Here is a 144,179-nt window from a genome sequence, read left to right as displayed (position 1 = left end):
ATATGCCAACTTTCAACAGAGAGTGATTTCTTAAAGTCAAGCCATAAACCCTAAAACTGGGATTTCATGGCGACACTATAATTTGTAATACTTCTGCAGTTTTCAATTATTCAGACGCACATGGCCCAACAAATTGAATAATGAATGGAGTAATGAATTGAACCCTGACAAGATGATAACAGAAAATATTATGAGTAGTCAATACACAGTGGAAACAACTTACAGAAAGATCCCTCAAAGAAAGTGCTTGTTTGAAGGACATATTTTCCCTTGAAATCCAAAAGACTTGCAGGAAAATGTGTGCAGGAATTGCCATTAACAAATAACCACTGAAAGAATAAACCTGCAGAGCTGTAGTATATTTCTAGTGACCGAACTGTGAATCACAATCATAAATAGACCAGTTATATTTTCTGTGGATGTAGGTTATGCATTTCATTATTGCTTTTTTTTTCCTCCCTCTAATGCCACAGAGAGAGAAAAAGAATGGCCATATAAATTCTTAAACACTTTAGCTGCAGGCTTAGCCTTGGAGGTGTGATGATATTCCACAGATGCTAAAGCACACAGGTCTTAACAGCATTTAATACATTTGCATCTACATTGCAAGCCAGAAACATAAATAATAAAAATGATAAATATACTGTGCAGAAATGGTGAAGGTAATGCACGTTTGTATCTCCCAGCTAGTATTTAAAGGAGAAGTGCAGGCAGCCAGCAAATGCCACGTTAAAAAAAAAAAAAAAATAAAATACACAGCTCTTAAAAAAATAAAATAAAATAAAATCAACACAACAAAAAAAACCTAACCAAAAACCAGATTCAAACAAAGCAATATTCTGCATTAGCAAAGAGATAGGGAGCTTATCCCACATAGTGAAATTTTATGAGATATTGACAGTTTAAAATGAAGGCAAACAACACTGCCTTCCAAAACCTGCCCCCAAACTTCATGCCAAAAATCAAAATAAGCCTTTTATGGAAGACTGGAAAATACCAGGCTAACTATAAGAGAAAAAATACTGACTCCATTTAGAGCAGGTTAGCAAGGCCAGTTATTTGTGGCATGTTTTGCTTGAATCCATGCTTGGTCATCAGTGCTGGACCAACACTTTTCCTGGGTTCACCCCAAAGGCCCAAATAGCTGTAAACAGTGTAAAGGTGAAAATAAACTTAACAGCTCCAGACCCTTTGTGACTGTACTTGTGTACTACCTAAGTTGATTCAGCAAAGAAAACTAGAAAGTTTCAGAACCCTCTGGGCTTAGTTGATTTGGAAAAAAAAAAAAAAAAAAAAAAAAAAAAAAGGAAATTCAGAAGCCTGGATGTTTTATATTAAATACTCAAATATTATAGTGGGGAAAGAAGTGTCCTTATTTCTGTCAAGCAGTGAAAGTGCCTATTTCCAGCATTCTGAAGAAAAACCCTGTAACCCAGGAACCAGTAGCCAGGTGGCAGAGCCCACCTTCCAGTAACACCTCCAGGTGCTCTGTTCCTATATGGCAACCTCTAATGCGCAATGAGAGTTCATCAAAAATCTGCATCAGCTGGGAAAAACAGATCTAGGTCTCAATCTCCAGCATGGACAGAGCTCTCACCACATGCAGTTGCCAGCTCACAGCCCTTCGAGAAGCTCCCATGTCCTCACATTTGTATGAATTCATCCTGGACCACCTCAGCAGTGGGATATGGCTGGGTTACAGTGTTCACTCTGTCCAAACCACACATGCAAACCCCTCCCTGCTTACTGACTTAAAAAGAGGAGTTAGTTAGCTCTCAGCACATAAAAGATCCTGTTCTTAGGTCATGGAGAAATTCAGATCTCTGCTGTAATACTGTAAATCCATTAACTATATGGGTGGAAGAAATAAGCACACACACAAATATGTAAACTGTGTGTATATGATTTTTTCTTTATTGTTTTCCTCTCATAATAGAGGGAAAATCAGTTATATCTGAAAGTTTGGACTAGTGCTTTGCATTTCCCACTGAAAAGGCAAGCCTGTCTTAAGAATGAATAGGCTTTGACAATGAGATGTGACAAAATCACTGTAATTACATTTTAAAAATCACTTACATTTTTATTTCAGTGTTTTCAGCACCCTGCTGATACTAAGTGACCTCCAATCAAATTATAAACATAAATTGCACCCTTTGCCTTTCCATTCTTCAAAATTTGTTTTAACAGGTCTGCCACTGTTCTTTTTCCATGAGCATTTTTTTTTTTCAAGTATTTAACTCATCAGCTGTGGCAGCTTGCATTGCTTATCAAATCTAATATCCCATTATTGAAATCATTATCTAGCCATAAAAACATATTGATTTGTGTTTACTGTTAATATTTTAGACCTTAAAGCACATTTTCCTCACCAGAAGCATGATTTAGTGGTCAATTCTGTCATCCTTGCTCATCCTGAGCTGCTGCAATGAAGCCAATGGAATGGCAAGACTTAGTGTAGCACAGGGGTATGATTCTTAACCAAAGACAGAAACTTTTTAAGAACTTTATTTGAATTATTGCTGTCATTCTTAAGCTCAACTGCTACTGAAGGCAGTGGGAGCTTCTCCAGACAAAGCCTAGTAACTAGTTTTATACAGGCTCAAATTGTGCTCATCTTCTTTCATTTCCCTTCCTCACAAAGCAGCTGTGAACTGGAAAGACATCAGATTACTTGAAAAGGATATGGGAAAGCTCTTTGCAAAAATTCTGACCTGGAAATAGTCTGTCTCAATTGAGAATGAGCCTCCTGAACAGATATTCAGCTGTTCTCAAAGGGATGCTTCAGTAAAGAGATCTAAATTTTAGCCGGGTACCACCAGTATCATTTTGGTTTGGTGGAGCCCTGCCCCCACAAGGTGGGGACTTTAAGGAAAGATTTAAAGTCAGGGATGTAACATTTGGAAAATGTCAGCCAGATACTAACAGAGAAAAATCACCTAAAATATGTATTTCTGAAGAAATTGCACTGCTAGTACTTCTTTACAGTGGCATTTTCTCCAGCTGGGATCTGTAATATTCTTTAGAATCTTTGGGGTTTTTTAATAGATTTCTTTCCTCCCATAGAAAAAAGCACCGCTGTATCTCCATTATTGGTTTGTACTCCTCACCCTTTCTCTGGTGCCTTTAAGAAATTGATTTCCTTCAATGGAAATTAATTGGACAGTGATGGAAAAAACATCAGTCCTATGTAGAGGGTGAAGAGCCCCAGGCAAGACTCTTGTCTTTATTTACTCTGAGACACTGGAGTACGTCCCCTACAGAGACAGGCTGAGAAAGTTGGGGGTGTTCAGCCTGGAGAAGAGAAGGTTGTGTGGAAACCTCGTAGCAGCCTTGCAGTATCTGAAGAGGCTACAGGGAAGCTGGAGAGGGACTCTTCAACTATAGAGATAGGACAAGAGAGAATGGCTTCAAACAGAGGTAGGAAACTTAGCTTAGATATACAGAAGAAATTCTTTACTGTGAATGCAATGAAAATTGGAACAAGTTGCCCAGGGATGTTGTGGATGCCCCATTCCTGGAAGTGTTCAAGACCAGGCTGGATGGAGCTCAAGCAACCTGGTCTAGTGGAAGGTGTCTGGGCCCATGGCAACAGGCTTGGAACTAGATGTTGTTTAAGGTCCATCCCAGCCCAGACCATTCTATGATTCTATCTGTAAAGTCTGTGGTGTCTAGGCTTCCTTTCTAACCCAAACAAACAGTTTGGGTTAGAAATGACTCAAAATTTTCATATAAAGGTAATTTGTTTCTATGCCTTAGCTCACACATTAGCAGTAATATGAAAGGCACTAAAATAAGGGTAATATTTAAATTCTGTTAAGATTAGTGCTCCAATAGTCCACAAAAATTCTGGGTTCTCCAGACAAAAAACATCTTATAATTGTAAAATTGCTATTTTATTATAATTCCAGTGCAATAAATCTGTACAAAAAAATCTTCATCACAAAACCTCAGCTCCTCTTAGGCCTAGCACAACTCACTGCTGGACACACATCCTGGAGCAATATCAGAGTGGTTCAGTGGTTCTCACCTCCCTACACACCAAAGAGAAACATTTATGCTAGTAGCTTATGCAGATGCTAATATATGGATTACCAGCATAAATCTACTGCTCAGTATGGAAAAAAACCTCTAATTCACCTACCAGGTTTCTAAAAGCTGAAAACTGAAAGTATTCCTGATACTGCCACCCTATCCACCAACTCTGACTTCTCCAAGACCTAAAACATTAGATGAGCCCAACAAATCAGACAGGGGCAGCACTGCTACCAAATCCTAGCTATGTGAATTTCATGTTTCCCACTTAAAAGCATTGCCTGAGTGCCTAATCCAGCTAGTTTAGACATACATTCCATCTCTCTTCTCAGTTGGCCCCAGGATGTTGCACCATGGAGCTGGGCATGGTTGTGCTGACACAACAAATTACCTCCTTTTCTTTTTTGATGGAGAAGTGCTGCGAAGCATGTAGGTATCATCATGAAATGAAAAGACTTGTTAAAATCAGATGTTATTTAGCACTTCTTTCAATATGTTGACTTTTAAATTTCTGTGAGGAGAGGCAACAACAGCTGTGCTGATAAAGGAGGGGTTTGCCGCAAGTACTGGATGGATACGTGATGGATACGTGTCCTTGCTCAGAGCCAAACAGCGAGGCAACACCAGCGGTGACTCCAGAGATGTGCAGGGGGACTCTAAGGAGCTCACTTTCTTTGATTGAGCTCTCCCTTGCTTTGATCACTGTTTAATCATCCCTATTAGCTATTTTTCTTTTACTTCAAAAGCTCCTGAAGATAGTCCAAAGGGTGTAGGTCATGCTGTTATTCACTGAACACATACACATTGATACTTGCAAAACAAATGGAAACACGGGTTACAATTTGACATGAGGTAAAGATTCACTCTTTCTTCTGTAGATCCACTCTCAACCCAAGTATGTTCCTTATCCTATGCCTCTCTCTTCCAAGAGTCATCTACACTTACTATGAATGACAGTTCCTGTAGTCTTCAAAACAACAGTGATTATGTGGCAAGCCAAATTCACTTATGCAAAAATACTAGGATTTTGGGGGCTGTTTTGGTTTGGTTTTGGTTTTGGGGGATAGATACAAAAAGACACTTTTTGTAAATAGTAAAAGTGTCACTTTTTGTAAATACTAGAAGTTTCTCTAATTAGATTTGTTTTAGCTGCCTGCAGATTGTTTTTTAGCTGCCATTATCTTCCCAATGGTGAGAAGATATACCACTGACCCAAAAGCAGTCTACTCCCCTGGAAGTTCCCTAAACTTCACTCAAGCTTAAATGTCAAATAAACCTGGTACTGGTATTTTGCACAGTTATTACTATCATCACCCTCTAACAACCGGATATATGTAGTTTGTCATAAATTTTAAACATTTCTGTAGGAACTTCTGCTTTATATTATTGGCACATCGCTAGTAAAACTTGTTACTTACACGGTAGAATTAAAAAATGAAAACTCCAGAAACAAAAAGGCAAGCATTATTTAAATTATTATTTATAATAATTTAAAAATTGTTATAAATATTGTGTTAATGCATTTCTAATTGTTAAAGAAAAACTAAATTCTAAACCATGTTTTATTAAACCATAGCTTCTACGATATCTTCTTTTCCATAAGATAGTCTCATGTTTCATTTTACTAACTCTGAAAACACTGCTGGAGTTAACTAATAAAATAGGAAGCAGTTTGGGTTTTTAAAATCATGCTTCACAGTTAAATTTACTAATCCAGTTGTAACTGCCTCACTTCAAAGCCTAATATGTAAAGCATTTCTATCTCACATGCTAAGAAAGACCAGGTTGAAGATCACTTTTGACTTACAGTCAAACTTGATCTACTAAATACACAGCTTCACTCACTGACAGCCTGGTTTGGAACAGATTTCTTTATTTTTGGAAATCTAGTGTCACTCAAAAAATACTTTAAACGTATGTACATACCAAGTCAAATATGTATATACAGTCCTGCTGAACTCAGTGGGATTTAAGGTATTTAAACCACTGCACCTATGGAGCATTTTGCTGGATAGAGCTGTACAACAATATCAACATCTGGATTAAAGAATAAGCATCCATAAAATTCATATCTAAAGCAAAATTTTAGCATAGTTCTAGCTGCTTTAAGCACTTAGATAATGTTATGGACAATCACTTATATACATACTTGGACAATCATGTATGGGGAATACCTGGCAATTAGGAGTAAATGTGGTTGGAATCTACCTGACTGGGAGGGGGACATGGAAATCTGATGGAAAACAAACAATGTTAGTTTAGGAGACAGGGATCAAAAGGAAATGTGAGTGCCTCCAGCTTCACTGAACACCACGTGCAGAATCTGAACACCATCTGCAGAATCCTCTTCTCTCTCTGCAATCAGACTGTCAAGACAAGGAAAACATCCTCAATGAAGTCTTAAAGTCACTCTCCTGGAGCTGAAAGCTCTGTTTGTGGCAGAGCAAGTATTTTGCCCTTTGCTCTCCACCTGTCATTTCACACACCTGTGCCCATCAAGGCCTTCTCTTGTCATGGAGACAAAGCCCAGAGCTGAAGGACTCCAATTTGAAGAGAGAAGACTACCATGATTTCTGTGGGACTGTGTTCTGAACACTTAACAGCCTCCCTTGCTGCTTTCCAGGAGATCAGGCTTCAGGAGAAGTCAACACAACACATACAAGCGTTTGCACATCTGAGAGGTATTTTTTAAATAGTAAAATAAACAAGGAAGTTGGGGGAAAGCAGAGGAAAAGCCTCCTCTCTGATCATTAGTGTAAACCTACTTCTTGGCACACTATGGGAAATTAGTACCGTTTAAGAAAGGGCTTTTAATTGCTTAATCTAAGTAATGTGGACAATGGCATACGTGTTTTATTTTAGGGTCTATCTAGCCCACTCAGAAAATGTAATGGACCTAATTTTCATTTAGTATAGATCTGTGCAGTTCCTAAAACATCTAAATGGCTATTAATTTAATCAGGTAATTTAACTATAGCTCTAGAAAAGGCCACCAGCTAGTTGTCATGCAGTGATTATGAGGATGACATTTCTATCCCATGATGCCAGAGGCAGACTTTGATACATCATTTTCTTTTTGAAGGTTAAACTCAGATAACCTGCCTTTGGCATTTAATTAGCTACATATTAAACACTCTTTTAATAATAAAATGATTAAAAATTTTATTGCTTCTCAAATGAGGCCCTTTTAGATAGATTTAATGACTTGGTTAGAGCACTGTAGTTTGTGAACCAAACCTTAGTTAGACCAGTATATAGTATAATGATATGCTTTACAGCTTGCAAAATCTGTATTTTATTCAAATGACTGCCATAATCATTTTGGGTAAAACTTATAATGCATTCTTCTGTATTTTTAAGTCTAACTGTTAAATGTCATTGAAAAGTAACTGAGAACCAACCGATTTCAGGATTTAAAGAAATTATCAAATTCAGGTAGTTACATTAAGCTGCAGAAGGATTAATGTACTTATTTTATATATAAATTGTTTGTCCTTTTAAAAATCATTTTTTCACAGTTCAGTATCTGTAAAAAAAACCCTCATGTTCACCTAGCAATGATAAAAAAGCGTGAAGTGGCTGACAGTCTCCACTCTTTATTTGGTATAAAAATGTAAGCAATTTAATGAAAATTGACACCAAAAAAACATAATATTTTTCCATTCCTGCATGGTAATAACTGTGTCATGATTGCAAAATAGCTGAAAAGATAGTAATCCCATGTGCTGTGCCCACAGAGCAAATAGCACTATAAGGCAAAGCAAGTACATGACATTTAAGAGTATATATATATATATATATGTTTTATGTCTGTGTGCATATAGATTTCTCTCTATACTTAAACCAAAAAATCACCTCATCTAAAGATTAAGGTAATTATTAAAGCTCAAATTTTTGTGGCCAGAAGTTCGGCCTGCCAAAATCTCATCACCTTCACAGCCAGAACTAGGTCATCTCCTCACAGGCAGTTAGTTACTGGCAGAGACGCATAATGTAGGAGTCAGCCTACCATCCAGTCCCCTTAAAAGTGGTCCCTCAGGGAAGAAGTACATTGTCAAGACAGCTGGATAAAGAGGGAAGTTCATCTCTAAGTCTGTCAACCTAGCACTTTTCATGGGCATAAAAATGAAGGAGAAAAATACGAGCAAACTAAATGAAGAACTGAAAAGTGATATCTTTTAAGCTGTACTGCCTTGTTTTCAAGTCTTTGAAAGATTTCTCTGCTGGAAAAAACAGTCTGTCCTCAACCTCTACTCAACCCACTTGTGACAAAGCTGGAGTCTTTTTAAACCTGCCCTTTAGAAGCAGATTATTTCCTTCGCCAAGATCTATTTGAAAAAAGAAAAGTGGGAGGTCATCAGGATTGTGGTTATGCCCTTTTAATTTTCAAATGCCTTCATCCCTATCCAGATGTAAATTAGGACATTATACAAGTTACTCTGCTTACAGACTCAGCTGAGATGCCACTGGGAGAAGAAATCTACTTCTCCCTGCTCTTCCCATGTTTCCTGTGTCTGAGCAGGCATGCACCAGTGTCCTTCTCACCACTGACATCCACACAGTTTAACACCTCAGTTTGACAGAAGACACCACAAACCTATAGATCAGGGCAGTTGTTTGTGCCAGGGCTACGAGCACATCACCTGCGCCCTGAGCAGCCTCTCAGGCAGTGGGTATCTGCCTTCTGCCTCGGTGGTACATCAACCTGATGTGTCCCTGGAATTTGTAATCACCAGCCTACCTGGGCTGTTGGCTGACCCTGGTTGTTGCTGTTGGACTCGGTCTGCTCCTCTTGCTCAGATTCTGTGGGGCTGAGAAGTTTCTGCCTAAGATTTTCTCCCTCTGTTACTATTGCCTCTGGTGTCATCAGCCCTTGGGAAGCAGCCTGCTCCTGCTGCTTCTGGGCAGGTTGCTGTTCAACAAAATGTTGACCTTTGGTTTTGTGGCATTTTGGGATTTTTTGGTAGGTTTTGGTGGTGGGTTTTGTTTGGGTTTGTTTTCTTTACACCTGGCCAGTCTGACTTCTAGTAACTGTCAAGAATTCCAGGTTTCATGCTGATGTATGGACATGCATAGCGCGCACCCTTAGAGCTTTTGTAGGCCAGACCTCATTTCAGTGTTTAAGATGCCTGTGTGCCTAAGAATATGAAATCTGTAAAAGTGTAAGAGGTACTCTGCACCTCACTTGGTGCTTGCAGCACCTAACCCGTGAGATGAGATAAAACTTTATAAGTATTGTCCTGATAACCCAAAAGCAGTTCCATTTAGTGCATTTACATTTTATAAGCTAGACAAAAGAGTTGCCTCAGAGGACCAGCACAGAAATGTTTCTAGGAGAAATTGTAGTAGATCAAAGAAAAAAGACCAGATTATCTGCTCTTGGGCATCCTTACAAAGGCAAATGGAGAACACCTAAAATACCACCATTTCACTTCACCCACACGTTAGTAAAATGCTGTTAAGCCACTAGGAAGCAGAGCCATGTACCAAGAAGCAAAGGTTTTGGAAGCTATTTCTTCTCATACGTAGCAGACTTTTTGCTTTAAGAGACAGTTTATCACTGTGATGACACTCCCAATGTTGCCAATGTTGCCAGTGTTGCCTTTGCACCACTCTTTTGTGAGGGTGGGAGAAAAAATCACTCAGTTTGTCTTCAAGCAGATACAGATTCCCTCTCCAGAAGAATGATGGTGGAGAAGAAGACAAGGCCAAGGATTTTCTGAAGTATTAGATCTACAAGCATGTCACGACAAAAGAAATAAAGTAGTCTTTTTTGTAATGTTTTTCAGTATAATCCATTTTAAGCATGTCTTCCAACACTGCTGTTCTTTTGAAGATGACTTTAGTTTTCTTGGGTTTTTGTTGTGGAAGTTGAACCTTCCTTTTCAAACTGCCTAACTCTGCAAACTATTGTTACTTGAGAGCAGAGCAATAAAACAAGCAGCAAATCTGTCCTAAAATACAAATTCCCTCTTCCAGTCACACACGTGCCTGCTCTGGGATCATGCCCACTTTCTGCAAAAATTCCTAGGCATATCAGCTTCCATATTCTCATTTTCCTTTTTGAATAATGCCTATCCCTTTTCTTATGTTACACTTCTGTGCCAAGCTATTCAGGTTTTTTTTTTTTTTTCCACTGGGGAAAATTATATGATCTTAACATCTTGGGATGATACTCTAGCGTATTATTTTGCTACGCATCTATGTGGCAGGTGAACTAGTGAGTGAAGAAGGTTCAGGCAACACTCTCTCTTTTTACTCCTGTTTTGAAACTATGCAGAATTTTCACTCTCTGAGTTCTGCAAAAGGACTTTTTAATGTAGTGGATTACACGGCCAAGGACAAAATCTATGCTGAAATACAAATTTTTAGCCTTTCTGTGCCTCTTGCAATGCCCATCAGGATTAGACAACGTGAAAACAGGTCAGAAGGTGTCTTCCAGCAATGCCACCAAGCAGGTACTTGGGTAAAAGCCTGAGTGCAGGAAACTTCCTCCCTGCAGTGATGGTCATGTTTCACTCTATTTAAATACATCAGTTATAGCTAAGCCAAAGGATTGTAGTAAGGGTGCCATATTAATCATTAAGCCAAGGTAGCCACTTGTTGCAATGAAATAAAACTTTTTGCTTTCTCCTGGCCATGTGATCCTACTCTCCCCTCTGTGGGAGGGGAGTTATGGTGACTCTGTCAATAACACCAAAAAACATCTAACTTGGCAAGGAGGAAGTTTTCTGATTGCACAATCAGCAGAGCTGGCTCACTCAGGGATCTGACAAACTCCAGAGCTGGCCTAAGGAACAAATACAGTAATTTTTTGACTGGGACCAGGATGGTCTCCTTTAATAACAGTGAGCCTTTTGCTGTCATCAAATTATGTCCTAAATAGGAAATGAAACATAAAAACATCTCTCCAGCATCCTTCAATAGAAAGATAAAACACAGATGTAATTTGTTGAGAAAAGACAGTGATCCAACTTTGAAAAACCATAGGGTATTCACCTAACAAGACTGCAAGCATTCCACCATCATCACATGATAGTTGATGACACAAAGAGGTTTGGACCTGCACCTTATACTTTAACTCCAAGCTACCTGCAAAGTAGTAGCAAATACAAAGCTAATCTGAAAACAAAGTACACTGCACTCAGAAACTGCAAGAATTCCAAATATTCAAAACCACATTTCTAACTATTATTTAAAACCGAAAGCTCTGCCTGTGAAGTTATAAGCTCATTCCATAATTAAGAACTGGAAAACTAACTAATTGTAAGAGAAAGGACACTTATAGCACTGTGCCAGCAATGATCAGAAGTACAACATTTAAAAAAATGATGATGAGATGCTTCCATACAAAAGCTTGATGCAAAATATCATGGGATGAATGAACCTTTCCTTTGACTTCAATGGACTTTTTGTGAGGAGTGAAGTGTCTGCATTTAAGAGGTAGTTGTTTTGCTAAGATAATTAGATACAGAAAATAAAGCTATTAGGATTCCAAGTTTGTCTCCAAAAACCATATGAATTTGGAAAAAAAAGTAATCTTTGAAATCCCAGGATTGGTACCCCATCATTTGCAGAAGAGTATCTGGTTTCCTATCTCATTTTCTATGGATAGAACTATCCCCTTCCTACTCTTACAACACTTATCAGATTAATATTTGCTTACGTTTTTTCTTTAGGAAGTAGAAGGTGGTGAAAACCACAATGAACTTGATATATTTACTTACGAATGAGAAGCTCAGTGAAACTATAGAGTTTTACTCTTCATTTGGAACCTAAATAAATAGAAAACACACAACTATAAAGAAAATTAGACAATTAAGAAGACTTTTATATTCAGAAAGATACATGGTTCGACCAATAAAATTTTGACATAATTCTTTTAAAAATATTTACTGTTTAAAAAGTTAAAGTCACACTGTTAATTTAGCATCACTTTCTGTGATTTGAAATACCAGAAGTCAAAAAAAGATAGTACAAATACATTTTTACATTTCAATATTCTTTGGCTCTGAAACTAACAGTGAATTTTAGTGGTTTTCAGTCTCTGGGCTTTTTTAGGTACATTTTGGCAAGCTGTTATGCAATTTGTATTGCTTTTCTTTTAGAGAATGGTTTTGTGGTCAGAGCTAGAAAGCTGCTGACTGATAGTTCTGAGCTAAGAAGACAAATACTGGTTTGGAGTTCCACATATTTATAGGATGTAATGCTTCTGGCAGAATGAAAACAAACCCAAGAAAGCATAAGGTTGCTAAGTTTTTGTCATGTTTTAACCCTAGCCAGCACTCAAGTCCCACACAGCTGCTTGCTTACTCTCCCACCAGTGGGATCAGGGAAAAAATTAGAAGCGTAAAAGCTGGAAAATCCACGGGTTGAGATAAAGACAGTTTAAGAGGGAAAGCACACAATCAAAGAAAAAGCAAGGAATGAATTCACTGCTTCCCATGGGCAGGCAGGTGTTCAGCCATGTCCAGAAAAGCAGGGCACACACAATCATACTCCAAAGTCACCTGAAAAACAGAGCATTCCTTTTATATGAAGTTCTGGTTCAGCCCCTGTTGGCCATAAGAGAGTCTATGAGTTAAAGGATCACCATGAAAATAGGAATCAGGATGTACTTTCTTGGCATGACTCTATTTAACCCCAAAATTACTTTTTCTCTTCAAACTGTGTTGATAGATTCTACTGAATAGTCCTTTATGTCCAAATGAAAACTAGTTTATCCACAAGGATTCATATTTAAATTCGTATTACTTTTCTATTTTGTGTATGAGCTCAGAATTATGTGTACAGTTTGTTCCTGAACCTAAAGCCTCATGACCAGAGACAATGGAGCAATATACTCTTCCACCATATGCTTTGGCCTGTGCCAGAAAACACCTGATCCTTTTGTTTTATTCCTGTCTTAGTGTTCAAAATAGTAAAGAAGTGATCACTTGTGTTTTAAATTATTAGGCATATTTTGATTAGACATTGTTTCATACAGAGTGATGAAAGACCAAAGTTTACTGCTTTTGTGGCAATAACGACTCAGGAGTATCAATGAAGTGATTCACTTTCTGTTGATAACCCCATTGATCAGTCTTAATATCTCTTTACCTCCAATAATAACTGCAAAGAGGAAAGCTTTCCATACAGGTTACACATTCTCAGTAGGAGTCGACAGAGCTCAGCTGCTATGCTCAGCCACACATACAAGAGGTTACACTGCACTTTCTTTACTAAAAATTCTTTGCCTGTAGGAGTCCCTGTTGCAGAAGAAAAGTACAATGTGCCCAGTGGAAGGGACCATTTGCTCCACTGAGGAATAAATTAGTGGTGCAGAAGGCCAAAACAGAAATTGCTGCATATATATATATATATACATACATACATATATATGTATATAGAGATTCCCACAGACACATACAGCTCTTCCTGTGTAGAGTAACATCAAGGATTCCTGCTTTTACAAAACCAAGTAAAATCCAGCTCTGCCTGAAAACTCTACCTGCAAAGCACAGGAGCTTTCCTTTCCTTATGTGAAGTACATGAAACGCTACTCCCTGCCCACACAACCCCAAAACCCAAAGCTGTTGTTGCTCTGCACACTTGCTGCTTTGCTGTCTCCCCTCAAGGGCAGAATCTTAGGGGTTTCATGTAATTTGTATGAAAATATAATGCTTTCCAGCTCTTTCATTTATGTTATGCAAAGTCAGGATTCTCCTCTCCAGAATTTAAAGCATACCCAGTGAAACTTGACAGGTAAGGGAGGGTAGGTGGAGGAAGGTCTTAGAGATCTGAGAAAGTGAATATAATTTACAATGCCTAAACCCATAAAACCTCATTAAATATGTAGAGGCAGCATACCTAGCAGGAGAGGAAACTGGGTAGGGCTGGCCCCAAGCACAGAGGATGTGCTCCACAGAGACTCCCCGGTGACCTTCAGTGGGGAGAGGACTGTGTCAGGGAGCTTTCCTGCACACTCTCCTGCTCAGTGGGATGCTCTCCAGCAAGGCAAGTTTCTGGGAAACCTCTCCATTCAACCTTCCCCTGCATCAGCAGTGGATGAAGTATGAAGTCTGTGTGTATATTTGTCCATTGTGCCACTCCTTTGCTGGCAGGGATTGCTGAGGTGAATGAGAAATCATCACCCTGTGATGATTAAAAACCATTTCTGTGACGTGCCCATGATTTTTTTTTTGCAGTTTCTGCTATAGATCTGATTATCTAGTGTTTTGAGCATATAGGTAGGCTGTAGGAAATGTAGCTGTCCTGTGAACTGTGATCCACCACAGCCCAGGAAAGCCCATCACTGGGCAGAACTTAACCTTTGTCTCTTGTTAAATTCTTCACCAAGTCCTCCCAATTATAAGAAGACCATTATTAAAATACTAAGTCTAGGAAATATTCAATATTAACAAATTTTTCAGACAAATGCTGGTTTGAGACTTTCCCAAGCATGTCACACTCAGTCTGCAGATGTGGCCCATTTCCATGGTCTCAGTAGGAACAAAGGGTTTTTAAAGACCCCACAAAGACAGGTACAGAGCCAGATCCTATACTTCGTGTGCCCATTGGTCGAAAAACAAGAACCATTTCCAAAGATTTTTAAAAGCCTAGTGTTCTCTAAAAGGAGGGCTCAACACATATGATTTACCATGACACCAACTGAAATCCATCCTTCTCCTTCTAGTTCCTTACCTTCTTTTTTTCCCCTCTCTCTCCTTTCTGTTTCAGTGAAAAAAAGAAATATTCCATCTTAAGCATGGCACTCAGCCTCTCAGCTTTACTATGAATATAAAAAACAAATGCTGAAAAGAAATGTACCTGGCTCTATGCAGGTTTCTAAAACACAAGATGCAGGGAAAGAGCTGTCACAAATCTTACGGCAAGTATAAAAAAATTCTGGGGTTTTTCCTTTGCATGCTTCACATCTAATCAATTTACAGCCTGACAGTATTCCTAGAAAACCTTCTTTCTCACTGTATGAAGGCCTGGTATTCAAGCATTTTTGAGTGATAATTCAATAGGATTAAATTACACTCATGTGACAGCTCAACCTCACTAATGAGGTACATTTCAGTAAACTGTTGACAGAACTGTCTGGAAGGCTTCTTTAATTTACCAACATGTAACAACATGGGAAAAGCATTAGTCAACTAGATGAAGATGAATAAGCACTGGGGTCTGGGGGCATTTTGCATTAACACATGACAACCTAAAAGTGTTTTCGTCATTTGCTCTTTTCAGCCCAAGGCAGTCACTGAATAACTGGTACCTGTTAGTGTGATTGACTTACCAAAGCAAAAGAAGGGATTATTTTTACAAATGTCTGTATGGAAAACAAGCCAGAGAAATGTCTTTCTTTTTTCTTAAAAGATAACAGTTGTTCTGTGGGAAGATATCTTACAGCTACAGTCAGGCTGAAAGAACATTTAAATCTCTTCAGCCTGCCAGCATGCTACATCCATTATTTCATTTCAGAGGTTCTTTTAGAATTTTTTTAAGCTTGTTTAAAATACATCATTCCATAGAGCTATTGACTACAATAGTGTATACAACTTCTACTAAGCAGAAAATGTAAAAGGAAGAGTAAAGGATGCAGAGACAAACTCTGTGGCTTCAAGTAACACGAAACTCTTCATGTGCACCAGTTTCTGCACATACACTGCTATTAGCAGGCTTAAATAGAAACTGGGGGGTAGTTAATGAACTGATGACATCATTAAACTAAGGAGACTTAGGGAGACTAAAATGAAAATGAAAGTGAAGACAAAACAATGCCAGTAATTTTAAATGTGCAGCTTCCTGTAGGTGTAATCAGTGCAGGCGATTTTAAAGATGTGATGAAAAGTCTCTTGCCCAATGCACTCAACTAATGTATCTGCTGCATTTTTAAAACTAGGAAGGTTAAATTCTTGTAAATAGCATAAGATTTGGGCAAAACAGGTTGCACCATGAGTGATGGGAAGTAGTCCACGGTAAGAAAAGTCTGCCTTTCCATTTATTCAGGTTGCATATTCAGAGTGTGTGTGTGTGTGTGTATGTGTATTTTATTCTGCTCTTCCTTGGTATCACCTGGTGCAATGCTCACAGTTCTGTGAGTTTGCATCCTCAACAGGGACTTTCTGCTTCAGAAGAATTAAAACTTTTCTTGATGGAGGGGGGAAAAAAGACAACTGAACCAGAATACAAGTTTTCCAGTGTAGTGGAGACAAGCTAAGCAACCTAAAATAAGACTGTGGTAGAGGATAGAGGGGCAGCAGGAGATCTTGTAGGCTTACCAAAAGAGAAAAATTCAAAGGCTGAATTCACTTGAACAGGAAGCAGACCCCAAAACCACATAGCTGTCTGATTATATTGAATTTGAACAATATGAAAAGAAGATAAACAAAAGAGGCATAAATGAATCTTGCCATGAGTAAAGTTGATGAGGTTAAATGATAGATAACCATTGAGCCTTTAAAAAGATTCATCTTTTCCCATTTGGATTTGTGCAAGTCTGCAGCTAAGGGCTACAATAGCCTTAACTTTTTCCATCTGTACTGGCTCTACTACCTGAAGTCACCACTTCTTTCATCTGTTTCTTATTAAAACCAGACTTTATCTCACCAAGTTAACCCTATTGTCTGTGACCACAAAATGAAAAATCACAATTTTTAACACCGGTGAACAGCCCTCCCCAGTCTCTTCAGCATTTCAGACTGGTAAATATGACTGATCAGAACAAAAGGGGCTATGTGGGTAACATCTGGGGAGTGGCATAACTGCTGTGGTCTCACACTGAGTGTCCCCGCCACCTTCCTGTCACTGACACACTGACACCCCTGGCTCCATACAGGAGCAGATACACAGAACAACTCAGGCACAATATTAAGGACAACCTGAAAAGTGTAGAGTAACCTACATTTTGATCCCTTCACACAAGTTACTTCCTACAAGAATAAAAATGCTGAAGGTCTGGGGCTGGCAGATGCCTCTGTCCTCCTCTGCAGGCAATCCCCTGTACTCCTTCCCCTGTGACCACCTCTCTTTCCGGTTGTGTTGCTGGTGTTTTGTATGGGCTGTGCTCGCCTCTACAGCAAATAGTGGGGAGCCAAAAACTTTTGACTGCATTTTCAAAACTGTTTTGAAAACTGTTTTGAAAATGTATGGAGAAATGTCTCAAATGACAAATATCCAGAAGAAGGAAGAGGAGAGGGGAAAAGCGATTCTCATATATAAAAGAACTCACTTAAAATTGTTTTTGAAGAGCCTTGCACCTTGCAATCCCAGTGATGGCTGATTGAAAGCACTGATGCCACAAAAGTAGAGTAGAAAAATAGATGTGTGCTGTGCCGATAATGTATCTTTTTTAACAGTCTGAGTCTCTGGAGCTAAAAAGGGCTGGTGCATGACTTTGTCTCTTCCTTTTTCTCCTCAACTCAGATGCAAGTGTATTTATTATTCAGCAAGCTGAACCCTTTTTGTCACAAAAAGTTAACTCTTCCCTTGAGTTTTACTATTTATTGGAAAGGGGAAATACCCTGTTTTCATGACTGCAGCGCCAGAGTAGCTCACAGTCCTGGTGCATTCATCATCACAGAATTACTTGAAGGACACTGTTACTTGCTCTTTGTGTATGGCAGAATTTGAGCTCAGAAGCTCGTGCATTGAAACTCAGTGACTTACCCAACATTACATAAACTTTTCTGCCAGAATGAGGACCTGAACTTGGGCCACCTGAGTTTGTCTAGATGGAAAAATCAGCAATTTATAGAGTTTTCTTTTCAGACAAACCAGCTTCTGAAAACACCTAATTCCCTTCTTAATTGCTTCTTAGGTCTACCAAATGTCTACAGCTACCACACAACACCTTGAATAAACCTCAGGATGATATCATTAGGCGTATTAATAAGTCTATTGATGGCTTTAAGTGTTTTTCCTGTTCTGCTATTTTATTATTAATAGTTTTTAACTATGGCATAATCAGTGAGTGAGACTGAAAAGGCTGGTGTGTATTGGTGAACCAGGGAAAGGCTGAGAGCCCTAGCTCCAAAATACCAAGAGAAGTAATTGTCTAGGTTGTTGAAAACACAGGGATTCTTTTTTTTTTTTTTTTTTTTAAAGCACAAAACCTTCCTAGCTAGTCACCAGAATCCTTAGGAATAATTTCAACTGGTTTCCAGGGGAAACAGGTAGGAATCTTGTAAGTTCATTCCTGCCCATGAATACCTGACCCCTTACAGAAACAGAACTACAAGTGTAAGGAGAGGTTCTCTTTCAGAGACTAGAGGTCATAGGTTTCCTCCCTTTTCCCTTCTAGCAAAAAAACTTGGAATTAGTAGGATTTAAAAAACTAGTCTGATCCTCTGTAACGAAAGCAGCTTTTTCCAAGTTCATCTCATGCATTGCCAAAAATACATAAAAAGAAGGGAAAGTTAAAACACTCACTGCACTCTCATTTACTTTTGGATGACAGAAGGCAGCTTCGGAGCATACATGAATCTAAACCACTTCTCTTCCTTGATGAGGCAGTATTTAGGGACATCCATAGGTTATGAACTATGTTGTGTTTTCTCTCACACCCCATGACTTCCTCAGGTACAACAGAGAAGCTTCTAGGGAAGTAAGAGTAGCTGAATGAGCACAAAGATCTAAATCCATGTAGGATTTAGGACTTACACTCTGTAAGTACAGAGAACCACAGAATATTCTGAGCTGGAAGGGATCCACAGGAATTATCAAGTCTAACTCTTAAGTGAATGGCCCATACTAGGACCAAACCTACAACCTTAGCATTATTAGCTCTAAGCAGCCACATGACAGACATCCAGCAGAGCATTCACCACTGGGTCAAATTGACACTCCTCTGGCACGTGAACAGAATGACTAAGTTTGTACTCAATACAGGGGAAAAAACTGGTCAGTCTAAAACTTGAAATAGGACACTGGGGTGCCAGAAAATCTGTTTTTGAGTGCTTCTTCCCTGACAGCACCATCAAGCACACAGCCTGAGCTTGCTGGTACTGCTCAGCCTCTCCAGCACCCTCAGCAAATTCCACAGGGCACATAGAGCAGAGCTTGGCAGCCTCCCTTGATCCATCCTAGAAGAGAAGGACAGCAAGGCATCTTCCTGACAGTTTTATTGTGCAGTTGCAGAGCTGGATCTTGGGGTTATTTTCTCTCTGTGTTGAAACATGCATGGAATATTAATTTACTATATGCCCATCACTGTCTTGATTCTTTTGTTCAGTTAAGAGTGCCACAAGTCAGTGTCCTTTTTTCAGGACTGTAACACAAGCACTTTACAGGTGGCAATGCCTTCAGGCAGCAATATCTGCAAATCCTGCACTTTCCAGCCCACAGGTAGTGCAGGCAACTGTCAGAAATGGCAGTCAGCTCCATCCTGTCCTCCTTGGCTCCAGTTCCTGAAACACAAGTTCCATTCCTATCTCTACTGACCAAAGATAACAACCTCTGTGGCAAAGGTGATGGGCTGGGCTGGAGATGCAGCACCTGCACGTGAGTCCAGGTCCTGGGTGGCTCCTGCCTGCACGTGTGGGCCTGAACAGCAGTGGAGCAATGACCACAGATAACACCCATCTGGAGGCATCTCACAGACAACAAACAACTGAGCAAATAGCTCAGGTCCCACCTTGTCCTTCAAAACATTTCTTTATTCATGTTTGTGCAGCACCACCTAACACAAGACAGAGAAGAGGCACCACCCCAAAAAAATTGTAACTCTTCTAACAAGTACAGCACCTGTCCCAAAAAAAATCCACATTGCTTGTTTGCCATCCATGGCCTTGACTTGCCCCAAGAGAATAGCTAGGTGGACAGAGCGTGGATATCCTGCTCCATCCTTCAGCTCAGGGAGAAAAGCACACCCTGAGGTGTTACTGCTGCTATCACTCTGGTCCTGCAGCTCAGAACACTGACAATTCCAGGTCTGCTGACGTTATCTACTACAAGATCTGCTAGCCAAAAGATGACACACACGTCTTGTTATGACAAATTGCTTAATTACAAGTTTGGCAATATGTAATACTTTGTATTTGCAGCTATCATTAAAGCTGAAGAAAATGAAAAAAACATCCATTACCCTGAGAAAAAAGTCTACTCTTACCATAAATTTCTGATAAAGAAATTAAGTAGGTTCAAGTTTAATCACACCAGCAGTAAATCAAATATCAAATTTAAAACAACGAATTACAAAGAGCCTCCTCACAGTCACTTAGCATTGATAAATTAGTAATGTAATATTAAATTATTCATATCTTTTTTTTTTCCTTAGGACTATAATGATATACTGTACACAGCACTGATAATTTACTTAGGCTGAGTCCATTCATTTAATTATGCTGCTAAACTTGGTAGGCCAATTGGTCATCACGAGAGTTTCCAGGCAAGCTAATCACAAATATATAGAACATGTCCCTTATTGTCCCCAGCGGCTAAGTGCTAAAATGCTATTTAGTGCTCAGAAGGTTAATGTCCTGCTTATGTAAATTGTCCAATTTAACATTCAGCAGCAGTATCATAAATTCTGGCTCCAGGATTTCATTAAACGTATGTTCAAACTAGTTGACCTTAAAGGTTAACAAGCACAAGTTAAACAGGACAATTATTTAACTCGCTTCTTATCAAGAGACTGAAGCGCTCTAGCCATTTAATAGTTATTCATACTTCACAATTAGAATTCTTAAAAGGTCTCTGATAAAGCGGCAGGTCATGAATTTTCATAAGGATGTCAGATAATAACTATTTATCTGCACTTGTTTTTCTTTCTTATAAACTTAAACTTTGATCTTAACATTCAATTAGAAATTATTCCACAGAGAAAGACTAGGTGACTCAAGGAGCTTGTCTTCACATTAATTTGAATCTAAATTAAGCTTTAAAAACATTGCATCCATATTGTCTCCTACAGAAATTAATTCAGAAGTTAGCGACCTATTCTTCATGCAAAAACCACTTCAGCCTTTCAGCGTTAGGCGATCGAAAACCACTGAAAGCCAAATTATTACATCAGGTTAACAACTGCATTTTAATGCAAATCATAGGAAGAAAGCCTCCCTATACATCATGAAATAATTTGTATCATACACAACTTGCCTCGTACTATGTTAACCAAGGATGAAGACAGATTAGCCGAGATCATTCCTTTTTTACGCTGCCCTATTTCTCACACAGCCTCTTTTCTGGAGGCTTTGGTGAAATATGAACAGCAGCAGTTCCTGGAAGTGGGTGCCACAGCCACTGCTACCTATGGCAGTGGTGATGCATTGAGAGCAGCTCCTCTGCTGACATTTCAAATCCCAAACACAACTTCTAAATGCAACAGGATCAAGTCATAGCTTCAGGGATACACTGAAACAGTAAAAATATATGAGAAATCTCTGGAGCTGACAGTAACTATATTCCAAGGAAGTCATAAGAAGCCTTTTTTATTTTTTTCCAATCTCAAAGGTACAAGGTGATTTCACTTTCAGATAAAATAGAAACTACAGTTTTATATTTATAAATCATGCAATTGCCACAGTATTTTAGAGAGAAAGGAAATGCAAGAGAAATTTAATGGTTATTTAAGAGAGAAAAAGTATTTTCCTTTTTCAATATGATTGTGCTTTCACCTAGGTCATGAGGATCTTTTGAGAACAAAATTTTGCTCCTGAGGGTGGCTGCTGAAAATAGGGTCACAGGACATTTTTGAGCTAGGGCCTAATTTTTTTCAGTAACACATATAAAAAAATGCAGGTCAGTGGGAGTAAGTCCATAAAGATGGCAAGTTGGCTGCCCATTTTCCAGTATTCAATTTTAAAAGTTTTCTATCCTAAAAGAGATTAGAAAGCTACACACTTTGGCAGTTAGGACAAATAGTCAAGAATAAAGTTACATCATATAAGCCTTGAGGGGAAGAGACTAAGACTCTCAGAGAGCTGCTAGCTGCTACCTGCAGTACATTTAAACAGACCAAGGAAGTGTGATATATTCTAATTTTGTGAAATTAGCAGATTACTTTGCTTGCTTTGCCAGAGTTTTGTTTCCTAAAAGCACTGTAATTTAATGATGGCAAAGCAGTAAATGATGAATACTCATTTGTCTTTGTAAAGGTTATTGAAAACTTTACAGAAAAAAAAGAATTTTCTAGCATCTTGAAAGTGACAGCTTTTTATGACCTCATGTGTGGCTCCTTTTCCAAACTTCATCTTTTGCATTCTGGCTTCAAATTCTTCTTGAAAGAGGACATAAATAAAAATGAATGGCTAATGGACTAAAAACACTTATGATCAGGTTTTCATAACGAACATTATTAATGGCTTCCTTTGCACATGCACTGACATATAGTGCAATACTCATTTCTAAAGTAAGATTTAGAGCCCTATTTGCAATAAAAAGCTAACAGATGCAAATAAAAAATGAGAGATTCCATTACATAGCTACACACAATGGATTTCTATTAAAGATAAACAGAAACATTTTCTTCGAAAGGCAGAAAGAGCTTCATTAGAAATTCACACATGTATGTAGGATTCACACTTGTCTTCTCAGACATGGGTATGCTTCTTTTATTGCTATCAACAGTAGCAAAACCTTGGGTCTGGTTTTGAGTAGCAATGGACACACACATCCTATTTTGGCTCTTCCTAGAATTGTGAATCTTCACACCTGAAAAATCAGGTTGACAGAATCCAGATCATCTCCAAATGATGCAAAAAAAACCCCCACCAAACCCACCAAAAAAACCCCAAACCAACACCCCCCAAAAACCACAAAATCAGCTCCAAACAAGTGTATATCCTTCTGCCAGATTTCTAGTCTTCCTCCCACATCACACCACCATCACCATCACCTATTTCTTTTTAAAGGGCAATAATGAGACTGAAATTAAATCCAGAAAAGAAGACGGGCAACTTGAAGAGTTACTATTATATAAAACTCATCAGTCTGTCCAACTATTGGTTAAGAGCACCACAAATCCTCTGCTCTGGCTCTTCAAAAATCCAAGATTTAAGTAAATATCTTTGTCCCTGTTTAGAAAGGCAAATAGTTTTTCCTGATGCCACCATGGGACTCCAGGCAGCCCCGTTCCTGCAGATCCTGCCAGCATGGGGAGGTTCACTCAGGCAAGGAGGATGAAAAGCCCCATGAGCCTGATTTACTCCACTGGACTTAATCTCACAACAAACCCAAGAACATTTACAGAACTCACTACTTTTCAATTTAAAAGTGAAGCTTATACCTCTGACTCCAAGTTCTTTCAATAATTTCCATAGATCCACACCAAACATCGAAACTCATTGCATCAAAAGAAATTCAGGGATTTCACTTGCAATAATTATTTCTGTTGGGGCTGCAGTAAAAAAAAAAAAAAAAAAAAAGCTATTTTAGTTAATGTCAGCATTCAGATGAAAGCTGAAAGAGTACTCCCATAACAGGTTTTGTCCTGTTATTAGCAATTAGCAATTCCATCATTAAGGTACATCACTAGAAGTGTATAGGCAAGAAAATGAACTTAACAAATAATGACTAGTAATTATGGTTTTGCACAAGCAACAAAAAAACTGTATGCAATTCTATTTTGCCCAAACACAGTGAAAGATCTGCTACTGGATTTGGGGGAATTTATTCACTTGTCTTTGACTAAAGAAGAAAGACTCCTAAAACACTTTGAAAAAGAATCTCAATGTCAATTGGCAGGGTGCCTGTTGATAGAACACAGGAAAACTTGATGAAGATAGATTGGATGATGAATCTCTCCAGCAAGTTTCTTAACAGAATGGGTTTCTGGCTTGATAGAGCCACCTCTTCCTTTAATTCCACGTCTAAATACTCATTCACTGAAGAGTTTAGGTCCCTCTAAATATGCCCCAGGCCTGGTAAGACTCTTGACAGATCTCACCTCATTTAAATGAGTCTTAACTCATAACTATCGTTTTCCAAGTTCTCATTCAGCTGAAGGAGTATTAACTGAATTCCCTGATTTGTAGATGATTTTCACTGTGAGGGCAAGGGAGTGGAGAAGGGGAAGGAATTGATTTTTAAGAATAACTTACTTTGCAGAAATACATCTGAATGCAAAGTTTAGTTTCATACATTAAAAGTGTTCTTGTGACCTTACTTCTAGGAAGGTTCAGGTTCCTAAAAGCATACTATTACTCGAAAATCTGAGATTATGATAGGAGACCAATTGTAAACCAATTCCCATTGTGTTTCAGTTGTCAGAAGGAAAAAAAAAAAAAAAAGGAAACTTAATCATTGTACAGAATATTTACTGACATGAGAATTATGGCTTTTCATCAGCAATTGGGTGTAAGTAGGGTACCCCAGTAACAGTTCTTGTGCCTGCAAGAACTTGCGTATTCAGGCTTCATCAAGGTAATTACACATCAGCTTAGTAAGCATATTTTAAGAACTCATGGAAAGATTTTCTATGCTGAAAGGTCACAGGTATAGAAGTCTTGCTGAAGATGGGCTCAGAAGCTTTTTGAAGCTGGATTTTATTTGGTTGGTTGGGCTTTTTTTTTACTGATTGGTGTAGGATAACTTATGTGTCAGGTGGTATTGAAGGGAGATATATCAAAATCTGATATTAAATGAAGTGCAAGAATTCATGCACTTGCTGAGCTTGTGCAAACAAGTTTGAAGTAAAGGTCAAGCCCAGATAAAACCCAGAATTTCACTGTCTTAGGGTTTAAAACAGTATATCATGAAAATTTTAAGCTAGTTTAACAGGATTTTAATTTGGCTCTTACACCATTATACAAGGTATTATCTCATCCTCCTCAATTATCCCAGTACAGATTTTGCTTTGTAGTTACAATACTGTTTTTTGGCTAAAACTTCTGCATCTCTATTTTATAATGACTTTTATGGCCAAAGTGAAATCAGTGCAGTGAGGCTTCAAGTGGTTTTGTGAAGACTGTTATAATAATGAACAAAGTAGGTTTGGAAAATTTTAATATTTGAGGAATAATTAAGAATAATTTACAAATATTTAGGTGACAAAATAAACCTTTTAACTAAGAATATATATAAACTTCCATGAGATTATTCTGTAGTAGAAAATGACTCATAATTAGTCACCTCACAGAATTATCTTTCTCTGCATTTTGTTGCTTTATTACTTGTGTCCCTGCACAACCCTCAGTGCGTAAAAGCTAAGTCACTTTTCTGGCACCCTTGTCCCATTTGGAGCTTTAATTACAACTTGGGCGTTAGACGTTTAGATTTTCTTCTTCTACAACAGGCTCAAGCTACAACCTCTTCTGTGATTCCCAGGGAGCAGGAGATAACTTTCTGACCTTACCTAAGCTTTTCTGATTTTTCATACATGCAAGCTTGTTCTTCTCTCTGATTACTGAGAAATCTTAAAAATTATCAGCCATGATGAACATAGCTGAAAATAATTTAAATGTCAAAAAACCCATCCCTAAAGTGTTAAAGATTTGGATACAATATTCATTGACCATCTCATTCTCCCATCTGTCCTCCTCGACAAGTCCTTAAACATTAAAAATGTACGCAGGACACATTTTTGGGGACAAGCTCTTTTTCTCAGTTGCTCATTGCAGCTCCAGTCAACTCCTGTGATGCAGGTATTTATAAAATGGAAAAAATCTGACATGAATTCCTAAAATTACAGTCAGTTTGTGTTTTGAACTTGATTATTTCAGGTAATACATCACTACCATAATTCATTCCTGTTAAATACAGGAACAAGAATGATTATTCAGGGTGAATAAATGAATGAATGGAGTTAGGGAAGAAGAAACACAGAAAAAATTAAGATTTAGGTACATATTAGGTAAATTAAGTCCTTTTATCTCTTTTTCATTTTCTTATATTGATGAGGGAGGAAATAATAATTGCTCCTCAACATGACACATAAACTTACATATCTCTCAAACCAGGAAGCTGTTTTTCAAATGGCACTGCAGTATTGGTTGAAAGTTGATATAATAATAATCAACAATCACACACAGAATAAATTGTGGCAAATAATAGGGATAGTTTCAAATTCAAGCACTTGTTCGGAAAACAGAGATTTAAGATTATCCAGCATTAGTTCATGCATACACAGGTGCAAACCTACTGCATTCAGTGGGCAAGACTTCACAATTTCTTTTTAGAATAATTTCTCAGTCCATGATTCTCAGCTTGGGGTTTTTTAATGTACACAAGAGGTGTTGTCTTTTCTGTTTTTCATTGCTGAGGTAGCCAACAGTTGCACAAGCACTCAGCTAATCCATGAACATGTTTATGTTTAAAACTACAGGCATAAAGGTTTGCAAAAGTTGTATTTACCACTCTGTGTCTCCCTCCTAAAAACATAAAGATTTACTGCACTGGTGCTTGTGAGGCTCAGGGAACAAATGAATTCATATGGAAAGAAACAGAAAGTTTCCACCTGACCTTGCTGGGAGCAGGACTAGAACTTTCAAGAGGTAAAACATTTGCAGAGGACCAGGTAGTACTTTATTATGATTTATTAAATGTCAGTTTATATGAATTTTATTGAATATCAGATTAGAGCAGTAGTTATTATATGACAGCACAGTGTTCTGTGATTTACTCATGAACTTCTCTTTTTTTCTTCATCTGCAAATACCCTGCAGAGCTGAGAGGAAAACATGGCATCAGCTAAACCAAAGAAATGGAAATGAGAATAAACATGTTTAAATCTTGAGGCACTGGAGAGTTTTATCATGCTCATCTCCATCTGGTGTTATTGATCTCTCTTAGTGCAGGAATCAGCCTATGAATATGACCTACAAATGTGGCAAAGATTTTAAACTTTATTATACTGGCTTGGAATTCAGTCTTCATTGGAACAGAAAAGGGCAATTTTTCAGGGGATGTGTGTGAGTCAAGGCAATTTGTTCAGAAAGGGAAGAGGAAGAGAGCAGCAGCAGCCATAGGAGAAAGCTGGAAAAGAAAAAACAGCTGGAAAGATCTGAAACACTTAGTGTTCAGCTGGGATAATACGCGCTCAGATCTTGGGAAGCTGAGGATAATGGCACATGAACACGTGAGAGTTGCTACAATTCTCCATTTTCACGGATGCCAGTAAGAATTTCTAGCACAGAACAAGGGGCTACATTTGTAATTATCACATTATTTTTTAAATTTCTATTCCATTGAAATTTAAGCATGAAGAACTCAATCCAAAGACTGGAGGCAACAGGTATCTACATTTACTTCCAGACCCATTTAAATAAGCCAGAACTGGAGCCCTATCTTAAAGACTTTTTTTGGCCTGCACCCAGGGTATCGAGAGGCTCCACTCTGGGATGAAGACTACAGCTGAGAACTACAGCCTGACTGAACTTTTTTAGGAAGGGTAATCAATCCTGTCTGTCTAGGCAAGAGTTCCTTTGCACAGAACGAGACAAGTCTGTGGAGACTTTCCCACAAAAACTAAGGGTAGCACAAAACTTTTACTGCCTTGCTTAAGCACAAAGTATGTTACTCTGTCCTTGCTCTCCTTTATACAAATGCACTGCACATTTCCTTGTGAGTCTGTGCCTTTGTGTTGAAGAACATCAGGCAGACTTCTTTCCTAGAGACAAACTGACAACATACTTAGGCAGATGTTGGTCACTTTGTTGCTGAGATCCACAAATTCATTGTAACTCTAGAACATACCAGAACACAGGAATTGTATAACCACAAAGAGAAACCAAAGGGAAGTTTTGTTTTTATTTGTTCTCTGTTAAAAAGGCAGACCAAAAAAGCTGGCATTATTCATCCTGGAAAAGAGAAGGCTCTGGGGAGACCTCTCAGTACCTAAAATGGCTTAGAAGAAAGCTGGAGAGGGACTTTTCTTAAGGGTGTGTGGTGATAGGACAAGGGAGAGTGGCTTCAAACTGACACAGGGCAGGTTTAGATGGCATATTAGGAAGACATTCTCTACTGTGAGGATAGTGAGGCACTAGCACAAGTTACCCAGAGAAGTTGTGGATGCCCCATCCCTGGAAGTATTCAAGGTCAGGTTGGATGGAGCTCTCAGCAACCTGGTCTAGTAGGTATCCCTGCCCATGGCAGGGATCTGGAACTGGATGACCCTTAAGGTCCCTTCTGAACCAAACCATTCTATGATTCTATGAATTTGCTGCTGCTATTTCTGTAATGAAGAATACACAGTAACTTCTTCAACTGAGCTTTATTCCAGCATTGTTGATATGTAAAATTTCAGCCAAAAAAAAAAAAAATTAACATATTTAAAATATTAGGGAGAAAACAGTTAGGATTGCACCATCCTTTTTAAACTTTTGGGTTGGATTTTGTCCTGATGTTGGCTGTGGTGCACACATAAATAAAAGTTTTGCTCACTGTTTCATTAGCCAAGGCTTAACTACAGATCCATACACACAGAATGCCAGCTTGTGCCTCTGCTGCTCTTCAGCCACAGTTCCTAATGATAAACTGGGATGTAAATGCTGCTTTGTCTGGTTTGGAAAGACTCTGTAGTCTGGTTACATCTCCAGCATTCCTCAGACCACAATTTCAACACAGAAAACATTCAGACCAGAGTGATGCAAGACAATGACAGTCATTTGAAATGAAGTTTGGCAACAGATTTTCTGACAAATGCTCTGGGATAATGCTTGCAGAGAGAATTGTGCTCCCAGAGATGTGACTTGTTAATTCAGTCTGAGAGAGGAAGATTCAGAGCTGTCATTTATTGGAACCTATTACAGGACTTAATCTGAAGATTTTGACATACTTCCAAGACAAATAGGCTACCACGAGCGAGACATGTTCAATAAGGTGTGTACTGTAGGAAATGAGGGCTGTAATTGCCATGCTGAGAGAGCTTGTTGTCTATGCAGTTTAATGACCTTCCCCTTGCAGTGTCCCTTCCGACACAATGTGATTCAGAGATGAATCGTGGAAAGGGTCTTTATCATCACACAGCAGACTTGACTGGGTGGTTACTGCTTATTACTGGTGGGCACCGTAGGATTTGAGCCCCACAGAGTAAAACACTAGGAATTACATCTCCTGTAATGCTTGGGCCTCTTCATTAAACACCATAGGGGTGTTTGTAGTTTCCTTGTTACTCTACACATCACAGCAATGGCCCAAGATTTTCAGCACAAGTTTTCTCTTTGCTTCTAACAGTGGGTTATACGGAAATTTGTACCAGATAGCTCCACTCAGCAGCAGAGATTATGACAAGAAACAAGAAGTCCAGTCCTGTTCGTCCTTCACACTAAACCAAGACATACTTAGTCTTTTTAATCTTTCCTTGTGAAACAGTTTCCCCAGTCATGTCAGAATATCTGACACCATTTTCTGACCCCTCTCCAACTTCTAATTTTTCCACCTGATACTGAGGCAGGAAAAAAAAAAATATGCTATCTTGGCTGTAATCCACATCATTGAGGAAAAAAGGTGGAATGACAGACATGCAAAGACATAGGTCACTCATTGTGCAGGGCTGCAACAACAAAATACTTACAAAAATATAGGGTGCAGAAATTAAACAACATTTTTAAAACCTCAAAAACACTGAAGACTACACTACATGTAACAATTTCCCCCTGTACTACCTATATTCATATATGTACTTGTGGTTATTTCTACTGCGCAGCTTTGGGGCTCCAAGGAATCCTGGAGCTTCTGTCCCCCAGCACATTTTATTGCTACAAGAACAGCAGGTCTTGATAACTAAATTTCATTTCTTTAGGGTGCTTTTATGTAAGAAGTTGCCTAAGATTTGCTTCTTTTACAGTTCTGGCATTCTAGGTGGTGCTGTTTTCAGGATGTACTTCTTAACAGATGCACCAAATTGAGTGATTGGATGGCTGGCACTGTTACAATCTGGCCTTAAAATCTGAGTGCCTGGTTTGTGGTTGTGAAGTGACAGAAAATTAGGGTTACTAAGACTTCTCTCACCTTACATAGAAGAAATTTTGTTTTCGTACATATGGGGATAGTCTGCTCTTCCGACCAGCCAGTGCTAAAATACCACCACTAAGAGAAAGCAATTTCAGTACATCAACCAGAGCTTACAAGCACCTCCAGTCCCTCCTTTTGGGCCTTAAAGCAATGTTTGAAAGCGTGACTAAGTTTTTCTGGGTACACCAGCGCTGTGGTGGAGCCTTCAAATTCCTCTTTGCACCAGGACTCCTAGATATATATATATAGATAGACAGATAGATAGACAGATAGACAGATAGATAGATAGATAGATACACACACACATATGTACAGCATTAATTTATTTTTATCGTTGCCATGTCCATCCACAGTGGTCCCCCAGGGTGGAAGCGAACAATCAGCCCGAGCTTTGCCGTGCTGGAGCGGTTCCCAGGGTACTTTCCATGCTCCAGGTGAGCGCAGCTCGCGGCACAGGGAGCCCCGGGAGGCCCCGATCGGGCCCTGCCCGGGGCTGACCCCACGACGGCGCCTGTAAAGGCTGGAGCAGCCGGAGGCTCCGCGCAGGGTTGGGCAGAGCAGCAGGCGGGGCCTGGGGGGCAGGAGGGCGCGACCAGCCCTGTTTGCTCTACCCACGGGCCCATTTCTGCCCGCCCGGAGCCCTGACCCCACTCGCCCCCGGCCCCGCCCCGGAAGCGCCTCTCGCTTGCCCGGAACCCCGGGAGCTGGAACGCCGCTTGGCGGCGTGGGGGTCGGGTCGGAGCGCTGCACTGGGCGGACCGTGGAGAAGATGGCGGCGGCCGTGGCGGGCCCACGTGGGCAGGGAGACACGGACACGGACAGCGGTAACGGCAGCGGGAACGGGGTTGGGGCCCTCTCTTCTTCTGAAGCAACGCCGGCCGCCGCTGTGGGCTGTCTCTGACCTTGGAGACCTTTCTTCTCTGCCCCGTCCGAGCCCGCCGGTGGGTCCGTGGCCCTTCATCCCCCCCGCTACGGACCGTAGGCCGAGGCCGGCGCCGGTCGGCATGGGGCACGGGAACGCAGGCTCCGGCCCGGCCAGGCCACCTACTAAGGCCGCTTCCTGGCGGCGTGTCCCGTGGCTGCTATTGCCGCGGTGCCTGGTGGCTGCTCCTGCCCGCTGACCCTTGGGCTTTTCCCACCCAGCCCGGGGAGTGCCGCCAGCAGCTCCTTAATCCCCTAGGCCCACCAAAACAGCTTTCATTGTCCTCTTTCTTGGGAGAGAGGGGAACGACTGTGCAGAGCTGCACGAGTTTCGTGTCTGTGCGAGCTGGGATCTGCTCCTCCTCGAAGGAAAGCCCTGGGACGCTCTCGTTCCAGTGATTAACCCTTAACGCACGGTTCTGCACTCGTTCTCGCCTCCTTGCGCGTTGTGAGAGTGTACCTAACCAGTTGTGATCACTTCTTCATTCTGTCCTGTGACTGTATTTCTTTTTTGCTTTGTTCTGGGAGGAGTCAGGGTTGTGGCCGTTTGGAGCTGTGGCTCCAGCATTGGTTCTGTTTGGTTTGAGCGTCAAAATTGAACCCAAAGGGAAGCGTTGTGTGGGAGCTCCTTTCAGAGCTCATTGCTGAATGTTCGCTGTGTTTTAAGTGTGTCTACACCTTCATCACTGAGCGAGTCTGAAAGAGTGAGAGAGAAATGTGTATGTGTATTTCACAACAACACACAGAAACAATTAAAACTTTTTATATTAAATTTATGCTAGATATCAGTCTTTTCTATCAGAACAGGGTCCCAGGTCCTACTTCTGATTGAATTAATCTGGTTTAAATTATTTTGAAATGCCTCTTTTTTATCTCATGCTGCTGACTCTGATGTATTAAAGAATAAATTATGGCTACTAGTGGAAACCTTGTTAATTTTTCTGTAATTGTTGAAAGCAAAATGTTGGTATTATTCTCCTATTTTATTGGCAGAAGATGTTATGTAAAGGAAATGATACGTGTTTTTGCAAATTTCCTTTTTATGAGTCTGATCTGTTTTTTATGGCTAACTGCAAAAGTTTGGCCTAAGCAGTGTGGGGGATTCAGGTTTGGTCTTTTGGTCGTTTTTTGCTTTTGTGTGTATAAAAAAAGTCACAAACAGGGGCTGATTAAAAGCTAAATAGCAATATGATAGCATGGACAAGGCCCAGGGTGAAAACTTGACCTTGTTTTACGTGTAGGAACCAGGATGTGGTTCCCACATGTATAATGAATGTCATGTGGTGCTGCAGTTACTTCTTTGCAGGCAATGGTTTGAATTTATTTTTTATTGGAAACAAAGAATATGGATACAGATATCTAGAAGGATATTAAAGGATAAAAAGGATGCCTTTAAGTAGTTACTGATTGTGTTGAGAAAATTTGCTACTTCTAAATTTCCAGTTTATAGTAAGGACTGTTGGAAAACACTCCTATAATTTCATTTTAAGTGGAGCATGACATATCACTTGGTGGTAGTAAAAGTAATACTGATAGAGATAATGACCAAGTATTCAGTCATTATTTCTCTTCCACATTTGTTTTGTAACCACAGACTCTCACTTCCTTCCATCAGGATAACTAAATGCTCCCCAAGCCTCTAAACACGCCTGGGCAGTAAAGGTTTTGTTTTAAATTGGTCAGTGACACTGTTTTCCTGCTATGTTGTTTGTTAGGTTTTTTCTGGTTTAAACAGGCTCATGAAGAAGGCAGAATAATGAATTAGTGTGGCAGCAGAGTGTATGTTTATGGTTGCTTAGTCATTAAATAGACAGTTGATTAATGGGGAATATCATTAATAGCTGCCTGCATGGTTTTATGGAGACCAGATCTTGTGAAGCACTCCTGGCTTCATTCTCTTAATGGTTTGGTTGATAAAGGTACTTCATGGGATATAGGAGTGCTTATGAAGTAAAGCACTTGGCTCAGCAGTGCTGTGGTTTAAAATTTAAATTTTCTTTTTTTTAAGGAGTTTGAGAGTGGTAGATGGATGAAAGTGAGTCACGTGAGGAATCTGGGACTGGGTGAGATCAGAAACCAGCTTCCTTCTGTTCAGCATTTGATTTTGCAGTCTTGAAAGTTGTATGTAAGATAATTAATTAATGTGGCACAAATATTACTGGAATGGTAGTTAATGGTGGCACGACCTCGAATATGCTCTGCTCTTGATTACGTGGTGAAGTGAAATAACCCAGCATATTTTAGCACACCCTAAACCTGCAGCCCATTTCATTCTAGTTAATCACCTGCACTGTTAAAGATTTCAATTTTTGCAGTTTGACCCACTGAACAGAGTAATGAGGACTAACTCTTCATGTATTTCTTGTCCTATCAATTTGGCTATTTTCAGCTGTCTTAATTCCAAACTTTGGTATTGTAGCTTTGTTTCCTTCTTTTATTTTGAAGGGCTCATGGGGGTAAGGAAGTTTGACTTTGGGGGTGTTTTATTTGTGTGACTTGATCAGTTACTTACCCAGAAAAGCTCAGTGCCTCTGGTTTCTTTTGACCTGCCTGTCTTGATGCTGTATTCCACAAAGCAGTCTCCCCTGGGTTGTTATGCTTAGGTAATTGTATTTTTGCTGGCAGTGTTGTCTCTGAGCAGGTTTTGCTGTCACATAAGAAATGCCCCCCCAGCTTCAGTTTAATTCCTGTGGCTGTTTGCAGTCAAACACCAGATGTCACTGTTGCAGTTTCACTCTGTGTGTGTACATACATATGCACACATATTTGTGTGGATAGGCATTTATAAGTAACACTTTTTAAACTGGATAATAGACAGGTTTTCCCCCCACAATTACCAAAATAAAAATTTTCAATAATCTAATAATAAATGTCCAAGACTGCCTTTTCCCTTTTGCCCAGCCTCTTTTAATCACTTTAAATCCTCACTGAGGTGAGCAAGCACTTGCACTACATAGTTTCTAATAAATTCAGTATAATGGTGTGTGCCTGCTTGAGGAATTAATTCTAACAGCACATTTACAGTAATACCTTGCTCTGAACTTGGATAACAGTTACATGGCACTAGTGAAGGATTCTTACTAGAAACAGTTCCTGATACTTTTCTTTGCTTATGTTCTTTTTTTTTTTTTAATCCCTAGGTTCTGAGTTAAGCTCAGAACTTCCAGAAGACAGCTACTCTTCAGGAGGTGAAGCCCTGGATGGTGATGATGAAGATGAAGCAGCAGTCCCTGGCAGTGTGGCTGAAGAGGCAACAAGCTGCAAAGATGGCCCAAGTTCAGGATGGGCAGATGCCATGGCAAAAGTGCTCAACAAAAAGATTCCACAGAATAAATCCACCATCTTGGCCAAGAATAAAAGCCTAGAGAAGGAAAGAGAGAAAAAAAACCAAGAGAGGCAAGAAAAGAAGATGAGGGTGAGAAAAAGATGCAGTATTCCATGTGCAGTGACTGTCAGATGGGCTACATGCAATATAGTCTCAGAGCACTGTCCCAGATCACTGCTGAGGCTGTCTCAGTTTTGGAGTCTCTACTTCACAGTGATCTTGAGTAGCTTAATTTTTTTTTTTTTTTTTTTTTTTTTTTTTTTTTTTTTTTTTTTTTTTTTTTTTTTTTCCTTTTTTTTTTGTAAGGTTTTTTTTTTTTTCCAGTTTTTTTGTTATTTTTTTTTTTTTTTTTTTTTTTTTTTTTTTTTTTTTTTTTTTTTTTTTCTTTTTTTTCACTTTCCAGTCATGCTGTGTAAGGTTTTTTCTCTTACTGCTTCTGGGTCATCAGGCAGGCTGAACATTGGCAGCAGGAGTGTTCCAGTCTGTCAGCTTAAGGTGTTTTCTTTTTTGAGGGGGTGAAAGCAGCTACTTCAAGCTTGATTTTTTTAATTGGTGTTGTTAATTTGGCGCAAAATTCACTTTGTTGGCATTACAAATTGAAATAGTTGTCTACCATAGAAAGTGAGAGGGAGAAATAGAAGAAAACTGATTCCATTTAAATTGTGCCGTGACTTCCAAAATCAAGGCCTCTAGGCTGAGACTGCAGTAATCATTGATGTGGTTGTGCATTGTTGTTTGCTCCCCTCAGTCATTTTCCTGTTTGGAGTTTTCTATTACCATGTCTGTGCCATATATTGCTTCTGGTTCTGAAACTGGTATGAAGAAACCAAACCATGTTGGCAAGTAAGTAATTTGTTTGTGCCTTCAGTGGAACTTTTAATTCCAGCCTCTGATTGATTTACCTTCAGGCTAGAAATACATTAGTAGTTCTAATGTCTCATCCTACCAGTTCTGTTTCTGTGGAATAACCAGGTTATTCACCTGACAGTTTGGGACATGCTGCAGTTGGGCCATGGCTTGCCTTTTAAGTTCAGAGAGCTTCAGTACAGCATCTGCACAGTTATGGTTGTCCTAAATACCTGCTCTCATCCTGTAAATACGTGAGAATACTGCAAAATAGAGATGGGCCTGAGGTCCCCAAAGTGACTTGTTTGCTTTAGAAAAACTTGAAAGCAATTTGCCTTTCACTGATTTCTTGCTGGTGAAAGGTAGAATAGGGCAGTTCTTTTGATCAAAGGCCAAAACACGGTCATAAACTCAGAAGTTCATAGTAGTCTGCCTGTAATTATAAAGATAAGGACTCTCAAATTCCATTAGAGACTTCTTGCATAAAACAGCTTTAATGGAACATCACCAGGCCTAGAACACTGTTAAATTGTTCAGAGGGGAAGAAAAACTTACTCCTAAAGCAGAGGTCATGAAATACAGTGGTCTCCTATTGCAGCAGGAACAAAGCTGATGGTTTTGTGTCTGCTGGTAGGAAAAGGGGATCAATTTGGTTTAGAATTGGAGAACCTCCAAAAAAATAGACAAAAACCAGTACTGTAGACATGACTTGTTGTCTGGTGGACACTTGGTGCTCTTCCTGTGTTAGAGTTCTGCCTGTTGCCCTCTTTGCTGAGTGTCGCTTTGGTCACAAAGCCATGGGACCAGTTCTGTTGGGGGAAGTCAAATTCTCAAGGCTCAAAATGTGACATGCCAGTCTTGATGGACCCAGGATTTTACTGTGTATAAATTTCTCTGTGATCAGCTTGTGAAATCTGGGATTTGAAGGCTGTCTTTGAATAATTTCCTTGCTTAAGGCAGTCGGTGTAAAAGCATCTTTTTCCTAGGCTTTTGTTACTGGAAGCAGATGACTCTCTGGGAGAATCACACTCTCAGTGTGGCCCCTGTTGTATCAATGTGAGACACTTGTCTAGCCCTATATTGGAGCTCCTTTTACTTTCAACCAAACTGGACTTTGCAGATAGTTTTTCCTCCTGCTGCATACTCTGTCAGGTCATTCTGCATTCTCAAATGTCCATGTTGTTTCACATAACAATATTTATAATGCAGCTCGATAAAAAGCGGGAATGGGAAATGATGTGCCGAGTGAAGCCAGATGTTGTCAAAGACCGAGAGAAGGAAAGAAATCTTCAGAGAATTGCCACAAGGTAAAAGTTTTTCTGAATGTTTTCCTTAAATATATGTATATCAGAAAGAGGAGGAAAAGGCCTGTGCAGGTAATCTGTTTCCAATCAGACTGAACTCTTAAGAAGTGACTAGCAGGAGCCGAGAGATTTATAGACAGGTCTGCATTCTACAGTATCAAGTTCAACGAAAGATTTCAGAAGCTTTATGAAAGAGTAAAAATTTAGATGGGAATCTAATGTTTGCTTAGCAGAAGTGCTTTGTTGGATCCCCTCATTTTGTTAATTTAATGCCTTAAAAATGCAGAACAGTTGTTTCTACTGTTCTGGTTTTTTGCTTCTCCACAGAGGATTCACCAGATCCATGGCTGTGAAGTTCAGCTGCCTGTTCACATTGTGGTAGTTTGGTGTCACAGAACTAGTTGAACATTTTGATGTGCTGCCTGTATGTCCTATTTCCCAGCTTCAGCTGCCTTTAAGAGACTTGCCTGAGTAATTTAATAACTGATTTTAGGACAAATAACATACTCCCAAGGATGAAACTGATCTTGGTGCCGTGTTACCAGGCTTACTTCAGAGTCTGAATAGTAGATTTGTTTGTTACTGGTTCCTAGCAATAAGTATGAAGGAAGAGTAAAAATTGAAAGTCTTTTGTGTTGTAGTAAATGTTACTCCTTGACCAAATCGAGGTTCCAGGTAACCATTTTGGGGAGTTAGAAGCCATCCAGCATCTGCACTGACTAGCTTTAGTAGGGGGTTTATTTCTGTGAAAGGAACTTGAGTTAAAAGATTTGCTTTGTTGTCTTTTTCCCTGTCCCAGAGGTGTTGTACAATTATTCAACGCTGTCAGGACGCACCAGAAGAGAATGGAAGAGGAGGTGAAGAAAGCAGGGAGCTCTGAGAGGAAGCGTGCTAAACTGATGTCTTCTGTTTCAAAGAGAGATTTCATCGATGTTCTAAGAAATATGGAGGGGGCTAAAGGAACCAGGAATTCTGCTGGAATGGCCACTAAAAGTAAACAGGTAGGCTTCATCTGTGAGAAAAAAAAATGCTTACAAGGTACCTTCTCAATATAATGACTTGCTGTTGATGTGCTTGGTTTTCATAAACCTCTGACCCAAATGGCTGGGATGTTTTGAGACTTGTAGAAGGGAACAAGTAGCTTTTAGCCTATTTTCCCTGTTTTTTGACTATCAAAGTACAAAACAGTGGAAGCTCTTCTGATAAGACATGGAGTCTATTATGCAAATAACTTTGTTTAGCTGTGTTTAAAAAAGGATTATGAAACACTAGATTTTATCTTGGATTTTACACCAGTTATGGAACAAGCTGCTATATTATGGTGGGTTGTGACATTTGGAATTTGGCCAATAATAGTTAGCTCCTTGAAATTGTTAAAGACCTGGAGGCTGTTCATCTTACATGGTGTACTAGACTGTACTACTTGTGTGTCCCCACAGTTTGGTCATGTCAAACTCACTTCCTTTGGGTGATTATGGTGTCTGAAACTGAAGGATTTGCTATACAAAATGAGTACCATAATAGAAAGCAACACAGATGTATTAAACCTTGTATGTAGGATTTCTTTCCCTGATTCTCTGTGTGCGTTGTGCTGGTGTGGCTTCCTTGCTCTTGTGATGTTTTGGAAAGAAATACATTCCACTTTTTCCAAATGTGTTTGAGACACAGTGTAGTTGGACTCATCCAACTCTTCACCAGTTCTTTCAGCTCACCAAGTAGCTCAGGGTTGAAAACAAGTTGCTCGGACAACCCTTTCTCGTATTTCAGAAGCTGCATGTTTTTGAAGCATATTTGTGTCCAGGTTTGAACTCTGTGCTTGGTGGTGGGTGGAATACTGCAGTTGGCACAGACACACCGCAGTTAACTAAGTGCTTTTCCATGCCAGGAAGAAATACTTTAATCAGTCGGGAGACAACATTTTGTCATATGTTTTTTGTTTGTGTGCACTTGGGGAACATGCTGAAACACTGCCTGGCATGGTGTGCTCATACAATTTTCATGCAAGTGTAATATTAAAGTATTTTTTAAGTTCTTTGGATAATGAGAACAATTTAGCTTGGTGCTGACACTTTATTTCTCCTTAAATAATTCCAGCTTGCTTGTTTGGGGCGGGGTGGGGGGGCATGTGTATGTGTGTGGTTCTCTTTTTTTTGGTTCATTTGTTTGTTTCTCCTCCCTTGGAATAGCAAAATATTGGAAGAATGGCAGTGCCAACTAATATTGTAGTCAGCATTAAATCAATATCTGAGCAAGAACTAGGACCTTTGTTTTGTGTCACATTGTAGCAGGGCAATTTTTTAATTACTAGGTCAGAAAAGACAGATTGCAAATGATTCAATGCTAAAAAAAAAGTTTTATTTTGGCAGCATCAGTAATAGCATATTTCCATTCAAGACCGCTGGAGATGCTTTAGATGCTGGCTGGTTAGTCTTGGGTTTGAGTATTAATGTAGATGCTGCTTTCACATTGCTTGTGCACAAAAGCTGGGGTGTGGATTGGGATTTTTGGTTGGGTTTTTTAATTGCATGTCTGCCTAGACAGAGCACCCCCCTTCCTCTCTCCCTTGTTTCAGTGACTCTTCAGCCTTTGCTTCAGCGACTCTCCATTCGATTTAATACTGAACCAAACTCTTCAATAACTCCTTTTCAAGCTGTTCCTAATCTGCCTTATTTTCTCTTGAGAACATATCTTACTCATTTAGCAAGCTCCCCTCCTGGTAGTTGTTGAGGCTTGAGGCTGAGGCCAAAATCTGCTCTTCTTTCTCAGAATTACACAAATATTTAGCCACTGAACAGTTCAGCTGGCCTCCACTGTTCTCTGCTTCTTGGTCTTTGAGAGTGTTTCAGAGGGTAGGAAGCCTGGATTAGGCTTTTCGGTAGTAAATTCCTTGCAGCAGGGTTTCAGCAGATTGTTTGTGCCATCTGAAAGCTTTTGTTTATTTGTTTTGTGGGTTTGTTTTTAGCAGTCGAGAGTATAGAGTGTACTAATTTTTAAAAAATGGGGGGGGGGGGGGATACATTTATTTATCTCAGCAAAAACAATGGAAGAGATGCCAATCCCAAAATCCAGGCACTCTGCCATCAATTAAAGGGCAGTCCAGAACAATAAAAACATTACCCCACCCATATAAAACAAGCAGTCAGCAGGAAAAATAGCAGAAAAAAAGTTTTACTAGTGAAAGCAAACCTCTTTTGACTCAAGCCTTCTGCTGTGACATGAGACTTGACTGTATTTTTTGAGTGGGTGAAAGCATTTTCTTGCTCTGCAGGAGTTTTTGAATGCAAAATTTGCTTTGTATTTTAAAAGTTTGGCAATTTCTTTCAAGTGTCAGGGGTTGTTGAAGAAATCCCTTATAAAGCTCTGTTGATTGACTATTTAGGCAAGTATATTTATGTGTGAAAAAAAAAATTAAATGTTCTGTAAAGGCCCATCTGCAGCAGTATAATTTCAAACTAGCATGACCACTTTTTAAATTTTGTTCTCTACTTCCATCAGCTTTATGCGTGCCTGGGAAGGGCAGGTAACCTGTGCCCCACTAGAACATTGTTCATAGTCTTGTTTACTTTTAGCCATTGGCCTAAATGTTACTTGGCATATACCTACCAACATAACTATGAAAGAAAGACTGTAAGGCTGTGTAGGTTTTCCTGTGCCCTTCTTGTGAAATTGTAGCCCTTCTTGGAGTTCTCTGTGCCCAGCTGGGAGTAATTATTTTTCTGAGCTGGAGCCAAAAGCTTTGCCTTTCATATCATTTGCTGTTTATCAAAGTATTTCTTAATCCTTGCTGAGCCAGCTGACTTGTGTAATATTTTTTCCTGTTTTTTTTCCAAGTTACTGTGCATGGTGCTTGCCTCTGGGTAAGATCATCTAATTTCTCTCCCCTCACCACCTTGTCTGATGCCTTGCAATGTGGGAGAAAAATGTAGTCATTAAAAAAAAAAAAAAAAATTAAAATCCCACTTGTTTGTGTTCGGATGGGGCTTTTTTTTTAAAGTTTTGGGGTGGGTTTTTCTATGAATCTTTTATTGGCAGATATGAGAGTTTTCAATTTGTTTAACACAATCCTTACACACCAGCTTTTCATTTCAGAATGTGTTGGTCATGTCTTCCTGTAAGACACTACAAGAAACTTTATTAAAGTATAGGTTTAGAAAGGGTATGTATGAGAACGCTGTTTTTTCAGGCTTGGAGACTGAAGTTATTTTTATGTCTATAGAATGAATACAGAAGTAGGTAGTGGCAGTAAAGGATTCCTTGTAGAAACCTTTTTGTTTTCTTTAGGTCCTTAATACAGGGTGCTCTTAGGAAGTACCCTTGCTTCTAGGGTCGAGTGAAGTTTCTGTTCTCCTGGAGTTGCACAGATATGTTGGCTTATGTAGTGAACTACACAGAGTCTTGAAATCTTAATTGTAAGAAAATAAGGAAATTGAGAGGAAATGCAGAGTTATTCTCCTTGCTTGCTGTGTGTCAGTGACAATTTCATATTGACTTCTCATTTGTGCTGGTCCCTGTCAAGCATTTTACTGTGTGGTAAAACATTTTGTTAGTGATACATAAACAACTGGCATGAAAGTTACAGATGCTCTTTATGACAAGCATAACCTGCACTCATTGACCTTTCATTTTTTCATTAGGACTTTGTAGCATTTTGCTTCAGCTTGTAAGCTTTCTTAGATCTGTTGCAGAGCATTTCAGTGGTGAAAGTAAGAGCAGGATTTCCTGGTCCACTTCAGTAACCATGATCCAAACTCTGCAATGTAATCTTTCTGTAAGCTAGGCTGACTGCATGACCCATAGGCACAATTTGCTTCCTGTGTTGGGATGGCATCTGGAAATAATTGGTGTGTTGGTGTCAAAATAGTGCCTATTCTAAAATAAATTATTGATGGGAAGGAAGATGAGTGAAGAAGAATACAAGTGCTATTTCATAGCAGCTATTGCTCAGATGGGACTTAAAGTGCTTTTCCAGAAAAGTTACTTCTACCTCAAGTGTATTTTATAAATGCTCCAAGTATCTGGTAAGTAATTTGTAAGGACAGTGATTAGAGTCAGACTTAGAATAGATTTTTCTTCTATTCATGAGTCTATTTTAAGCTGTAGTTTGAAGATTGTTCAAGTGGAGGAGGAATACTCTGCTTTCGACTTTGACCACTGTTCTTGCTGGGATACAAGGAGTGGCATAGGGGCTTTCATTTTTTAAGCTGAATGGGGGTATAAATTGTGCTTTCCAGCTTAAAAGTCACATCAGTTTAAAATCTGAGAGTGACTACCTTCTTTTCCTTGCGGCTTCTTGAGTATTGGCTGTTAGCTTGGTCCGTTTCTTTCCACTGCTTTCACAGTGTAGAAATGGGGAGGGTGAAAAAAAACCAACTGTTTTCATTCATATACCTCTTTGGAGTGACAGTAGTCTGAACAGTTGCTTCAACCTGCGCTACTAAATTGTTTCTGAAGTGTGGATGAAGGCAGAGATGACTTCTGGAAATTTGGTAAGGTGTATCAACATCTCTTTTAATCTTATCAAGAAACATCCTTAGGTGATAATGGCATTGCAGAGTAGCAGTTTATTACTACAGCTGTTGTGTATTGGTTTTACAGACCTAGTTGAAGGAGTAACCAAGCATGCATGTATTCCAGCAGATTTGAGGGGGCAGCCAAGTATTAATTTAGTTCAGCTGTAGCCAGAGTAGATGTATTCTCCCAGTTTTAATAAATGTCTTCCCATCACATGCACAAAAACTTTTAATTTGGATTCCTTTGGATCCTGCATTTTTATCTGTTTTTCTGACTGTGTGTACACTCTCTTGAAGGTCACCCCATATGTGTTTGGAGCTGATGCTTTTAATGAAGTTTTTTGGTTTCGTACCAGAAAGTTGCTGACAACTAATTGTATGCTGTATTCTTAGGAATATCCTTAGGGATAAATGCAGTGCAGCCTGCCATCAGTTTGCCATATCCTATATTCCTTATAGGATAAGGAACATAACTTATAAGTTCTTTAACATAAAGGCATGTTGTGCAGTACTAGAGGGTGTTTAATTATGACATTTTAAATTTGTTTAGAAGTTGTATTAACTTACAGAGTTTGGGTCATCAAGAGGATTGGGTTTTTAAGATTGTTGTCATAGCAATGCACATCTGTGTTAACATGGGAATGTAGGACTTTTTTCAATATTTAAATGTCAGTTTAAATTTGTCAATGTTTCAATATTTAAATTTGATTGATTCGATGTCAAGAAATTGACACTGTAAATTCAACTCCACATAAGACAATTAAGGGTCATGTGAAGTATTTTACTAGGTTTACCTTTTTTCCTGTGGTATTATACGCAGATACCCCTTTCTGTCCTCTCTATCGGATATTTGATCAGAAGTCAGGAAGGGAAGTGATTTTGCACTTTGTTCCCATCTACCTCTTTTTTTATCCTCTTCCTGCTCTGTGTTCCTGACAGGTTCTTTCCCCCTGCACCTGAGGGCCAAGCAAGTATCCTGTGCCTAATGCAGGAGCAGCCCTGACAGCTGTTCCCACAGAAAGGCCAGTTCCCTGTGTGTCATCATGAGTCACTCTCAGTTCAGCTGAATGCTGCCTGCTAAGATGCAGATAGTGTGTGATCAGTGAGGACAGATATCTTAAGAGAATTTGGATGCTAAATGCTTATTGCATCTACTGAGGTGATGACCTGAGGTTTGGGGAGGGCCATCTTCCAGATGTTTATAACTTGTCCAGATCCAGGCAAATGTTCGTGGAGATAGCAAAAGCTATGTTGCCAGCTCCAAAACACAACTGATTTTTAAGTTTAAAAAGAATGAATGATACAAGGTTTTAATGGGTTCCTGTAGAAAATGTCTCTTTCTTCCTTAGAGCTGAAGACAGAATATTTTAAGTTTGTCTTTCTGTGAAAACGAATAAAGTGGTTGTATTTGAAACATTGCAAAATTCTTAAGCATGAAGCAGTTGAAGTTTGGCAAATTTTGAAGTGAATGTAAACAGGGACTTGTGATTGAAATGTCAGGCAATGCTGAGACAGCTCCATCTGTCATATTTGAGAGTAATTTGCCTTGCTATTTGTTTATTAGTGCACAGTATACTATGAAGTGTTTTCAGACGTTGCAAGGCTTTTTTTTTTCAGTAAAATTATGTCTAAAACAACCACATTTGAAAAACTTGTGGCATACATCTTCCTTTGATCTTCCTGTGAGTATACAAAGCACAAAGAGTCAAATACTATTGGGCTTTTATCTGGTAAATCAAGTTGGAAGCCTTATAAAAGCAGCTCTTCACTCTTGGCTTTGTTCATAACTTATAGGCAGGGCAGTGTGCTTAGAGAAAAATACATCTAAACATTTCATTAAGTTTTATAGAAAAATATTCTCTGGAAGTAAGAAGGTTTGGGTGGAGCTTATCTATCTGAATAAGTTTGTTTCCCCCATCTGAGCATTTGCTATTGGAAATTATCATGGAAAGTGATTCCTTTACTTTGAAGTTTTATTAAGGTACAAAATGTTGTGATTTCCAGCGTGTGTGTGTTATAAATGACTTCTGTGGGTACCTACTCATCTGTTTATCTTGGTCAATAGACTTCAGGAGTGGTGGATCAAACTGCTTCCAGCCTGCAATGGTTAGAGGGTTGCTGAGTTCAGTAAATTTTTTTCAGTACTGTGGGAAGTCCCAGCCAATTTTTAATGAATGTTTCTGAAATTTACTGAAAGATTAGAAAATACACTTTTAAAAACCTGGTTAGTATTACAAATTATATTAAAACTGCCTCTTGGAAAGGTCTGACCTCTTTTTGGTTTGCTGCTGAACTTTGGACAGTGGTCTGCAGGTGGTCTGTATCATTTCTTCCACCTGCAGCTGTTGGGAAAGCCCATACAGAAACATAGACAGAGATGCAAAGGTCAGAAATGCAGAGAAAGGGTAGCCAGATGTTTAAGATAAGGGATTGGTATTGTGGGCAGTTTACATCTTCCTTAATTAGGTTTAAACTACTTTTAGAAAGCAGCTTGGGAGTATTGAGGGGTATGGTCTGTTCCTTAATGAGCTTGCCACTCATACATGATAATGTGAGGGGAAATTATAGGAATATAAAATCAGAGAAATTTGGATTTAGAGACCTCCAGGATATGTCACAAAAACCATTGAAGTAAAAAGCAAGGGCAATGACTGTAAGGAGGTGAAATCAGACAAGCTTAGCAGATAAAAATTGCATAGAGCTTAGTTCCTTGTAGACTCTTTTTGGCATTTTTTTATTCCTCATCCTCCTACCTCAAAGTTTTTTGGATTCTTACACTCCTTGTGGGACTCAAAAGTGGAAATCCTGAGTCAGGGAGAGGCTTTTTACTTGCCCCACTTCCTTCTGATCAGCTGTTCTGTGAGGTGATTTCTTAAGTGCTGGAAGGGACAGGCATGGTCATTACTGTAGCCTTTATTGTTTGAGACAACCTTTTGGGACTCACTCCATTATGCCTCTTGCTAAATCATAATGAAAAACAGTGGATTATTTTAGCATCTTTTGTTGGAAATCACTTGAGTGCTATTCATATAATTTAAAAATTTGCAAGTTACTAATTTATTGTGTAAAAAAAAAAATCAGAAATACTCCAAACAGCTGCAGGTCTGCATGTTTCCTTACTGGGCCAGCAGGCAAGCTTTTATAACAACTTGCAGAAAATTTTCGGTACCCAGTTGAGATAGTGCAAAAGTGTCTTTCATAAATAGGTGACATCTGAGAAAAATCTGTTGTGACTGGAAAATGTTTGTCTAAAGTAAACTGTTGAAAGACATGAGGATGTGACTTCTGAGAGACAGCACAGTGGAGGCCTTAATCTTGACTGCATACTTTTTTACTGGGCACTCTTGCTATATATGTGTATTTTCCAGGTACAGCTTGGTGGTTCAGGAACTGTGCAACTTGCTCCTGGTGTAGGGTGCCCTTGCTATACATCATGCTCATTAAAACATGGGAAGGGAGTCTTGATGCCAGTATGGCCAAACAGGTCATGCAGCAACATGTGGTGGAATTCCTGGTGCAGCACAGGGGTTTCTGAGATGGCTGCTGTCAATGGCTGGAGTACAGCACAGGCTGAGGAGTTCCAGAGCGTCCTGTGTGCAGAATGGCCCTGTGTTAAGCTTGAATTCTTAAAATATTTTTGCTTTTCCTGACAGAAGTAATAATTTCTGAGGTTTCTGGTGAACCAAGCCTGAGGAAGTCTGTTCTCTCATCAGCTTTTTCTAAGATTCTTCTTTGAAACTGAGCATCTAGTAACAACGCTTCTGAATTTTCTTCTTTGCTTAGGCCCAGGTTTATGCTTGTTTTTAGAAATTCTGTAATTGAGTTCTGAGCCCTCCAAAGCTGGGCCATGTTAAGCCTCTGTGTGCCAACCCAAAGCATTCCTTCTCATTCACACATCCCCAGCTGTAGTAAACCCTAGAGGAGGATGTGAGGATGAGGAGATTCCTTGTGCAGGTCGTTACGCTCTGGGTGGTCTTCTGTCTGTGCTCAAAAGGAAAATCACTATTTGTTGCGCTTGTAGTAATATTTCCAGTGTGCTACTTTCAGAGAAGTTTGAACAGGAACAGCAGATCTCAAAACATGCTGTAAAAAAATTTCATTCTTAGATTTATTTACTAGAATTGCCAGAGCAGATCCTGATGTATATGAGAAAGTTGTGATCTGAGTATGCTGAGATCCTTGTCCCACTGTTGATACCCACAGTGTAGTGTCACTTCAAGTAAACCAGGGCAGTTTAGTTCAGTTGCTTTAATTTCTCATTCAGAGAGAGAATGCAGATAGGTATTGAATAACTCTCACCCTAAGGAATAAATGATTGTGCAGAATTATACTGCAGCAGAATAAATTTCTGTTGTGCAGCTCACATGTTCTGCAAGCTGAAAATGCTTCTCAGAGTGAGCTGCTGTGAGAATTCAGCTCAGAAATTCAAGGTAATAGTGGTGTAGGTTGTAGTCTCAGTTGCAGATTTGTGGGGTTTTGGCTGTTTGGGATCAGGCTTACATAGAAACCTTTCTTAGAGTCAAGGTCTTGCTGCGTTTCAAATCAGATTAAGTTGCCGGCAGCACTAATGATCAAACCCCAAGTATAATTTTCCTGTTAAAAATCATTACATTTTGTTTTCTGCTTTAGGTACTTTGGCTGCAGTTTTTTTCATTTCTTCTCAGCCTGAAGGAAATTTATTTTCTTACCTGTGAGCTCGCATATTGCTGAAAATTAACTTAGGAGAAATGATTATGCTGGTGTTCTTTGCTTTTCATTCCCTCCCCCTCTTCTGCCAAGTGAGGGGTTTATTATTATTATTGTTACTTTAAATTGAGATTAATTAGATTTTTAAAATTTTATTTTAAATTGAGATTTAACACAGCTCAGTGTATGCCTGTGCTGCCTGATAGGGGTTTTTTGAGCTCAGTTTACATGGACTTGCTTGGAGATGAGAACCAGAATAGAAGCAGTCATTCAGAGCAAGATGCAGGCTGACAGGGAAGGTAATTGTCAGATGTTTGTGAGAATGTGTTCTGGCAGTTACGCTTTTTAACTTCTTCATCATGACAAAAGCTTCACTATGTCTCAAGGTCTTAAGTGTTTGTATTGAGCAAAACAGAGGAACCTGGGGAGGCAGTTCAGATTAATTAGACACGTTAGAATTTTTTTCTCAGTGCTTAAAGTTGTTGCTTGAGAGATATTTATGTTAGAAATTCCTTCCCTGACAGGTACAAATAAACATTTATTGTAGGTGATGGTAAAGAGAGATGCCCCTGCAAGCTCTGGCATTTTACCTTATACACAAAGCAAAAGCATAGGGGTCCAGTGTGCTGATTGTAATCCTTAGGTCTGAAAAATGTTCCTTTTCTAAAACCCTGGAATTCCTGTCTTCTTCTGGACACTGCTCTCAGGGAATCTCCATGGTGCTGTAGGTGTGTTTGTTGCTTTGCAGATGCAGAAGCTGGAGTTGCTCAAGTGACCCAAGCTGGTGGACAGTGGAGTGAAATGTTGTCTTTTGTCTGATTTCAAGGCATATCTTTTAATGCCATTACTTACCAGTAAGACTATGGACTCGGTCTGCTTGAGTGTAAGGTTCGGAAAAGCTCAGGCAGGTATCATCCTGCTTCAGACAGGGCAGAGAGGATTGATCCCACACCTTGGTGTCAGTGCTGTCTGCCACAGCTCCAGTGTTGAGTTTGGCAGGTCTCATATACTGTTTTGTCATTTACCAAGAGCAAATTTTGTAGCTCCAGTTTTTTGTGGTGGTAAAGAAACGAACAAAAACATGGAGATTTCTAACTTGATCTTATAGCTGCTGCTGCTACCACAAGGCTTTCATAGACCAATTCCTTTTAAAGCATCCAGGAGGCAGTTCCAGGCTGGATCCTGCAAGGGTCAGCTGCTTGTTCTGAGTGACAGAACTAAGCTTACTTGGAGCCTAGTTTGGACCTCTGTTTTATTAGGACTTGACTAAGAATTTCAGTTTGTCTTGTCCTGGTGCAGATTTGAGGGAGTGTGTCTTCAAAGCAGAATTAGTTCAGGAAGTATGTCCCCACTATGGAGCCCTACTTGTAAGAGGCTTTTAGCTAATGCTGTGATAGCCTAGCAAGTAGGCAAGGTTTTTTAAAATTTATATGAACTCTTCAACTGGACTATGAGTTCATCAGAGCAAGTATCAGCACTAGAGTAACCACAGTGCATGCTTTGGTCTGCCTTATTTCAGCTCATGATAAGAAGTTCATCACCAGCAATTAGTAAAACGACAGTGATTCTAGAGGTATTTTACTAATTGCTGCCTCTCAGACCTTTTGAAATAGGTTGCCAGACCCTTCTGGCAAAGAAAACCCATTTCCAGTGTATAAAAGAGGAGAGGGAAAAAAAGCAACATGAGAATTCTTCACTCCTTGCCTTACTGAAGAATTCAGATTCTGCTTTGTTTTCATTTGGGGATGTTCAAAGGGGACTTCAGTGTGGTAGTGAGATGTGCATGAACAGCTGACTGGGAGTTCAAAAGCATTTGTGTAGATTGAAAGTTAGTTTATTTTCCACGTGCCAAGAATCAGTTTTGTTTTATTTAGATGATACTAGATTATGACATTGAAAACCCAACTGTATTAACATTCTTACATAAAGCAAGTTGGGAAGTGATGTTACAGTTCAACTAATTGTCAATTATACAAATATTCTCACTGCATATTTTCTTAAGACTTTGAGAATGTTTTGTGATGCAGTAGATTTGTAGAATTTTTATTCTGAGGGGAAAATAAGTAGTAAATGAGTTAGGAATGAAGATACTAAATAAGGCATTTTCTTCACTTGGAGGCATGCTTAAAATTGATTAAATATTTGCTTTCAAGCATTTAATCTTCGAGGCATGAACATGCTATCTCTGTCCTCCTTTGGGCTTGTTGTAAAACTCTATTCAGGCCTTTGTGGTGCTTTACAGAATGGGTGATGCTATGGAAGATCACCATCCCTCTTTTGTTAAAGTTCTGCTTTTGTGCTGTTGTTCACTTGACATAGCCAGAAAGAAGGGCTAATGGTTGCTGAATAGTAGCTTGTGATGAATTTGAGGATTGAGCTTTCCAAACCCTGAGCCTACAACTGTCATTGCTGATAATAATCTACTCCTTCTGTGCTGTTTAAAAACCAAAACAAAATAAGAAAAAAAATCCCTGTTCTGCACATCTGGAAAAAGAAAAAAAAAGGCAATTCTGTTGGGTTTATTATTGAAAACCAAAAATGTAGATTGTTTTGTAGGAAATATGGGATGTTTCCTTTTAAGTATTTCAGATTCAGCTCTTAAATTTCACTGTTCAAATACTGATTTATCAAAGATCTGGGATCAAAAAAGAAAGGACTTGGTGATTTTTGTAATTTTTTTTAAAACTGTTCTCTACTCTGCAAAGGCAAACATATACAATTGCAATACAGTTAAACAGGAGGAAAACAAAAGTTACCCTCTCCTTGCATCCCAGAACAGACTACCTGTGTTTGCACTATCATAACAATACAGATGAATCTCATGTGAAAATTTTAAGGTCTGGCTAGGGACCTACCTTATCTGTAGCTCTTTAATTCCAGGTAATTGATTGCCCCTTCTGAGATGATTTTAGGCTTACTGGGTGTAGCATTTGAAGTAAATTTCTGCAAGAGTGATGAGTGCTTAGGAGGCACTACCCTTTGAAAAAGGGGAATTGTTGGATGGGAGTAGCCATTAATGAGAGAGCATCTGTGAAGGCACAAAAGCAAACCCTAAACCCAAACCCAGTGCAAACATCTTGAGGAACAGCTGTAGAGTTTCTCTTTATTTGAGCTGGGCCCTGGGAAATTCCTTTTGGGAAGAAAAGTGTTAAGACTTGTTATCCTATTTTTGTGAGGGCAGCGTTTGATAAAGAACTGCAGAAGTCACATGTAGCATTTCTGCTTTGATTACCTATTAAAAACACATACCTTGTTTGGCAGACGTTTTGCACTCAGATAACTTCTGATAGTGTGATAGGACATGTTTTATTTACAGTAATGGACTCTCATTCTTCATTTCTCTTTTCTCCTGAAATCAAATTCTGTATGCTGCTCTATTCCAAATCTTGATTCCCACAGGCTTCAGCTTAAATATGCAGTGGTATCACATACCTAGATGCATGGCAGAGAAGAGGCATGGACAGATATCTACAGTGATCATACATTTACTGCAGATTTTGCATCCAGTAGGCAGATCTTGTCTGCAGAGGATGCTGAGGTCCCTTCTTTGGAGCATGGGAGTGGGGAAAGCCTCCCTGGGGTGCCAGTGTTAAATTTATTTTCAGACCTTGCAGAACCAAATTAGTGTTTTCAGTGCCCCTAATTCCACTTTGGTAGGACAATTTTTTGCTTGCCTGCTGGACACTGATCCATGTTGTTTGTCAAAAATGTTTTGCTGCTAAGGCATTAACACTGAAATAAATCGTTCCTCAGTACATCGAGCAGCTTTCGGTATTTTCCTCCGGAAAGGATGCAAGCATAGCTTCCAGCTGTTGTTTGAAAGTGTTGCCACAGGATGGGGCTGTTGCACTGCCCAAATGTGATCTGTCACCTCCGGGAGCCGCGACCAAGCGCTGTTTCCCGCACTAACCTGAAACTCCACTCCCGGCCCTTCTCTTTATTATTCACCAGTCCATGCAGTGGGCCTCGACTTTATCCACTTCCAAGGCGTAGGAAATTTGGAGTAAGGTGTTGTGTGCTTGCTAAGAGTAGATCAGCTTTGTTTCTTTTAGAGGCAGCTTTGTACCATATGACAAGCCCAGGTAGTGAGGTAATAATTCACATAAAGGGGATTTGGTTCATGTATCACTGAATATGTTAAATATTAAATTTGGGGGGGTTAAGCCTTTATTAAATCCATATTTGTGTTTTAGAAATGTGCCAAGAAGTGTTCTAATGAAGCAGCACCTGGGGGGTTAATAAATTATATCATGAGTCCATTCTGATTGCCAAGAAAGATTTTAATAAAGGAAGCCATACCTAGGGTGACTGTTTCATCCATGAGGAATAATTGTTTTGTTTCCATATTTCTTTTATTGGTTTGTTTAAAACAAGTTGGCATCTTAGCATCAAGTCATTTTTGGTTGTTCTGCATGTTTCTGTACCATTTGCACAAAGACCTGGCCCTCCGTCTGCTGATTGTAGGAGGTGTTATTTTGATTGCATGGAGACCTTGCATCTTTTACTGTCTTTACATTTATATCATTCCTCTGTTCTTTCTTCTCTTCCCCTCAAACATTCAGGGTGAAGTGAAGTCTGAAGAGGGACCAGAATGGAATATACTGCGTGATGACTTCATGATGGGAGCATCTATGAAGGACTGGGACAAGGAAAGTGATGGAGAGGGCAACAGTCAAGAAGGAGGTGGTCTGAAACAAGAAGATGACAGTGACTGAAAGAAACTGAAAACCATTCAAGATAATGTTTTATCTTCTTAAGTTTGTTTGGATAAAAAGTCAGCATTCTATGAATGTACAACACTTGGAGGATACCTCTTTTAAAAGAAAAAAAAATAAGACTTACACAGCCTTGGAGTGTTTTCTCCTCCATGTCAAACTTTTATTTAATATAGCTCCATTTGCTATACTGAAATCCTGAAATATTTTCCAAAACAAGTATAATTTTCAACATATTTCCAAAACATTTTTGTACAGTCAAAATAGTGGCACTTGCCCAATGAAAGACAGATTTTGCCAAGGTCATTAAAAGTTTACACATTAGTCATGGCAATTGATGTATTAGTGTGCCTGCATTTCCAAATCACTGCTGCACTTTGAAAAGTTGTTGCAATTTGCAATAGAAATGGCTTACAATAAACACAGAAATGCCGTCACCTTGTAAAGTTTTCGGACTCCTATAGAGTCTTTACTGCTTTGGCCAGAAAGGGTTCTGTAGATAATAAAGGAAAGTAACTATTAATGTGATAGCTCTGGTCTTGGAGCATTAGTTTGATTGGAGACAACTCTGGAAACAGAATTGTAAAGACAGAGACTTGACCCCACTGATAGGTTTTAGTATTTATGTATGTGTATATATATATGGTTTTTCCATTGTGAGTCAGAGATTTCTGGTAGGAAAGGACAGTCATTGCTATTGGTTTCATTGAGGAGGGAGACCTTTTCTAACAATACCACAGAAAATGTTGCTTCATTTGCAGTTGTGGTGTTCTGGCCTTTTTCAGTGAGGAGCCAGAGCTTTGAGATTGATCCTGTGGGTTTAGTCAGCTCTAATGCTAATTCCTCAGGTGTGCAAAGGGTCAAATCAAAGCCCTTCCTCTTAGTGTGGGCTATAACAGTAACAAATTTGCAAGTCATCTGCCTGGATAACACAATTGCCTTTCTTTAAGCTGCTGCAATTTCTCCTCAGTAGTTGTTGGTTGCAGAGGTGCAGAAGCTAACACACATAATAAGAATATATTTTATGTAAGCATATGCAGAAGGAATTGTGTGGTGATAAGGGTGTTCTAAATGAGAGTCTGGGGTTGAATTCTGCTTCCTTTGCTGTTCCAGACTGACTGTCTGATGCTGCGTCATTTGTTTAACTATGCTATCACATTTGCTACATGAAGAAAAAGCCTTGGGGCCCATTAATTGATAGTTAAAATACATGGTACTGTTCTGTCCATTTCTACAGATGTGTTACAGACATCTGCCTTTCTTTGTACCTACTTATAGGCAAGATATGATTAGGAGCAACTTCGAAATTTTCAGTCTTCAACATGGAAATGTGCAGTAGGATTTAGATTTTCATAACAAAGGCATTGTTTGAACTTTGTGTGTACTGCAGGATAAAAACTATGGGTAGAAAATGGCAAAGAAACCCATACCAACAACTGGCAATCATTGTCTTATCGCTAGCCTATTCATCTGGTACATATTGTAGATTAATCCTTCCAGGAGAACTCCAAGCTAACAGCAGAAATGTTTAGATTTTCAAGCTGTTTTGAGTGTTAAACATATCAGATATCTGAGGAGACATTTGTTTGTGGCCTGATATTTATTATCACAAATGAAGGCATACACCCAAAATACCAAGTGGCAAAACCACAGAAGTTTGACATATGGTTATCCCAGCTTCTGAAGGCTTGACATTTGTACAGCTGTGCAGTGAGTGCCATCTCATTAGTGCAGTGCAGAAATGTACTGCATTGGGGCTTGAGTCCATGAAGCAGCATAACATTCTAACCTGATACTACTCTCTCTCAGCAGAGTTCAGCTGCTTTCTGTGGAAAAATTACATCAGCACCCTTAAATCTACAGTTGTTCTCTAGTTTCATGTCAGCAGTTTCTTTCCATAATCAAACTTCTGGAAAATAATCTTTAAGTTTTCCTTAGGAACTGTGACATCCTGAGGTGATTACTAAAAATTTCAGAATGCTTTCCAAGTACTTTTAGAATACTTGGGTGTTTGTGTGTTTTTGGAGTAATGTTTTGATTAAAGGACTGAAGTTAATCTTGTGTGTTTAAGAAAAATGTGGAATCTATCAATATTGCTAAAGGTATTTTGAGCTTCCATTTCATTTAGAGTGCATAGCCGATATGGGCAGAGCATTTCTTACCTTTTAAGAAGCTTAGTACTTACATTTTTCTGTATATTGAGTAGCTATTTAAATTTTATACTGTACCTTGTCTTCGCCTTGTCCTTTTTTTTTGTGCCATATGCCGAGAAGCTCCAAGAGTTGCAAAAATTGCTAACTACATATTTTGATTTTAGACTGCTTTATTTCACAAGTTCTGTTTTTGTTGACTAGAAGTTCAAAAGATCTTCTTTGGCCCAGGCACCTTCCAGTCTCTTCTCTAGGCTGCCCTACCCCCATGAAGAGAAAGTAATGTTCTTTCTCTTCAACAGCTACCAAGAACAACCTTCAGCAGCTTTTCCCAGCAGTCAGAGTGCTCACTCTGTTTTTCCCGCTCCCATGAATATCTCTGCTCAAGCAGAGCTGTGCTGCTGCCCTTCATTCCAGAGAGCATGAATCATCTCAACTTTGTATGTTTCTGTACCTATCTATATAAAGCAAATAAGGATGGGGTGGTTCCAGTTTTGTTAGGCTTCAAGCCAACTCCAGAGTATGTAAAGTTTAATATTCTATGGATTGCACGCAAAGCAGGAGTTTTCTTTAATAAGAGAAGGCACAGGGTCAGCTCTTCCCCATGTCTCTTGTCCCTTGGTCTAATTTCTCTTCACATTAATTGTGCTTTTTTTTAGCAAGGAAAGCATGAGCTGGCCTATGGAAAAAAAATAACTGTCTTGTCTCTGCTTTTCTTCAGGCTCCTGGTAGGGAAACACTTTGGAAGTGGTGATGGAATATCCTTGTTGTGCCTGATGCCACTGTACCATAGCATCTCTGCTGAAACCTGGAGGGTAGAGCTCCCACTTCTGTACCTGTGAGGCAGGTTCTCCTGGGTTCACAAGCTGAGCAGGACAAAAGAGCTGGAAGCTGCTTCCTAGTGAAGATAGGGCTTTTTTGTCTGATTTGATTTAAAGAGAAAAATTAATTGTGTGGAGGCCATAAAAGTTTTTTGACTATCTGATGCTTCCAGAAGAAGGTGGTCTGTAGAGCTGCATCTGTTCAGAGCTGGCTCAGTAGCTGTCTCCAGGGAGGAAGGCAGAAGTCATCTGGCACAAAACACTGCACAACTGAAAATGACAAGCTTCTCATTCTTATGAAATGAGTCCTGGCACAGTTAATATACACACAGAGCAGTCATCAGTGTTGTTCTCTTCCAATCCCTGCAAATTGCTCAATGATTTCTTCAAGACTTGCTGAGGTAAGGAGTGAGAGGGCCAGGAGGAGGCTTGAGGTAGTGGAGGCTCAGGATCATATTACACAGATCGGGTCCTTGTGCTAAATAAGATGTTAAGCTTGAGAGTCAAAGACCTCAGACACTGGAGACTGAAGAAGTATCTTGATTAACAGATGGTGGAAGACTGTACATTTCATTTACTGCCGTTCTAAAGCAGTGGCTTCTAACCTCTTGCAGCACGCAAACCTCCAATGTTTCACCTCTTTAAGTGATCTAGCAGATAAGGGCTTTTTCTTAACCATTCTTCAGATTTTTAGCAATGGCTGATCATTTTTAGACAAAGCATTGTTTTCAAATGCATCTTTTGAATTGCTTTTCTGTCTTAAGGGACATGTTAAAAATAAAACTCCAGTCAAAATGCATACCTTCAACATGAAAGATCCTTGTGTTTGTATAATGCTCTATCCCCTGAAATTACTTACTTTTGATTAAATCCATGTGTTTACCCTGTTGGATACAAAATAGTTAAATTAATTAGGGTACTTTCATCAAGCTTTGGGATGAGCACAAGCAGTTTCCAAGAGGCACTTTGGAAGGTTATTTTAGGAATACTCGTGAAAAGCATTATTTCTTCACAATGCCACAGTTGGTTCAATAGCCCATTCTCTCATGACAGTGCATGAACTTTTGGAGCATCATTTTACAACATTTTCTTAGTGTTTCTTCACTCTGTTTTCAGTAAATGTGGTGGTGTTAATTGTGAACTGCTAACCAGGATCAGACTTGCATTAACGTTTTCATACCACTAGGATTTCTTACATACATAGTGTTCTCAGAAGCAGCTGAAAAAATGAATAGAAACAGTTCACCTACAAGATGAGCTGATTACATTTCTTATCAGAAACTTCATGCCATAATTAAGAAGTGGTTAAATATAAAACCTGCTGATGTTGTTAATAGTTCTTCAAGTCATGTGTTGTAGGCATGTATGATCATAAGTAGAAGGTAACAGTGGATTGTTGGCCATAATTTTAAAATCTGAAGTACTTAAAGATTCAACTAGCCACTTATGAGCCCATTATAAAGTGTATTATGAGTATCATTGTGGAGATTGTGACTTAAGGCCCATGGCTATTCACTCTTGCTTTGAACTTTGCTTTTCTATCCTGATAAAGGAGGACATTCTCATCTTGTTCAGAACAGAAAAGCTTGAAGGTGTTGTTTGATTCAAGCAACAAGATAGTGACAAACTTTCCTGATTATGTGGATTTTGCATTGACTTTCACGTTGAGTACAGTTTTTCTCAAGAGGATTTTCTTTGGTTTTTAAGTGATCCATAAATTGCAAGTTTTGTGGGCAGTGAAGCAGCCTTTAACTTAGGTTACCCTATGTCCAGGGACAAGAGCTGGCCTGTGTCCATTTCAGAAAGGGTGCTTGAGGTAAGGCGGCTGAATGCCTCCACTGGAGAGCTGAGCCCCTGAGCTGTTGGTAATTGAGCCTTTGACATACCTGTCCATAGCACCTTCTCAGTCACACCTCACAGGGCTTGGAGGAGAAGGGCAATCAAACACACACTGTCAGTCTGCATCACGGGCTACTCTGCATCCTCTCTTATAACCCCAATGAGTTTCAAAAGAGGTTCACATTGCACAGTAGTGCAATATTGCTGCAATGGTGTAGTTTTCTACAAAAGGTAACAACAGTGTGGTTTTGTATATGGTGGATCTTTTAGAGGAGTGAAGTATTTGACAGTACCTGCTGAAATTTGGTATATCCTTATGATTATCCTTAATTGAGAAAAGACTTCATAAAATTCTGAAGTGTCTCTTCATGATTAATAGAAAAAGATTGGAGATTTTTCAGAACTTCAGACAGGATCCTCAATTTAAGGATGCATTACTCAGCCAAAACAATGTATTAGATCCAAGTATAAATATACTTCCAGTGTGAACATTGATCAAATTTGGAGTATGATATATTGATACTCTTTCTTGTGGATTGTGTTAGAAAGGGACTGGTCAGGCCTTGCAAAATGCTGAACATTTTTCTGATGTTGTAGCACTGCAACCAGCAGGTCAGACCACGATTGCCAGTGCCACTGCTGTTCTCTCCATCTATGTTTTGCCTTTTTTTTTTTTTTTTTTTTTAACTGCTGGACTGTTAATTTAAATTTTTGTGTCATTTCCTAGAATTAAAGAAGTGGAACACATGTGAAGAAGATAGACACACATTTCCCTTCTTACTTGAACTTTCTATGTCAATATTGTGCCTCCCAGACACAGGCTGCTGTCTTCAATTCTCATTCACTTCATTTGCTGCTGAAGCACATTGCTGGACTATCTGTCTCATGGTGAATTAATTGCTTTTAATTTCACAGGACTGCAGGGATGAACTTGTGGACTCAGGTCCTTTATGTGAGACACTACTGGGTCTGATGCACATTTGCAGCCAGTTTGTAGGCATTTTTACATGCTGACTTAATTGTTGATAAGGTGGGTGTTCAAATGACACTGGAATTTGTGAGAGGAGGCATTTCCGCTGAGAGTCAATATCCATGATGGGGAAGCTTAGGGTCTGGTCCTTAGAGCTCAGCTAAAACCAGGGGAGTAACCTACTTTAATTGCATTCCCATCTAAAATATCACTGATTCAGAAGAAAATATTGAACATCTTTGCCACTCCACAGAGGTGGCCTGTTCAAGATCCAGCTCTAAAATAATCTGAATATGGATCAAAAGTACTAATACAGAAATAGATCTTTCTGTTCTAATTCTAGATGGAGTCACCAAGCTCAAACAATCTGTCTGGTAGGATGAATCAGCCATTCAGGAATACTGCATTCATTGATTTCAGTAGCCAGGCATAGAAAATGGGTTTAAAAGTGTAAGGCTGAGAGGCAAAGACCTCTGCACTGATCTGATGAGTGCAGCACAAAAGCTTGGTACTGCATGAGGTCTGGTTTGGTTGTGGGTTTGGTTTTGTTTCATGAGGTAATAAGAAACAAGGCATTGCTTTCTGTAAGCTTTCTGTGATGTTCTTGAACACGTATTGCTTAAAAACCATTAGGAAAAAAAACATTTCTGAAGCTGTGTTAGCTTATTAGAGCTTTTCATCTGTGCAGACTGCATAGGCAGCTTGTGAAGAAGTCAGGATGCCAGACCCAGAGCTATTTGATTTTGTAGCTGCAGAATATGATTTAAATATGGCATTACTACTGGCTGGCCCATTATTAAAGTTGCTGCCAATTAATCTTGCTATACACGTAACAACAGTGCAGTCTGGGTACACATTCTGACTTGAGTTACATGGTTTTAATTTGTTGAATAAACTCCAGTGGATGCTCTGTTAGGAATCCAATATTTACAGGTATTATTTGTGTGTTACTTAATGAGGTATAACCCAAATCATCACCATGCAGTTCAGAAATAGAAGGCAACAGCTGTAATTCTGAGAAGGAGATTCAGGTCACGAGTTCAAACCTTGAGATTAAAGGGATGACTTTTACCCTACTGTCTTTACTTTGTCATGCTTGCTATAAGTAGATGTCAAGGCCCTCTGGTTTATGAACCACTGAGCTTACATTTCACTGTCTTATTTTAATTATTTTTATTTTTAGTTAGTGAATCTGATCATTTGCCTCTGCTGATATTTAAGTCTTACTGACTTAAGTGGAAACAGGATTTCCTGTGGTGATTAAAACCACAGGTGCTAGGATTAAGGAAGGCCTTTTCTTCAGTGGCATATAGACTAAAACTGGAATGATACATAGAAGATTAGTGTGGCATCCTCAAGGCTGGCAAGCAGTTTTAGGAAAGCACGTGAGGGGATCAAACTCTGGGAGGTGTAACCATGGGGAAATTTTCTCTGGCAAAGTTTTTATGAAGACTTGAATCTGAACTTATTCAAAGCTGGAAATTGGCTGTTGGAAACAGAAACCTCTTTGGATGTAGCAGTGATGTATGCAGCCTTTATGGGAAATGTGTATGCTTTTAGGATATGGAGTTTAGGCTATTGATGCTTCCCTAGACCCCTAATGACTGGCTGTACTCTGTGGAGACAGGGTGCAACTTTACTGGAGAGTAGCTATTTTAGGAGTTGTAAAATGTGAAGAATAGCATAGCACTGAAATACAGACTAATGGTGATGTTCCTTTCTGTTCCCTTTTCTTCTTTTCCATAAGAATTTTTTCCCCTTTCCTTCAGATTTTAGTCATTCTGGCTTGAGCTCCTGTCTAAAGTTCCGGTGTTGTTGTTTTGGGATTTTTTTTGTGGTCTTTGGTAACAGTTTTTTTGAGGTTACTTGCATTCTAGATGTCTTTTATTAAGCTGCAGTTTTAAACACAGACTATACACTGCTGTGTGGACATTACAGCTTTTTGTGTTCTTACTTGATGGTGGAAGATGATGCCATTCCGTAAGTTTTCAGAGATGACACCTGAATGGCTTTCTGGATCAGATCCAGTTGACTACTCGTGACTGTTTCACTGAAATTATGAAATCTATTTGTAGAAACTTCTTTTATGTATATAGATATTTATGTATTAATACATAAATACACAAAATATTTATAAATGCACAAAAACCTATGTGTGTCTATAAATAAATATTAAAAGTTCTTATTAGTTTTTTATATTTGTTCTCTATATATTTAAAATAAGTTCTGACTCACACAAATAAATTATCTCTTTATATATATATCAGAAGCATATCTTTGATTTGCAAGTTGACAAGTAGTTATGTATGTATATATGGGTAGCAGTCTTGCATGTCAAACAGCATGTTCTATAAAATAGCCTTTATCTTCTGGAACATAAGTGCTGCAGGAATGGGCTGTGATTGTGTGAAATGCAATCCTGGGCCAGTGGGGCTGCTTGTGTTAGTAAGGTCAGCAGGCTTTGCTCTCAAATTCATCCAGGCGTTACAGCGCACACTAATGAAATGTGCAGCACAGAGGTATAGACTTCACTAAGGATAATAAACAGTAAAATAAAAGGTTTTATTATAGTATATATTACAATTTTCCATTATTTGTCGTCTCCTCTTTGCCTCACCTTTATTAGGTGCCACCTTGGCTCTCCAAGTTGAACCTTTATACATGTATTTTTATAAAAAGGAGAATTCAAAAGTTTTTTTTCTCTAGCACCCTGCATCAGAATGACTGAGATTCTACACAGCCACAGTTACGGCTGCAGATTTCTGTGTGTGCCACAAAGAATTAATTGTGCAATCATCCTACACTCGTCATCAGTGTGAGAATTTACAAAAGTCACCTCTTAACTTTTAAAAGTTATTCCTCTTCCAACAATGTTCCTTAGTTTATGAAATGTGACCAGCCCCCTTAATGGCCTGGTCGTCAGCAGTTTTAGAAAGATTATTGCTTTTGTATTTTGCACAGCGCATTTGCGTATAACCAAAACAATCTAAAAAGAAACCACAAATTGTAAAATCCTGACCAAGTAATTTTTAACTTAATAGGAAACATGAAACCTTTACATTTAGTGAAGTAACTTTCCAGGTGTCCCTGTTTTTCTAATAAACAGTCAGTGTTTATTAAAAAAAAAAAAAAAGAATATGTAAAAAAGACAGTATTGTATTGAATTAAAAGCACCAAAACAGATAAGTTCTGTTCTGTTCTTTCCCCATATGCGCACTAAGGTTCCATTCCCTTTTTGACTTACGAAGCTTTCACTGACAGTAGCCCCATAGGACAAGGCTATTTCATAGAAGCACAGGGAAGAGATAAATGTAAGCTGAGTTAACCTTCAGTGTTTGATAATCCCAGCAACTTTTGAAACTAACAGGCAGTCATCAGTAAAAGCTGTTGTGGAATTAATAAAAACTAAAAAGCTTTGCAAGATAAAATACAAAGCTATACTTGGGATAATAGTTATTAAAATTAACAGTAGAATGTAGAAGCAGAATTACCTCTGTAAAAGGTCATGTTATAGTTGAATTCTGTGACATAAGACTTTATCCAGCTTTGTTGAGTGCCTGCAGTTTGGTTCTGCCATTTCTGACAATTTTTTATTGCCCCTTCTGTGTGTTCCTCACTTTAGCAAGGTAAAAAATGACACCTGTTTGAGTTTAGTTTGCAGGATTCTGTGGCAAAAAAAAGGGCCTCCTTAAATGTGCAAGGGGGAGATTTTAGAACTAAGACCAGATCTATCATGATGTATATGTTCCAGGTATTTTCCATTTAGATTACATAATGGAAAGTCAATGTTTATGCATGTGGATGTGTATTTGAATGATTTGGCCAGCAGGTAGGTGTCCCTTCTTGGAGCAAACTGGAGCAGCTCAGGCATGTGTGGTGGGCTTCTGCAGCTTCTTGGGATTTAGCCCAAGTGGCCAGGGCTTTTGGAATGGAATATGCATGCCCAGGAAGTTGTGCATGGCAAAAACATCACCATGGTGATGTTGGGAAGTTTTAGGGAATCCAGCTTTGCTGCAGTCATAAGGCAAAATGGAAACATGTACCTGGGTAAGCCTGACACCCTATGTCACACTAAAAGCGTCAAAAGAGAAGCAAAGGGTTTTTCTCAGATGAGAACAAACCCAAGATTTATCTTAATTATTTTCTTTTCCTTTTTCCCTTTTTTTTGGTCTAAAAGACACAAAGGAATCATTGCCAAATCAGAAGGAATCTCAGCAACTTTTAAAATCTAGTTGGACTGGTTTGCTGTCAGCCTGGCTGGATTACTGACAGGATTTCTGACAGTTTACAAGGAGCGCTTCTCTGGAGCTTGGACCCTCTGCAGCTCCATGGGCAGTGTGGTCAGCTGGGCACTGAAGACATGGGGGTGGATGGCCTCCAGCAGGGCATCCCTAAGGCTTCAGGTTTTTTGAAAGACACTGGAAAGTTTGGGTTGGTTGGGTTTTTGGTTTTTTTCCCCCACCAATAATAAACTTTCAAGGATCAAAGCACTTTGTAATCTGGCAAGTTTTGTCTGCAGAGGGATCCTGAGAGATGGGGGTGAGTTCCCTGCCTGAGGAGGGTGTCCAGCACTGTCCCAATCACTGCTTTGAAGACCTTGAGGTGAGTGGCACGCAGAGCCATGTGTTACAGGGCTGCAGTTGCTGTATGAAGGAATTCCTTCATGGTTTCAGCTATAGCTTTTGGAAGAAATAATTTAATAACCCTTTTCTTTAGAAGTATTTGCAGTTGAGGTACCTCGTGTAACAGAGCTGATTCCTCAGCTGTCTAGCAGTGGAGCTGTGAGATGTAACAGCTCGAGGAACTGTCCCCTTGGTTTTGTACAGGTGTGCTGCAGAAGTAAAACCAGCTGAGTCTACATGTTGAGCTTGCTTGTTTATTTGAGTAATTTTGGAAACATTGCCATTCCTGACACTGCAGCTGTGTTTTTGAGGTCAGTAGGAGCAGGACATGGACATGTACAGCAGTAAAAGAGTGATGTTGTGGCAGAGAGGTTTAATCTGGCCTTGCAGGAATTCATGGATTTAAGTGGAAAGTACTATTAACTCTTGCATCATGAGGATGCAATCTTGGTTGCGCGTAGGGCTGTACATACCCACATGCTGGTAAAGAATGAAGTTTACTTTTAGTGTCTCTGTGTGTACACATACCTGTCAAAAATATATTTTCGTAGCTCCTCTATCTCTCAGAGAATGTCATCGTCGCTGGTACCCACAGCAGTCCGAGGTTAGCTGGCTGTGTTGGCACAGGATTCCCCTGCAGCAGAGCACTGCCAAGGCAAACAGCGTGTAGCAGCTCTATGCTGCTGGGTGCCTCCATCACCCCAGCACGCAGCCACAGCTGCACACAGGAAGCACTTTTCCTCACTGGGAAGGAAAAACTTGCATTTAATTTGGGGACTGGCATTCTCCAGCTTTGGAAAACATTTCAAAATTTTGCAGAAAGAAGATTGTTCCTGAGATGTGGTAAGCTGGAGGAAGTCTTAGGTGGTGTTTGGCTGGTTTGTGTCTTATGTGATTCTCAGTGTGCTTCCAGGTTCCAGTCATGCTACCTCCTTTCTCCTGTGTGTGTTTACCCGTAATACCACTGGCAATGGCTGAGCTGTTCTTGGGAACACCTATGGCCCTTTGAGTACCTTTTGTACACCTTTCTTCATTTCTGAAAATGGAGGTTCTTCAAAAACAGCCTTGCACCACTTAGGGTGACGTTATTGGAAAGTTCTGGCAAGTAAAACCTGTGATAACTTAATTCAGAAGGGAATGTAAAGGTAAAATGGGTGAGAGTAAAGAAAAAGGCTACTTGATCACTTTTTAAAGTTAATGTACAATGGTGATAAATGAACTGTAAAGGAAAAGCTTTATGGCATTAAGTTGAGGGATGCCTAGTAGACTGTGGAGTGATTTCCCTGGGGCAGAGTAGGGTATGGATGGAGGCTGTGATGTTTTTTGGCCAAAAGAGGCAGCAGAAAAACTGAATTACAGGCATAGCCAGAGCATTTGGGGCTTGAGAGTTTCTGTCAAGTACAGATGAGGATGTATTTGCACACTTCTGACAGGAGAGGAGACCTCAGCGAAGGAGCAAATCCTCCTCATCTGTTGTCTCCCCCTCCTTGGCCGGTAGTACCGATTACCAAGGTATCCGGGGAACAACGAGAATTGCCCAAAATACACTTGGAAGTGAAAGTGAGGGTTTTCTGTGACGGGAGCGGGCAGAGCTGCCCCAAAACCTTGAACAGGAACGCGTCTGAGCGGTGTCCAAAAGGCGTGTTATTCTTCCTCTAACGCCAGAGTGCTATTTGGCCCAATTACTTTAATAATAGGTGCAAGAAGCACTAAAGCCTTTATTTAAAAGAGAAGTAAAATAAAAGCCTGGCAGGACTTGCTTTTTCTTCACGGCTCCCGGCTGCCTCGCCTCTTCTTGCCCCAGGCTGAGGCACCTCGGCAGCGGCCGGGCTGCGGCGAGTCCCTCGCGGGTGGCGCGGAGGGGAATAAATAGCCGGGCGGCGGCGCGGAGCCCTCCGCTCCCGCAGCCCCTCCACGTCACTTCGCAGCGAGCCGAGCACGTGGGGCGGGGAGATCGTATAAATCTCCCTCTCCCTGCGCGGCCGTGATGTTATCTGCTGGCACTCGTCCCTTCCGCGCAGGGAGAGCCGAGCGGCCGGGGGCAGCAGGCGGGGGGCGCCGGGCGGAGCGCTACAGCCGCTGGGGACGGGGCCAGCCCCAGCCCCGCGGGGGAGGCGGGCGGGGAGAGAGGCGCTGCGCTGCGGCCAGCCCCGGGCGGCCGGCTCCGCGCCTGAGACCCGCGGGAGGCTGCCGGGGCGCGGCGGTGCTGCCTCGCTGACTGCGGCGCGGGGTTGGCGTTTCGGAAGGAGGAGGAAGAGGAGGGAGCTGGGAAGAGCTGTGCGGCGCGTAGCGGCCCGGGCGGGGTTGGGTCGGTGCATGCGGCGCGGGACGCACGCAGCAGCCTGCGGGACGCGGCCGGACGAGAGATCGCCGCTCGCCGCGGGCGCCGGGCGCTGCCGCGGGGTGTTTTACAGCGTGCTGAGAGCAGCCTCTCTGCCATTTACTTGATTTGCAGGTTTGTTGTATCTATTTTTCCTCCTCCTTTTTTTCTGTCTGGCTCCCTCCGCTCCCGAATTTTTATCTAATTGTAGCAATTTCCTTTTTCTTTTTCTTCTTTTTTTAATTATTATTATTGCTGTTTTTTTTTTCACTAGCGCCTCCCGTGCGTTGTCCGATTGCGAGCCGCCCTCGCAGCCAGGTTTTTAAGAGCATTTTGTGTGCAGATCCCCCCTTTGTTTGCACAGATCCCCTTTTTAATTTTTTAAATTTTTTTTCTTGTTGTCTTTCGTTGTTAAAGTCACTTTTTTGGGTTTTTTTTTTTTTTTTTTTTTTGTTGTTGCGGGGGGGGCGCTGTATTTAAACGCTTAAAATGCACTGCTATCTCCTGAGCGTGCTCCTCACCGTGGATCTGGCCACCGTGGCTCTCAGCCTGTCTACCTGCAGCACCCTCGACATGGATCAGTTTATGCGCAAGAGGATCGAGGCAATCCGAGGGCAGATCTTGAGCAAACTGAAGCTCACCAGCCCCCCGGATGAGTACCCCGAGCCCGAGGAGGTGCCCCCGGAGGTCATCTCCATCTACAACAGCACCAGGGACCTGCTGCAGGAAAAAGCCAACCACAGAGCCGCCACTTGTGAGAGGGAGAGGAGCGACGAGGAGTATTATGCCAAAGAAGTTTACAAAATAGACATGCAGCCTTTTTACCCCGAAAGTAAGTCCTCTGTGTTTGTGCATGTGTGCGTAGTTTCGCCCCCGAGGATTAGCGGTGCTCAGCACCTTTAAATAGCACCCCCGAGCATCGTACTCTGCCTTCTTTGCTCAGCTTGCTTGTCATCCTTACGTGGAGGCTTCTAAGGTTTAATTTAGGTGACGGGGTATACATGACTGGGTGGGTATGTTGTGGGGGATCACCTGTTGACCCAGACTCGCGAGGTTTCCAGACCCCTCTGAAGTCACTCAGGGATTCCTCAGGGTGCCTCTGCTGCCACCACCACGTACCTGAGCAGAGCTCCCCCTTCCCGGGATCCCACTCCCTCCCCAGCACCGAGTGTAGCTCCCCGGCAGCCCCGTATACAGTCTCCAGAAAGAGCCAACATCTTTCCATTGCTCTTGTTTCCCTTGGAGTGTCTGGAACGGGCAGGTTTCCATCTCTCCATAACTGAAAAGAAAAGGAGGTCTTTAAAAAAAAAAAAAAAAAAATTGCCAGCTCGTCTTGTCTGTGTCCGTTTAGAAGAACATTGTCCCTCAGACTGCTGTTCGCATAGGTGCTCAGAGAGGACAGAGACGTCCTCCCTCCTCTTCCCACTTAACTAGCCGCCCCTTTCGGTTCGTGGGCACTTTTCATTTCAGGTACAGAAAAACTTTTCCCTTTTGGGTAGCCTCGGTTCTTGGAACCTGCCTCAGCCCATCTACTTTTTGCTGTTTTTAACAACCTTCTGGTGATCCATGCCACGTTTTGCACAAAAAGAAAAAAAAAAGGCAAAAAGGTACAAATGCTCTGTGCTGACCAAATCCACTTAGAGTGATTGATAATCATAATGACGTGCCTTTTTATTTTCGTAGTGAAGCTTAAGTGCATAGAAAAAAAAAAAGAAAGAAAAAGCGCCGCACTGCCTTAAAAGAATGTAGATCATCATCATACCAAAGAAAGTGAAATACCAGAAGCAGAAAATAACTTCACTGTTCACATAACCAAACCCTAGTCCCTAGTCATTTCATTTAGCTTGCTTCCCTCCCACACTACTTGATGCCCTATATACTTGCTGTCTGTTTCTCAAAAGCACATAGCTCTTGCTTAAATAGATAATTCAGCCATCTCGGTAACTTTATCCTAGAGTTTCTAGTTGCATTTTCCCCTTATTTATTTTTAGTTTAGCAAGTTGTAGCTTTGGGGCTTGCTCTGTCTTGCATGGGATAGTCCTAGGATGCCAGCCAAGGTATTTGAGCCCCACGCTCCGTGCAGCTGCCTCCCTTTCTTCCTTTAGTCTTAAATGACAACATCAGGTACAGGACATCCTGGCAGTCAGAGCCATTTTATTATTGTAATTATGGCACCATCCTTAATAGCCATGATAAATACACTCCACCCTCGTTACCCTTGGGGAAGAAATACTTTATTTAAAAAAAAAAACACTGCATATTTGGAGCCAAGTGGGTATGAGCAAAGCAGTTCAGTATAATTCATAGCCATAGCAAGAACACAGAAGTTGTGCTTGGTTTCCATGTTCATGTACTGTATTATTTTGCTAGTGGTTTTGGTAGAAGTCAGCACTTCCTTTTGAGACTTATTAGATCTTACCAGAGCAGAGGAGCAACTGTGGGCAAAGGTTGGGAAGACCTATAGCAGTGCCTTGGCTTGGGGAGTTGGCCCTATAGCAGAGAGTCTTTGAGAATTGTAAAGTGCATCCGTCCTGAGCACATCTGGCCTCTCGCCTTGCTTCAACAGACTGCAGAGAACCAATGGTCCAAAATGCAGCTACATACTTCCCAAAAAATTAAAATACCTGTGGTGTGTGACTTGGATGGTACTGACAAAAGAGGATCTATTTTTAAAACGTTGTCAGGGGCCAGATTTGGTCTGAAGTATTGATAGAGGCTTTGGAAGAGGGGAGGAGATTGCAGGTATCTACCAACAGAGTGCATCAGATGTTTGGGATCCGAGGGCCAGCTTGCAGCACATCCAGCACTACTGTGCGAGGGTTGTCACTAACATCAGAGTAAGTAGGTTAACTGTTTTTCCACTGCTCTCTAGTTATTCTGGATAGAGCGAACCTTTCCAAAAAAGACAGTAAGGAAGAAATCACTCCACCATATTTTAAAGGAAGAAGTTGAAAGTGCAGCTCTGGCAGCCACAGGCACTTTCTCCTAGGCATTTCAGAGTGGATTTTTTTAACTCTACGGTGTCTGCTGTGTTGGAGAGAGGTATGAGGGAGAAGAAGATCAATGTGAATGCACTGGAGGTCAAAAGCTGCTGTAAGGCAGACATGGGAAAGATCAGTGGTTCAGTTTTTACCACAAGTTAACATTCAGAAACTGACTACAACCCAAGTATTACAAATATGCTCTAATTATACTCATAGTCAGCAATATATCACTACAGATCGCTGATAGATCTTCGTGGGGCATTTTGTAAAGTTCATACTAAATATTTTTAGCAATGAGGAGATTTAAAAGGAAAACTATAAGAGATACTGTATATACCCTAAGGCATATTTTGTCTTAAATATTATCCTTGGCCAACTGTACTGTATAAATACAGTAAATATGAATAGAACTGGCAAGATGCCAATCTCCTGGGATGAATTTTAGTCAAGAAGGTATTTATGGGATATAAATAATACTGTGTCAACATTTAAAGAAGGGATCTGATTAGTTTTGAAATTATTCATATTAATCTTTTCACATGCTGTTAATTTAAGGCTCAAACTAAAGTTGTGCTAAGGTTTACTGATCGTTTGCACTGAGGAATTAAGGGGGCATCTGGCTTAAGAGTCCACTTGAGGTTAAGGACACATCGAGATATAGGTGGAAATTCTGTGAGTCAGGGACTGCGTGACCCAAAAGCAACAGATGCAAAAGAGGCATCAGAAAAAAATACTACAAAGACATTTGGAAAAAAAAGAAAGATTTTGTCTGCCAGGCATGCCTTGTGCTCAGGACATGCTCATGCATCTGTGTGAGTCTGAATCTCTCCTAAGTGCGGTGGAAGGCAGATTTTGAGGTTTTTCATAGGAGTTTAAAGAAGAAGGTTGGATATGGTGTTCTCTGAGCACAACATCAGAGAGTTCTTGGGAATTTTGTGCCTAGGCAAAGATACCTGAGTAAATGTTTAAAACTGGTTACTGTGAATGCTGGATCACATTAGAAGCTTATTACTTACCAGTTGTTCATTGAATATCTAGGGCCTGATACTTAAGTTAGGTGATGATTGCCATTGCACTGAGAGTAAACAGAAATTAAATGCCAGCATAATTAAGGAGTGTGAATTGTAATGCACAATTACAATAATGAACAACAGGCATACTTGAGAAAAACAGGCAACACTCCTGTTTGGAGGCAAAGGCCATTCTATCATCTTCATTCAAAGCAACTTTTACTACAGTCAGTGAACTGCTTTGCAGCGATAGCTTAAGGTCAATGTAAGTAAATTTTTAAGTTTTCTGCATTCTTGAAGATAGGTTTATAAGTACTCATTAGCCTAAGAAAACACAGTTCTTCTGTGTTTGGGCCTGGTTTTTCATGCGTTTTAAGCTACCTTAGTGTGAAGGAGCCTCCATGGGTTCCATCCTGCGCTGGTGGTTAGGATTAGTCTTCTCAGGAGCTCTGTCCCATGAATATTACTTTACATAGGTCATCCTTCTGCCGAATATTTGCCTCATAAAAGACATTATAAGCTGTCAGGGCACAGCGACATGCTTCTACTTTATCAACAAGGATTCAATTTACCAGCAATTACACATATGTGGGTTTCTTGTCTTCAGGTACCAGAACTGCTCCTGCAGATGGTTCCCAGCACGGACTGCATCATTACCACAATGTTAACAGCTCACCTGTGTTTGCATTTAGCACAACACAAGAGTCTAACCTGACAGGCTTTCCTGTGTTATTAATTATATAGAAATAGACTCAGAAGGAACAACTTACTTTAAAATTTTCTAGCTATGCTGGACCTGTAGTTGTGGTCTGGAGCACCTCTTGGAGGAGGAGGTGTTTGCCATGCATACTCTCTGCATTACAGACAGCGCCTGAAGCAATGTGAAGGCTTTCCCAAGGAGGGACGTGGTGGGGGGAACAGTTCCTTATTCCTTAAGGAATGGCACTTAATGCAGTCTTCGTAGGTGGAAAACCGCAGTGAATTGCAAATGGCTTTAGAAAGGCACAGGGTAATTTTCTAGACAGTAGTCCTCTACATTCTGAGAGGGATAATAAAATAACATGCTCTGGTGGACTAATGAAGGGCAGCACCACATGTGCTTCCTGCCTGGCTTCTGAATCATCAGCCACTTTTACTGTAAGCAGGGTGCCAAGCTGGGAAGCAGGGGGCAAGGTCCAGGAGGCAGTGTGGAATGATACATGCTCCTTGAGTTACTTCCAGAAGATGAAGCCTATAGAAAAGCTAAATAACCATGACCCCCTCTTTAATACTGCATGGTCAGATGAGCTACAAGACAGGGCTGTATTCCCAAGTCCTTTCCATAACCCTCCTGGAATTTCTCTCTAGTGTCTGTTTGAAAGAGGCACTTTTCACTGTAGTTTGGTGAGTGAGAAGATTTGACAGAATTGTGGAATCATTTAGTTTATAAAAGAGTTTTCATGACGTCTGAGTACAAGTGTTAACCTGTCACTGTGAAGTTCACCACTAAGCCTTGTCCCTATGTGCCACAGCTATTCTTTTAAATACCTCCAGGGATGGTGACTCAACCACTTCCTGGGCAGCCTCTTCCCATGCTTAAAAGCCCTTTTGGTGAATATGCAGCAGTGCCCCTGCTGCTCCCCACTCTCCAGCCACTGATGGTGTAAATCTTTTATAGTCCCAGAGACCTTTCTGGAAATGTGCCCTTGTCTTCTCGTGGCTGGAGATGTGCAGGGAGTGCTCAGAACTTGTACTGCTCTTGCTGGCTCTGCCTGCAGGACTAGCGTGAGTAGGTGATCGAGTGAGGAAAGCAGAGCATCATCTTCATTAGATACTGGTTTTAGCCTTGCTCCTCTTTAGTGCTCTGCATGAGAACTGTAGTGGCCATCAGGATGGCTGTGCTACTTTGAAGCTACTACTTCCAGCATTTTGCTGCCAGCTTGGGATTCCTGTCTGGACCATAGCTGAGGAAAAGGATGAATGAGACAACTGGCTGTCATTCTCAGTGAGCTTCTTCAGCACAGTCCTGAAGCACGGAGCTTCACACACATGAACAGGCTCATTAGCATTAAGGCTCTGTGTATGCCTAATTAACTTCCTGAGTTGGTGCCCAATTTATGGTGCATTTGCAGAGATGAACAAAGCCAGACAGTTCAAATCCTTCTCACTGTGTTGAAATCTGCCATTGGGGCATGGAAGCCCTGTGAGAAGGAAATGCTTTACAGCATGTTTTAGAGGGGAAAGAAGAAACTCTTCAGTGATCCTGAAGAAGGCTGACCCTGTTCGGCAGCTGCTTCCTTTGCCTTTGCACTGATGTGCTAGACTGCACAGATAAAGACGGATAAAGAGAGGAACCCCAGGGTATAGTGACAAAACGAGTCATGAGTGAAGACACGCAAACATTTTCGTTCCTGTTGTGAAACCGCATGCAGCAGGTTTTCAAGCAGGCAGTTTTTAGCTTGAGGATGATGAGCTCCACAGGTATTATTTAATGTAATAATGTGTTACGGATGTTTCTGCTGGTTTGTTTAGATTAAAAGGATTGGCTTGGTCATTTGTTTAGGGAAAGCTTGCACCCTGCCTTCCACCACAGGCTGTTGCTTGCTTCCCCTTCAGTGTGTGCTGTGGATAGTCAGTACCTAGCTCCAGCATCCCTCGCAGTTGGCTTCCTGTAGTAGTCAATCTGAAGAAGCAATGTTTCTTCTTAAAACATCTCCCCCGTGCTTGTCCTTGCTGTCTGTGCCGTGTTAAGTGATTGCAGCTGGGCACCCAACTGTAAAAAACATACAGCTGCAAGGTATAGAGGAGAAACTGAAAGATTGTCTGTACCAAGACAATAAAATGTTGGGGAAAAAAACCCTTAGTGTCAAGAGTTGTGTTTTATCTCCTTCCAGTGTGACCAGTGGTGTTTGGATTTATGAATTACTCACGAACCTGTTCACTGCTGTGGTTCTCTTAGCTCAAATGGCGCAGGATATGATTTACAGAAGTGAAGTACTAGACCTGGCTTTGTTAGACCTCTCTGGTCTTTATAGTTTTTTACATGTTTTTGGTGCTATGCAAGTTGGTCCACAGTAGAGAAGTTGCTTCTTTGGATAAAAGAGCATTCTTTAAAACAACCAAGTTTTCCAAAGGGAACATGGCAGTTCATGCCACTGGGAAAGCTTCTGGCTCCTTGTTTTGGAGGCTTTGTTGGATGGGTTATGGCAGCTGTATGGAGAGACTGCTTGCTCACTGTGAACAGACAGGCTTGCTGAAATACATCTTGTGTTATTTGGGCTCTCTGGCATCTGTGCGTCGTTTCCAGGAGATGCTGGACCTCACAGGCACCCCTGCAGCCAATTTGTGGTAGAGAGTGTGGAGAGGATCTTCAGAACATCTCTCTCTTGTTCAGGTTTTAATTTGGACAGTGACTGAGGAGTGCTTCTCATTTCAGGTGTGATGCTCATTGACGTATTCAGGCTCTTCACTGTAGAGCTGAACTTTTCCCCTCTGAATCCTCCTTAGGAAGGGAGCCTCTTTTTGTTGTTATATAGTGCTTAGTACAGTGTGGTGCTGACTTCAGGTTATTAAAAATAACTGTATAAATTATAAAACATAAGTTGACCTCATAGCTGACCCTGCTTTGAGCTGAGGTTGGACTTCCAACATGAATTAACCTGTAATCCTTGTAATACTACATTTTAATACTAGGAAAACAATGTATTGTATTTCAGCTTCCACAGGGTGGTCTTGATTCAAGTGTCACCACATTTCTAAAGATACGCTGTTTTCTGCCAGTCTTGGATTTGTCCTTGTGTTGTAGCTTTCTTGCATCAAAATGTTCCTGTTCTTCTCTCCCTCTGCACACAGTTCTATTTTGCTTTTCTTGCTTGAATGTTGCTTTTCAAATAAGCATGGTAAGTTGCATAAAAATAGACTACTGTATTGGACTTCAGCAAAAGCTGTGGCATAGTTTTAGGCAAACTGAGAAGGGGTGGGGAAGGAAAATGTTGTGATACTGACCTTTCACTTTGCTTGTTTGGCTCCTTCCCATCCTATCTAACCCACACTGCACTGACAAATACCGCATCTGTCTTGACAGGCAAGTTCACAAATAACCATTCATTCATAACTTGGAGCTGCTGTAAGACTCCTTATGGATTGCTTAATCTGACAGTTGTGCATTTGAGCAGAGACTTTGAAGCAGAGACTTTGCAGAATGACCATGAGTTCAGTCTGACTTTGTGAAAGCTAAGAGGGAGGTCTCGTGTGAAAGAGGATACTGTACTCGAGGGTGCGTTGCGTGTGTGCATGCATGCACACACGCGCGTGCATACATTTTAAAGTATTAAAACATCTGTTGTTGCCAAAGCTCAAATTGGAATGTTCTGGGAAAGATAATTTAATTTTTAGCTTCTGGATTCATTTCAGTGATGGTAATTTCAACACTTCCCGGGGAGAGTCTATCGGTGGTTATGTGCATCAAATGCAGCAGTAAATCTGTCATTCTTTCCATTTCAGTTTTTCAGGCTTACAACTTCGTTATTTTTCCCTGTTTGGCTGCTGTTAGTATCCAATGTTTTCCCTGGCTTCATCTCTTTTAAACCTCTGCTTTGAATTTTAAAAGGCAAGCTAAGCCTGTTGAAGTTCCTTCTCTTACTTGTTTTTGTTTACTTACAGCATTTGCAATTCAACAGCTAGTTCAGCTGAAATAGTGATGGTAATATATCTTTACCATAGTGATGATTAAAAGATAGGAATCAGAACATGTTGGGTTTCATTTCTTGGTGTGGAAAAAAAAAGCCGGTCCACAAAATCCCCCAACCCTGTGGGTGAACTTTGTAATCACAAGGCTGAAAAAACTTTTAGGTGTAAGCAGCACTGACTCTTTTAAAGTGGCCAGAGAGCACTCGCAATCACTTATTTGATGAAGACTTCTGTTAGATAATACTTACTAATCCTGAGCCTGCAGTTGTGTTTACAGCTGATCTCCAGTACCCCAAATTGAGAGAGCAGTCCTTGCTTATTTGAGTGGGCATTGTCCAGTATGTATAAAATTACTTTTTTTGGGCTTTTGGCAAACAGTCATAAAGATCTCTTGGACTGCCAAGATGTACACTGGGAAGAACACCTGCAAAACTTTACATCTCCCAAACTGCACGTAAAAACAATGCTGCAAATTCGGTCTCTTCTGATGCAGCAGTGGGTTGAAACAATGGCACAAGTGGCGATCAGAGCCTGGTGTTCACCAGAGCCTGGGGCAGGCTGCTGCTCCTTGTCCCATCTCTACTTGGTCTCATGGGTGGCCCAGACTAGCAAAACTGGGAGACATCTCTGCCTTCCCTGACTATGGAGGGCCAGCTGTGCCCTTTGCATCACAGTTCCTGGCCTTTGTGCTTTGAGGCTTTGGTGCAGGAATTGATCCAGCTGACTGGAGAATAATTAAGCAGAGCACTTAATGAATGCCTAATAAGCAAGATTTATGGATGCCGAGGTTCAGGTCCACTGGCAGTTCATTTCTGCCTTCAAATGCCTGCAGGGGATATAAGGGATATTTGCCTTCAGGGAAGGATAAATTATATATTGTATTCTCCAACATGATAGGACATTGTAAGCAGTCTGGAGATGTGTTGGATCTATGCAGATCATTAATGTTCTCATTCTCGCTGAATCTCCAAGAGATCCAACCCAGTTTTCTTGGCAGTTGCAGTTGGCTCTGGGCCTCACTTGCAGAGCAAGGGCTTGTATGTCTTGTGCCAGTCACTGCTTTATGCTCATATTTTTCTTGATGCACGCTTTGGAAGTGAAGTAGCCACATTTCAACACTGAGGTTTGCTGAAAGATATCTGTAGGTTTCACTTGTCATGCTCATTGTGTGTTTATCCAGCCCATGATGGCAGGCTATTGCAGCAGGCACACATCTCTAGGCCTGTGAGGGGGGAACAAGTTCCAGCTTTCTTCAAAACCAATCTGCTGTTCTGATCTGGTGGTGTGATAGGAACTGAGAGGATCCCTGCCAGGATATACAGTGTGCAAAGCAAGGAAGCTAAGTGAGCAGCTTTGGCCCAGTTTGGAGGGACTCAGAACAGATTGTTGGGGGCCTGACCTTTCTCTCCCTCTTTGAATCTGGATTCCCCTGTTCCAGCTTGCATTTCTCCCTGATGCTAGGAGCCATGTATTTGGAAGTTTCACATTCCCCTTTCTAATCAGGGAAGAAAAGAGCCCCAAAAGAATCTAGAAAAAGAGATATTTATGAACGTGGCCATAGTCTGAGTTACAGCAATATAATGTGCCTGAAGGAACTTGCCTCCTTCCAAGCAGCAGTCCCATTATTTACCACACTGTGTTGGGAAACCTGATTTTCTCTCGCTGGAAATGTATTTGTTGAGGTGGAGTCTGGAAAGGAATCTGCCTCATGCACACTTGCCACCACTGGGCCAGCTATACATGTGATACAGTCAAACCTTTCCATTTCTCTGCCTTTTGAGAGTATGTTCCCCAGATTAATGGCCCTGGTCCAAAGCCTGCTGGAAGTCTTTCTACTGGCTGCAGAAGTCATTGGTCAGGTATTAAGTGTGATTCGTTTGTTTCAGGGAGTGGCCACATCTCCCGTATATATTGGGGTGTATTACTGTAATATGGTGCTTTCACCTTTATCGAGCTTCCACTGGAGACATTCTTCTGCATAAGGCCCTGAAAAACAAAGACCACATCTGAAAATAAACACCTTAGTTAGCCTTATTGATGGACTACATTTGTTGGCATATGTCATCTGGGATCAGCATATGGTGGCAATATGGCAAGAACTGCAGAATGTAGGGAAGGAGGAATGAGTTGAAGTCCTGTACTTCTTAGGTATTCCACATTTTCCCCAGTCTAAAATAAATGACCATCTGACTGCAAAGGTCTTGGCAAATAAACATGCCGTAATATATCTTTATCATCCTCCCTACAGCGAGTTTTTGTCCAGAAGTTCATCACATCCAGAGGCTTTTTAGAAACATGTGCAAAATCAGACCTCAGTGCCTGAAGCAGGGAAGAATCTAAAGCTTTGACTAAGAATGTGGCAAATCTCTGTGCAGTGGACTGTAAAGAAAGGTCAGGGCTAAGCAAGATGTTTTAATGTTATCATTTAAATCTTAGAAGTCAGTTCTGCATAGAGCAGGAGCCAGGAAGACCATTTCTGAAAGTTGGTTTGCTACATGATATATTCTGAGTTTACAAACTGGAAAGCCAAGAAGTTTGGGAGCAGGAGCTGTGCTTATAGCATGAAGGTGAATGTGGTTTTACATAAAGTCTCTCTGACTTCATGTGTCTCTACGTTCACAAAATAACAAGTTAACTTCTGAGATACATTTTATTTTCATGGCTGAAGAGCTGGAGCAATTCAATTTGAGTCAGTAAAGTCGCTCCAGATTTTTTCCTGTGATGTTGAAACTGGATTCTGTGCAGCGATTGTTTAGGCAAGAACAGTCATTGAGGCCAGGGCTTTAACCAGCACCTAAAGGAGTTTTTTCTTTTTAGCCTTTGAGAATACCAGCCTTTTGTTCAGATGAACACTGAGGTGGTTAAATCTGCTTTGCTGATAAGAAATGTCCTGAATGCTGTTTTGTGTCATATTTGTATTACTACAGTACACTTCTCAAAGCCTGAAAGGACTTAACATACAGCACAGGTTGTTGGGGTTTTGTGCGTTTCCTTTATTGCAAAAAAAGCAAAGCAAAAAGCTAGGTTTGTATTCTATCTATGTGGTACTTCCTGTGTCCTGGTGGGTTGAGATTTCATTTGATTCAGGATATGAAACCAAATGTTTTGGATCTTGTTTAATATAAGGCAATATTTTAATGTATTTTATTTTAGTGCCTTGTTTAAATTAAGGCACTTTAAGGATATAAGGTGCCTTAATTTAAGTACCGCCAGAACTGCAGGCAGCTTTCTAATTGAGCCTGTATGTTGCCTGGCAACTGAAGGAGGTGCTCATCTCAGCAAGGATGAGATGTTCTTCTCAGGGTGTATTGTTTTCAGGTCTGTTCACATTCATTGCTCACCAACAGTTGCTCAGTAGTTGCTCACACACATTGCTCAACTCACCAGTTGTTATCATACTTTGGAAAGGATGAGACTGATATTGCTCGAGGAAGTTTTGAGTTATGATAGAATGGACAGGTTAAAAAAGCTGGAGGCCCTCATTATGGTCTTCTGATCTCTCTACCTGCATATTCCAGGCCATTGAGTTTTGAATTAATTCATTTCTGAAAGGGAGTTCACAGCACACTTGGTAAATTATTCCATTGATTAAGTACAGGGACTGAAAATGGGTGTCTTTGTGGTTTAAGTTGTTTAGCTTCAAGTTCTAGCATGTGAATCTGCTTTAAACCTTCACTTGCTATTTTGAAGACCCATTTTGAAGATTGGTGGGCTTTCTGTAGCTATCCACAGGAAAAAGAAGTTTTGGAGAGGGGAACAGATCTGGCTAAGAGTAAGCAGGCGTGGCTGCTGGAAGACCCTGCAATAAGCAGCCAGGAGCTTGGCACGGGCTACTTTATCCAATTTCAGGTGTCTTTCAGATCTGTAGACTGTGAGCAAGCCACATCTCTTTAAAATTAAGTGTGCTGTATGTAATCCATGAGATACTTCCTAGCCTTTTCAGTTATTCTCATGGCTCCCCTCTAAAACTCCTCTGCTTTGTTCATGTTCTACTGAGACTGTGGACAGCAGTATTGGACACACTATTTCAGGAGTGGCTGTGCCATTATCAAGTTACATGCATGTTGCAAACCCCTTTAATTCAATACTACACAATTCATGCAGCTAACTTTGGCAGTAACTTTGCCAGGAGCTCTATAAGTTCTGTAAGTTAAAATTCATGCTTGGGTAATTATCCACTAGGGTCTCACCCAAGATCTTTTCAGAGGTGCTGACTATCAGATGGAGTCTCCTACTTTGTAAGTATGGTCCGGTTTCTCTGTCCTACAGCTGTATTCCCATACTGAAAAACATGGACATCTTGATAATTCAGGATTCAAGTCACTCTGTTTTTAGTGCATCTTCTTCATTATTTTACACATCCATATCATTGTTGAAGCTGCAGTTTATTAGTAATGGTTTGGTTTCCTTACAGATGATGGATAAAAATATTAGATAGTAGAGTACAGTAAAATGGGACCTTGGTAGATGCTTTCCTCTCAGTAATGGTTGAATACCATTGTATTCAAAGTCTCATAAAAACACAAGGATTTGATTCATTTACTGCCTGGCCCTGTTTGTCTCCTGTTGTTCATGTTTCCTAATGAAGCCATTATGTAGCACCAGCTTAAATGTCTTGCAGCTACCCAAGTACATTATATCAAAACAGTTTTCTTACCTACCCATGTCACTCACTAAGGTACAGACCAGTAGCATCTCTTTTCCTGAGCTGCTGTAGATTATTCTTCTGTGGATTATATATAAGTATATATACTTAGTTCCTCTGAGCTCATTCTCATTCCCACACTTCACATATTTTTTCTGGGATCAGTATAAGGCTGGCTGTGTAAGTGCAATATCATGGATTGCCTGTTGAGGATTGTGTATGAACAATTATGTTCCGCCTCAAATCTTTAAGGTAGTTTTCGGTGTTTAGGATTTATTGAAAGCTAGTTTTAATAATTTCCATTCTTCCCTGGACAGCTCTTCAAAAATTCCTTGTGCAAGTTACCCAGTCTTACTTGTTTTACAGTGTTGTTTTAAGACCTTCTAAGTTGGTGCTGCAATTAAAAAAAAAATCTGTTAATCTTATACTTGCCTAGCTTTTGTATCTACAGAAGTTTATTTCATATTTCTGTACTACTACTTGAACAGTTTTTATGTAGTGGAGGAATATGACTGTTAAGCTTCCTTAGTACTAAAGTAAATTTCATGTCTAAGTTTCTTGGCCATGGAGCTGGTCTTCTCGTTTGTTTTTTTCGTGTCTGTTATCTGCAGTTCTTGTTTTCTGATGTTATAGTAGTTCTCAGCAGCTATTAGTTTTAGTTTTAGGGTTTTTTTTGTTAATATATGGTTGCATTTTTAAATTTTATCTTAGTCTGGCATTCTTAAGGTTTCATTATGGTTCACAGACAGTTTTCTAGCCTGAGTGGTCTTTGTTGATTGTGTATCATTTCTGCTTGTCCAGCAAGCTGTCAGTCCATAATCCTGTCCTGCTTTCTCTGTAAACACTTCTGTCCAGTTGATTCAGTTCATCATTGTATCACCTTTGTATGACTGTCTCCTTCGTAGTACTAAACCCATATGTTCAGTTCTTTGGGACTTCCTGATTTTGTGCAGAACACGAGGTAATATCTTCTACCTGAGCTTTGAGTCTTGGCTGTCAAGCACCTCACTTCCATCTTAAAAATAAGTCAGTACTTTTATGTCTGTCTCTTTGAAGTTGCTTAGTTGTTGAAGCACCAGCAACCTAAAATCCGTGTTCTGTAGAAACCAGCTTATCAGAAAGTCACCATATTTCCTCAGGAACCAGGTGTAAAGACGTAGCCTGGCAGAGTTCGGTGGCCCTCATGCTGGCAAAAGCATTAGGAGTGGTGCCACCCACCACTCCAAACTTCAGAGGGGTGGTGGTGGGTTATCTGGGGCTCATACTATTGTCAGCTCTTCCCTCTGAGAAGCAAGTAGCCAGACACTCCAGCTGTGAGGTTAGTTCTCTTGCCAGAAACCATAGTTTTGGAAGGCAAATAATATTTTTAGGTTTCTTTTCCGTGTTCAATAGCACAATAGTCTCAATGGGAGACCTCCAAGTCACTGACTCAGTTGGTGACTCCATGTGCAATGTAGTTAGTGGATGTGTTCTTCCTTACCCCACCCAGAGGTCTGAGCCCTTAACCTATAAAGAAATTTCACTTGTACTAAAAATAGTGTAGAGGGCATAATGGATCATAAGTCATCCTAGTAATTGCTACTTAGTAAAAGGACCTTGGCATTTGAGTTATCTGTACTTTAATAGGAGTTGGTATGCTTATTAGCACTAAATTGGAGCTAACTCTAGCAAGTATCTTCACGAAGCAATCTGTGTTGTTAATTATTTTTCCAAGTTACTGTGTCAAAGAGAGTGACCAGTTACTCTGCATTAATCCTCTCTGAGTTAGCCATGATTCCATCGTAGTAGGATTTGTGGCTAGCTGAACATGAAGCTCTGCAGATGAGTTTCTCCAGGTTTTGTTGTACTGTTCTGTCCTGTCTGTGCTGCAGCTTCAAATCCTTACATGTCCATCTCTATTGCTGTTTCTGGGCTCGGTGAGCAGACACATTTCCCATGGAGTAAATGACGCATTTTAGCGATCTTCAGAAGTGGCCTGGGAGCTTCCTGGGCCAGCTACAGTGAAGAAGCAGAAGGAGTTGAAAGCTGAGCACCTTTGTATGGGCAGACAGGTGTGTGTTCCCTGCTTGCAGGCAGCCAGTGGCACTTACAGTAGCGGCAGAGATTTCCTGAGAGAGGCTTAAAATCTTCGTGCTTTTCTGTTACTGATTTGCACTGCAGCAGGGTGTAAATTGTTTTAATTGTAATTACTGTTACAAAGCAGGAAAGATTGAACAATTTTAATGTGGTTTAAAACTTTCACTTCCCTCTGTCTCTAGCATTCATCTGTTGTCTGCTGTCTTTATCTTAATCATTTAAAGATGTGTTGCTTGTGCTTTGAGTCTGTGAATCTTGACTTCTCTACAATGAAAAAAAAAAAAAACCCAACGTAGTTTTCTTTTGCTTTTCCTTCTTCATGATACTTTTACTTCTTGTAAGTAAAACTAGTTCTTTTTTTCTTTTTTTTTTCTTCTCCGCAGAGTAAAAGGGTTGGACAATCCAATCTGCTTTTTTTGAAAATAACTTGCTTTCATTTCCTCCTGCAGCCAGGGAATAGTTTGGAAAGGCTGTTCTCTGGACCCTTGGCTGAGCAGGAGAAGGCAGCCAGCTGTGCTGCTTGCCAGGGGAACAGGGAGCTTCCTGGCAGAGGTGGGGCAAGAGGAATGGAGCCTGTGTCTTGGGACTTGCTTTCGTCTCTTCCACTCTCTGCAAGGCGGTCATGAAATTTCCTGACTGCTGTTAGATATTCCAGTTAGAACAGCTAACTTTTGAGGCCCACTTGTATAGAAAAAAAGTTATAAAGGGAGAAAATGCAGCTTGCTCTTATAAACAGCAATAGATTAAAAATACTAATAAGGGAAGATGGGTGCTCCCATGTGTCTGGTCACCATCACTGTTCACCTGGTGTGAGTGTCTTTTTTGTATAATCATCCACATATATTTCTTTTGTTAAAAATATATCTATGTTTTATCCTATTCCATTTTATTTAGCATAGTTAGATTTGGATGTGCTGGAATGTTCTGATTCCTTTTTTTTCTCCCTTTTCCAAATTTTTTGGTATGTTTGGATTTGTGGGTTTGCTTTTGGGGGCCCTGAGTGTTGCAGATTACCACAGCCCTGTTGCCGAGGTGAAGTCTTGGGCAGGAGGAGTGCATTTCTTTCTGGCTTTGGACTCCTGCAGACAAGTTGCTGTCAGCAACACTGCAAAATGCTTTACTTCTTGGAGTGTTCTCTGAAGTGAAATGTTGCAGGTTTCCTGGTAAAATCTAATTAAACTTAATTCCTTGGTCTTCATTGCTGGGGCCTTTATCAGAAATATACAAGCAGGGAGGCTTCTCTTTTAAGCCTCTGGGAAAAAGTTTGGAAGTATATATCCCCTTTTATGGTTTCATCACAGACATGTTTCAGAAGAGGTCCCAGTGTGAAAATGACTCCCATGGAGAAGCCTTTCTTTTATTTGCCTCCAAGTCTGACTTGCCTAAATCTGTAACTGTTTGATTGCCTTCTTCCTAAGGCACTTCAGTGATACCTGGAGATGCCATGGATTCTCATGCCACCTTTTTAAGTGATACATTCCTCTATATCTGTACTTGTTCAGCTTCTACCATGAACTTTAAGTGAAGTCAGCAAACAGTGAGAGGTTCTTGGCTTGGCTTGAAGTCACAACTGACCTACCAGTGGTGACAAAGCTCCTCACCTGAGGAGCTGATTCCTGCCGTTGCACCAAAAGTGATGCAAAATCTTTAAGCTGTACAAAACCTCAGTATCACAGGGAAGCTTTGCTCATGCTCCCATGTGTTTTCAAAGGTGGAAGAAACAATTTGTTTGAGGCTTTGTTTTACCTGCTTTTGTGAAAGTCTCGTTATGGTTAGGTGAGCTTCACAGACTTCTAGTTTGGATTGTTGCAATTCATGATCCTGCAGCTGGATGCAGAAACTGCTGATGGCTGACTTCACAAAAAGCAGCCAGTGCCACCAAGAGCAAATACATCTCGTGTGCTGTGTAAATGGTGTTGCTCCGCCAAAATCTTTCTGTTAAAAATTTGTGTCCCTGCCTGGAATTTGGAAACCCCATGGGAGCTTGGGATCCTTCTGTCTTAGGGATCTTGTTACAAATAGAAAAATACCCATCTTACTTTTAGCAGTGAAATGGTACGAGCCCCTTTTATTCTGTAGCAGTGGTTGTGGTTTTGGGTATTGACAGCTAAGCAGGTGGGCATGAGCACTTTTAGTTCAGAGACATTGGCAGATACTCTATGTTTTTTGTAACCTTTTCATTAGTTTTGACAAGGAGCTTTAAACTTTTATTGATGCCACCAAAGGGAAAAAAAATCTACCTGAAAGCAGTCTTGTTCTTCTATGCCAGAAAAAGTGAAAAATAGAGAAAGAAGTTCACTATGGATGTTACTTTTTTTTTCCCTTTGGTGTTATTGAGAGGTGCTAAGTAAAACATCTATGGGTAGGAGCGTTGCAGCTGGGGAGGCTGTAACTGCCCATGTTTAGTGAGTCAGGGCTCTCCACAGCTCCTGTAACAGAGATCCTTTTCTTTGCTCCCATTCTGGTCCTTCTGGTGCATCAGCCAACTTTCACCCAATATTGCAGCTGCTGACAGAGAGGTTTTCTGATGTGTGGAGCCATGGGCCAACCACAATTTGTCCATGTATTTACAGGGATCATTTCACTCCTCTAGAAGCTCAGCCAAGTATTTCTTGATAGAAACATGCTGCATCCATCTAACAACACTATCCAATTGAGGCAAAGTGGAGAATGCTGTAATACTTGTATTACAGTAGTTCCTGAAGTCCCAGTGAGAAATCAGGGCCCTGGTGTGTGAGGCACCGTTGATCTCGCACTACTTTTCCCAGCCCTACAGACTTTCTCATTTAAGCTGACAAGTCAGATAATGATCCTCTGTGGTATTATCAGTTACACTGCAAAAGGCACGCGTACTTGAAACCAGAGATTTTCATGTGATCTTAAATATTTTTTCATGTAAGAGTGTTCATCATCTCATCCAGATTGCTTATCTAGGAAGTGATTGCACATGAGAAATGGAAAAACTTCATGTGTTCATTCACTGCTACTGGTCATTTTTTTGTTTTGGTTTGAAGTTGTTTTTTTTTTTTTTCAGAACCAGACATTAATCTTGGCCTTACAGCGCCAATAGCTATTATTTCTCATCAGCAGCATGGTGAGTCTGAAAAGAGAAATTAGAGTTAAGAGGATATTTTCCCAGAAGATTACAGGTCAAACTTTAGGTTTCATCTATTGGACTGTTTCACGTTAAACTTGAAATGCACATCAATGAAAGGAGCAAGTTCAAAGTTTAGCATGAAATAATGCCAAAGACTAAGGAGAAAAAAAAAGCATATCATAGTAATTTTACAAAAATTCTCCATCACTCTTCGCACTGAATATAACTTTTCAAGCAATATAACAAGGAATTGCAAGATAATGAAGCACCAGTGGAGGAAAGTGTTATACAGCATAGCGTTCTCGTTTGGAATTCACAATCAGGGAATAAAGTATCAGTTATAATTATTTACTGTGTTGTTTTAAGCACAAACTTGTTTTTAATACCAGAGAGAATTTACTCCTTATATTTGCATTATTATACATGTCAAGTATCCTGGTATAAATTCCTCTAACACAAGGCTTATCTCTTTAACTTAAGGAGCTGTTATGATTTATTAGTTCCAGGACAGTTGCAGCAGGCTTCCAAGTGCATTACCCAGGAAACAGAATGCTTCGAAGAAACATTGTTAAATTTTTAAGTTAGCTGGTCTCTATATGTATAATTGGTATCCTGTAAAAATCATTCCCATGGGAAAGGTTTTAGAAGCCTGCCACTCACTCTGGATGCAGTGGGAGCTTTCTGTGCATGGCCTTTGTTGTCTAAAGGTTTTCATGATGCCTAGAGCTAACCTTCCGTGCTGCAGCTCACACCTACTCAGGATTTGTCCCTCATGAACATGGAAGATGGATCATCCCCTGCTTTCTGTGGCAGCTGTTTAGGTAGCTGGGGGGCTGTTTTTATGTAACACCCTCAGTAATCTCTTTTTGGCTGAGCAGCCCAACTCATTAGCCCATGTTTGATAGCTCAGTAGTAATCTCATTCCTCTGCAGCACCCAGGTGGGTAGAGCTTCTGTTTTAACTGGAACCTCTGGTAACTTCTGGCTCAGGGCAGTTTCCCAGTCCTGCAGCCTACCTTTGTGTCTAGACCCCATTTCCCTCATTTGCTAACAGGCTTGTCAGTGTCCAGACTTACTGAAGTCAAGATAAATGTCATCTGTGGTTTCTCCTCTAGTTGTAAAGTTTGTTATCCAGTCCTGAAGGCACTTCAGGTTGTTTGGACACTAATTGCTTCTGACAAGGCCACGTGAGCAGTTATTCAACTCCTTGTTTTCTTCCAGGTGCTAACAAATTGTTTGTTTGAATATTTTTCCATTCTCATTCTGTCTTTAATTTCTCACTACCCCTTATTTCCCTCATCTCTGATTTTATTTTATTTTATTTTATTTTATTTTATTTTATTTTATTTTATTTTATTTTATTTATTTTATTTTATTTTTTAGATAGCATAGATTGCTCCATTCCAATCTTCTGGTGCTTGACACTGTATTTAAAATTATCTTTTCCTAATTGTAAGAGTAGTGTGGCAGGTATTTTCAGAAGGTTAGGTAACTGTAGTAAAATGTGCAGATGTCCGTAGTCCCTTGCACACAAGGCTATGCACTAGACCTGCATTGCTTGTATAAGAAAGGTAGAAAAAAGAGGGATTGAATGTGTGTATCAGAGAGACTGTGCATGGATCTCTGCCTCTGATCATTGTCTGTGTCTGGGGTTTTTTACGCTGTGCTGTAACCCTGGTTCATCAGCTGGTCTTTTAGTTGGTTTGTTGTCTGCTATGTACTTGGAGAAACAAAACGAAGTTTGGGAATCCTGTTGAAATATATTGTAAACAGCCAGCTGAGTTGCTGGTTGTATGTTAAAGTCACTTGTCAAATTTGAGCAGTGTCATGATCATACCTATTTTTGTTTTCCAAACCAACCTGATGAGTAATATCTGTAGTACGTACAGTAGTATTCTGTAGTATCTTTTACTCAAGTGCTTTCAGGAGGCTATCAGCTGAGAAGAATAGAGCTCAGCTGTGACTCTCCCCATCTCATTATTATTATTATTGTTATTTTGTTTTCTTTTTTCAGATGGAGTTAGGATTTGATGTCCTTTCAAAAAAATGGAAGCTATGAAAATAATGGAGAAAACAACTTCTAACCATTTTCTCTCAGGCCTCTCTTTTGAAATAACTGAGTGAATTAAGAAGTAACTTTTTCATACTCTTTTCAAGAAATCAAAATAAGGCTGTATTGTCTTTCTGACTCAGTGTGCAATGTTGGCTAGGTTTGCTATCCCAGACATAGAATTGATATTTACGAGAAAAATAATTTTCTGCATTCTTTGGGTTTTTGTTCTTTGGGTAGGGACGACTCAAGTTTCATGCTAGCACAGTACTCTGCCTTGGTGTCCAGGACAGTGGTATATCATCTCTTCTGATTAACAGAGATTTTCAAGCATTATTTTTTTTCCAGTGGCCTGTATTTGATGGCATGGATTATGTTACTTTGCACATGAGTTTATTCTTTTTCACATTTCCTCTCTCCTTTTTTGCTTCAAGTCTCAGTGGCTCCCTTGCTGTATCCAGGTGCCCTTCCCTCGTTGGGGTAGCTGGCAAGGAAGAAGGAGGCATTATGTATTTGCAGTGCTTTAGGCAAGTCCTGCCACAGATTAACTGGAGATGTGGTTTATCATACATAGGTGCAATTCGCCTAATCCTTAGATTAGCGCTTTCATAACTTATTTGCAAAATGAACTATTCAGTCTTTGCTTCATTTCATTACACCCTGGAGCCATTGGATCTCCTTGCTTAGCTCTGACTTCTCTTCATTTTGACTCTATCCTATTGGAAAGAGATGTGCGGCGCTGAAAGGAAATATTTTGTATATGTGTGTGATCCCAGTTAATTTATGTAGTAAAAGACTTCACTTTTCCTTGCAGTCTGAGAGCACATTACTTTTGCTGCAGTGATGCACTGAGAGCTTGTTTATCTGCAGTACACTATCAATCCTTGTCTTGCCATGTCCTTTCAGTTGAATAATTTTTTAAATTTTTTTGGCAGTGATTTTAATATTTATTATTATTTTGTGCATTCTATTAATACTTTTGTTTATGTAAAATAACCTATTGTTGTGTAAATTTGAAAATGGCAAAAAAATTGTTCTATGTTGCTTGACATGACTGTCGGGTGGTTAGCCTGTGTCCCGTACTTCTCATTTGTATCTGTGATCCTCAGGTGCTGGTAGTACCTGTGTACCAAGAGGACAGAGCCAGGACAAAGAAGTCACCTCATTTTTGATGTAATTCATGTGCATTTTGAAGACAAATTCCTTCTGAAGTTTCACCTCTGAAATGTGGAGCTTTTCCTTTTGATGAATGGTCAGCCTTGCATTGAGGAGAGCTAGAATAGTCCTGAAGCATTCTATGTTTTGTATAGATAGGTGTGATATTTCACTGTCACCTATTCTTTTGTATCAGTGTTGAGGACAACTCTGCCTCCAGAGTATGCAACCAGTACTTCAACAAAACACCCAACTCAACCACAAACTCTTCCAACAGTTCCCTATTTCACAGCCATTTTCAAGTGCTTTTTCCCTCTGAATATGATCCTTAAACTTACCTCTGAATATGATCCTTAAAGTTAAGTATCAAGTGTAATTTCTGTCAGTGTCATATGTCTGGAGCAGTAAAGACTTATTTCTGGAGCCCTGCTTCTTTAGGCCCAGGTCAGCTGAATACCTGCAGAGTCTCACCAGTAGGAACTATGACTAATAATGCATGTAGAGCAGAAAATTTAAAACTTGCATGGTTTTCATGCTCCTTTGAACTAAAGTGTTTTCAAATCATTCTTTAGCTTATTCCAAGAAGCTGCTGAGGCATTCCTAGTCTGTTTTGATCCTTAAGAAATGCAGACGCTGACCCTGTAGTTGTTATCCATATTCATTATCGCAGTCTTGGTGTTGTATGATGCAATTTGTGGAACTCTTTCACTGAATGTGATCTCTGTCTGGAGTCTGCGTTAGTTTTGGATTCTTCTGAATCATAAATGGTCAGAACATCTTTTTCTAATATTTAGTTGGATGTCATTTTGTTAGTCTGAAACATATTCTTTTATATTTTTTGTTTCTTTGTGTGCGTAAAAGTGTGTCTGTTAGTATGCACGCCTTTTTCACTAGAGAGTTTTGCCTCAAACATTTATGCGCACCCAAAAAAGCAGAAACTAAAGTTGCTTGCCAATGTAAAGCAAATTTTGGGGGGTATTACTTGTAACAGTTTAAAAGAAAATAGGTGAAACTTCTGGTGGAGGGAGAGTTGAAATTAATTTAGCAAAACCTGTCATTAAAATAGGAGGCAATAAGCAATCTGTTGTTGAGCTGGAGTGTAATTCCATTGTCTTGGTGGTACCACACACCTGCCAGAGGTGTGTGCCCCAGCCTCTCTCACTCTGGTACCTCTGGTGCCCAGCTGTCCTGCACCACAGTTCTGTTACCATGGTGTCTCCTCCAGGGTGTGAGAAAGCTCACCAAGGATAAAGGAATCAGAAGCTCCTTTGTGTTGTTATCTGTCCAAAAGCCAGTTCTCTGCAGATGGATCTCAGGCAGGTGGCGGCACTGGGAGTGATTGATATTTGTTGTATTTCAGGGAAAGACCTTTATGTTGCCCTTTGGAAAATCCAACTGGATCAGTCTGGCTGTTTTATTTGGACATGGGAAAGCCAGTCTAGCCTTGTAAACCTGAACATTCAGCTATGAATGGCACAGACCTAAGAGCTGAGTGCCCACTATGATACAAACTTCTGCCATTTCCTTGCATGTTAATCTGTCACAAGGAGGAGCCACACTATAAAATGACATTTTCTTGTCTGTAATCCCTGTGTTACCTTGTGCAATGCAAAAAGAGAGTCCATACCTGCAGCAGCCGTTGCAGCGAGCCATACCCCTGCCCATTCTCCTTAGTCCAGACTCTCCCAATTCTCTTGCATCTCAGACACTAGAAGGTTAAAATATAAAACCTGCATATATTGTAACAAAAAAACTTTAATCCTTTTTCAATCTGTATGTGATTTTACTCCAGACAAGGCAACTTTCCAGATTTACATAAAATAACATTTGAAATGGGATGGTTTTAAGACTCAGAGAACTATCTAGGACATCTTACTATGTTAACTTGAAATTATTCAGAAGAAAAAATCGCTTTTTTTAATCTCTTTTTTTTTCCTTCTTTTTTGTTTCCTTTTTTCCCCTGCTTTTCTGGTAATCCATTTTTCAAATTTTTTAGATTTTTTAAATTGTATTGCTGTTTAGGAGTGATATGGGGTGCTCTCACATGCTCAGAAAGGCCATTGTTTGCTCACTCTTCCTATGCTTGGACCAGTAGAGACTGAAGGCCATAGTTTATATCAGACTGGAAAGAGGTGGGTTTGCTTAAAAAGTAGACTATTGGAATAAAACATTTTTAGTCATAAGTATCTAGAACATTTCCAGCATTGGATTAAAAAAAAGATCAAGTTGGAACAAGAGGATCTGAGAAGCTATGGTCTTCCCTTGTATACCTTGCAACTAGTCAGAAGTTCTTGCATAAACATCTTTGATGAATATTGATGTCATTTCAGTTTCAGCGGCATTTTGTTTCTGCTTCAGATTTTGAGAGGCATTTTGGTCCAAGGCTTCTGAGGATTAGGTTAGCAAGGCATAACTTTCTCCCTCAAGGTCAAGCAGACCTGTAGCTCATATGTAAATTAGTCGAGTTATACCGTTCAGAGCTTGTACCTGTTGGGTTGGCCAGCCATTGCATTCCCATGGGAGAGAAGCTGGAAATGCTGTCTCTTTCTAACTTGTGCTGACACAAAGCATCTAATCCATACAGTTAATTAGTAGATGCAAATGTTAAATTCAGAAGAGCTCTTCCAGTCTTAGGGGGTCTAGCAGTTCTGAACAGAGCACTTGGAAGTTAGCATTAGTGAAGACTGAGCCTGTATGGACACAGCCCTAGGTTAGAAGGTGAGAAATGCTCGAGAGTTTATCCTTGCCAACCTATGCTACATGGTGCCAATCAGTAAGGCTTGATTATAAAGAGGATTGTGACTTAGTTCTTGCTTTGTGACTGTTCTTGTTCTTAAGTATCAGCTGGCTTTCAGTGCTATTCTGAAAACTCAGTTATGGAATGACAGAAGTTTGCCTATGTTGGTCCTTGCTGTTGTAGAGTTCATAATGTGACAGGCAAGGATCCTGTAGGACAAAGCATGAGAGCCCAGCCGTTATCTTCTTTCTCTTGTCTTTAGTTTGTGAAGGATGATAACAAAAATGTAAGTGTATATCCCAGAGGGAAAGGTCTATTTGAGACACTGCTCTTTTCAGGGACTCCAAAAAGGCATGTAGCACTCTTTATCTTCTCTTAGTGGCACTTCTTAGAGGGTATTTCTCTTAACTTGGTTTTGGCTTTTAATAGATTTTTACGGTCTTGGGATTCAGTATCTTTATTTGAATTGAATAATTCAAATAAAGCCAGTCAAATACTGTTTGGCACTCGGCAGCGAGGTATGTATGAGACGCCAAGAAGAGACTCTGCTGAGCTCTAGATGCTTCACATTCCAGACCTGTTACCTTGCAAGTATAATATTTACTGAATTTCATTTCAGATGAAGAGCAACAAGCCTGTGAAGGAGAAGGGCATTAGGGGGACTTCAGGCTTGCAGAAGAAAAGCTTGACTCAACTGGTACAGCATGCTAAATTGTCCCTGGGTAATTGGCTTACATGAAGACATGTAAAGAGCAGTCACTCATGGGCAGTTTGTTCATGCTAAAATCAACATGCACTGCAGTAAAAGGAAAAGAAGAAAAAGAAGGAAGGAAAAAAGAAATGCTTACTCTAGCTGTGAATGAAAAACACCAAGCTTCTGTGTTTGCAAATATGGATTCTTGAAAGGGGACAAGAGTGGTTCCAACACTTCTGCTCCTCTGCACGTTTTGATTGATTCCCAGATGGCTTTATCAACTCAGAGGACCTCTGTAGAGGGGGTCATGGTCCATGGTTCAATTGGTGCTTGCAGTCTTGTTTAGAACCAGAGTTAGTAAATGAGCAAAGCTGAAAAACTGGAAGTCATAGGCATTTTTAATGGGTGCAAATCATAAAATCCAAAGCCTGAGTATAAGTGAGGAAGCTCTGCAAAATCACCCTGATATTGCATGTTTCAGTCCTACAGGAGTGCTGGAGAATTATTTCAGACTTTTGTCTACCAAGTGTCAAGGAGAAATTGGATCTAGTTCAGTTGGACTTTATTGGATTATGCCTTCATGGTGAAGGCTGAAAAAAAAAGGCTGTGATTCCAAATATGATGTGTAACAATTGTGCAAATTCCTTAATCCTGTTTTCCATTCATTTATGAAGTAATTAAAACCATAAACCTGGAAACTATTTTCATAGGCAACTTTCATTTGCAGAGACCTATTTAATTTCCTATGGTTTATGGCTGTATATTCAATTTTACTCTCCTTCTCTTCCAGAAGAGAGTGAAATGTGATGGTGTTACCTTCATTATCAGTCTGTGCCTTGGCTTTGTTTCTTACAAGTTGTTCAGAACATGGCAGTGTAATTCTGGGGGGATAGAGGTTTATTTTGTTTTGTTCTCCTTAGAGAGCACCACAAAATGCATTAATGAAAGAATAATCATAAGCTTAAAGAGGAAGGAAAGTTTTAAGGGACTAATTGAAGAGGGAAAATGCCTGAGTGATTTAAAGGAATAAAATGGTGGGAGAGCTCCAAGTGAGATGAGGCAGCAAAAGAGCTACCACCAAGTGTGATGAATGACAGATGTGCACCTAAAAACCATGGCTGTGGGACTGCATAAATATGCAGATAGGAGGAGGAAAAGGAGAGTTCACAGTTTCAAAGGTACATTGCCTTACGTGCAACCCTCAGCCGTAGGTAACGGGATTTGGTGCTCCAGACCTTTGTCAGGAGGACACTGCTCTTTCTTTGTCCATCTTAAAAGAGAAGTAGCTTAGGACAACTTGGTTTATGGTATACTCTTACTCAGTAGTCATCTGTGACTGAGCAAAGACTGCTGCCCTGCTGGGTTCTGTGGGATGCACTGTTTAATTTAATCTCTGTGCAAGGGACCTGCCTTGACCGACTTCTGTTAGTTGAAACTGTACTCTCTTCCCACATTAAAACCAAAAAATATCTGGAGAGACTGGGTGACTCTATCTAGCCTGGAATGTAATTCAGGCTGGGGAGGCCTGGAGAGTGTTAGTAGGAGATGACTGTCCACAGGCCAGCCTGAGAAGCGTGGAATGAGCAATCTCTGCAGAAGGTTGATGCTCATTTTCACCTCTCTCACCAGGAATGTGAGCTGCAAGGCCACCACCAGCATAGGCAGGAAAGCTATTACCTATTCCTGCTCAGCGGAGGGGTACCCAAAACACGGGCTGGGTAGGTTGGGAAAGCAGTAACAAAAATCACATTCCAAGTGTGAGCTGCATGGAGGATTTGGTCTTGTAGGTTTTCCTCAGTCTGAGGAGCATCACAAGGACTAGGTTGAACCTGGGCTCCCTCACTGCTACAGGCTCTGAGGCAGGAAATCCTTTAAGCACATGGTTGCATGGAAAAGCTCACGGGATGACTTTGAGAAGACAGTGTTTAGAGGGAAGCCTGTGCCTGTACTCTTTCTCTGAAGCAATGGTAGTCTCCTTGCCCTGTTATTGTATTAAATATTCAGACTGGTTTTACCAGTTATATAACGTACATTGAATTCCAGCTGATTGAATCGCCCTGCAAATGTATAAGAAGAGAAATAAAATGTTGGACTTGAGATCAAGAGAAGTGATATTTGGGATATTCTGTGCTAAGGTAGAGAGGCACATAAACATAGAAGCTTAAATTGAATTGTGAAATAGCCTGAGAATGTCTTTTTGCTGCCATTTCCTTGATTTCAACACTACTGAGTTTGTCATGTATGACGGCTTTGTGGTTGTTGTGACACTGTTGGAGAAAATTGGATTTGGGAAAAGTTTTCTTAGTTCTTTAAATAATTCAGAATGTTTTCCAGTTCTGTTTTTTTTCTCTCCAGTCAGCTTTGTTCTGCAGCAGTACATTTTTTGTAAAGTAGATTTTTGTATAGTTGCATTGCTCTGGCATAATATAATCCTTAGGACATACCCAAGAGATTTCCTGCCATCCCCATGGGTTTTGTAACAAAGCTTGTAATTAGAAGCCCTTCTACACAGAAAGTTAAAATGAAGATGGCATTCATGGGCTTAAGAGGCAGCTCAAGTCATCCAGCACTAAAGGCACAGGTCGGAGCTTGTGAGGAGCGTGTTTGCTGTCAGAGTGCAGCAGCCTGATTTTACGGAGACAGACGATGGGTGACCACAGCTCACCTTAAAGGAAGTACTGAGTCCATCTCCTTGGAGAGGTTAACCTTGTAAACCCTAGTTCCTAGCACTGACAGGATATGCCTGTGCTTCTGTCCAGGGATCAAGCTTAAACACAATCCGCCTCACTGGAGCTGCTTTCAGGGGTCCCCAAAAGACCACGCCGGTCCCCAGCTCTGGGGGCACCTGACTGGACTGGCCCTGTAGGACCAATGTCCCATGGCTCTTGTGAGATCCTGACCCTGTGGGGTGGCTGACTTCTCTGCCTTGGGTGCTGCTGAGGGAGTGCAGCTTTTTTAACTTAACCATGGATGGCAGGTCCCCCAGGGCAGCAGGATGTTGCTGCCTTTGGTCTCGTGCCTGTGGAAACCCTGGAGCTGAGAGGAGGTAGAGATGCAGAGTGTGCAGAGCTCTGTGCATGCATGCCAAGCTCCATCATGTCAGTCCCTCATAGACTGTCAGGGAAGATAGATTTATAACAGAAATAATTTTTTGTGTGAATTTGAGGGATTCAATAAAAGTATGTCTGAAAAAAGCATATTTTTAAAATACAGTTCATTAGTAATATGGCACTGCAGTAACATGGTGAAGCCAGTTTGAATCCTGCTAGTTGGGCTGTGAGTGCAAGTGAAATTCATCAGAAGGGTGTCAGGAAGAGGAAGGATTAAAAAAAATAATAAACATATATAGACTTTCTCAAACACACACACATAAATCTAACCTTACACCTAATCTGCCGTTAAGAAGGTAAAATGTTTTTCTTAGATAAAAATTATTCAAGGTGACTTGGGTTTTGGGGGGGAGGTTGGAGCACTGATGGCTGCTAGGGGCTTTCAGTCATCATCCCAATGTCTGTGTAAAGCAGTGGGATACACAGCGGTGCAGCTGGGCTTATGATCATGTCTGCCTCTTGAGCCTGCCAGCGGAGAGGTCTCCTGTTACAGAACGTACCACTTCAGTAGCATGCAAGCAGGAGGAGTTTGGGAAATGGAAGAGAAAAAAGGTCTTTGTTACAGGGAAGACTGTTGGTCAGTCCTGTGAATGGCAGAAGGTTGGTTTGCTCTGTTTTCACTCACTGAGGTTATTGCAGCCATAAAACCTCAGGTGAACTGTGCCAGCAAGTCAAGTCTTACTCTGCCTGTGTTTCTTTTTGCCCCACCTTTTGTTTATTTTTTTTTTTTTAAGATGAGGTGGGCAATTGTACTTACTATTCTTCCCTATGATTCCTAGCTGAAAGCGAGCAGTCTTTCATGGAGAGAGATGAAAGACACAAGGAGTATTTTTCTTACATTCCAATGTAAGTGGAATAGTGAAGTACATACCTGAGACGTTTCCAAACATAACACACATCTATTTACATATTTGATTTCAGTGGTGATACATGATAACCTGGGATTTCATTCAAAGGATGCTGATGGGGATTTGAAAGGAGTTCTTCTTCCCTGAATGTTCACAAAGTAACTGCTGAAAGCTGAAGGGCCTTTTGTTGGCAGATAAATTCACAGAGAGGCTGGAGACAGTTTCCTTGTGCTGAAAATCTTTTCTGTGCTTGCAGTTGCAGGGGTAAATTCCTGGCCCTTTTGAAAGTGTTGGGAATGTTTGTTTCACTGGGACCAAAACTTTACTCAGGTTTTGGAGAGGCTTTGGCATCTTTGTAATTTTTTCTAATGCCTGTTGACAGACGCAGCAGCTTTCCTGTTTGCTTGTCATGCACCTTCCCTGCAGAAAAGGAGCAGCTTCTCCTGGGAATGTTCATGGGCTTGCTGTGCTGGCACTCAGTGCAGGAGTGAGGGACACATCTGAAGATGTGTTTTTCTGTCTCACTATGAAAATTGCAGTGTTGCAAACACAGCAGTGAGATTAGAAGGGGTTTATGTGTGAGAGAGCGAGTGGTTTTGCTGTACTTTTACCCCATGTGTTTTAACCTGCCACGAGATTAAGACTTCTTTGTTGAGAAACAAAGATAGCGGTAAGGTTTGTGTTTACATTCCCTCTCTGACTGTTTTGCATGGCAGGTGATGTGTAAAGAGGACTTTGAGAAGAGGAGAATTGAGGTCAGACCTTTCAGACTTCCTAAACTGCCTGGAGGTTTGATATGTTTGAAAGATGGTCTGGAGTGGAAAACTCAGCATTTGCTACTCTCCAGAATAATCCCAAATAATTAAGTTACCCCAATTAAGCATTGTTCAAATGGCTCAAAATTTAGACCTGAGAACAACACTCGTGATATTTCAGTGTTGTTCACATTACCCAGCTCCTGTGTTTCAGCATGGACAAGGGAAAACAAGCCAACAACCTGGAAAGCTTTGAAGGCAGGCAGAGAGGGCAAGGTCTGGTGAGTTCACATGGTGGAATTTCTCTTCAGGAAATTCACATTCAAGCAGTGGATTGAAGGCAGGGGCAGAAAGTGTTTGTTGAGCATTGTGCAGGTGTTGTCACGTGAGGTGCTGGTTTACCCATTCCCATCTACTCCAGCTTTTGGAAACAGGGAAAAGAAATACCAGGCCTGGGACAGTACTATGTGTGCTACTTTGTGTCCAGAGGGTCTGTCCCTAGGAGGGATTCCATGCTCCTTTTTAAGAAATGGGAGTATTTGGGAGTGGTCACACCAAATATGCCTGGGTTGGAGTTCTGGTTTTGTGTTCCTAAGAGGGACCAGACAGTTTCCGCTTTCATCTTAGCCAGAGGTTTCAGTGATTTCAACAAGCTTTTGATTCTCCTCCAGCTTCAGAAGTTTGGATCCACACAGTTGATTCGAGAGGCTCAGTGTCAGATTCTTCTAGAAGTTAATGCTCAGAGAATTTTGGTTTATAGCAGAAGTGGTCTTCTGGGCAGCCTTTGCTTTCTTCACAGTTGTGGAAGTAAAGTGAATTTTCCTAAAGGAATTCACTCAACAGAACACACTCTCAGAACAGGAGATTTTTGTAAAGGACCAGGATTGTGTCTTGTACTTGCCTCAGGACTGCTCTGTGGTGCTGAAGTAGTTATAAGTCTTTTACAATTTCTGTGCTGGTTTACCTTACCATACATCCGAACATGTAAACTCATACGTGCAGTCTGTCGCCCTTAGTTCCAGGTGTCTTCCTGTGTGTTCCACAGGTGTCACCTTTTTGCTCCAGACATCCCACACAAACAACTGATTTCCTCCAAAGTAAATTGTATAGCTTGTCTAGAAGGACTATGTGTGTTTTCCTTAAGTATTTTTCTCCCATTGCTGAAACATATTCAGATTTTCTAATCTTCCCTGCAATGAGCAGTGATGGGGGAGAAGTTTTTATCTGTGGCAGGCTGCACCCACCTGAACTCTCCCTCCCCTGCAGCAGGTGTGTGTGAGGCAGCAGTACCTGCCTGTAATTCACAGGATTCTAGAGACTTTGTCTGATGCTTTTGGTCATCTCAGATACAGCAGAATGCTCCTGCAAAAGCTGGAGCTTTTCTCTTTGGTTTTAAATTTGACTCTCCTTTGCCTTTTGGGTGATGGAATAGCTGGGAACATTTTCCAAAAGGGTTCCATTTGGGGCATCTGCTGTAGTCCAGACTCTTGGTGTTGCACCTCATAGGAGGTAAACAAATGTGTGTGATGTTGGCCTGGTTTTTTATTTCCTTATGGAACCCATAAGAGAGGGAGGAGAGAAGAAGCCATCACTGATTGTTCAGAAAATATATTTTCTCTTCCTTCTTTCTGGCTGGTGTGAGTAGTATGGATTTTTTCATGCTAAATGCTGTTCTGGACTGAGTGTACAAAGACTAGTAGCTTGAAAATAACTGTGAAAGTGTGGCAGAGAGAGAAGGTCCAGTGGAAAGAATGATCTCAATGAGGGCTTTCTGGTTGATAAGATTCACTTAAATCAGACAATTCAGTGATACAGCAAAATTACAGCTCTTCTTACAATGGTCTGCATACCAAATTAACATCCAAAGCAGTCAGTTTCAGCTGCAGCATTTAAACACAGTTAAGGTTAAACTTGCAACATGATTTGACCCAGCCCAGGGAGAACAATTAGAAAAAAAAAAAAAAAAAGATTAAAATATGTTGAATTGTTACAGCCTTAAAACAGCAAAACAGCAATGGTAGCTTTTCTAGGCAAGGTTTTTGCCCACTGTAAGACTCACATCCAGCTCCAATATGCTAATAGGGATGAAGTGACAGAAATTAAGGGACCATGTAATAAGATGCCCTCCTCTTTGCATCTTTATGGTGACCCACAAAGCCAGGACTTAAACCTGTTTTGTACAAGAATTCTATGAAGCAGCTTTGCTACAACGCTAACAATTACTTGAGTTTATTTTGCTTCTTGTCTTTGCGAGAACTTTAAACCTAAACTTAATCCTGTGATTCTTCAGGGGATAATTACAATGTCTCAGAATCCTTACTATGCCAGTTGCATTTTGACCCAGAGACTGCAGGATGTTTTTCACCATCACAGAATTTAAAACTACAGAAGACAATTATGTAAAAGTGTTGTCAGAGTCCATCAAACTCCAGAGCAATAGGAGTACCTTGAGGGAATGAATTATTCGGGTAACTGGAAACCAGGCTATCAGACCTGTTTGCTGTTGAAGTCATTGCTTTGTCTAGTTATCTTTTGATTCACGCTTGGTGAAGCAGTGAGGAAGTAGCAGCAGAACCAGAAGGCTCTTCTCAGATTCTAAGTAAGGAGCACATAATTTCATAAATGTGTCCTCCAAATTCCCTCTTTGCCTCATTGTGCCTCTTTTTCAACCTGTTATATCCTGGGATTGTTTACTTTTCATATATTGTCATAGATCTTAAATGTGTTTCAGAAGAGGAATAGCAAGTGGTTCAACTTGCTATTGAAAAATGTGTCACAAAATCTGGTAATTATGTAGTTATTCTTTCTCAGCCTACTGTGTTCCCAGTGGGTTTTTTCCTGACTTTCAGTGTACAGTCCCTCCTCACTAGGAAATGGTTGATGGCAGATAAAGGTAATACCTCAGAGACAACTTGGTAGATAAAAACTGGAATATTGGAGTAAGTCTCTTACACTACTGCTGTGCTGTGCTGACTTCGAGGCCGTGCTGCAAGAACCCGGAAGTGATGCCTGAGGAAGAGTGGCACGAGTGTTCCATCCGAGAGCACTGATCAGTTAATGGATGTGCTCATAGCTTAATGTCATAGTGGGACAGAGGTTCAGAGCTAATGCGAAGATGATGTATGACTGATTTACCCTTGAGGGCCAGTCCCAATTCCTGGATATGACCTGTGGCTTCCATTATTTGGTCCCCTTTGATTGCAGAGAGGCAGTTTCCAGCAGGATTTTGCAGTTACATCAGCATCAGGAGGGATGAGCAGAGTGATTATTATGGGCTTTGGGAGCGCAGATGCATTAAACAAGCTTCTAATTTCTTGGAGAGACTTTCCCTGGAAAAGAGGACAGAATTTGTGACTGAAGTGTGCCTGACAGGAAGGATGGGATCCTGCTGGAAAGATGTGCTGTCACAGCTGACAAGATGTTCATCCTTCCAGCACATGCTGCTTCACTTACTGTGTCTGTATGTCTTTGGAGGCAGCCTGACCCAGCTCCTGGCAAGGACCCCAAAGCTGAGCAGAGAGAGAAATTCACACGGAGGGAGAAACAATGTCACGTTATGCTGCTCATCAGGAAAAAACCATTGAATTCGCTATCAGTGAGCTGAAATCTAAACAGCCTAAATGGTCCTAATAGTTGGAGAGGTTAGGGAAGCTTGCCAGAGCATGGAAAGCATAACAACTGAATTTTATAACAATCAAGCTACTCTTATAAATATTTGCATGTGCTGTTTCAAAACCTACTACACAGTCATTCATGTACTGCAGTTAGAAAGATGAGGAGGGGGGAAAAAAAAGAGAGCGAGAAGAAAAGGGCACTCCGTGTTTTGTAGCTGCCATAATAAAGAATGGGCAAAGCACCAGAAAGAAAAGAAAAAGAAACCCTCCAAAGTTCAATAAACACAAAAGGGAATAAAAATAAATCTTTGGAGCATTTATTACAAGCCCTTGATGGAAGGATTGGATTGAAGCTCTCAGCCTTTCCAGTGTGGGTGTATGTGTGAAGGCGGCCTGTCTGGCCTCTTCCAACAAGAAAAGAAAAGTTGTTTACATTTCCTAACTTGGGCTGTACATGTAATTGATTTCTTTTTGTTTCAATAGCAGAAATGAAAATTCAGAGGGGAAAAAAACCCCTCATTTGGATACAATTAAATTTAGGTCTTTTTCCTCGCCAGAATGAAAGCTCAGCTCTCAGAAGAGCTGTGTCAAACAGAGTGTTTTGTTTCTCCTGAAATGTCAGTACATGCAGTACTTGTGAGGAGAGCTGTGGAAATGCAGGGCTCAGTTCATCAAACACAACTGCGAAAGGCAGAAGTGTCATCCTTTTATGCAGGTTATTCCTGGTTTGGGGAATATCTTCAGTGTGAAACAAACTTCCTATCCCTGCTTTCAGGGTCAGGGTGCTTGACTGCACCTTGCTCTCCTCCCAGGTGCTGCTGGGGGCCTGTGTGCTGTTTTGGATAATTGGTCAGAGAATGTGTCCAGTCTCTCCCATTGACAGTGTTCCAGCCTGGAGCGACACTGCAGTCTATGTTGGGATGGGTCTCCTGCACCCCTCCCATTGGTGCTTTTCGGCTTTGTCAGAGCAGGGCTGCTTTCTGTCCAGGCTGCTGGCACAGAAGCCTGGAGGATGCTGGATATTGAACAAAGTCTGTAAGAGGCACAGAAACCACAGTGTCCTTATGCATTTAATCACTTACATACCAGAGTACATTTTAACCTGGCAGTTTGGACTGTCCCATGTAAAGCAGCTGATGAAGTTTCAGCTTGTTCAAGACAGAAAAAAAAAAAAGACTAAAAAAGAGTAAACTTGTGATGCTCGGTGTTTAGCAGCCTAAAGGGAGGAGGAGGATGGATGCTGCCTTCACCTTCTCCAGCTGTGTTGTGTAACTCATCTCAGCTGTGGTGATTGTGATTATTACAGCTGGAAGTCTTCAGGTTTTTTTGAGGGCTGATTTAATGAGTAATTTTAAAACGACAAAAATGGAACCTTTCATTGCGTTTACTATTCTCTCTCCCACCAAAACAAAAGAAGTCTATGTTTTCCTAGCTACAGGAAATATATTGATTTAATTCCACTCATTAATGATAATAGTTCAAAGAATACTTCAGGGGTCTAGTCTGCAGCAGGGTAACTGTGATTGCAGACTAGCTTGGTCAGAGTCATCCTGGTGTCTGCTGGAGTCGTGGGGCCAAAACCAGAGGGGAGTGCAGAGGTATCCAAGTGAATGTGAATTGATAAAACTGTCAGGTTAAGGTGGAGTCACAAAGAGAGATAAAATGCAGCATCTGAGATCACTTAAAGGCTAATCAAAAAGCCTGTAGACTCTCTGGGGTTCTTAGCGTTCCTTTAAAGAGAGTTGCAAGTCTCATTTCTCAGTCTTCATGTTGATTAATTTTCACATAAACCCCAATTGTGCAGTCAGCCATTCCATGAATAATGCCTTTTCCTCAGTTGACTTGCTGTGGATACTGTTATGAATGATAGAGTAAAGAAATCAAATTTCTTATGTGAGGTTTTATATATAAAGATGTAAAACTATCTTACAAGAGAGATGAAACTTCTGTAAGACCAGAATTCCTGCTTATTCATAGAGGGTGTCCCATGCCTGCCTTCCAGTGGAAGGTAAATACTTGTTTGCAATGTATACAGATGCACATATGCCAACACAAAAACAGGCACACTGAAAGAGTATTCATTCTCTGTCTTCCTTATATATGAAAGAGAGAAAAAATGTAAATGCAGGAATTGCTCAGGAATATCCACTCAGATACATATTCAGAGATTTGTAATATACAGTATCTAAAACAAAGAAACTGGAAAGAAGTCCTACAAATACAGCACAAGAAGGTTCTAGGAATAAGAAGCTAAATATAAACCAAGCTGACAGTTAAATAGGGCTTTTCAATCTAAAATAAAGTCAAGATGGACAGCATTTGTCTGTGCCAGGGCAAGTGACTGGCTGCTAGTTTGGCTTGTCCACAGTGAACAAAATGGTTGGTTGATCCCTCAAACAAATGACAGGGAAGGACAACTTACAACTCATCCTGGAAGCATCAATCTTATATATACATATTATTATGCCAAATTATATTCCTAGTAGGATTAGGTTTGGCTGAAAAGCAAGTAGTAGTCTCGGAGTTTCCTACAGCAGGAAAAGTAAACTGAAGATACTATTTCTCTCTTAAAGGAGGATGTAATTTCCGAACCAAGTAGCTTTTATAAGAATTTGCAAAATGTATCAAGGTCATAGTGGCATACAGTTAAGTGTTTCTCAGAATGTCTTTGGTATTTTGAGAGACTCTGGCACTGATGTGTTGCTGATGGCAGAGAGGAGCAGCTTTGGTGTAGGAGTAATTTGCATCCGTTTGCCTTTGAGTTCTCACTGTGAGATTGTGGCAGTTTCCTGTCAATGAGCATAGTAGCCAAGAATAGTGATTATGATGCCTGGGGGGTTATTTTCAAGCACTGCAGATGTGAAAATCTGAGAATTTTTTTTTTTTTATTTTCTTTTTTTTTTTTTTTTTTAATTAATTAAGTGGAACCATAAGGAAGTCTGGAGTTTCCTCTTCATAGTTGTACCTGTTTGATCATACTGAGGGTCTGCTTTGGGAAGTACTCATTTCAGAAGATTTTTTTGAAGTGCTTTAAGAACTTGTCATCTCTCACTTAAAATGCATCTGCAGTTGAGGCTGAGATTATTTCTTTATCATCAAATATTTTCTCATAGCTACATTTATTAAGTAGTCAGTTTGAACTTACTCAAAGAGCCACAACAGGTGGGTTATTAAACGTGTAACTGTAAGAACACTTGTGCTTCCTCAGCTGAAAATGCCTCTCCACGCCCCAAATACAATTTTCCTTTTTCTTTTTTTTTTTCTAACTTATCCACTTTCAGTTTTCACACTGTAAGAAAAGAAGAAACTGTTCCTTCATTTGAACTGAGATTTTTATCAGGCCTTAAAGTAATTTCATCTCCTCTCTGAGGAATGTGAGCTTGTCTCCTTCCACTCTCTTCCCCTGTCTCTTCTCTTAATGAGTTTGAGTATCAGGCAGGAGTGCTGCAGGCAAACTTCTCCTGGTGCTGCTGCTCTGGACAGTGTGGAAGGGCCTCAGATCATCAGACCATCAGATGATGACTGAATCACTTAGGGTTACCTGGTTTGTGCAAAACTGCCTTGCTGCTTACCCTTAGTCAGGGTTTACCATTGGGAAGGAGAAACACTGTTTTGAAACCTAAACTGAGATGTCTGACACTGCTGTTGAAGACTTGAACCTGTTTTTCTGGGGTTTTTTTCTGCTTTTACCAAGTTTATAGTAAGTTTATGTCTTTTACTGCTTCCAAGGGGTCAAAATTCATGTAATCCTGTTAATAGTGTCTACTGTCTTCTTGACTTTTCCCCTTGTTTTTCCTTCCTCTTCTCTTCCAGCCCTCATCACTATAGTCAGAATGACTATTTTGTTCCAAAAATATCCTTTAATAACTAGGTATGGAATAAAAACTAATCTATTTATCTAATCTAATAAAATCATGGCTAATTCATGCTCCATATTCTGAGGGGAAGTGGTTTTCAGAAAACATATAGATCAGATGAGCTGCTGTTATTTGTTGTCTTAGCAGATCCCTGTGAACTCTTTGTAAGACTGAAGGCATTTACCATGTACCAACTGCTATATTTTTTTCTCAGTTCATAAGTATTCAGGATTTTCCACTAGTAGGTTGAAAGAGGGGAGGTTTAAATGCATGACCTGAAATAGAGTTGAAAGTAGTTGTTAATCTCTGTTAATAAAAAACAAAATAAAATGTTGTAAAAAACACGTGGGGTAGATTTTCTTAATTTTTATTAAATTGTTAATAGTACTAAATTGACCATTGGAAACCATGAACCATGCTTCAGGTATTTCCCTGTCTGAGGCTGTCCTGTATTAAAATGTTTGAAGACAGAGTATATTTTATCACCAAGTAATAAAATCCCACCGCTCTCTTGCAGACACCATCCTGCCGAGCTATTACAGCCTTTACTTCCGAATTGTCAGGTTTGACGTCTCGGCAATGGAGAAGAACGCCTCCAACTTGGTGAAGGCTGAGTTCAGGGTCTTCCGCCTGCAGAACACCAAGGCCCGCGTCTCGGAGCAGCGGATAGAGCTCTACCAGGTATGGAGGAACCTCCCACACCTCAGCTCCCCGCCTTGCTGCTGCAAACCCATCCAGCAGGCAGAACAAACCGTGGCAGTGAGCAGTTGGGTCCCCTCTCTGCAAAGCAGCCTCTTACTTCAATGCCTACCCTGGAAAGGACTTCACTCAAAATCATGTGAAGCTGTAATGTGCAAAATTTTTCTAGCAGTTAAGCCTCAGGACTCCAGAGTTTTGAGCCAGCAGTGTGCCCAGGTGGCCCAGAAGGCCAATGACATCCTGGCTTGTATCAGCAATAGTGTGGCCAGCAGGACCAGGACAGTGATTTTCCCTCTCTATCCAGCCCTGGTGAGGTCGAACCTCAAATCCTGGGTCCAGTTTTGGACACCTCACTGCAAGAAAGACATTGAGGTGCTGGAACATGTCCAGAGAAGGTCAAAAGAGCTGGGCAAGGATTTAGAGAGTCTTATGAGGAGTGGCTGGGGGATCTGGGGGTGTTTGGCCTGGAGAAAAGGAGGCTCAGGAGTGACCTTATCACTCTACAACTCCCTGAAAGAAGGGTGTAGCCAGGTGGGGATTGGTTTCTCCTGTGCAGCCAGCAACAGGACAAGAGGAAATGGGGTCGAGCTGCAGCATGGGAGGTTCAGATTGGACATCAGGAAGAATTCCTTCACTGAAAGGGTTGTCAAGTATTGGAACAGGCTGCCCAGGGAGGTGGTGGAGTCACCATGTCTGGAAGAGTTCAAGAAATGACTGGACATAGCACTTAGTGCCATGGTCCAGTTGTCATGGTGGTGTTTGGTCAAGGCTTGGACTCTATGATCTTGGAGGTCTTTTCCAACCTTAACGACTCTGTGATTCTGTGATTCTATGTTTCATAGCATACAAAAAAAAGAGAACAAGGCATCAAAAAAGTTATTCCCAGGATATCTGTCTCCCAACACCTGGCCTGAACTGTAGTTTATATAGAGGTCAAATTCCTTCTCTCTGGCCCATGTTCAGGAGAAGCTTTTTAAGACTTCCTTGTAGAAATGGAATTAAAACTGAATTCAGGGATTGTGGAGTGAGTAAGAAAATGCCCCATGAGTTACTCCTGAGTGTTGACAAGATTTATGTCATTTAATCTTTAAGGACTTTGGAGCCTTTAACCTCATTTAACATAGAGTCTGTGCATTTCTGCAAATACTGTCTAGAGCATATTTCATCTGAAGCATAGTTCTCCTCACTGAGAAACACAACAACGAAAAGGGGCTCATCTCCCAGAAGTTTTATACTGAGTAAAACTTGCGGTTGTTCCAGCAACCTGTGACATGTTCTGCTGAAAACCCTGATGGATAGAATACCACCTTGTAAAAGTATATGGAGACCCTCTTTAGCTCTGTTCTTGGTGCCTGCATTAGCTGTGCTTGAGCACTGTCCTGGGCTTGCAGCACTTTGGAGTCCAGCTCGGATCCAGTGGGTGCAAATTTGAGTCTTCTCCCTCACTTTGAATGTTCACCTTTTCCTGCCTGGTCTGGTCAAGTGGAAGCCAAACTGGAAGCAGAGAGAGGGGACACTTTGGGTTCACAGGCTCACTGTAACAGTAGAAGCTAGTCATGGAGGCTGACAGCAGGAAAAGTGCATTGTTCTGTTTAGATGTTGTTTAAATGTAGGAAAAGCTTAATTTCCATTTGATTGTGGTTCAGGTCCACAGGTGGCAGCTGCGACCTTCTAAGAACAGGATGGCAGAAAAGCTGAGCAAATAATACGTTATTTGTTAAAAGGGAAAGCTAAGAACCTCTGTTGAGAATCACTGGTGTTGCCTGTGTAGAGCAGCCATCCCAGAGAAATATGCTATGAGTCCCAGGGATGCTGCCACAGCAGCCTGCTGAAACAATTGTATATGCTGGCTTGGCCTCATTGCTCAGACACCCTAAAAGGAGTTGATAGCATCTCTGGGCTTTCTGTTCTACTTTTGAGAGCTGTTAGTCAGCTAACAAGAGCTAAAAGAATACAGCTGTGGTTGCCTGAGCTCAGTTCATTGCCTTTCTGTGTTTGAGGAACATGGGACACAAAGAGTTCAGCAGAGGTATGGAAGAAAGGGCCTTTGCTTGGCTGGGATTTTGCCTTGTGATGAGAAACAGCTGGGGCTTACTTGAAAGAGCCTGACTCCAGCAAGCCTGTGCCCATGGAAATGACTGACACCTGCATCCAGGACAGGTACTTGGGTCCCTGGATAAATACATGGCTGGTGAGTAAGGCAGTTTCTTTTCTAGGCTGGGTGGAGCAAACTAAGTGAAGTGTTAGGTGAGTAATGAGTGCAGGTTATTGTAGGATTAGATCTTTTCTCCACCAAGTAACAGGCAAGCCAAAGGCAGCATGCCCTGTGTGTTTGTGCCAGGCATATTTTAGGCATTTTACTTTGTTCCTTTGCTTGTAGAGAGGCAAGCTGTCTCTGGATCATTTCCCTTTGATCATGTTTGGTTCTTGCAATCTTTTATGTAGTTCTTCCTAAAACCTTGTACAGGGGTATTACAGCTCTGTGGTGGGCAGTCTGAACTGCATGAGTTCCTTGGCAGGAGTTCTTCTGCCAGGAGCATGAGCGTCCCTAAATATTGCTGCAACTGATCTCCATCACAGCACATGAGGTTAGGATGCAGTGTTTAGTAGAAAAAGCAAAACCAGGGAGAAATTGGAGACAAGGGACCAAGATGCTTTTGGGTCCCTTCCAACTTGAGCTATTCGATGATTCTGTGGTGTATTATAGAACAGTGCTATAGAAAGCATTCTGAAAGTTATTATATGAATTCTAGAGATTAGAAAGAAGAAAATCTCTGCAGATGAAGGGGAAGAGGTACAGATAGGAGGCATTGGTGCCCCAGTGGTGCTGGAGGAGCTTCAGGGCTGTGTATTAATGTACTGAGAATGCAGATAGAGTTGTCTAGTGGTGAATATGATACAAGCATGGGAGGTAAAAGGGGAGAGTCAGGAAGATCCTCATTTCAGTGGAAGTGGGAGAGGCAACTATATTCTGTAAGGACTGGAGACTTAGTCAGATCTCTGACTCCAGCATGAAAAGCCATGCATGGAGGCTGAGCCCTGCAGAGGAGATTGCCGGTGGAGTTGGCATGAGCAGCTGCCGTTCCTCCTCTATGCATGAGCTTTGCTTCCTGTCTTGTGACACACATGCTGGGCTTGCCAGGGCTGTTGTGCCCAGAAGGAACAGTGTGGTTTTTCAATATGCATAAGCAACATTTAATTATTAGGGTTTTTTTTTCCTCCTCCAACCAAATTTCAGATTGTCTAGTGTTTCGCTTTGTTGTGGAGTTCTTCTTGATGAGGGTTTTTGAAATTCCTCTCATACCTGCAGTTTCAAGGAATGGTTGTTCCTTTGTCCCCTTGTCTTCCTCAGGAGAAGAGGGGCAGAAGCCTTCTGGGAGAATTAGAGCTCTCTTGTGGTTCACTGAGATAGTCCCTGAACATGTGCACATCTTCTAGTTGCCCTCCAAGAGCTGTCTAATTTAGTCCAGTGGCAGTTTAGTAGTAGCATACATACATACCACTGATGCAGAAGGGACGACGTTATTCTAAAGAACTACTTTAGGAGCAGCTAGAGACAGATGTGCAGGGTAAATTGAAAAACAAGCAAGCAGAATATAAATATTTTGTTTCTCTGCCTGTTTCTTTTTTTGTGTGGTCCTCTGACCTTACAGATCTACCCCTTAAAATGAAAGAAGAAATGCAAAACTGCACCTTTTCAGCTTAGCTTTCTTCAGGCTGTACTTGGCTCCCTTTTCCAAACCACATCAGAAAGGGACTTTGTGTTTTCCTGCAGCCGTTGTTTGCACTGACTCTGGGAAGGCAGTCTGGGGCTGCTTGGCATGGTGAGCCAGGGCTGTGGCCCCTTGTTCCCAGCCCCTGGTGCTGCAGCAGAAGCAGCAGGACCCTGTTCCTACCTCAGAGCCTGAACTGGAGCAGAGAGCACCCTGTTGTATTTATGCTGGGACTGAGTGGTTATGACTCTGCCTGCCAGGTTTTCTGCCATCTGGGTTTCTCCAGGCAGTAAATCCTAGAGATTAATTCTCAGGGAGGTGCGCTGTCTGCATCCACAAAGTCAATGGGCAAGTAGTAATCCCTGCGTGCAGAAAATGTCTGCTTTTACCCAGAATACTTCTCTTGATATTTAAGGATTACTCAGTCACATCTGTGTGTTCCTGCACAGATGGGAAGTACAGTGCACATGCTAAGTAGTCTTAGGATGGAAAATAATGAAACTCACTGAAATAGGAATTAAGTTACTTTTATAAGGCTGATATGAAAGCTACTATCTCTTCTTGGCTCTGATTAAGTGAAGCCGCAGAGAATTAAATTCTTCAGCAGCACTACCTTTTCTGTTGTTTCTTCTGCCCAAAAGGGAGGCTTAATCTGAAGGTTATACTGCTGATCATCAGCACGTTGGAGAGTGGGAAGCTGAAGGGACGGAAGGAAGCAGCATGACCTCGGACAAGGCGCGCTTCTCCCGTCCTTCCACCGCACCATGCTCACTCAATGCACTTCCCAGCGTGCACCAAGACTTCAGAAAATATTAAGAGGATAAAGTGCTTTTGGGGAAGGGAGGAGGAATAATATTAAATAAACAAGTTTTAGCATCCTCCAGTGGCCTTTGCTATGTTTTTAAAGATTTATGCCAAATGCAGGCTTTATTGGAATTTCATCAGATAAAGCTCAGTTGTTATGGGAATGTCTTTGTTCATCAGTTTTCTTGCCTGCTTTGAAGACTTCATCACATCTTTCTTTTATTAAGGTGCTTCTGTATTTATGAATAAAGGCCCTGCACACTTCAAAAGCAGCCTTGTCTTTTATGGATAAGTATTCCAAAAAACAGATAGGCACCACTGCAAAGCAGAACTAGTAGATCCTTACAGGGTGAAAAGACATCCTTCAGAGAGTGCTGTGGTGTTGGGTTTAAGGTATTTTTATTATATAGAGGCAGTCAAACAATAACAAGTAATAATTACTTCCTGTGGAAGCAGTGCCATTTTTGTTAACACATCATAAAGCATCAGAAGAAGTGCAGCTGAAGCACTGTTTTTACTGTCGTCATTATCTGAGGCTGCTGTGGGTGGGATTACCTGAGAGGCTGTGGATGGGAGGGATGTATCCACAGGACATATCATAGCAAGGGTGGGGGCAAATGAACAGTGCCAGGTTAGAGCTGGGGGGGACACATCATATTGCAGTGAAGAATTTGAAGCAAACAGGAGAAGACTTTTGGGCTTTCCATGTTGGAGAGGGCCCAGTCCATGTCAAGAGCTCCTGTGGAGCTTGCTTGGGGTCTAGGAAGTCCTCTAAGCTGTGGTAGCCCACACTTCCTCCAGGGCCTCTCTCCCTGCTTGGAGGTATGAGTGGAAGATGCTGTGGAACATACTACCCCATTATGAGTCAGATTTAGATTTAAACCATAGTTCGTTGTTCAAATACTTTCAATTCAGACAGTGTTTTGTCTTGTTTTTCAGTTGGGGAATACATTTAGAGTGAGCTACTATAGATTTGGGCCAAATCTCCGCAGTGCAAATCTGAGGCAGTTTACACTGAGTGCAACAGAGATCCTTCAGGCTGATCTCCATATAATCAAGACCAGAGGGGCCTTGTTCTCTTTTCTTGCCAAAAAGTGCCATCTCTAATGCCATAGAAGAAAATACCGTGAAGCGGGATTTGTGGCTGTGAGCTGGTACAGGATGTCTGTATAACAGATATCACCTGGGGCACTACGTTATAATTGACTACCATTGCTGTGACCCACATCTAAAGTAGTGCATTTGGATCTCACCATTTTTGCATTGCTATCCTGAAACCAGACTCTTGCATTCTGAAGGGTTATGAGTTGAATGGCAAATGTACAGTGTTCTCTGAAGTGCCAAACCCAGTATAAGGCGTGGATGTAATAACCTTCTACTCTACCAAACTCCTTTGCTTTCCCCCATCAGCAGCTCAGGACCAGAGGAGGTTAATTTGCAGTATATTTCAGTTTAATTGCTATTTTCTCCTTTTTCCAGAATCCTCCTTTTCTGGTTCCAAATACTGTATGCCCTACAAAAAGATGCCAGTACATTGGAGACCATACCTAGAGTACATTTGGCAAATACTCTGTGAGCGTGAGGGGAAGTATTTATGGCTGCATCATCTTCACTGTAATTTGGGAGCATACCTCAGATGCATCTGCCTCTTGTCAGGAATAGAGCAGTTACTGAAGACTTGAAGGAATATATAATATTTCCATCAGCTCCTGGCAAGGGCCCTTGTGTATTTCCCAGCTGGACACTGTCTTGTGTAGAAATGCAGGCCACAGATGGCTGTATTGCCATTTGTGGTGCCTGTACGTTATTGGAGGTGTGGGAATGCAGGCCATGGGTCTGAGAACAACAGCTAGGTTTGGGTTCCTGTTCTTTGGGCTAGGGTTTGTTTGGGCAGCCAAGCCTACATTACACTGGGACATGGGCAAGTTTGAGCCAAGCAGCTCGGCATGGTAGTCACTGGGCTAAGGAACATAGGTTGGTTTGATGTCCATGTGCTAAAGAGTCTCTTGGAGTGAGAAAAGTGATGTTCCTGTTCTGGGGAGGTTTAGGAAACAATGTGACGTTTTGTTGGAGAGAAGCCTACCTGAAGAAAAATGGGTGATGGGAGAAAATGGAGGACAATGGGAGTGGTTTGTGTGGAAACCTGTAGGTGGTGGGAAGAGAAAGCTACAAGGAAAACTGTGAGTTTTAAGGAACAAGGCAGGCAAGAGGAAGGGAAGAAAGAGGAGGGACTTGTGGAAGAAGACATCTTGGAGAAAGTACTGTGTCCAAATACTCACTTAGCCAAGAAAGTTGCCAAAATATTGTAGTAAAATGCACATGAAGATGAGGTATGATTGTCAGGGACAGGACCAAGGAAAAGAAAAGGGATTAGGAGACCTGTGCATAAATGGGAGATGAACACAGGAGTACCCTGCAGGATCTGGGAGATTTGGCTAGAAGACAGGAGAACCCACTCTGTTTCTGTTGACTTTGGCTCCTCTTTGTTGATACTTTAATAAAACATAATGTGCCTTTGGCAAGTTAAAGCTAAAGGCTAGATAAGTTTAGGGGATTTTTTTGTTTTGCTTCATTTTATATAAAATCTTTCTTTGGAGCTATCTTAAAATCTCCCAAATGGCAGGAAATTGCCCTCAATATTTCAGAATCTTCCAGGAGAAGGACCCTAGACCCTCCATTCTTGTTTATTGCTTAAACAATACAGAGTCTTCCTGCCTGCTTAAACGTAAATCAGGCTGGACAGCCTCAGGGCTCTGTCCCCAACTTACACTGCATATGTATCTTCAGTATCAGGAGGAAGGCCCTGCTTGGGGAACAGATGGAGAGGAGATCCCTGCACTGGATCCATTCTCTTCCCAGAGCTCATCCCCTCGCCACAGGGTGATGCAACAGAGTCAGTCACAGTGATTCCGTGACACACTTGACTTCCCCTCCCTTTCTGACCTGCTTAAGTGCTCATCTCTTTGTCTGCCTCATACTTCACCTTCTTTTACCTTTAAGTGAGCAACAGCCAGCACTGTAAGAGAATCCTTCTGCAGCTGTAACCCATCCAGATATAAAAGCAGTTGGGTTATGTGTGCAATATGTTCTTTTTATTTGCAAGTTTGCATGAAGAACGTGTCTGGCAAGTTCTGAGCAGATGGATCAGAGACCTATGGGTTTTTTTAGAAACTTTGGCAAGCACTCCATACCTTTCTTGGTATTTTGGCAGGAACTCTGCATCTCATATAGTAGTCTCTAAAGATTCTGCCCTCAGTTTGAGCCTGATTCGGAGACCACTGTAAGTAATGGAAAGACTTCATTCATAAGCAGGGGGACTGTAAAGCCCTTTTAACTCCATAGCACTGAAGGCCGAGTCTGAATCACTCCTTTGCAGGAGTGGCTACAAGAAGAGCTTAAAAACTCACACTGACATTTTTTAAAAAAGCTGGTCTCTTGTACTTAGAAGCAGCTAAGATTTTGATAGCCAGTAGATTCCCAGTTATCTGGCAAAACGTACTGTATGGAAGCTTTGCACTTTACACCATATGTTTTCACATATAATGAGTAGTAAATTGGAGAGGTTTGCAGCAAAATCAAGGATTTTCTTTACCTTGTGTCCAAAATAGGATCAAAGGCCTCAGATTTAACCAGGGAATGAGAAAGGATTGATAATTAGCATGGCCATTTTTTAACTGCAAGTTTCAGAAAGAGCTGTCTGAAGTCCCTGAGAGCTGTCCGAGGAGACCTTTGAAATCTGGAACCAGGCAGTGTGTGAATCTTTCAGTAGGGTGAATTGTATCTAAGAATTTGGACACTCCCAGCAGCTGCGTATGCAGACCTTGGGAATCTGGTCATTCCAGTGTAAAGAGTTATGCTGGAGTCCCCTGCAGTTTCTTCTAGATCAGGAAAGGTCATCCTAAATGGCAGTTTTCAGCTGTGGTGTGCATAGCTGAACTTATCTTTGCTTTCATGTTAACCAGCATAAGCACCTCATTTACCACTGGATCTCATTGTTTGGGCTTATTTACTTTAGGCTTACAAGCACATGTCAGGTTATTTCCATTATTTTTAAAAGGGCCGTAAAGTTCCAATGGAAATCATGGATAATGACTGATAAATAAGAGAAAGAGTAGTGGGCCTGCCAAGGTGTTGTAATACAAGAACATCACAGGAGTCTGAAATGACAGAGAAGGGAAGGGATGGAAGGAAAGAAGGAAGTTACCAGGGGGCCAACAGCATCTGAAGGGAGGAGATCAGACTGTCCAGAATGAATAGAAAGACAGATTAATAGCAGGTTTTTGTAAGATAATGCCATATTTACTGCTGTTCAGTGACTGCAGAACCTACACTGGCTGATAGCAGTGACCATTTCAAGTTCTAAGGCAATGCATACAATAGGATAGATATTTTAAAGTGGCCATATGATCTTATTACTATGTTTGGAGCGTTCATGAACTTGTTTTAAGAAACTAAGTCACCAAAAATACTTCCAAAGAGTTGGTGACCATAATTCCCAAACCCAGCTATAAAATGCTCTTGGTTTTCTTGGCTGCAGCAGATGTATGTCATTGATGTATCAGCCTGTGTGTCATCACTGCTGAACCACATTCACTTTATTGTTTGTCTGCTTGCTGAGGAGGTGGTGAATTTATTAGCCAAAACTATTCCACTGTAAGTTATACTTAATTGTAATTTTCCCATTCTTCTGCATCTGATTGTGGTGACAATAGAAGAGTGTAAGTAGTTGTTGGCCACAATACCAAATCTAAAGTGAACTAAACAAGTTGCTGTTCTGGGGCTCTAGTTATTTGAAAGAACCAGTGCACCTTCGTGTCAGATTTTTTCCTTTTAGCTGTGTAATGAGTCACGAAGACAGGCTGTTCTGGTGTCTGCTGTCAGTGGTTATTGTCTAGAATACATACACTAATGTGTTGATTCAGTTATCCCCTGCTTTAGCTGCCTAAATATATGAGCGGGGGAGTAGGCAAAGGAAACTTTGAGCAAAGTAATTATGTTTGTTTTAACAGTCGTGGGCTTAGTAGTTCTTCTGAGTTTGTTTTTGAACCAGTTTAATTACACTGATGCCAAGTGCTGCTGCTCTGCTCTTGTCAATTTCTGATGTGCCCCATTCTTTAAGGAAGTCATGTTTCTGCTAATTTTGCAACCATTCTGCTTTGTTTGTTATAATGAATTATGTAGCGTTCTCAGTGTACTTTACAGTTTATAAAATACAGACTGAGATAATCTTTATCCTTACTTTTATACTCAGAACCGTGTGATAGTTTCCTGAGGGTATAAATGTTTTTGCCTATAAATAAACAGTTTCTTCCTCCAGTATTTGAATCAAGATTTCAGCTACTTGATACTTAAATTTTTAAAAAATGTATCTGTTAATGCTTTCCACTTAGTCTGAAAAATAAGCATAACAAGTGACAGAAGTAATTTACAAATCAGTATTTTCTGGAAACTCCTCATGCTTCTGAAACCAGTTTGTGACAAAACTAAAATTTTTCACTGTTGAATGCCTTGGTTGTGGTGATTTGGGATATGCTTTCAAGATAACACCATGGGTCAGCCTCCTCTAATGGATGAAGAGGAGAACAGACAAATCCCTGCCAGCCAAGCATAAGTTCTCCCCCAGAAGACTGAGCAGAATGAAGAGTATATTTCAACAGGATTTGTAAAATACCAGAAATCTGTCAGGCCTGATGAGGGTGGCATGTGAGTGCTGTCGTCACCAAGATCCCTGGCTGGGTTTCCTAAACGTAAAGAGCTGTATAAAAAAGAGGAATGCTTTGTTTGCATTTGGCTTCTTCATGAGCTGTTTCCTGCAATTAACTGCATTTTTCATTTATTCATGTGTTTGTTTCACCTTAATCTGCTGGCAGTAGCTGCATGCATGTCATATCTAGAGACTCCTCATGGGTATTTGTAAGATTATTTTTTCACCAGGTGTTTTCAAAAAGCCTCAGAATTGAAAAAAAAGTGTATGAGAGGTAGGTTAGCAGTGAGCATAGAAAAAGGTAGGTAGAAGGCAATGTGTAAGACGCTGGTCAAGAAAAGATTAAGTGTTTTCGTTGGTGGCTTTCCTGTGAAAGGGAGGAATCACATACAAAAATTAGGTAGAAAAAAACCTGAAATTGTTCTTAGAATTTAGGGCATTGCTACTGAATGAAGATTACTCTGTATACTGGTCTAGAAGTCTGGTGGATCACCTTATGGTAACACTTCTTCCGATTCAGCTCATCCCCACAGCATGTGATCATGTGCGTTATGTTCCCTGTGTAATCATTTACCATAGCAGGCAGTGGAAGCAAGATCAAGTGAGCAGATACCCCTGGACAGACATCCCCATGTCCAGAACCCAGGTTTGTTGGCTTTGAGCTGTCTCTGAGGCATGTGCAGGTGTACATGCTCACAGCCGTTCGTGCACAGCCATTGTGCATCACCAGCTGCTTGTACCTGTGGGTGTTGGGATGTGTCCCTCCTCAGCGAGGGAGGTGGGACTGCCTGTGTGGAAACTCTGTCTCCTGCTCATGCAAATGATGGGATCTGTGTCTCTGCATTCAGTGGGTGATGCACAGGATTCCCCCACCAGAAAACCTTTGCCTTCCACATCATGGCCTGTAGTCAGACCAAACTCTTTCTACCTCTTTAAGAGGGTGCGTTTGGGTAAGGTGCCAAAGGAAGTAAGAAAGGATTCAAGGGCAAGTTTTACTCAGTTGTCTTTCTCTTCTGTGGATTTTCCTTTTTCCCCTTGCCTTCTGTTAATACTTTTAGTGCACTGAGAACTTTTGCACAAAGGCTTTCGTTTAGCTCCTGCAGGTACAAGCTGTGCAGCAGCAGTTCTGATAACAGTGTTTGATGTGGTTGTGATGGGCTAAGCTTGAAGGTGAGGTGGTGTTTATAGGTGAAGGTAATATCTCTTCTAAGACCAATCAGTGCGGTTGGAAGAAGTAGACAAGCTTAAAAGCGCAAAAGCTGCAAGGCACAGAAACGGCTTTTATTCTTTTTTGAAACTAAATTAGTTGATCTAGTAGGAAGAAAGGATTGGAAATGGTGAAAGAAAAGTTTTTCATTGAGGATATAGGCTTGAGGGTGTATTGGAAGAAAAAGGTATGTTGCTGATGGGGAAGGTTAAAACCAGAAATGTAAAGCAAAGTAAAAAGAAGCAAACCAAAGTGGGGAAATGGCAGAGAGAATCCAAAATGCTTATTTCATGGAGTGATTTCTGGAAGACTCAATTGAAGAATATATTGTAGCTGTAAAAATTTCTTGAGAGATTCCTACAAAAAGGCCCCTTTGTTTACCCCCATATAGAGTACAGTTGCTTCAGTGTGGATGGAAATAAAAAGCAGTGTAGGAAAAGAAACTTTATTAGATTAATCTGTGGGAGAAAATGGACTCTGAGGATCCAGTCTAAGATTTTATCTTCCATTAGCTTTCCACACTTGCAACAATATAAGAGAAAAAGAAGGGAAAATTGAAATGGTGAGGCTAGAAGATCATTCTTGCTTACAAGTACTCAGGTTGTTAAGATCATACATCACCCTAACACTATAACGATACTTAACCCAAGAGAAGGAGATTGAAGTTAATTTCACTAAGTGTAACACACTTCTCACTTAACAGCCTTTTGCTTAAGAACTGCCTGTGCCTGTTTAACCCATGGTGTCAGTTGTGGAAATTATCTCTTACTTAGTTTGTGAATTTTGCCTCGTTCTTTATAATTTTCTTCCTGAACATGTTGCATAAACAACATGTAGAGAAACTTTACTCTCAGACATTGAAGGTACCAGAGGATGGATAATATCCAGCTCTTTTAATCCATGGTATCCATCCTGTCCCACAGTGCCGTACAGTTCAGAAACATTTTCTTGTCATTCAGCTCAACAGTGTGGATGGAGTTTGCTTGGACCATTGGATACATGCAGTGATGATTCCTTGTACTTCTACAAATGCCTTTTATTCCAGGTACACACTGACATCCCTTGACTCTGTCTTTTGGTAGCAGTTGGGATAAAGACTGCAATAAATACATTTATTTTTGATACCAAGGCACAGCTGTGTCTTCAGAGTATGTCTAAGACCAATTATAGTTAACATCAGGAGATTGCTTTTGGCACATTACTTACTTTTAGTCCTTACATCACTGCCAAAACTGAGGTATGCAGTTTCTGGAGTCTTTGGAAAGATATGACTGTGCAGAAAGGAAGAGTAATGTGTCCCATTTGCTTCACACCGCCCCCCACCCCCCAGCCCCAACACATCCTTGCAGAATGACAGCTGCATTACATCCTCAGAAACACTTGACCTGATAAAGACCAAAGGGAAGGCAAAGTTATATTTGTACTTCTCTGGGACTTTCCCAGCATTGATTACTGATTCTCTCATCCCTCTGGCACTTCTGAGCAGTGGTAGTCCCTTTGCTGCTGCCAGACTCTCTGTAAACAGTTGTTCAGACACTTTGTTTGAAGGTTACCTCATAAAAAGGAGTCCCAATATTCACTGTTGGAGTGCCCTTAGTTTCTACTGGGGAACTCAGCATCGCCTACCAGGGGCCCTTAGTAATCTTCTGGACTGGAACCAACATCTTCTTATGACTTTTTGCTAAATGTGTTGATCAGAAAGAAGACGAAGAGCCTGTCATGTTGCTGTTCTTTTCATAAGACAAATGTTATTGTAGGAGCCACGCTGTTGGCCTACAAGAGATCCAGCACTGCCTTGCAATAAACAGGGAGACTCTACACACTGACTCTACATGCTGGACAGAATCTGAGCTTTTCAAGCCTGTTTAATTACTAAAAGCCTGATTTTATCACAATGACATAGTTTCACACCTCTTTTGAAATATTTTTCTTTACATGTATTATGCAGTTTCACCATGATTTTATTACAGCAGTGCTTGCTAGATGTCAGGTTGTTCTGGGCTGAGAAAATAAGAGGAAGCAATGAGATGCTGTCAGTTACTCATTTGGAGATGGACTTGAGTGCTTAAAGAGAGGAAAAACCCGAAACAAAATACCAAGTCGTACAGCTGGCCTACCAAAAGTTACAAAGTGATGTTATCATGTGGTATCTTGATTGAAGTTGACTAAACGTTGTATGGTATTCCAGCTCCCTGCATCACAAAACTATCAACAGAGTAATAACCAGAAAACCAGAAACCAGCTGTTAACAGCCAGAAGTCCAATTGTTTTTGTCCTAGAGTTAGGTAAATAATAGTAGGCTATGCTTGTGTATGGGAAGGCACTGACTGAATTGTTTGCCTAGGATGAGGAGGACTGTGGACACTTGAAATTCTGGTCATGCAGGGCCTGGGTTTCTTTTGTTCAGGTATTTTTTATAGCTTGGTCAGTAGAAGCTTTGCTGAAACATTTGACAAAAATACAACTACAGCCTGTATCAAAGTTTGGATGGAAGCAGCCTCACCTGTTGGCACAAATCTGTGCATGGCTATCTGTTTAATGTATGATTAGTACCCGAAATCAGAGGGAAGGCTAAAAGCATGAATAAGGCAATACCATAGGTTAGTTGTAGGGGAGCAATGTAATATCTTTAGTGTACAGACTACATTGTACAGCCTGGACTTCGGCATCTTATGCTCTAGTCAGTGTAAGTATTACTGAAGAAGGTGAAATAGCTTCTTTTGATGATTACTGTGATCTCTTCAGCACTTGTATTAGATGATGGGTTTTCAGGGCAGTTCTTTCTGTGTGATTTCTCTCATTAAGTAATATGTGATGGTGTGTTTTGCTTGGGAGCCTAAGCTGATTTCATTAGGGTGTTTTTATAGTGTTCTTCTCCTTAGACACCCTAAGAAGATTCTTTCTGAAAATGTGCACAAATGTTCAACTGCTTCATAGAGGTTTTGACTGCAATAGTTTCTTGCGCTATTTTCTAATGTTAGTGGTCCATTTTAAAAGCAGCCAGGTAAATGTTAACCTGTAGGAAATCTTATTTGTTGTTTCTTTCAGGTTTTAAAATCTAAAGAATTATCATCCCCAGGACAGCGCTATATCGACAGCAAAGTAGTTAAAACAAGAGCTGAAGGAGAATGGTTGTCTTTTGATGTCACTGAGGCTGTACATGAATGGCTCCATCACAGAGGTGACAAAAAGTGCTCTTTACCTTCACTCCTGTCCCAGCTGTTCCTTCATTAACTCAGGAGTATTTCAGAGTCATTCCATGTGTAAAAACCAACTCCACTCACTTTTATGTTTTGCAGACAGGAATCTTGGATTTAAGATAAGCTTACATTGTCCATGCTGTACCTTTGTGCCTTCCAATAATTACATCATCCCAAATAAAAGTGAGGAGCTTGAAGCAAGATTTGCAGGTAATTAAAGAAAAAAACTCAAATTTTTTAAAATGTTCTGGTATGTACTAATTGAGGAGGGAAATAAAAAGTTCTTTCTGTCTTCTAAATGGCATTCAGCTGATTGAAAACGTGCTCATTTGAGAATCGTGATTCTCAGCTGGTAGGAAATGTTACTAAAGTTACAAGGGTAAAACTATATCACCTGAACAATTCTAAAATCACAAGGCATGAAAAAACTGTCTCATTCCATGCATGCAGCTTCGATGTCCTTAAAAGTCTGTATTACAGTTTACAGCATGTTCACAAGGATATGCATACATTTTTGGATTTAGTGAAGACACTTGCACAGTTTGCCATCTGCTATCGGATAGTAATGAGAAAATAGCTCAATATTTTCAAAATAAACCTTTTGCTCTCCATCCTAGTACTGTGATGAGTCAGACTTAGTCAAAAATATTGGAATGAGTGGGCATTAAAAAAGTAAAAAAACTGTGTAGTGAGGGTTATGAATATATGTGTTCTTTGTAGACAGTGGGCAAGATGGTATGGAGTAAATATACAAAGGTTGTATAAGCTCTCTTGTGTTTTTAAGCCATTAAACTTTCAGTTTCACAAAAGAGAAATTATATTTAATTGACTGTACTACAATTACCATCCGCCAGCACACATGAATCTATAGCTGTATTAGAACCAATTTTAACTTAAATTCTGTTCCTGAAGTTCTCATTTATTGAACTGTATCATGATTTGGTTCACTTGTGATCCAAGTATTTGGCTATATTCCTTGTGAAGTATTAAGTTTTTCTAACCATTGTTTCACTGCATTGGAATTTTTTCCTGTAAGTAAATACATGTACTGGACATATAATTAAAGCCATTGTGTGCATTTAAAAAATGATTAGTATGGTGTTTGGTCACTAGAATTGCATATGTTAAGAAAAGAATAGTGTATCTTTTTCCATTTAGATGGTAGTGTCTGGTTGGGGAGGTTAATTTTCTAAAGGACGTTAACAAAAGGCATAATGTGACTCCTGTGAAAGGCCAATACCTTGACTCTCTTGTCTGTGCTATTGCCATGATAAGAAGCTAGTAAGGCAGGTAGTGTTAAAAGAGAATACAGAATGCGAGGCCATAGATTGCCATTTCAAGAAGAAATACTTTAATCAAATGTCTTTTCCATGCCCATATAAAGGAAGAGACCAGAATAACTGGCTTTCTGGGGAAAATCAGCAGATTTACATAAACTGGCAATGAAAGACGGGGAATTTACAGTATCATAAAGGAGTGAATGTGATGGAGGAAACTAATGGGATAGAAGTAAGAGCGGGAAATGAAGGTGAAGTATCCAGAGCATCTTTAAGTGTGTTAGAAGGTTTTAAAAGGTACATACGTGTTAAAAGTTTGGATTACTGCTCTGGCTGAAGCAACAAGAGAGTCACTGCTTGGGGCATTTGAAGCCAAGACGCGCAAATTGCAGTGACTGAGGTTGCCTTCTCTGTTACTCTTTTCGACATTTTTGGTAAATGTACTGAAATGCCATTAAACAGATGTGAATGTGGGAGGGTTGATACAATAGCTAACATGAGAACTGTGGGTATCTTAGGCATCTTGGGCTGAAATTTGGCTCCACTTCCCCAGTAAACATGCCTGGCTGACACCATCATGGCCCAGTTTCTGAGAGATTTTTTTTAAGAGATGGTTTATTTAATTTGTGAAGAAAAAGCAACACAATGTTTATCACCAAAATGTATTTTTTGAAGGTATTGATGACTACACATATTCCAGTGGTGATGTGAAAGCTTTAAAGTCCAATAGGAAAAAATACAGTGGGAAGACCCCACATCTTCTGCTAATGTTGTTACCCTCCTACAGACTTGAGTCGCAACAGCCCAGTCGGCGGAAGAAGCGTGCTCTAGATGCTGCCTATTGTTTTAGGTAACTATGCCTGCACATCCAATGTTCTTACACAGTGGTGGGAGACTGGAGGTGTCATGCAGTTGTTTATCATGTTTCTTTACAGTTGGCATTTATAGAGAATGCAGACCCTCATTCTCAGACCCAGGGTCTGTGTGCAGCAGGTTTCTACCCAGCGGTCTCCAATCCCACAGAGACAGGGGCAGATTGCTGTGACCTTAGACAGTAGAAGCTCAGTTCCAACGGGGATGATTCCCAGATGCATTAGCCCCATAGTTAGAGCAAAATTATCACCTTCGCTTTGTTCGCCTACTCAGTCTCCTCTGTAGGACCTGGAGAAAAACACTTGAGTAGTCCTCCAGGGGAGCCATTAGCTTTGTCTGTATGAGTAAGTCCTGCCATGTCCAAGCATCTTGCAATAACTGTAATTTCAGTTACAGTATAAGCTACTATTGATCTGATTTAGTTGAGAATTTTTGTGACTCAGACCTGCCTGCCTGTAAAGGATCATTCAGTGAGCAAGCAACTGGATTATTTTTATTCCCAGTGTGGTCTTTTTTATGACCGATGTGTTTGTATTTTATTTCGCAGGAATGTGCAGGATAATTGCTGTCTGCGTCCACTTTATATTGACTTCAAGAGGGATCTTGGCTGGAAATGGATTCATGAACCTAAAGGATACCATGCTAATTTCTGTGCAGGGGCCTGCCCATATTTATGGAGCTCAGATACTCAGCACAGCAGAGTAAGTAATGGATTTTCTAATTTTCAGCTTCTGTTTTATAACTGCAGGTTGAGCTATGTTTTTGGGGCTGACATCAGCACCAGTGTCCAGAGTTCGTCTCAGTAACTAAGGATGATGAAATGTGGCCATATAGAAGAACTCACACATGGCCTCAAGCTAGTGTTGAAGCGATTTACTTTCTTTTGATTAATTTTTATTATTTTATTTATTTAATTTTTTATTATTTTATTTTTATTATTTTTATTATTTTATTTTATTATTTTATTTACTTTCTTTTGATATCTTTGATATGAACACATGATTGGATTGAATACTTCTTGTGAGTATGTAGCCTTTGGAGATGGCTTGGAAAAGGCCTTTCAATATAGACGTGAGTGGAAGATGGCACAGTGGGTTTGGTCAGCAAAGACACTGAGGGAGGCACTTTAAGAGTAACAAAAGGGCTGAGTTGTACCACCTGGTCATCACCTACTTTTATGACCTACCATACTGATAGCTGACTATTTCAAAGTCAAAAGACTTTGAAAATTTATATGGATAGGAGGGACTTTGTGTATGGGATGTTGAAGAACCAAATCATAGTTGTCTGAGATGGGACTTTTTATTTTAGGGATTGGAGGTGGTATTTAGCCAACTGCCTTAGGATGAGTAGTATTCTGCTGTGAAGTGCTAATTTCCTCTCAGCTGTCACTAAGGATGTCTAGACAGTAAATCCAAGAGACAGACATTTGCATCATAGTTGTCATAAAGTAAGAATTTCACCCTCGGGTCCATGCTAAGAATGATGTCTCCCCTTTTTCAAGCCTCCCTTAAAATGACAGATCAGTGTCAGCCAGCAGGGAGAGCTCGCCGTGCCCAAGGGACAGCTTGAGTTCCTTTAGGTTGGTAAAACCATGATACCGTGTTCTTCCTGAGCTTACAGACCCCTTTGTAGCGTCACTGTCTGTGACATTGTACTGTTAGCAATATCAGCAGGCAGAGGTATAAATAAGGTATGTTTCCATGCTGGTATGGAGTAATGGTGTGTGCATTTTGGAGCTGCATGTGTTTTTAAAGGGAAGAGAAAGAGTAACTGTCATGGTCACAAATACATGGTTTGGATAATTGCCTGAGGAGCCAGAAGTTGCCTAATAAAGTAGTTAGTGTTGCTGTCCTGAACAGATCTGTCTCTCTAAGCTGCAAATGTTGTGTGGAAGTTCTAGGAAAAGGTCACTTGGTGTTTGGCTAAGGCATTAATGGCATCCTCAGGAGCACCTGTGCATCATCAGTGGCTAACCATGCATAGGGTGACAGAGGTGGTAACTCCGTGAATCTAGCTCTCAGCAGGAATAACTGCACCTTGAGTCCTGGTGCTTGCAGGGTGGCGTTAAAGGACTTAATTAGCATAGCCAGAGAGTAAAAGAAGAGGAGTGCCTATGCTCTGAAGAGGTCTCCCTTCTCTTTGGTCACTTGTAAATCCAAAATCTGTAAACAGCAAATGGCAACCTGAAGAAACAGATAAAAACCTTTCCATTTCCTCTGTACTCATAAATATGGTGTGCCTGTTGATACAAAGGGCAGCATTTTAAAGACATACTCCAGGTATGTACCTGCTTTGAGGCTTAAAACTCTATGGACAAAACTTTAGGAAATTCAGGCATATTGTGGTCACTAGATTGAAGTGGAAAAGCATAAAAACCCCCTAAAATCCAGGAATCTTCATACCATTTTCATTGGGCATTCTGTCAGGTGCTGTGGGAGGAAGTGATGCAGAAAACAGTTTGCTCATTAGAGGTAGCTGCCTTAATCTCTCTTTTTTGGTTTCTCCTTCTAGGTACTCAGCTTATATAACACCATAAATCCAGAAGCTTCAGCCTCTCCGTGCTGTGTATCCCAGGATTTGGAACCCCTCACCATCCTCTACTACATTGGAAAAACACCCAAAATCGAGCAGCTTTCCAACATGATTGTAAAGTCTTGCAAGTGCAGCTAAAGGATATCCCTGAAACAGCATGACATGTGTTTATAAAAAATAAAGATAACCAAGAAAAAAAAAGAAGAGAGTGAGAAGGAAAGAAAGAAAAATAAAAACCCAGGTTCATCAGTGTTAAAAGAAAGAAAAAAAAAAGAAGAAAAAAAAAGCGGTACTAGTCTGAACTGTTTGAAAGTTTGTTTTGTTGTTTTTTTTTTAAACTGGCATCTGAAGCAAAACATTGAAGGCTTTTTCCTACATTTCACCTACACATAGTGTGAGATAGACAAGAAACAAAGTTAAAGAAAAAAAGAAACCTTTTAAAAAATAAACACTGGAAGAAATTTGTTAGTGTTACTATGTGAAAGGAAAAAAACAGGAAAATCCCATGAAGTGGAGTTGCTGTATCTGTCCCGTGCCTTACTTGATCTCTCTGTATCGTTATGCAATAGGCATCCTAGCCATTCCTCTTAGCTATAGAGTTAACAGTGCATTATTTATTTGTGTATAAAAACTATCAAATGAACATTTCTGTATCACCATTGGGAAAACGAAAACCAGCCAATGTGGACAAGGTGGAGACCAAATAAGCTGCCAGAAATACATATAAAGCCTAAAGGAACACAAGCTCAAAAGAATCAGAAAAGTAATGGTTAGTTTAGTTTGATTAAAATAGAAATCAGTTATTGCAATACTGACAAACTCTGCCTTTAAAATAACTTGTTTTTCATGCCGGCTGCCTAGAGAGACTTCTTGTAAGGTCTCAAACTCTTGTTTTAAATACTGAATGATTTACTAATAAAGGACACTCTGTTTCAGTCTCAAAGACAAGTCTATAAGATTTTTTTTACTGTAAATGATTTAAAATGTCAGTTTAGTAAACCAGTGGAATATTTAACATGTACTAGTCTAATCTTCAGACCTTAATATGTTGCTGTATAGCTATGCTATGGGAATTTTTTTTGTTCTTTTGGTATATGTAACAATACCTAGAGTATTACAATAGGTGGGTAGTAAAAGCCAGCTGAATTGGAAACATATCTGTAGGTCTCTATTTGTAAACTATTAAAAAATTACATACTTTATATCTAATGTGTAAATTTTCACCATATTTTTGTACTCTGTGATACTGTCAGCTCTCATGACTTTGAATTTGAATTTGGGGCTCTTTTTGATCATTCAGAATCATGTGTTTCCCTCTAGCTGGCCAGTATGAGTAGAGTCCCTGTATTTTGACTTGCACTACAAATACATGTTTTATAATAATTGCTATACATGTGCTTTGTATATTGTTCATCATTATGACATAAGCTACCTGACTCCATTTGTTTTTCTGTTTTATAAAAAAGGATGAGTTAAAGCAATCTCTCCCCCTGCTCCTCCTCTCCTCCTCCAGCTGTCGCCATTCATAACGCTTCCATTGCAATGCGGTTCAGATTTCTGGGTCATCCCATTTTCCCATTTTCTTTTGGCTGTAGACATTCAAACAGATGGGCAGGGAGCAAGGTGTGGAGAGAAGAGGTGTCCCAGCCTGGCTGAGGTGAGGCAAACCCTTGCAGAGAATGACATCCATCACTGTGCAGGAGGCTGTAGGGAGCGGCTGCCGCGGCGATGCCCTGCACATGGTGGGAGCGGGAGCAGCGCTCACTTGGATGTTTCGTCCTGGCATGTGGGAACTCGGTCCTGCAGCTCCTCTGTGGGGCTGCTCCTGCTGCGGGTAACGGGTTTGCCTTTGACTTCTGCAGTGGTGCAGCAGGGCCCTTTAGGCTGTTGGGGTATGTTTAAGCATTGGCAGGATCAGACCCTTGATTTTTGCAAATTTACGAATTTTTTTCTCAATTGAGTTGATGCTAAAGCTTCTTTTGAAAAAGTGAGAAAGGAACATGGGGATTTCTAGGGTTTTGTTGTTTTCATATTGTAGAGGGAGTAAAAAGAAAAAAAACCACATTGCATACTTCATTAGAAAAAAAAAAACAAAAACAACCCAACCTAAATAAGAATCAAAAGGATACTGAAGAAGGCACAAACATTTCACTTCATGTGATGGATGCTTCTGCAGAGCAAAGCTGGAAACCTGCAGTGCAAGCATTCTACTTGGATGAGAGGGACATTTTCTGCCATTGTCCTGAGCAGTGTTGGGAGGACACTCCTGAGCTTGGTGTTGTCAGTTCCAGTTTTAAGAAGTGCAGTTTCTTTGGCTTCAGTAGAATACTGGTGCAAAACTGAGGTGCCATGGTGGCTTGCACAGGCAGCTCCTCAGGAATTCTGTGGAGCCTGTGCTTATTCCTTAGATGGGAACATAGCCCCAGAGATGGTCTAATCCCACTCACTGGCTCAGGAGGAGAAGGTATGTTAGACTTCTGATTTATTTAGTGAGTGAGGGGAACAGGTGAAGAATCAGTCCTGCTAACACTTGCTTGAGCCAGACTAACTCCAGTGAGAAGATGCACTGAACTCAGTGGAACTCCTCAGGGTAATGCATACTCTGGATTTTGCTGTATAACGACAGCAAAATTAGTTTTATCAGGTTCAGTATGAGAACTGTATTTTTGTTGGACAGGAGAGAAGACAAGGATGAGCATATTTTACAAAACTTAAAAATGTTTTTGCAGTTCTGTGATTACGGGAATGCAGCTTTCAAACCAGTTTTGAAAAAGTGGGATGGGAGATAGCATAGCTGTCCAACTATACTCACTGTGCTGGATGGAGCTGAAAATTTGAACTTGGATTTGGAGTTTTTCTCTAAGCATAGAACACTATTTCTGTAAGACATTGCCCCAAAACCGATTTTTAAAAAAATTTCTAGTGTTCCTCAAAATACACTGATAATATTTGAAATTCTCTGATTTAAAGCTCCTACAGTTTACTTTTTCTTGTTCATTAGGCATGTATTTCCCTTTAATTGCCAAGGGTGTTAGGCCTGATCCTACAGTGGGTGAAATTCCCCTCTGCAGAGTGGGGTAGTGTGAGTCCTTAGCACCTCTCAGGTCTGATGTAAATACCCCTCAAATGATCTTCAGATGGGTCTGCAACAGCTCAAGGGCTTTGTGCTACGAGGCATTATTTTGGCAAGGTGGTTGCCACTGCCTGAGCAAAGTCCTTGAGAACTGATGGGAAATGTTCAGCATCTGGAAAGATCAGACCCAAGAGGCTGACTGGGGCTGAGGGAGAATCATAGCTAAGGCTGGGTGGGGTAGGACAGCCCTTCTCATGTGTTTAGCACCAGTACAACTGTATGGTTGGCATGGTTTAAAGGCAAAAAAAGAAGGAACTTAAAGGACAGCTGTGTTGTACTTTGGTGATTGATTACTCTGTATTTCAACACATTGTATGTCTGTTTTTGTGGTGCTCTAGTGGTAAATAAATTATTTCAATTATATGCTGTTGTTGCTTTCGTATGGCAGTATTATTCTGGCACAGGCAATTCCTCAGCTCTGGAATGTTAAATACCTGCAAAGCCTGATTTGGTTTGGGATTTTGGCATGTGTGACCTTGCTGTGGTCCACTGCAGTCTGAGGTGAAGAACATCCATCCAGGATGAGATGAATCATATCTTCTGTGGGGGTTGTTCTCCCCTCAGCCACTCTCGTGGATCTCTTGGTCTGTAGACAGCTGCCTCAGTTATATCAGTTTACCAGGAGCAGCTATGTGGCACGTGGAAGTGTTTTTTTGACATAAAATAGGATTCCCTAGTTTGTTGTCTTATTTCCATGCACTCTGCAATATGCAATTGCATTATCTAAGCAAATAAAAATTAAGGAGCCTGGAATTGCAGCTTTTCTTTATCAGGCTCTAGTCACTTGAATAAATAAAACTGATGGCAGGAAGGACTTCAGAATTAAATCACGGCTTTTAAAGTTGATGAAATTATATGTGAAAATCCTTCCAGACCAGGGACTGCTGAGGAGACAGGGACTGCTCTCCCTGGTGCCTTCTCTGGCATCAAAGGAGTGCATAGCATTTCTTGGCTTGAATGAAAGAGCATGTTTATGCCAGATTGTTTAAGGTTATTGTGATAAATTATAACAAATGGACTCTGAGGTCTGTCAATATGTTTAAGAATGTAACTTGGGATGAGCATTAAAAACAATCTTAGGGGCGAGTCCACCATGGTTATGCTCCAGCCTTAATTGATTTCAGTGAGTTTATACAAGCATAAAACTGTAGTCCTTCAAAATTTTCCAGATGCCAATTTTTATTCTATTTTTAGCTACCCAGCTATGTGCTTTGACATGAATGTAATCTGCCAGCCTCATTCTTACCCAAAGAAGCCCTCACACTGCCTTAAGATGAGAATACTTTGCAACCCTGTCTGCTGTATTTGTGAAGTCAGTGTTTGAGGAGGAATGGGATTGGAAATTGTAGGTGAGAAAGTGGTCATGGTGCCTGTAGCTAAGGAGGAACAAAGTGGAGGGAACGCTGTGCGCTAAAAGAGATTTTATAGCATGGGGCTGAAAAGATGGAAGATCTGCCATGATAATGAGATTTATGCAGACTACTTTGATGCTGGGCTTGTCTTCATTTTGTTAACACAGCCTCTCTAGACTGTATCAGTGAAGCCCTTACTGTGCTTGAATCAAATTGTGGTTAATAAATGTGGAATATTCAATATAGGAAAAACATCCAAACCATGTAAATGTCTTGAAAACTGTTTTTTAGGCCAAAATCTGCCTCTTAGTTCAGACAGAACAGATTCTATGAGGAGCCATGAGTTCTGGAAGAAAATAAACCAAGAGGTTATGTAATTATATGTGGTTATAAAGTAGATGTGAAGTAATGTAGTTGGCTTGTCAGTGGGTATGGGTGTAACAGTAATTTCTTCATCTGTATAAAAATAAAATTAAATGGAACAGAAAGCTGATGAGAACTTCCAATCAAATTTGATATGCTCATTTAATGAAGTAACCTGCTGGAATCTAATACAGAACCCCTAGGGTATAAAACTTTCTTCAACCATATGGTGGTCCAAGAAACAAGTATTTCCTATAAATGGGGTGTTTTAGTGCCAAACCAAGATGATGGCAGTGATCGTTGATTTTTGGGTCTCAGCACTGTTTGCACATACTATAGGCAGGTCCTGATTTAATAATTCACAAACTCATTCCAAAAATATTTGCTACAAGAAAGGGAACAAGGAAGATAAAAATGGCAACCATGAGCTCTCACATACTGTTTGGTCCAGCTAATTAGAGATGGATGCAATGAAAATGTTAACATGTGAGTTCATATTTGTTCAAAAATCGAGTGGCTGGGGCTCTGAAGAAGGGTTCAAACCTGAATCACTTCTATGAAATCCCGTTAGGTCCAATCTCTGCAGCTGGTTTTAACCAAACCTTAATCACCAAAGTTGTTGCTGGGGTGCGTTAGGCTTTGAGCTCAGTATGCCTGAAGTTTTTGCACTTGAGCTGCTCTGAGTGTGCCAGATGCAAGTCCTACACAGCTCAGTCTTCTATTTTTTCTCCCAAGAACAAAGGCACATAAATATAATTGCTACTCATAGGAATGACAGTTGGAAACAGTCAAAATGTCCCTATGCATCAAGGTATTTCCCAGAGAGCCGGGAGTGTTTCAGGGCACCTCATTCTTCAGTGATTTAAAGACCAGCATTGTGGGACTACGAGATGGGGTTTTGCCATCTGATGGAACCCACATGAAATGAATTGATGGCTCCATTCCAGTTCCTAGTGTAAACTTCTTGGTAGTCTCCAAGGATATGCAGACTGATTCCATCCATCAAAAGCAGAAAATATCTTTATCTGGAAAAAAATGTCCTTTTTTTTTTCCCTTTGGAAAAATGTAAATACAAGATGAAATATGCAGCAGTTCATGGGCAAGTTAGGCATTCCTCTGCAGTGTGTAACCTGTTCTCAAAGAGGTGGTCTGGATCAATTTTGAACAGTTGGGAGGGAAAGCTGCATTTGGAGATACTTGAAAATATTTCCTCTGCTTCTATGAAACCCTCAGTTACCATAAGACACACAAAAGAGGAAAAAAAAACCAAACCAAACCAAAACACAAAACCAATCCAGAAGACTGTAAATAAGCAAATGAACTGACATTTTTCACTGTGATACCCAGCTGTGATGTATAACACTGAAGGTAAATCACTGCATATCCTGAGTGTCAGATACAGCCAACTGATGTACACAAGCTTGGGTCACAGAAAGAGGAGCAGGAAAGATGAACACAACAGAAGGTTTTTGTCAGCATAAGTATAAGCCCTACATAACACCACAGGAAAACTGGACTAGTTTTTGTTATTCTTTTTGCTTTGGACTGTTTCCATAGCACAACAGGCCATTCCCATTTCTCATGCTTTAAGAAGGAGGTAGGAATTTACCTAGGAGTAACTGAAAGTCACTGACACATTTCAAGATCATTAGCAGTCAGGAGACAATTTAAATGAGTTTTTACAAAACCTTAATTACCTTTTCCTGTAGCTAAGCACCCCTTGCTGTTCTTCTGGCCTCTCTTTAATTTTAGTGTTAAAAGTTTCTCCACTGCTTTGCAGTAACAGATGGTGTCTATCAAATAGTCAAAATCTCAGCAACTATCCCAAGGACTGAGGAGGAGATCTCGAGCATTAAACCCCCAGGTTTCTGATCCCTTAAAGGAGTGCTATAACATACCAGATGATCTGCAAGTTGTGCACAAAGCAGGATGTCAAATGCACTCTCAGCAGTGGGCTATCCATGTAAATGCAAAAATACTCTGTTTTGATCCCCACAAGATACTCATCGTCTCATTCCAACAACTCTCTCACTGATCAGACCTCCTCTCCCACTGTAAGCACTGTGAGCAATGTAGGAGGAATCCATGACTCTCACCAATGCCAGGGGAAATTTATCCTCAGATGTATGTGCAAAAATATGTGTCATGGGCTGCAGAGAGGAAAACCCCATTGTGCTGGTTTTTAGCTCAAGCAAATTTCTTCTCAATAGCTGTTAAAGTGCTGTGTTTTGGGTTCAGAATGAGAATAGTGTTAACTCACTGATGCTCTGGGCTTTTTGCTAAGTCATGTTTATCCTAGGGCAAGGAGTATTTCCCCCCCTTGTTTCATGCTCTGCCAGTGAAGAGGTGAGCAAAAGAAACTAGGAGGGATCATAGCTTGGACAGGTGACCTGAACTGACCAAAAGGATATTCCACACCACAGAATATCATTCCCAGTGTATAAACTGGGGGAGTTACCTGGAAGGGCAGCCAGTCTGGGTTCAGGAAGGAGGCCTGACATCTTTCAGCAGGTGGTGAGCAATTTTATTGTGCATGACTTGTTTTTTGCTTTATTGCCAGTATCATTATTTGCCATTATTATTCTATTTTATTTATTTTCAACCATTAAAATGTTCTTATCTCAACGTACAAATGTCACTTGGATTCTCCTCCCCATTCCACCAGGGTGAGGGGGGTTGAGTGTGCAGTTGTGTGGTGCCTCATCTACAGTCTTGCAAGCAACAATATACACAGTGAAAAAGGAAAGAATCAAGTCATGTTTGATCCATTTCTGTGGATACGTAGATTAAAGTAGTGTATATAAATTTAATGACCTCTTTAAAATTTACATTGGGCTGCAATGTTTATTTTTTTCCTGTATTCGTAAGCCACTCCTTCTATTTGCTAAGTAATTTTGCACTTTCTGGACAGCTTCACTATGTGTATTCTTAGCAGTCTTGCTGTATGGCCCCAGGGAGGAAAAAAGGAAATTTCAGAGACTGATTCTCTTCTGGGTTACTCCACAATAGCAGTTTGAGTTTGTAACTTGCATTGCTGGATGCAGGAAATTACTTTTGGAGGCAACAGGGCTGAACTGACTGGTCTTATTCCCAGCTCTCTTACTTCAGCTTTACTACAGCACAACTATTTCAACAGGGAACAAACCAGGCTTAAAAGTTATTTGTCTAAGACTAGTCAGGCTCAGTTTGCTATTTTACTAGAGCCTTCACACAAAGCATATGTGTTTGTAAAAGTGTTTGAACACTGACTGCCACAGTAGCCTGCAAGAAGGCATTTCTATTGTACATTTGAGCTTATATTTGAAATCTAGAAAGATGATGAGCACTGCAGTAATCCACATTCTGGAGAAGGAAATTTGTCTTATTATCATTTAGATTGGTATATTTTGCAAGGTGTTGTTGCCATTTTTCTTTCATCCAGCGGCATTGAAAATAACATTCTCTAATGCTGGAATCAATTCTTGTGCTGTATTTACTGCATGGGTGTAATATATAACTATAGCCTGGGGAAAATTATCCTTTTCAGTTGCTTATAGTGCTCTCAAATAGTTTTCAGTCTGACCTTTTGATATTGGAATCCAGCCCAGAGACAAATTTGTCTACACAGTTTTATCAGGCTTTGCTGAGATATCTTTGACTTCAGAGAGTAACAGGTAAGTATATTTGCCTTACACTTTTCAATCATGCACAGCTCAGCTTGAGAGCAGAATTCAGTCATTTGCGCTCTAGTTTGTTGGGGTCACAGATGAGTATATCAGCCTTCATTTCAAAACACGAAAGCTTGTTTTCAGTGTTCCCGGCTGTAAAGAAAAACATGAAACCATGAGCTGTGTTGAATTAACACAGCAACATCTACTTGAGTCTGCAGAATTACCAAAGCAGACCATGGAGTGAAGCTTTGTTCTTTGTAGCTTTTCAGCGGAGAATATGCTCCTTTCAGAGGAAAGGCTTTTCCCCCAAGCCTCTGGCATACAGCAGCAATGTCTCACAAATGAAACAACTGTCACCTTTTTTCTTTGGAATTTAAGAATGAGAACATCAGGATTTCAGGTTCTTGTTGTGGGGAAAAAAAAAAAAAAAAAAGAAGAGGAAAAAGAAATAGCTAATCATCTAAACTCTTTTCATCCTCGACAATATTCTTCCCAGAAAAAAAAAAATGCAGCATGAACTGGTCCACCTGTGTAAGTGTCCTAGTGAGAAGCCTCTCCAGAAAGAGCGCTGCCCCTTCCTATCTGTATTAAGAGGGCAAACACCTCGTTGCCAATACTCTCCACCAGCTAATGGAAAAGGGATGACAGACGCCTCTTAAAAGTGTTTTTAGCTGCACTTCTCTCTGGCAGTTGGGCCTTTATTCACTGCTGAGCAGTGGCAACTTGACAAGAGAATAAAGCTGTAATGGCTTTAAAAATAAGGTAGATGCAGAAGACAAACTAAGTTCAGACACGTCTTGGTGTTCAACCACTGTCTGACTTAAGAGAAAATGTAAGCGTGAAGGAATCTCATTCAGCAAAAAAGTGACCACAAAGAACAAGAATCGTACCCTGCATCTCCAGAGACAAACAGGCAGAAGGAGAAGTTTTTTTACCAAAGACCTGCTTAGGAAAGTGCAAGAGCAGTGACTCTGAAGGCACTACAAAAGATGATGACACATCCCTAGGCTGGCCAGGCACTGCGTGGGAGTAGCTTCATCACAGTCTAGTTTCAGCTTCCTCATGCACTTGGGTTGTTTGGTGGTATGTGTCTGAATCTTGATTTATTCCTTTGAAATCTTTTCAAGGGTAATCTGCCACAGAATGTGTTTGTATAAAGGGATGAAAGTAGCAAATGTCCACATGAAAAATAAAGGTCAATCAAACACTTCTCATGTGAATCATCATTACACCCATACTTCCTGCTGGAATAATTAGGGGATTTGTTTAGAACACTGTGCTTCTTTTGATTTATTCCAAATCTGTTGTAAATTACTGACTAGAGATTACATGCTGAGCATCTTTGTATTAAAATAATTCTTAATCCATACCAAAAATTTTCAATTTGCTTTAAGGCAACTGTTTCCAAAGGCGAAAGGACAAATCTGTTTCTTTTATCTCTTCATTCTGCAGCCTGTCTCCTGACTTTCTCTGTATCAGTGCCATGAGTTAGTGGTGTTGATTTGCTTGTATCTTATGTTGACATCTCTTGAAAAAGTGTATGGCATTGAAATTTGTCCAGCAGTTTGCCAAATTGACCATTGATAGCTAGGAGACACACATGACTTTGAGTAAAATGTGTTGGCTTGAATCTGAGTTCCTAAAAGTGAAAGAAACATCCCAAATTCCTAATCTTGGAGTCCGTACTCCAAAGTGTTTTTTGGGTTCCCAGTCACAGTCATCCCTCTTCAAGTCTGCTTCCAGAAACTAAACAGAAGGTACCTTTCATGATGAAAACAGAACAGGAAGGCCAGAAAGCTCTTTAGATCTGTTTATAGGCTTGGAAACCTAAATATATTCCTAGCTAAGGAATATTTGCGTGAACACAACTAACCATATGTGATGATCAAGTACAGACAAATTCTTCTTGTCCCAAAAAAGCAAAGGAGACTTCTCTGCAGAACCCATAGTGAAAAGGGCTGGTTAAAATGGGGATGTCCCTATAGGTGTTCAAGGCCAGGGTGGATGGGCCCAGGGCAACCTGATCTAGTGAGTGGTGTCCCTGTCCATGGTGGGGAGGTTGGAACTCCAAAATCTTGAAGGTTCCTGCCAAACCAAACCATTTTGTGTTTCTGTGATTAGCTCCAAATAAATCATTAAGTTTACACTGCTGAATAGCCACTAGATTTCCAGCATTCAATTAACATTTCATTTGTTTGATTGGTGTATTTTTGGGGGGTTTAAGATAAAATATAGTACATTCACTCAGCCTTCAAATCCAGCATTATTTAACTGCTTAAATAAGAAATATTGTGCTTTTATGTTACTAGTTTAATGCAGCAAGCAAACAGAGATCAAAGTATCTTGAGAACTACATTTAATTATAATTGCCGCCATAAATGCCAGAGCAAGATGTGGCTCTGTCATAAAAGAAAACACAGTAAAACAATATTATGCAGTTTACAGATTCCATCAAACCACTGTACAAATAAACAATGCTACTGAATCACACAACAAATCATCTTACAATTAGGCCACACAAGACCATCTGGTTTGCAAACGAGCCTACAAGCCGAAGAGGAAAACTTTGAAGATAAATATTGCCATATGTGGAAGCCCAGGAATAAATATAGCACAGAGCATCATTTTGAAATGTAATTCTCCATGGGTATTGAAGATTTCTTATGGAGGCTAATATGTTTTGCAAGAAACCTCACAAAATGGAAGCATAAGGTATTACAGATAGGCCCAGAGACTGCAAAGGAATGAAAACCTTTTTAAAGCAGCTGGATTTAGCCTGTCTGCTTGAGTACCTAAGTTTAATTGAAGTTGTAACATTTTGTCTGTCCAGGACATTTGTCTAGTTGCATAAGGGAAACATCCTGTTCTTTCTCAGTCAAAGTCAACTGATAATGGAAAAAAGTAGAATTTGGTCTACATGAGCTTTAAATAGCCAAAGTAGCATTATTTTACCACTCCTTATTATACTGATAATCAGAGATTCTTAGCATTCTGATGGAACAGTTTTGCAAAACTCAAGGTCATCTAAGGATCAAGATTTACCAAAGCTGATATTTGGAAAGTCTGTCTTCAAGACACATAATGGTTGTGTAGTTCAGGAGACTGGAGTTCAGCATTCTTTAAAAACCAAGGCAGTGTAAGACACCTAAAAACAGACACCAACAGTCAGTAAGGATGTCTAAAATCTTCTCTCAAAGATGTTGGCAAAGGAACATGTTTTTTCTAAAGTCAGAGATATGTTCCTCCTTAATGTCGGTGATTCAGGGTCAAGTCCTGAAGCATAAGGGTCAGTAAAGGAGAATATTAAAAAAAGAAGTAAATCACAAAAACCACAAAATCAACATCAGCCACTTATCCATCTGAACAAATTTTGATTAAAATAAAAAATGCAGACGTGTTTAATTAGTTTGAAATTTACAATCTCTGTGCTGTTCTGCTGGTTTGTTCCTAATTTATTTTGCCTTATACCATGAAAGACCATGAACAGTTGAAAAGGGTTTATCTTTCATGCCTTGAAACAAAAAAATGGAAAAAACCCAGTTGAAATATTGAAAGGGATAGTTTAGAACATTTATAGAATGATAAAATACACTTTAAACTGTATTGGTTTATATGTATTCTATAGGGTATAAAATTGCTCAAAAGCTTATAATTGACATCTCTGGCTCATTAAATGTTTTCTTTCTGTCACAGGTATTTCTCATAAAGTTGATCAAAGGTTTGGATTCTCCAGAAAATGGCTCATATGTTAAGAATAACTCAGAAGTGCTGAAGTCACATTTTTATTCTTGCAGGGTTACTAATAAAATTTGTACTCTTGGTGCTGAGGTTTTAGAGAGATGGGTTTAAGCAAAGTTTTTACAAGCTAGGAAAATATCTTTAAAAAGGCAGCCTCCACTCCCAGTTTTCAGCCTCACAGCAAATGTAACATCCCTTGTTGTCCTGATTTAAAATTTTTCCCATCTGTGGTGTCCAGTGTATCATCCTTTAAAAAGATATTATAAAACTAATTGGGGTTGTAGAGCTTTTTTTTCCTTTTTTTTCACTAGGCTATGAAGTTACACACAACTGTGTCACATCTCAAGCTGTCCTGATGCACACTGAGCTGGGTCTCCATTTTCTGCATTAGTTCAGTCCAGTGATTTCATGAGAGGTCTGATTTATGTCAGCACATGCCTCAGCAAAACAGAAAGAGAAGCAAAAGTGTTGTTGGCCTGACTTTGGGTGGGTGTAGGTTTGGGGCACCAGAGTATTTTATCATGTATTCAATGGATGCTGCATGTCACAGGGAACACTACTGTAGTTTATGTATATTACCAGCTCATGGCTTTAGGAGAAATTTCAGCTCTCTGAAGTTTCTCCTAAAGCTCCTTAGATTACAGGGTAGAAAAAACATGGCCTGCTCCAATCCAGCTATAACAACTGAGTCTTTTCTCAGGTTTGCTGGCTGGTGTCTTACATGGTTTGAAGTGCAGTCCCTGCATTTTCAGGCTATTGAGACTACATGGCCAATGCAGAATGGAAGATCTCTCCTTTTGGTACCACAGAGCAGCAGTTTTCATGGAGATTCAGAAGGTGATAAGCAAAGGTCTGCCAGTTTATGTCATATATTCATCCCAATTTTGTCAGTTATGGTGGTGATTAAAATTGTGAGCAAGCAGGCTCTGCAGGTCTCAATTTATGATCTTTGCATTATTTACTGTTTTTTTTTATTTCAGACAGCAGCAGTTGTTTTGCCAGCATTGACAGCAGGTATAGACCTACACGGAGGAAGAGGAAGACCTGATCTTTGCCCTTTCACTGAGGCATAGATAGCTCAAGCTGTGGAGAAAACCAAGACAATTCCTGCCACTTAAAAAGATTTTCTCCCCAAATGACTATGGTCTTAGGCTTTGACAGAGCAGCTCCAACTTCTGCTGGAGGTGTGCTCGTGGCTAGGCATCAGCACTACCCTAGAGATGGTTTAAAACAAGTTCGAGTCACAGAAAGGAGAGTTTTGGATAGCAAATTTGGAAAGGATATGCTGGGTAGGGCAGGGAAAGGCGATAGGGGTGCCCACGGCTGGGAGAAAAGGGCATTTATGTTCACTTTATCTCTGTTTCTTGCTCTGTTGTCTGCCTGTCTCCTGGTATTTCCACCAGGGCTGCAGCCCTTAGTGTACAAACAAACAGTCAGAAAGACGCCTCCTCCCAAGTGCCTGGATTTTGTCTGAAATGTGAGCAGAAGATGCAGGAGATGAAATCTCACTCATCCTTGCTGGGACTTGTCTCTGCAGCTGATTTTGAACAGCACTGAGTCACAGCAAAAGACATCATGAACTCCCTGAAGCCAAAGAAACCCTTGCCAGCATCCCAAAGGGGATTCCCAGCCACCTCACTCATGTGCAGCGCCTCTGGCATCCAGTGGCTTGCTCATATTTATCTACTTATTTGTTTTATTCACCTATGTTTTGTCTGGAAAAGACTTATCTGTTTCTCCTAATGAGGTTCAGGTCTTTCAGCTCCTGCCAAATTCAAGGGCCACTGGTTTTGCGAGCTTCTTTGGAGGAGGAGCCATCCCTCTCCCTTGTCAGGCTGGCCAGCAGCCAGCTCCTGGGAGGTGACCAGGACCTTGGAGGAGAGGGATGCAATGCCACAGCTGGAGGGAGAGACATCGGGTAGGAGGTGTGGTGTTTATCACCCTGCAAAGGCTGTGGGGCTGGAGTACCACCCTGGGACATGTCTTTAGCCCTGGGCTGATCTTCCAGCGGGGACACAGCCCCTTCTCACACAGGGGTGATGGGAAATTGGATGGAGAGAGGAGGAAAAGCAATGGCTCAATGGCACCAGGAAATTTTGCCAGGCCTTAGCACCTGGCATGTGTAGGCTTAGCACTGCCACAGAAAGCTTCTTTCCCCCTTGCCAGCAGTGCCATTCTGGCTGGGACAAGATTCTCAGCTGCTGCCACAGCCAGGCCACTGTCATCCATGGAAATACACCAGCTTGATTCATCTTGGTATTTTCATCTGTGCCTCACTTGGAGAACTGCCCAACTAGCATCTCCAAGGAGAGGGGCCGATGGGTAGCCCGCCTCTGGCAGTCACACTGCACCAGAGGGAAGAAGTGGACCCTTCCTCAATTTTGGGGGTGCCTTAGGTTGGCACGGGCCCAGTTGTGCTCCCACCACAAGCTCAGACCCAGTGGGTGAGGGCGAGAGCATTGTCAGCACTGCCGAGATCCAATGTCCTTTGCGGTGGCTGCACACACAGCACTGTCCTGACATTAAATAAATAGTAAAAAGAGAGATGGAGAGAGAGAGAGAGAGTGAAACATACACCCTCCATTTCATACAGTGTCCAGAAAGCCTGGCTGTCAGCATCCCGCTGGATTCCCTCCAGACAGGTATTCATTACATAGATTTGACTTTTTAAATACGATAGAAATGAGAACTGCAAACTTAATATGTTTTTCTTCTTGGGAGATGAGGGGGCAGGAGGGAGAGGAATAGCATTTACCTCATAATTTCCCTTTCTCTTCCCTCCTCTGTGTAAGCCACATTATTCTTTCTGCAAAGGTACTTGGGGAAACTTGCTAAAATTTTCCCTCATGCTTGAAATTTACTTACCCTGGGTAACAGGAAATGTGGTGTCTTGTGATGTAGATTGTTATACCAGATGGTAATCTTAGCACATGCTATTTGTGTAGATCTGCGGTGCAAGTGAGTCATCATTCGTAGTTGACCTTCACTGCTGTGAAAATACTTCTTTCAATAATAACAACAACAATGACAATAACAATAACAAACAACCTTTCGACAGGGTTCGCCTCTCCCTGGCACAAGGACAAGGGCCTGCTGTGCAGCCAGTGAAGGTGAGTCCTGGGCTCTCTGCAGAGCACAGTTACAATCCCTCTGGAGCAGGATCCAGGACTTGTTACGAGTCTTTCCATTGGCTCTGCTGAGCTCTGGATCAGGCCCAGGTTGTGTTGCATCACATTTCTTTACAGCTCCTTACGTTCCCCTTTCTGTACTCCTATGTTGACAGAAAGCACTTGCCCTTTTTCAGACATAGAAGAAGAGGCTCAGCCCCATAATCAGACCTAAATAATGTGACCAACTTGCTGCTCTTTCCAAAGTCCCTGCAGCATGCTGAATTTAGCAGAAAGAGAAGACTGTGAGATGCATTACCCCTAAATCGAAATTATGCTTGCAATTTCCTCAGCTTAAAAAGGAGTATTTTTACCTGAGACAGGTAACAAAGCCCATTGATATTTCAATGGTTTTGTTGGAGCCTCCCACAACACCTGTGGCAGCTCAGCCTTTCTTATCCCTTCTTATTGTCTACAGAGATAAGCCTGAGCACATGTTCCTGCTTCAGCAAATCTGCAGATCTAAGCCCAGATCCTGCAAGGGCTCTATTGTTGCAGGATTGAGCTCATAAATTGAAATTACAGTTGTTATTAGTAGTGCCACTGCACTCCTGTAGAAATCCAGACATAGTATTTGACTCCAGCGTTTCCTGCAGCAATGAATTCCACTCTGGGAAGAAACATTTCCTTTCATTTTTGTGAAGTTGTCCTTCTACTGTGGGATTTAAGACAAAGATACATTTTTCTTTCCATTAAAATTAAAATACTGGATACTAGCAGAAAGTGGTTTTTGGCTCTTTGTAAATATCAAAACCTCAGACCTTACTAGCTCTGATAGCTTTCCAGAGCTATTCTTCCAGGCATTTCAGCATCTACTTCACTGTGTCCTAGAAAAGAGGGTGAGAGTTTCAGACCGGGGTACATATTCTGCTTAGAAAGTTGTTTGATAAAATAAATAAAGCATTTAAGTAAGGAGAGTCCAGAAACCTATCATATGTCAAACTTTTCAAAACCAATTACAACTCACATCTGATAGAGTGAAAATCACACTGGCAATTAGATCAAGAATGGTTGATTAAATTCCTCAGGCTCCCCAAATCACAATGCCAGTATTTGTTTCAAAGGTCTTATAATTACTGTATTTAAAAGGCTGTTATTCAATACTCTCCTCTTACTCTAAATTGCTCCTGATGTCAGCTTGAGATACATGAAATTCTGCCTATGGCATATGCTATGGCTGATCAGTGCACGTGACCTTCATGGCAGCCTGCATATCTTTTGCTTTGTACTTATCTTCTCTAAGATCAGAGTAGATGATAGATATTGTAGAAAAGGCAGTAGAGCTGACTAAAAGCCTATTAAAATCAGTGGAAAAACTGGATGTTAATGGACTTTAGATCAGGTCCTTTGTGACTGATTTTGCTGGATCACTGTTGCAATAAAAATGCCTCTTTTCTCATGCTGAATTGTACTTATCTCCCAACCAGGGGAATACAAGTGACACATACATTCATCTTAACCTACTCCACATTTTCAGCCACTTCTATGAGTGGATTGACCAAGCAGGAACTAGTTGCAAAACAAAATTTAAAAAATTACTTTGAAGTGCTGTGACATAATGTATTTTTTCTACAACCTGTATTGTTCAGAAGAATGTCATAATTATTACACTGTCCTGCCAGTAGCATTGGTAAAGTGTTTTAAAATTGAAGTCCATTTTCTTTCTCTCACATCCAGTATATGCAGCCCTTGTAAAAGACAGAAAAATTCCTGATGTTTGAAAAAGTTACCTCTGGTGCCAAAGCAGACAGAAAACGTCTATGCTCCTGTAGAAATGCAAGGGGAATAAAGCTGTTTCTAAGGGGATAAATGTCTCTCCTATTTCCTGTTCCCTGTTACTTTGGTTACTGTTACTTTTAAACATTCCTAGCATTTTGCACATAATAAAAAAAAAATGGCAAAATCCCTGTTCATTTCTAGGCACTACGTTCAAACCAAAGCTGCTTGTGTCAAAGTCAAAGAAAAGTGTGAAGACCAAACTCCATCCCACTCCAGTGTAGTAACCCATCCTAGGTGAAGCTCTTGCTACTCTGCTTTTTGAAGGAAGGAGATATAAAAAGAAAAAGAAAATAAAAACGAGAATAAAAATTGCGCAAGAAGGAGGACTTGAAAACATAATCATAAGACTCAGTGATCTGCCCATTATCTCTGGTCTTATGATCACCATTGACTGCATTTCTTCCTTCTGTGGTTTGGTCCAGGATGCAGGTCCTACATATGGCCATGCTATGGCATAACAGAGTGCACAGCTGTGGATAAATGTGACTGTCACAGCAGTTATTTTTTGCATCCAGTCATCATCCCCTCTTCCCCTCTACTGCAGTTATTCCTTGCATCCAGCCATCATCACCTCTTGCCCTCTACTGCCACTCTTTTCCCCAAAACTGTTCTTCGGAGGAAGCAAACCAGCAGGCAGCCCCTGTCCCCATCCCATTACCAGACCCACAAACCAGTGTGTCCACATCAGGACAAAGAGCTTACCACTAGGAACATTTCCTGCTGGAAGCTTTCATAGCTGTTCTGCAGCTTGTGTTTCTTTTATTTATTTAGGGATCTATTTTCAGCTTGGTATCTATTTGTGCTCTACCTAGGGCAGAACTAGTGTTTACTAGCCATTTGAATTTTTTTTCCATAAGTTTTGCTCATCAGTGCCCCCAGGTTTGTGGTTTTCGGGACAGACTGCATGAGATATCATTTGTACTTTAATAGCCTGGTAATATGACTGAGAGCTGCCACTATAGATTTGCTTCTTCTGAAAGAATTTTAGCTTTCATTAAACAGTAGCACCTGTGGCTATTTTTTTTTTTTATTTTTTTTTATTCTTAGCAGTGTGAAAACCTCATTATTTATTTTCCTCAAAGTGTTACACAGAAAATACCCTTGGCTGAAGTATCTACAAACATGGCATTCTCTGATGTTCCTCATTTGTCTATCATTAGTAATATCCTTTAGTAACCTCTGGCTAAGGCATTTTTCAGATATGCAGTCCTTCTGGTAACTTATTTACTCAGGACAGTTTAATTCAGAGGCAACATCTGGATTTCCATGGAAGCCAGTCTTACAGCTTAGCAGACTGAGGTACCACAGAGGTCAAGAGAACTGCCTGTGGTGATACTTTAGCCATTGAACTTAAGACCTTCCTGCCTCCAAAACACTGTGTTGTAACTGTCAGACTCTGTCATCAAAAATCATATTCCTGGGGATGATCTTCTTTCCTTGGGCCCTGATTACATCCTTCCTTTTTCATTATCATTTTTGGGCCAAATTTATCTGTTCACTCTATCAGCCCTGCAGCACTGTCTTAAGAAATGTTGCTTTGCTCTGCATTTGCTTCCAAATCACATTTAAGTATTTTCTTCAGATGACAGACAAGGTTTTAAAGTGTTTTTTTGGCCCTTGAAAAATGATTTTCTATTCCTTGCATATTTCTAAGATGTACAGGTATTTCTTCATCTGTGATCATCTTGTGAAATCATGTCTTGTTCAGAGTGTTTTGAAGCCATAAAAATCCATACAAAACAAAACTATATTGTCTTCAGCTATTGTTTGTGTGTTAATTAGACATCTCTTTGAACAAACTGTGAACTCTTTAATAAACTTGTAATGAAAGAAATATTCAAAGCCTCAGTGATTAATGAGCAGATGTTAACAGGCAGTGCAAGCTTATGGGAAACCATTTCTAATAGTGATGTCAACAGAGAACAATTCACAGACACAATTACTAAAAAATTATCAGAGACTTCCTTGTCAAGTATTTTGTATGTTTATAAAGCTGTTGGTGACTCATTTTAAACAGTCTGGGAGACTTATTTGATTTGGAATCGGGGTTTTATTATAGCTTAGCTGTTATGTAATAGTTTACTCAAACAGAATGGTCAGCTGTTCTTCCATCTCAGCATAGTCCTTATGTGTGCACCGAGATACCTTGTAATTCTTTCAGCAAACTGTATCTAAATACTTTTCCATACTTTGGAAATACAGTTCTTGTTAAAGCTGAGTAGTAGAACAGCCCTTTGCTTAATTACCCATTAGATTGTCAGCCATCCACTATAAAGTTCAAATGCTGCACTATTAGGCACCCTGTGCTGCTTAATTCCCTGTTCCATGTGCAGCAGCTCTCTGACATGCAAGAAGCCTCAGTAAATTTTGCCTGTTTGTTTTAGAGGTAATCTCATAGCAGGCAGAGTGCTGCCATTTACAAAAGGCAGGTGTATTCACTAATTTCTTAGGTTACAGCACAAAATGCAATTAATGTTGCTTGTCTATCCAGTGTCATTAATGTTGAAGCGAAATAATCTGGATGTAATTTTCTCACTGGGCTAAAATGACATTTCTGAGAGTCCACGAGTTTCTTTTCCCAAGACATTCCAGTACAATCAGCTATAGAATTACCTATCAATTTCTTTGATTGCTTACTGTCATTCCTTCATATGAACTCCAAAACCCAAACTTGGAGCGTTGAAAAAGGCAAGCACAGCTATCCTCCATCCCTGGCTCTCGTCCGGGAGACTTTGAGGGTTTTATATAGCTGAGATATAGCTGGTATTTGTAGAAAACACTGAGATTTTTGAATGTTAATATAGAGTTGTTGTTTTGATTTCTGTGTATCATGGTAGTGACAAGCTGTGGCAGATGAAAAATGCCCATCAACATCATATTTAGATTTGTACTACCAAACTGGGCTTGGTATTGCCAACAAACCAAGATAATTTTGGGCCACTGCTCTGTGAACTCTCTGTAGCATATTGTTGGTACCTCTTTGCATACTTTCATATTTTCTGATCTGCACATATTATTTAAATGAAATTAAAATCACCAGCTGCAGTCAAACCTGACACAATTACCTGGAGAATTATTTTACTGCATAAACACAAAAGCTTATCAGTAGAAACAGGTTTTGTAAGCAACTCAGATCATAATTGTTTTGGGGCAGAAATAGCCTGTATTTTTAATATGCATAGCCAGCCAGCTGCTTTTGGTGCAGATGAGGCCCTAGTGCACGTTCTCCACCTGCAAGGAGCTTCAGAAAGATTTGTCAGAAAAAACACCTTCTGATGTTTGGCATCAGAAGAGAGATGGCACTGGTGGTTTGGTACTCCAGATGTCAGAGTGCTCCTCAGCAGTCAGGAAGGAATTATTGCAACAGGGAGCAGAGATGTCAGAGTTTGACCTACTCCTATTCTATATAGAAACTTTTCTGTGTCAGAGAAGAAATGCCTCAAGGAGTTTGGCTTCCAAGGGTCCCTAGAAGCCAGTAGGAGCTGTGTGCCTAAAACCCACTTCACAAATTCTCTGGGAGCAAGAATGAAAAATGGACTTTTTTGACTGGAACTTTTAAGGGAACTGCAGCTTTCTAGGAGATGATGAAAGTATTTTTAATCAGGAAGCTGGCAGTTGAAATGTTGTTCTCAGATGTATGGGTAGATCTGAAATTACTCTTCTGGTATTGGGACACCTGATCTTTTATTTATCTCTTGCTTTTTCTACCTTTACTACAGCCTATATGGCTCTGGCCCTGGGAAGATTCCCCTCTCCTGGAGAAATTTTTTGACAGCAGGTGCAAAAATAGAGGGTTTCTAATCACCTTGGTGACCTCTCACTGCTGCAGCAATTACTCTGATAAAGTTTTATGAGGGATGGTTCAAAAACTGAGAACTGGAAAGAGCCATTTGCATCCCTCTCTTTCAAATTCTTTGGTCAGAACGGACAATGTGACACCCTGGACCACCTCATCCCCAGGCTTCCCTGTGTCTGGACTACACACAGCTCACTTGTGCCAAGGAGAGGGTTTCTGCCAAACAATGCCATGCAGGTCCTGGCTCCCTTTTGCCTGCAGATAATTCATTCCAACCTGGTAACACACCTACAGCCCTCTGGGCTTGTGTCTAGCACCATACTTCTGCAAATATATCAGTGTCAAATAGAGATAGGACAGCAGACATACTGCAGCTTTTCGTCTTTGCCACTGTTTCTGTAGCATTACTGGGAGATGTTTATCTGAACAACATCTGTCCTGGAAAGCAGCATAGTGCCAAGACATTGAACTGGAAAAACAATTCAGTACCGAGAAACTGCAATCCTTTTTCAGGATTCCTGTCAGCCTGGAAGGCTTGTGAGGCCTTATGGGGGCATCCAGAAGTGTGTGTCACCTAAAGAAGTATTTTCAAAATTTGGATAAATGATGCAAAAATAAGACTTACAAGGCCAGGAGACCTCCTGCCTTTCCTGCTGTGTTCAGCTGTGGAGCTCCCAAGATCACCTTTGCAGCAGACATGGCAAAACAGAAGCACTTGGTGGGTCAAAGCATCTTTGCAGAGATCCTTCCTTACCAGCCCTCCCAGAGCACAGATGAATGGAAATTTAGCAGTGTGAAAATCTCCCTCACCAAGAGCGAGCCCAGGCCATGTGCCATGGCAGGATGGGCACACTGGCTGGTTTGAGGTGAGTTACTGCCGAGCTGAAGTGACCCAGCTGGGCAGCCCCAGGGACAGAATGTTTTCAACTCTGTGTCCTTCAACGGCAATACCATCTGAGGTGGAAAATTTGAAAATGGACAAGAGCATTTAAAGGGTAAAACGTATTTTAAGCACACAGTGTTTTCTAAACTATTTCTGTATCTAAGTTATACTCATTTATGGCATGGTCAAGCAAGGTACCAAAGCCTATATTTAAGCATGCAAGAACTCTAATCACCTTCCTATTACATGGTCAGCATTGAGTGTCATCATGAAATGCATTCCTCAATTCATGCTTTTAACTGGCTTTGAAAAGCCCATCTTTACACCACTGAATCGCATGTGAGTCATTCAATGCAGCCCAAGTAAGCTGAAGTCTGTAATATTCATATGAATAGTAATTATCACATTTGATAGATCTTTTAATTATAAAAATATTCTGGTTTTTTATGGAAGTGTGTAAACAGCATGAAGTTCGGTGAATGGTAACAGCATAAATATTTAGGGGTATAAAAGAGATGGAGGGAATGACTTATGTATGTATAGCTCTGAACACCATAATTTTTGAAGTGACTTCTGGATAGGAAAGTTAAAATTGCTACCAAAACAATAAAATTCAGGGCTGGTTTTACTTTGAAAACGTTTGAAGCAACTCCCTTTTATATATTTTAATGTTTTTAGATCCTCAGCAAGACCTTTTGTAAAGTTATTGTCAATTGTTTTTTGTCAGAAAAATTGTGGTGAGCTATAAGCATGTGTATGTAAAATGAGCAGTAATAAAATAACATTGTAAAATGCAAAACAACCTGAACAGCAGGTACTTTCCAGAAGTGTTTTTGTTACTTTTTGTAAGACATGCTTGGAGGAAAAATGAGTGTTGCAGAGTCCAAATGGCTAAAAAAGCGGGCTCTGTAAATAAACCCTGTTTTGGACTGTTTGTATCTAGCTGGAGACTACAGAGCAGAGAAGGGAGGTGCTCTGCACAGGGACTGCTTGAACTTTGTAAAAGGGAAAAGAAGCTTTGGGGGTATCCTGTGCCACAGAAAGAAATGTGTGTCAGAGCCGTATGTGTTT

General features: G+C 40.6%; 2 protein-coding genes across 2 annotated transcripts; both read left to right on the top strand.

The window, feature by feature from the left end:
* Window positions 1-30,437: 30,437 nt before the first annotated feature.
* Window positions 30,438-51,660, top strand: RRP15 (ribosomal RNA processing 15 homolog). The gene is made up of 5 exons (XM_041477033.1): window positions 30,438-30,731; window positions 33,969-34,243; window positions 36,209-36,306; window positions 37,103-37,304; window positions 51,062-51,660. Exons 1-5 carry the CDS (start codon window positions 30,677-30,679, stop codon window positions 51,212-51,214), a joined length of 783 nt encoding a protein of 260 aa, XP_041332967.1. The 5' UTR covers window positions 30,438-30,676; the 3' UTR covers window positions 51,215-51,660.
* Window positions 51,661-64,026: 12,366 nt separating this feature from the next.
* Window positions 64,027-124,743, top strand: TGFB2 (transforming growth factor beta 2). Its single transcript, XM_041477139.1, has 7 exons — window positions 64,027-64,768; window positions 101,753-101,916; window positions 116,411-116,543; window positions 116,662-116,772; window positions 118,515-118,689; window positions 119,260-119,413; window positions 121,227-124,743. The coding sequence occupies exons 1-7, from the start codon at window positions 64,426-64,428 to the stop codon at window positions 121,383-121,385; spliced, it is 1,239 nt and encodes a 412-aa protein (XP_041333073.1). The 5' UTR covers window positions 64,027-64,425; the 3' UTR covers window positions 121,386-124,743.
* Window positions 124,744-144,179: the final 19,436 nt, after the last annotated feature.

This window comes from Pyrgilauda ruficollis, unplaced genomic scaffold (genome assembly GCF_017590135.1).
Source record: "Pyrgilauda ruficollis isolate IOZ18807 unplaced genomic scaffold, ASM1759013v1 scaffold4, whole genome shotgun sequence".
Classification (NCBI taxonomy): Eukaryota; Metazoa; Chordata; class Aves; order Passeriformes; family Passeridae; genus Pyrgilauda; species Pyrgilauda ruficollis.
This window is presented reverse-complemented; position numbering and strand designations above follow the sequence as displayed.

Excerpts from the sequence above, each read along its gene's own strand:
- TGFB2 (XM_041477139.1), top strand. The coding sequence starts at position 64,426 with ATGCACTGCTATCTCCTGAGCGTGCTCCTCACCGTGGATCTGGCCACC. Across the intron at positions 116,544-116,661 it reads TGAATGGCTCCATCACAGAG|ACAGGAATCTTGGATTTAAG; the intron begins GTGACAAAAAGT and ends TATGTTTTGCAG. Across the intron at positions 119,414-121,226 it reads CAGATACTCAGCACAGCAGA|GTACTCAGCTTATATAACAC; the intron begins GTAAGTAATGGA and ends TTCTCCTTCTAG.
- RRP15 (XM_041477033.1), top strand. The coding sequence starts at position 30,677 with ATGGCGGCGGCCGTGGCGGGCCCACGTGGGCAGGGAGACACGGACACG. Across the intron at positions 30,732-33,968 it reads AGACACGGACACGGACAGCG|GTTCTGAGTTAAGCTCAGAA; the intron begins GTAACGGCAGCG and ends TTTAATCCCTAG. Across the intron at positions 34,244-36,208 it reads GGCAAGAAAAGAAGATGAGG|CTCGATAAAAAGCGGGAATG; the intron begins GTGAGAAAAAGA and ends TTTATAATGCAG.